This window comes from Notolepis coatsorum (genome assembly GCF_963971535.1).
Source record: "Notolepis coatsorum genome assembly, chromosome: 1".
Classification (NCBI taxonomy): Eukaryota; Metazoa; Chordata; class Actinopteri; order Aulopiformes; family Paralepididae; genus Notolepis; species Notolepis coatsorum.
Window position 1 is genome coordinate 101,184,520 of NC_140165.1, and position 144,179 is coordinate 101,328,698.

Here is a 144,179-nt window from a genome sequence, read left to right on the forward strand (position 1 = left end):
CTTGACTTTGTCTATTTTACTGCTATCTATTTTATGCTTTATGTCTGCACTTTATGCATTGCTCTTGATCTGCCAATGTTGTGCTCATTTTATGCCTGTCTTTTTGTACTGATGTGAAGCACTTAAGGTGCTATACAAACACAGTGTATTATTATTATAAATTATTATAGTTTGCTTCATTAACACTTTGATCGCCATGGGTTAAATTCATAATTTACCATCCCTCGCCAGCTCTATTTGTCTATGGAGAAGTTCCCCTTCTTTGCAGGGCTATAACTTTTTAAATTCTATTGCTACATTGCCATTATTATGGCCCATTCAATGTCCTATATGTATTGTTCAGGGTGTAGCAACGTTAAACTTTTTCATTCACATATTCATACTAAAATATGGTCTAAAGTATAAGTATGTTTTTATCGTTTTTATCGTAGCTCCAAATGCATTATATTGATGATGAAATACAGTTTGGTAGCGATCGGTGTGAGATGAAAAATTTCAACTGGACGTACTTCTAGAATGATCTACGTATGTTCGAGCCCAGCGATCCACATTGCTTTCAGTTTAGCTGGTCGTCCGTACTAATACACATTGGCCGTATTAGGTGGTGGGAAACTGATGGGTGGGGATCGGGCGTTGTGGACAGCGACTACTACAGGTCGGTTGGTGCGCCTGTGCAGTAGAATCAGGAAGTGTCGGGGGCAGCGTGAGCCTCCCACGCGTTACTCCTCGCCACTGAGAGATCGAGCTGCGCAGGTGAAAAGATGCGACTGCTGTTACCTCAAGTACCGGAGGGGACTTGTGCTATGTATGACTTAGTCCACATTGCAGCCGGCTTGTGGGAGGCAAGAAACAGCGTTCGTGACAGGGGAGGGTTGAATTGGATGATACGAAATTGGGATGGGAGAAAATATAGAAAATGGGAGAAAAAGTGGATAAAAAAAAAAGTGTTCTCTAGTGCCTTTTGTCCGCTTTAAAGTGGAGATGAAGCAGTGAACAATGTGATCCTAGTTTGTTTGTTGTGTACCTTGTGTAAGACAGGGTTCTATAATCAAATGAAATCTATCTTATTTGTCTGAAAAATCAAATATAATATCCCTGTTTTCAACATGGGCGCCGCCATTTTGTTGCTGACGTCATGGGGCTTGTTTGGTGTATTACTGCTAGTTAGCTGCCTATAGTGAATGGGTCAGTCAGTAAATAAAATGTTTCCTACAAAACAACGGGACCGCGGTGGTTCTGTTTGTATTGCTCCTGGCTGTTCAAACTAATTTTACCATGTGAGAGAGAGGAAAGTTGGTTAATTTCCACAAACTACCAGTGAAAAAAACAGTGTTGTTGGCATGTTGGCTCAGGCTGGCTGCACTCAGGCGGCGTGATCAGCCTGTTGGACAGGGAATGAAGATCCCCAGAGAACACTACATTGCCTCGGATTATGTTGTTGGGGGTGGAAGGTTTGTCCAGAAGACCACTAATCAGCTGAAGCCTGATGCGGTTCCCTCGGTCTTCGACAGACAGACCGGCGTTAGCTCTCGGGAGCGATGGCTAGCTAGTAGCACCAGCCGGGGACCGGCGTTAGCTCTCGGGAGCGATGGCTAGCTAGTAGCACCAGCCGGGGACCGGCGTTAGCTCTCGGGAGCGATGGCTAGCTAGTAGCACCAGCCGGGGACCGGCGTTAGCTCTCGGGAGCGATGGCTAGCTAGTAGCACCAGCCGGGGACCGGCGTTAGCTCTCGGGAGCGATGGCTAGCTAGTAGCACCAGCCGGGGACCGGCGTTAGCAACCGGGAGCGTCGCGGAGCATTCAGCCTGCTGGCTACCTAGATCCACTTCAACCAGCGTCGCGGAGCATTCAGCCTGCTGGCTACCTAGATCCACTTCAACCAGCCGAGCGTCGGGAGCTCCAGCAGCTTGTCGATGTGCTAATAGCCTGGAGCCAGCTACCGTTAGCTTGCCGAGGCTCCAGCACACCGACAAGCTGTGTAGCCAGCTACCGTTAGCTTGCCGAGGCTATTAGCACACCGACAAGCTGTGTAGCCAGCAGGCTGAATGCTCCGCGACGCTGGTTGAAGTGGATCTAGGTAGCCAGCAGGCTGAATGCTCCGCGACGCTCCCGGTTGCTAACGCCGGTCCCCGGCTGGTGCTACTAGCTAGCCATCGCTCCCGAGAGCTAACGCCGGTCCCCGGCTGGTGCTAACTAGCTAGCCATCGCTCCCGAGAGCTAACGCCGGTCTGTCTGTCGAAGACCGAGGGAACCGCATCAGGCTTCAGCTGATTAGTGGTCTTCTGGACAAACCTTCCACCCCCAACAACATAATCCGAGGCAATGAAGTGTTCTCTGGGGATCTTCATTCCCTGTCCAACAGGCTGATCACGCCGCCTGAGTGCAGCCAGCCTGAGCCAACATGCCAACAACACTGTTTTTTTCACTGGTAGTTTGTGGAAATTAACCAACTTTCCTCTCTCTCACATGGTAAAATTAGTTTGAACAGCCAGGAGCAATACAAACAGAACCACCGCGGTCCCGTTGTTTTGTAGGCAACATTTTATTTACTGACTGACCCATTCACTATAGGCAGCTAACCAGCAGTGTATACACCAAACAAGCCCCATGACGTCAGCAACAAAATGGCCGCGCCCATAATGATAAATGCTTCAAAAATGCACATAACAAATAGTTTTTTCTTAGAAACTGCTTATTTTTATAACGTGATTTTTTCTGTGGCTTATCTAAATACTAATGTGATGCTATGAATATGTATTTATCGCACTGCTTCATCTCCACTTTAAGGTGGTGGTATAAGTTAAAGGTTGTGGTGTCGAAGTAAAAAAAATCCGTTCCCGCTAACGCGGGCACCTATCTGGGCTAAGCCCCGGATCTCCTACAATCCTAAATCCGCCCCTGGACAGGAGCCTATCTCCTGTTTCCGTAGCGTGAGGCAGCTTGATGTACAAGTACACCCCTTGGACATGACGCTAGTATATCGCACGGACTTCCCCCCAAACCAACCCTTGATGTTGAGTGTCAAGCAGGGAGGCTATGGGTACCATTTTTAAATAGTCTTTGGTATGACTCGGCCGGGGCTTGAACTCCCAGCCTTGCAAACTCAGGGCGGACACTCTACCCACGAGGCCACTGAGCCGGTCTAAAATAAAACAGGAAAGACATTTATTTTGTAAATTTGTGGCATTCACTTATTATCTTGAGACGTTTTTGTTTTTACGGAAACCTTAAAACGAAACAAAAACGAAACAGATCAAAATAGTTTTAGTCTGGACAAGGCCTTAGTTTGTTGGATGTGTTACTGAGAACAGTTGGATGTGTTAGTTGAGAGACAGTTGCACTTCCGAGCTGCTTCCACACGGAGGCAACTTCTCTTTTTTCTTTTTGGGAACTACTTTTTCAGCGTTTCAAGTTTCAAGTTTCTTTAATAGTTGTCATACAGAAGTACAGAATACTTTTATACAAAATGCTTCTTACTGTTACGCTCCAGAGACTGTGCAAGACAAGATAAGTATGAAATAAAATAACATAGTAAAATTAGAAGTAAAAAAAAATGAGGTCACAGTGTTCAGTTTAGACATGTACAATGTTCGATGCAGAAGACGTAACTGATGGTTTTGTCAATAAATCTTCAATTAATGTGTGTTTATTGTATAGCAATAAGGTTGGATGACATCGGCCATTGTATAAAAGCATTAGATCACACGACAGAGTGGGTTATAGAAATTAGATCACGCCTATGGGGGTCTTACGACCCTCGGATGCGCCTCGGGCCTAACAACCACCCATAGGCGTGATCTAATTTCTATAACCCACTCTGTCTCGTGATCTAATGCTTAAATATGCGACACTCCCAGACATTCCCCAATGAAGATGAGGAACAACTCACTAAAAACCTAGCAATAGGGGGAAAAACCTCAGATGGGCTGTTGAAAGGGGATCCCCCAACTTGGATGTCGGTGATAATATAGTGTTGCTATGGATGATAGTCTTACCCTGGTATCCAGGAGGGTGCCAGCTGTGTCAGTCTAGCCATGGTGCTGCTCTTTCCACAGCCCGGCGGTCCCAGCAGGAGGACGGGCCGGGTCGACGCCCCCTCTACTGCCCTCCTCACATCAGCGAGGAAGGACTGCCTTAGGACACATCCCTTCACCCTGGAGAGGGACCCGGTTGGGAAGTGAGGGATTACACGTAACGGGACTACAATAATATGACTAAAATAATCTGTCAATTTAATCTTTTTACAGGTACTTGTAGCGAAAAACAACAATAGCAAAAAAACGTAATCATATTTTTGAAAGAAAGGTAACGACTTCTTGGATTACTATGCAACGTTTCCGAAAGGTAAAAGGCATATTCTGTAAGAAATCGTTGAAATTGCAGTCAAATTTAATTGGTAATAATTGTCTGATTAGCTTCATATTCTATTGATTTTCATAATCAGATAATGTTACAGAGATAGTGTAATTCAATGAATTACATTACTGTTTCTGATTAAGCCTACAATCTTTAGCGGGTAATCAGAAATGGAATGCATTTTAAAAGTAACATGACTCACAACCCTGAGAAGGGCAGATATCTTGGTAGAACTTTGTATTACAGTACATTACACAAAATACAAGATAATTACAGTGTAAGAATATGGAAGTAATTTAATTACTTGCTAATTACAAGTAATTATTTGTAATTATAATTACAAGTAATTATTTGTAATTATAATGAACCTAACTAACCCTAACTAACCTTACTGTCATGCACTTAATAAACGAACCTACACTGTAGCACTCAACACTTTGATGAACATTCTTACTCAGCTGAGTTGTGCCCTTCCTGATGACTTGTCGTACAGAACTTGTAAGTCGCTTTGGATAAAAGTGACAGCTAAATGACTAAATGTAAATGTAAATGTAAATTACAAGTAATTATTTGTAATTATAATTAGGTAGGTTTTCTTGGGTAGGTTTATCTGAAAAAGCAATCACCCATAATTACAAATAATTACTTGTAATAACCAAATCTAACCAATCTCTGGTTGTAACACAGTAATTACCCTGTAATTTGTGCACCATAATATTAAGTGCTATCGATATATCATTGGAAGAGATGAGGAATGCAGGCTGTTTACATTGCTGATTGCTTCTCTCATACGATTCTTGTATAATATCTCCCAAATTGTAATGGCAGTCTACTCACAGAGCCATCCCATGGTTAACATGGCGCTGGATATCCTCCTGTATTCTGACTCTGAAGGCTTTTCTCCTCTGGACATCAAAGGGAGTCTTGGCCTTGCTCACCTCCATCACTCTGTAATAAGGGAAGTGCTTAGGAGGAACACAGCAACATTATGGAGAGGGACCCTGTCGGCCCCCCGTCCCCTTCAGATGGGTGTCCCCCAGGGCTTGGTCCTTAGACCCCTCCTCTTCTCCCTAGTCTACACCAAATCTCTGGGTAACGTTATCACGTCTCGTGCCTTCTCGTTTCATTGCTATGCCGATGATACTCGACTTTTCCTCTCCTTTCCTCCCTCAGATATCCATGTCTCTGAGTGGATCTCCGCCTGGATGACGACCAACCACCTCAAACTGAACCTAAGCAAAACAGAATTGCTTCACCTGCTGGCCAAATCCTCCCCACTGACCGACCTTTCCATCACAGTGGAGAATGTAGCCATGGCCTCTTCCCCGACCGCCAAGAACCTTGGTGTAGTCCTTGACGATCGGCTGAACTTCTCCACTCACATTGCCGCAACAACCAGAACCTGCAGATTCCTCCTGAGCAACGTCAGAAGGATCCGCCCCTTCCTGACAAAAGAAGCCACCCAACTCCTTTTCCAATCAACAGTCATCTTTCACCTCGACTACTGCAATGCACTGCTTGCTGGTCTACCGACCACCGTCACCAAGCCACTTCAACTCATTCAGAACGCAGCTGCCCGCCTGATCTCCAACCTACCAAAGTTAGCCCATGTTACCCCACTTCTTAGGGACCTGCACTCATAGGCGGTGGGTTAGATGAGGATTTGGGTAGGCAATATCGCGTGGAACGCGCAAATTCGTTCCTTTTTTGTCAATACACACACCCACTAGGCTATGCGAGGCGAGCCCCACTCATTTAATATATAGTGCAAATTAAGTGTTCAAATGAAGGCATCCTGTGAGGTTTTGTCCGCTGCTCACCTACTCTTTCCTTCCTTTTAGCCTACTGTTTAGGAATTCCCTTCTCACTCACTCTCACTAGCCCCCACCCTCTCGTTCTTTACTCTCGTTTTCTCTCAGTGGCCACACCTGTACTACCTGTCATTATGTGTTTGATTGGTCTGGTGCCGAACTCACACTTTTAGTTCGATTATCAATTACCTCTCGCACCTGTGGTGCATTCTAATTAGTTCCCCTGTGGGCTTTAAATACCTGGCTCTTCCACTCTGTTCCTCGTGGGGTCGTGTTGTAACATGCCGTAACTTTCGGTATCATATTCTCTATCATCAAGACTCCTTCGGGAGGTCCTCTGTTCTGTCTATGCTGTTTTTATCTCCGGCGTAAAGATGTGCTCCAGCCTTCGCCTCCTGTCGCCGTTGCCTGAGGGAGAGACTGGACTGCGCTCCCTAGACTTCCACGGGAGGCATCCCAGTGATCCACTTCAGACCTCCGCGCAGCAGTCGTCCTGACGCACATCCAGACCTCCGCGCTGCAGACGCCCAGACACCATCCAGACCTCCGAGCTTGGCACGCTCCTCCGTACCAGCGCGCACTCCCAGCAGACGCGCATCATCCAGACCTCCGAGCTTGGCACGCTCCTCCGTACCAGCGCGCACTCCCAGCAGTCGCGCATCATCCAGACCTCCGAGCTTGGCACGCTCCTCCGTACCAGCGCGCACTCCCAGCAGACGCGCATCATCCAGACCTCCGAGCTTGGCACGCTCCTCCGTACCAGCGCGCACTCCCAGCAGACGCGCATCATCCAGACCTCCGAGCTTGGCACGCTCCTCCACGCAGACGCACTCCAGATGCGTCTCTCTGTACCGGCGCGCACTCCAAGCAGTGGCGCACCACTCTGACCTCCGCTCGGACAGCCGGCTCCCCGGTGGCGACGCTCTCGCCCCGCTGCTGTTCCAGCGCTCTTTGCGCACAAACGTCTGGGTGAGTTTTTACTGACTGTCTTGATCAAATTCCGTTTTCGTGTGTTTCTATAACACTGAAGATTACCACCTTTTTAATCAGACAGTCACTCACCCAGCGTGTGCCTTTGTTTGTTTTCACTGGGATAATATTTTTGGACTTTACATCTCCCACTGTGTGTTTGTTTCACACCGAAGATATTATTCACATTGGATTGTTTTTTGGACTTCACTCTCACTGTGTATTTACACGAAGATATTTTTCACTTGGGATTGTGTTTTGGAACATTTGCTCACTGTGTGTTTACTCTTTTCCAGTATGCAGCTCCTGCCCTCGTCCTGTTCCAAGGCCTTACCCTGTTTGTCCCCAGCCCGCCTCCGCGGGCCTCTGTCCCTTCTCCCCTTTCTAGTCCTCCCTGTCCAGTTCCCCCTAGTTCCTCCCTGTTCCAGACTTCCCTTGCCTTCCCCTTAGCCAGCTCGCCTCTTAAAGGCACTGTACCTTTCCCTTCTTGTTATTCCAGTATTTTGTGTTTCTCCCTTAAAGGGACAGTGCCGTTTTTTCCTTCTGTTTCAATAAATGCCCGTTTCTTGGCTTACCCTCATACCTGTCTTGTGTTGTGCGATTGGGGTCGGTTACAAACCATAACAGTACGACCCCACCAAATCGACGACCCCAGCCAGCACAGACGGTGTATGTTGAGTTTGCCTTTTTTTTTTCTTGTTCCCTCTAGCTCCCCTCTAGCTTCCCTGCTAGCCCTGTTAGCTCCCCTGTTAGCTTGTTAGTCTTTCCGGTTAGCTCCCCTGTTAGCTTGTTAGTCTCCCCGGTTAGCTCCCCTGTTAGCCTGTTGACTCCCCTGTTTGCTTCCCTGTTAGCCCTGTTTGGCTCCCCTGCAGCTTGTTAGGCCTCTACTACCAGCATGGCCCCTGTCTGCTAGCTTTGCCCCGGCTGCTAGCACAGCCTCTATTGTTAATGCAGCCCTTGCTGCTGGCATAGGCCCTGTAGCTAGCCATGCCCTGGCAGCTAACCCAGTCCCTCAGCAGAGCCCCAGTCTGCTAGCTTAGCCCCGGCTGCTAGCACAGCCTCTATGATAATGCAGCCCTTGCTGCTGGCATAGGCCCTGTAGCTAGCCATGCCCTGGCAGCTAATCCAGTCCCTCTGCATGGCCCTGGTCTGCTTGCTTGGCCCCGGCTGTTAGCACAGCCTCTATGTTAATGCAGCCTTTGCAGCTAGCATAGGCCCTGTAGCTAGCCGGGCCCAGGCAGCTAACCCGGTCCCTCTGCATGGCCTCCACTTTTTGTGTAGTTTTCTCCCACTGCTAGGACTGCCCTTTCAGCTAGCAAGGTCAGTTTTTCTCACACTGCTAGGACTGCCTTTTCAGCTAGCAAGGTCAGTTTATCCCACTGCTAGGACTGCCCTTTCAGCTAGCAAGGTCAGTTTATCTCCCACTGCTAGGACTGCCTTTTCAGCTAGCAAGGTCAGTTTATCCCACTGCTAGGACTGCCCTTTCAGCTAGCAAGGTCAGTTTATCTCACACTGCTAGGACTGCCCTTCAGCTAGCAAGGTCAGTTTTCTCTCACTGCTAGGACTGCCCCTTCAGCTAGCATGGTCAGTTTGCTCCCACTGCTGGGACTGCCCTTCAGCTAGCAAGGTCAGTTTATCCCACTGCTAGGACTGCCTTTTCAGCTAGCAAGGTTAGTTTATCCCACTGCTAGGACTGCCCTTTCAGCTAGCAAGGTCAGTTTATCTCCCACTGCTAGGACTGCCCTTTCAGCTAGCAAGGTCAGTTTATCTCACACTGCTAGGACTGCCGCTTCAGCTAGCAAGGTCAGTTTTCTCCCACTGCTAGGACTGCCCCTTCAGCTAGCATGGTCAGTTTGCTCCCACTGCTAGGACTGCCCCTTCAGCTAGCAGGGTCAGTTTTCTCTCACTGCTGGGTCTGCCCCTTCCAGCTAGCTTGTTCTCTCATGCTGGTCCAGCCCTGTCTGCCAGCCTGGCTCCGGCAGCTAGCGCAGCCTCTATGTTGATGTAGCAGTACAGCTAGCATAGGCCCTGTAGCTATCAGTGCCTGGCAGCTAACCTTCCCTCTGCTAGCCCTTTTCCGGGTGCTCCTCTTGTTACCCCTCAGCTACCATGGTTACCCCTCAGCTCCCTAGTTTACCCCCCGGCTACCCTGCCCCAGTTGCTTGCCCCACTTTTGTTGTGGCTTCCCCTGCTGGCCTGGCCAGTACCTTTTGTTTTTTGCCTTGTTTTGTCCCCTGCCACTCTGTCTGTATTTTTTTGGGTCGCCGGGTGGCTCCCGTTGAGGGGGGGGTACTGTGAGGTTTTGTCCGCTGCTCACCTACTCTTTCCTTCCTTTTAGCCTACTGTTTAGGAATTCCCTTCTCACTCACTCTCACTAGCCCCCACCCTCTCGTTCTTTACTCTCGTTTTCTCTCAGTGGCCACACCTGTACTACCTGTCATTATGTGTTTGATTGGTCTGGTGCCGAACTCACACTTTTAGTTCGATTATCAATTACCTCTCGCACCTGTGGTGCATTCTAATTAGTTCCCCTGTGGGCTTTAAATACCTGGCTCTTCCACTCTGTTCCTCGTGGGGTCGTGTTGTAACATGCCGTAACTTTCGGTATCATATTCTCTATCATCAAGACTCCTTCGGGAGGTCCTCTGTTCTGTCTATGCTGTTTTTATCTCCGGCGTAAAGATGTGCTCCAGCCTTCGCCTCCTGTCGCCGTTGCCTGAGGGAGAGACTGGACTGCGCTCCCTAGACTTCCACGGGAGGCATCCCACTGATCCACTTCAGACCTCCGCGCAGCAGTCGTCCTGACGCACATCCAGACCTCCGCGCTGCAGACGCCCAGACACCATCCAGACCTCCGAGCTTGGCACGCTCCTCCGTACCAGTGCGCACTCCCAGCAGACGCGCATCATCCAGACCTCCGAGCTTGGCACGCTCCTCCGTACCAGCGCGCACTCCCAGCAGACGCGCATCATCCAGACCTCCGAGCTTGGCACGCTCCTCCGTACCAGCGCGCACTCCCAGCAGACGCGCATCATCCAGACCTCCGAGCTTGGCACGCTCCTCCGTACCAGCGCGCACTCCCAGCAGACGCGCATCATCCAGACCTCCGAGCTTGGCACGCTCCTCCACGCAGACGCACTCCAGATGCGTCTCTCTGTACCGGCGCGCACTCCAAGCAGTGGCGCACCACTCTGACCTCCGCTCGGACAGCCGGCTCCCCGGTGGCGACGCTCTCGCCCCGCTGCTGTTCCAGCGCTCTTTGCGCACAAACGTCTGGGTGAGTTTTTACTGACTGTCTTGATCAAATTCCGTTTTTGTGTGTTTCTATAACACTGAAGATTACCACCTTTTTAATCAGACAGTCACTCACCCAGCGTGTGCCTTTGTTTGTTTTCACTGGGATAATATTTTTGGACTTTACATCTCCCACTGTGTGTTTGTTTCACACCGAAGATATTATTCACATTGGATTGTTTTTTGGACTTCACTCTCACTGTGTATTTACACGAAGATATTTTTCACTTGGGATTGTGTTTTGGAACATTTGCTCACTGTGTGTTTACTCTTTTCCAGTATGCAGCTCCTGCCCTCGTCCTGTTCCAAGGCCTTACCCTGTTTGTCCCCAGCCCGCCTCCGCGGGCCTCTGTCCCTTCTCCCCTTTCTAGTCCTCCCTGTCCAGTTCCCCCTAGTTCCTCCCTGTTCCTGACTTCCCTTGCCTTCCCCTTAGCCAGCTCGCCTCTTAAAGGCACTGTACCTTTCCCTTCTTGTTATTCCAGTATTTTGTGTTTCTCCCTTAAAGGGACAGTGCCGTTTTTTCCTTCTGTTTCAATAAATGCCAGTTTCTTGGCTTACCCTCATACCTGTCTTGTGTTGTGCGATTGGGGTCGGTTACAAACCATAACACATCCAATAATAGATTAACCATTGTCTTACCATAATGCAGCAAAATGCGACATTTCGTCTTGGCATCAATGATCTTTTCTGCTTTAACTTTGTCTGTGAGATCACTTTCAATGTGAAGCAGACTCTCCTGACGCATTGTTGTTCTTAGCCAGTTTTGGATGTGATGTGCCTCATTGCTGAGAAAGACCGTTCACAACTTGAATCATGGATAATTTGGATCTCATCATGCTTTGAAAACAATGTACATACAGTAGCTCTAAAAAGTTTCCACGATTTGATGAACTCTGACTCTCATCATGTCCTCTTAGATTTAGAGCAATCCCTGTATCGCACGATAAAGCAACATACAGCCTCTGGTGATCCGTAGTTATGTCCAGGGGCAGCCCGGTGCAGCTTCTAAATTACTTTGTTTATATGCCTTGGAAAAATACCGTATATCCATTTTGCTTTTTGAAATTTGACTCAAAATAGCACGCTGGTGTTCGCTACAAAGCGATCGGCGGGCGGAGATTCGGAACGCAGATGTTTACTTTACTGCGGGATCAGGATGATCATATGAATGATGTGATTGGCTACATTATTTAACCTGAGCCTACGTGTGATTGGTTACTGCCTGTACCTGGAATGTTAAACGCTACCACCTAGCCGACTGACACCTTCGTCGTTGACACCTTGGCCAGCGGGCTGCAGCACAAGACACACACAATAGCCAGCAGCCTGCGCACATATATTATATGCATTATACTGGCTTCCCATCGCCGCACAAATCCACTTCAAGGTCCTCGACCTGGCATATCACGCATCGAAGCGAACGGCTCCCACCTACCTCTGGTCAATGGTCTCTAACTACACACCCTCAAGATCCCTACACTCTGCATTGTCTGGCCGCCTCAGACCCACTCCAATCCGAGCCGCCTATTATCGGTCCTTGCTCCATAATGGTGGAACGAACTTCCCACCACAGTTAGGACAGCCGAAACCCGAGCAATCTTTTGCCGTCGACTAAAGACACACTTCTTCAATCAATATCTGAAATTTTAAAAAGAATTAAACTAACCTTCTTACTGTCCTCTACTATCATGCACTCTTCCTAATATACTAACATGTCTCTACTACTATGCAGTCAACACTGCAGCACTCACTGCAGCATTCAACACTTTGATGAACATTGTTACTCAGCTGATAGAGTTGTACCCTTCCTGCTGACTTATCCTACAGAACTTGTAAGTCACTTTGGATAAAAGCGTCAGCTAAATGACAAAATGTAAATGTAATGTAAAATGTTATGGGAAATGCACTTACCGTGTTCTCCAGAGTCAGACCACTAGCCTAGCTTAAAACTTTGGGAGAGGTGATTTTGACCAACAACTAGGCTAGCTGGTCCGTATCTGCTTCCATTCATTTGAGCTAAGCTAGGCTAGCTTGCAGCTGTCTATCTTCTTGTCTGACTCTAGAGAAGATGGTAAGCACATTTCCCATAATGTTGGCGTGTTCCTTTAACTGTATTAAATCCATATCTCACTTTGGTTTCAGGACATAAAATATATCAGCTTGGGATTTCACTTCCAGCTGTCAACGTTGATAATGGACCTCTCAAACCCTGCCCTCTTGTCTTGATCCTCCAATCACAACTGTTGCTAGTTTGTCCGAGGGAAGCAACAGTTGGAGGATCAAGAAAAGTGGGCAGGGTTTGTGAACAGTCTCTGAAACAGTTTGGAGGGCAAAAATAGAGGTCATAGAGGTCCAGAGGACCCTAAATTATTTAACAGATGAACACATGAATTTAGATACATTTTTACATATGGATGCAGGTGGATTTCCAAACATTCATATCAATGATAAGTCTATTTCTATTTCTCACGTCTCACGTGTTTAAGGAGTTGATGACGGTCCGTTGGAAGTGTGCGCAGATGCACTCCGTGTAGAACTGGTGGGAGCGGATGTGTTTGGGGTTCAGGCCCCTCCTACTCCAGCCAACGTTGCGCTCGTAGATGTTGGTGTGACGCAGCTTGATGATGTAAGCGACAAGGGACAGTGATGAGTGGGAGTGGTAGGACTATGCCTTGGATATATGCACTTTATACAACAGGTAGGTCCAATCACGCATTGTGATTGGTTGAGAGCGTTCTAAACCGTGAGTATATTCATGATACACTCACGGTTAAATCACCATGAATATACCACTGCGCTGGCTTTAAAATGTTGTAGAAAGTTTCAACTGCTATTCATCAAACGGAAACTGTCAACATGACCTACTCCGCGGACAATGTTACGTTGGATTTCACATAACTGTTAACCCTAAACGAGTGGATATATAAAGAGGACGGGCCTACATCTACCGGTATTCAGAAAAACAGCATTATTAGACATGCCAATTGCCAATCCAACAAAAGACTTTCCGACTTTCAATGTCGGAAAAAGGCCTGTGATGCCTCGAGCTTCGCTCTCGTGGCTGCGGGCGCATCACAGCCGTGGCAATATTCATGATATTCCACTGGTTCTCGTGTATTATTGCTTAAGTATGCTTTCTCTCTCTCTTATAAACATGTGCATGCACGCACATGCACACACACACACACACACACACACACACACACGGACATACACAGGGACAGACATGCAGACATACAAACACATACAATACACACACACAAACACATACAGTATACACAAACACATACAGTACACACACACACACACACACACACACACACACCTCCCCATCCCCATGCGACCATACCTTCTTATGCACGCGGTCCACCAGGCCCTGGTGAGCGGCGCTGAGCAGAGGGTTGACCCGAGGTTGTCCCTTCAGCAGGTCCACATAGTGAGCCGCGTGGTCGTCCTTCAGGTGGCAGAACAGGTCTGGGATCAGCCTCTTGTAGCAGTGGCTGTGCTCCTCTGGGGGGGCCTGTTCAGGTCCCAGAGGCCTCAGGCCCTGCTCCGCCTCCCAGTCCAGGACTAGTGATGAAGAGACACTGACATGTATCTAAAAGCTTTCCAATATCATACTGGATAACCAGTGGTGGAAGAAGTACACAGCTCCTTTACTTAATTAAAAGTAGAAATACCCAGATAAATGAGTACTCTGGTAAAAGTAAAAGTCCTCCATTCAAATTCTGTAAAAGTAGAGAAGTATTTGCAATTGAATGTACTTAAGTATCTAAAGTAAAAGTATGCATTCTACATGACGTTTGTGTATTCCAGTGCTTGGGAGCGTTCAACCTCCATCCACTGACGTCTAAGTGAATGTTTTTATTTTTTTTTGTATCTACTTTTTCTCCCAATTTTTCTATTTTTCTCCCGTCCCCAATTTCGCATTGTCCAATTCTACCCTCCCCTGTCCCCTCCGGTACACGAGGAGGCAGCCGTCGCATCTTTTCACCTGCACAGCGCGATCTCTCAGCGTCAGGGGTCTGCGTGGGAGGGACACACCGCCCTCGTCGCTTCCTGATTCTACTGCGCAGGCGCACCAACCGACCTGTAGGAGTCGCTGTCCACAACGTCCGATCCCCACCCACCAGCTTCCCACCCCCTAATACTGCCAATTGTATTAGTATGAACGACCAGCCAAGCTGGTTGCAACGCCGAGAGCTGGGCTCGAACCCAGCATCGCCTGCGTTGGTGGCGAGCGCCTTGCCCACTGCGCCACCTAGCCGCCCTCACGTCTAAGTGAATATTAAAGTGGTACATGGTCCAGTTATGCTGTCCTGATTAAAGGTTATGTTAAAGTGGTACATGGTCCAGTTATGCTGCCCTGATTACATCATCTTGAAGTTGACAGGCTTCAGATTTGAAAGTACATAATCTTCATATATTCTTTACATGTTTTCTATGCAAAATCTTTATTTTTTTTAAAGTAACTAGTAACTGATGGGTTCAGATAAATGTAGTGGAGTAAAAAGTACAATATTTCCCTTTGAATGTAGTGGAGTAAAAGTATAAAGGTCCCTAAAATTTAAATACTCACGTAAAGTACAAGTAGCTCAAACTTTAGTACAGTACTTGAGTAAAAATATTTTCCACCACTGTGTATATACAAAAACATATACATATATAATATAAAAATAAAATATTGAGTTTAGGACTGTCTGTGCAAAATACTTGGGAGAACAGCATTTTAATATTGTCCGTACTCCCTCCCTCTCACCTTCCCTCCCTCCCTCTCACCTAAACTCCCTCCCTCCCTCCCCTGTCTGTAAGCTACCCTCTTCAGCGTCCTGCAAAAGACTTGCATGAATACAGACAGAGCCAGCAGTGCAATGAGGATTCTACCATTATCTTCTGCCTCCGAACCCACCTGTCCTGAGAAGCAGTGGCTCTGCCCCGCTCCTCTGCAGCACCCCCCACAGGCGCTGGCAGGTATCGCTCCAGTCCCGCCTGGCTAGCTGCCTCCGCTGGCCATCTCTGCTCAGGAAGTCTGGGAGGTGGGTACTGTAAAGGTGATGGGTGGACAACGCTGCCTTCAGGAGAGGTGCGACTTGTTGAATGGGACATTGTGGATTTAAGTGGGGTTTAAGGGACAACTGTTTGTCCGAGGGAAGCAACAGTTGTGATCGGAGGATTAATGAAAGAAGGCGGGGCTTGAGATAGGTCAATTATGAGCATGAAGATAGAAATCAGAGAGAGAGAGAAGGGGGATAACATGCAACAAAGGTCTCAGAACATTGAGGTGACATGTTTTTAACCAAGGACATTGAAATTACATGTTTTTAACCAAGGTCTTTGAGATGAAATGTTTTTAAAGACATTGAGATTACATGTTTTTAACAAAGGTCTTTGAGATTACATGTTTTTAACCAAGGTCTTTGAGATGAAATGTTTTTAAAGACATTGAGATTACATGTTTTTAACAAAGGTATTTGAGATTACATGTTTTTAACCAAGGTATTTGAGATTACATGTTTTTAACCAAGGACATTGAGTTACATGTTTTTAACCAAGGTCTTTGGGATTACATGTTTTTAACCAAGGTCTTTGAGATTACATGGACACATGTAATGATATTTATGGGCAATTTGGCGAGTTCAGACCTCAACCAAACAAGCATGTTGAGCCTCACGGCTCAGTGGATGATGAAAACTTCGAGATGAAGCCGCGTTACAAGCACAAGACTTCCCTGGCTCGCATTAGGCCTGGCAATTTTTTTGCCATTGCTATGTCTATACATTGGTTTCTTGTTCGAATGCTTTTATTTCTATAGACTGATTCTGCCACGAAAAATGGAGCCTCTAATAATTGCCCAAAACGTAAGCAAAAGAAATAAGCTAAAACGTGTACAAAGCCACTTATTCTGAGATGATAATTCATGTATCTGGATAACCAATGCACGGATTTTGTCGAGGCAGGTAGCGTTATTTCGGGAAAATTGATATCTATAGTCTGGTGTAGTTTTCATCCACGAAAAATGGAGGCTGTAATAATTATTATCGCTCGAGAGTCTCTATGAATAATAATAATTAGAGCCTCCATTTTTCGTGGATGAAAACTACACCAGACTATAGATATCAATTTCCCCGAAATAACGTTACCTGCCTCGACAAAATCCGTTCATTGGTTAACCAGATACAGATGAATTAGCATCTTAGAATAACAAATAACACACACAACATCCAATTAGGTTTTTCTCCAGCACGACCAGCACGTCTTTCGTTGGATTGGCATGTCTAATAATGCTGTTATTAGAAAATTTTCGTGCACACCCTTAGGGCTTGAGTCCATAGCGGACGTTTTATGAGTTGTCAGCTCCTTTCTGTCATTCATTTCTATGCTGGACAGGCGCGCTCCTTTTCCCAGCCCCGCGCCTCGCGTTTATGAGCTCTCGGCGGCAGCGTTTTTGGGCGGAGCGCTCTCAGCCCATAAAGTTGAAACTAGTTCAACTTTTGGAAAGGAGCGCGCTCATCAAGGTAACTCATCGAGGAAGGGGCGGAGCCACGGCAGTCACGAGCCTCAGGAAAACGCTCAGAGATTTTTTTTTTCTTTTTTCAAAGTGGTCCGCCTTGAAAAAAACGTCTGCTATGGACACAAGCCCTTAGGGTGCTTTCTCACTCACCATACGGGTCCGTTCAGGTCCGTTCCGTCCTCGTTCCGTCCTTGGGTGCGAACTTCCCCCCTCTAGTTTGCGTACACACTCAGTCTTGGTGCGCTCTGGGTTTTGTTTACGGTTTGCGTTTTGAGCGTGTAAGCTTGCCGTAGGCAATGATGTCACGCTCGAACTTCAACAGGAAGAGTTTTAACACGGCGGTGGAGACTGGATGCTTATAAAGAAACAAATAACCAATAAATATGAAGTTATATTTGAACCTCTGTTGTCAAGCCTCGTCAATATAACCCACCCCCCTTTTCTCACAAATGGAACTGGTGTCGTGGGGCGTTAGCTTAGCCTGTTATTACTAGTTAGCAGCTAACATTAGCCCATCGCTCGCGGCAATTATATTGCATGTCATTGATCTAGCGGTCGATCACGGCCGACTGGTTGGGCACCACTGGTCTAATAGAAATAAATGCATTCGAACAAGAAACCAATGTATAGACATAATTGCCAGGCCTAATGCGAGCCAGGGAAGTCTTGTGCTTGTAACGTGGCTTCATGTTTTCATCCACTGAGCCATGAGGCTCCACATGCTTGTTTGGTTGAGGTCTGAACTCGCAAATTGCCCATAAATATAATTTTTGTGGGTATTGTCCAGTTGTTGCTGTATGTTTTTATCTGCCCAAAATTCAAGCAAGCATGAAAGCATTACAGTAACGACGTTGTGTGTGTCAGCAAGTTGATACAGAAGCGGAGAAGCCTCTCCCGTGTTTTGGTACAAGCTCGCACACCACGCCCCCCGCTCCCACTGTCGCGCACCCGAGACCACCTATTCCAGCCGGCCAGGTGTGGAGCGAATCAGCGTCCCGGGGAAGCGTTCTCACTAGGGCGGACACACCCTTTTCTGGTGCGATCCGGCTCTGATTCGACCCCGAATGGTGAGTGAGAAAGCACCCTTAGTCTCTACAGTCTTGTAATAAAACTGAAATGCTGAGAGTGATTTAAGACCCCAGTCACTGGAGGCGTCTCTACAATTCGTAGCCGCATTTCTGCAGACCCCTCTCTGATTGGTTGAGCTCCATTTCTGCAGACCCCTCTCTGATTGGTTGAGCGAAGCCCCTCTCTGATTGGAAATTTACTACCAGATTTGCTTATAACGTTATTTCGCGTGACTTCGCGGTTTATTCATAACGTTATGCACATTTCACAACACAGCCAGCTGTCCAGTGGCGGCTCGCCACTGGTGGCGCTAGGGCGCCGACCCACCTGTTAAATGAGAGAAGAAGAAAAAAAAATTTGTTTTTTGTTTTATAGCCCTATAAATAATATAAACATGTTTAAAATGAATAATATTTACTCATTTTAAGTATGTTTGTATTTCCAATGCACAATATAACGTTATTATCTAAATTAAAAAAACACCGTTTTCATGGGCAGGAAGTGACGTTTTTTTTTATTTTTTCGTATTTCTCGCCCGGGCAAGAAGCGATAACGCTCTGACTGCGCGTCACAGTTTGATCGCTGTCTCCGTCACAGCCAATCAGTGCATACGGCGTTGTGCGTTGAAATATGACTATTATGTTGGAATCCGAGCGCGATTTGAAGCGGTCTAGGCAGCAAGCGTGAACTTCCGTGAAGAATTTTCCATAGCCGCATTTCGCGGAGACGCTCTCTGATTGGCCGACGCGATGCCAGTTTTTTTCCATTGCCGCATTTCTCGGGTTGGTTAGAGAGAATGCAACTCAGTACTCGACTCGTCAACAACAACAGCAACTGTTACTACACTGAGCTTAGGCACTCTTTCAAAGTTGGTTAAGGTTAGAGTTTGTCTTAGAGCATGGCGATAGAACGCCAGGTAGTTTGCAGGCTGTTCGAGACGAAAATGGACAAAGACACAGCTCTTGGCTAACTAACAACAAGCTATATTATGGAGGCAGTGTGGATGGACAATGGATGGACATCAACACAGGCTGGATGGACAATGCCATGGAGTGGATATACTTTATCAACAAGCCAACAACAAGGTAGATTAGCGATCTTAACTCTAGTTTAATACATGATACGTTGTCTACTGATGCCGCATAACGTTACAGCTACTGCTAGCTGTTAGCTCCGTTAGCTTAGCTGGCCACTTCAGTGCATGGAACGGAGTAACGTTAACGTTTAAACGTTATGTCGAGGTCATACAATACTACAGTCGACATAAGGTTAACGTTACCCCGTTTCCATGAAGTGTTTAAATAGCAGCAATCTTGTTGAAAATGTAACTACTAAAATGCTCTCTGATGCTGCTGATGCATAATGAATGAATGGTGAGTTGTTTAAAATGACAACATACATGTGTTAATTATTTGATTTGATTGATCCGAGAGACAGAGAGATCGTCTATGTTTGAATGAATGAATGAGAACTTTATTAACAGATTGCAGAATGGGTACAATACAGTACGGCTCAATACACACAATTGTTAAGGGGATGCAGACCAGAGAAAGACGTTTGTCTTGTTTACATCAGGGTCCCAGATTTTCGATTCATATCGATAGTTTAATAGCTAGCCTTGGCTCGTTTAACAATATGCAAAATATGTGTACAGCCCTGTACTCATACTGGTACATAATTCTTGGTATATAATAGGTCTGATTGTGTAACGAATCGATTCCACGTCGCGCTGTGTGTGAGAGAGAGAAGGAGAGAGGGAGAGATCTGCCTGTGTTTGTAGACGGGCGAGTTTTGTTTCTAACTTTTCTATTTATATATTGTGTTTCAAGTTGTGAATTAGAGTCTAGACTATACTTTATTTGACTGGTTGTGTGTTGTTGTAGTAACAGCTGAGCGACTCGTTCATAAGAGCCGATTCATTGCCGTGAGCGTGAGTCGAATCACGAGTGTTGCGTGGTACTGTACTGTACTGTACAAAATATTTGGTATAGCGCCCCTAGTGGCGAAAACCCACCGGCCGCCACTGCAGCTGTCAGAAACGTTACATTGTAATGTTGTTATTTCGCGGCCTGCCCATTTGATGTTCCCAAATCATATTCAGAAAGTATCACAGAGACTTCTATTGACCAAGGAATTAGTTATTATTAGTAAGACACATTTCGTAGCAATTGACCACCAGACTCTTTCTCTTAATTAATATAAATGTTATATTGTAACTGTCTAGTTACACATTGGCTGCAGGCTGCAATTAAAACTTTGAATCTGAGAGAGCTCTGGTCAGCGAAGCCGCAAGCGATTATTATTGGTTTTTAATGACAAACCAATTACATAATCCTATCCAACATATGTGTAAAGGCACACACAACATATTCCAGTTAACGGTATATTTTTTTAATGATTCGTTATGGCGTAATCAATACTTCCATGCGTATAAATTGCGTTCGCGACCTCCATGTTTTGGGGCTATTCATCAGAAAACTCGGATCCGGGATTCGGCTCCCATCCGTCGGGCAACAACTGTGGGTTTTCAGCCTCTCTCTCTGGAGCTTAACGGAGTTTTGACTCCTGGCTAGAGGAGCTTGTCGCGGCTCATGCGCATGCGCGCGCTCGGCCAATCAGAGAGGGGTCTGCAGAAATGGCCTCAACCAATCAGAGAGGGGTCTGCAGAAATGCGGCTACGAATTGTAGAGACGCTCACTGGAGTGACAGAGTAAAGAAAGAGTCTTTGTGCTCTGTGAGAGTATTTATTCCCTGCTGTTTGTCAACTCTCACAACTCTCTCTCTCTCTCTCTCTCTCTCTCTCTCTCTCTCTCTCTCTCTCTCTCTCTCACACTCACACACACTCACAGGATTATACGACTTATTTTACAACTCTTTACCACCATTTTCATAACAATACATGGCCTGGGACACAGACCATGGAAACCAAACAGAGCATCCCATAATATGTTGACAACGATGAGGCCAACTGCGTTATAGCAGGTACAATATGCTGGAGGCAGCAGGTTTCTACTAGAAAACAATCCTTAGACAAAATGCTTAACGACCCTTAGCCTCAGTGGATCAGAGGGGAACTGGCTTGGTTAAGGTGTGTTTACTCTTTTTAGCCTTGCTTTTACCTATAGGAACGATATTACTGGTGCTTAAAGGAACACATCAACATGATGGGAAATGCGCTTACCATTATCTATCTTCTCTGACTCTGGAGAAGCAAGGCCAGATTAAGAATTCAGAGGCCTCTGGGCCAGACTCTTGTGGAGGCCCCCACACACACATACACGTGCACGCACAGTGGCGTTTTTATATGTAAAACATTGGTGGGGCAGCCACTAACCAAGGCTACATACCAGGCAAACTACAGTAATCAAAATGACAGTAATCGTTGTTCGCAAATTTCGCACCACATATCAGGCATAGGCTACAGGTAAGCCTGCATTGTTAGTCGTGAAAGCAAATTAATCTGTCCACGCTGAATTAAACCCTCTATTTTCCTCAGACTTTCCTTTTTTTGGATTTATCCATGGTTAGCTTACTGGGGGGTCGGAAACTCAAGATTAGCCACTTGCAGACGACAGGAAGAGGCACGGGGTGTGACGTACTGTATATTTTAGCTGATGAAATATTTTTGTTGACTAAATATTTTTGTTGATGAAATATTTTTTCATTTCAGTGTCACAGAATGACATCGATCTCCAAAATAAAAATTAAAAACTATTTAGGAGGCCCCTCGTCACTAGAGGCCCATGGGCCGCGGCCCAAACGGCCCGGTCGTTAATCCGGCCCTGTGGAGAATATAATAATGTTGCAGTGTTCCTGACATTTTTCTGTTTCTTTTTTATGTAACCGGACTTTTGCCTTCTTTTTACCTTAAATACTATGTATTTATATATATATGTGCTTCATTACATGTATATATACATTCATTCCAATTATTCGCATGTTCTATTCTCCATCCATCTATCATCCATTGCAACACTATATTATCACCGACATCCTGTTGGGGGATCCCCTTTGAACAGCCCATCTGATGTTTCTCTCCTCCACCCCGCCTGTGGTGCTTTTTGTTCCTATTGCTAGGTTTTTTGTGAGTTTTTCCTTATCTTCATTGGGGAGAGTCGCATATTTGGATTGTATGGTGTTTTTCTGTTTTTGATTTATTGTGGCTGCTGTGGCTAATGGGGATCCAAATAAACTTAAACTTAAACTTGTACAGCCCATGGGGGCTATTCCATGTGATCTCGGGCTATACAAATACATTTGATTTGATTTGTTTTTTTTATAAAAAAAATTTTACTTTGGAGGTTTAGAATCCCAGGGGAAAACAGACTAGGAGACAGCCGCAGCACAGAGTGTAGTTTGTCTTTCTACCTGATGGGCAGTAAGCTGTAGACGGCAGGCAACCAGTTCTCGTCCAGCCTGTACCACATCTGGAGCAGACTCAGGTCTTTGTCGAAGTTTCCCCAGCTCCTCTTCCCCGCGGGGCTCTCCCTGGCTCGCTCCGTGTCCGAGAGGGAATCCTGGGAGCCCTCGCTCATCAGTCCAGAGTTTGTCACCGCCTCTCCGAAATGAAGGTAATACCTGGATTCGTGGATGAAGCTAATCGTGGCGCTGCTCGTGGCGCTGCTCGTGGCGCTGCTCGTGGCGCTGGCCGTGGCGATGCTGGACTGGGAGTGCGTGGCGGCGGTGGTCGCCGCCTCCTCCTCCGACGGTTTCCTCTTGGACATCCTCTGTCTGTCTCTCTCGACCAGCCTCACGATGGCCTGGAAGGCGTCTCTGGAGATGGTGGCAGGAAGACTCTGGACCTCCAGCTTCTGCCCCATAAACAACTGAACACAACGTTTCGATGCCTCGAATGAAAAGGTTTTCAATCGTGTGGAATGAGGACTGTGTGGACTCACTCCACCAAATGCAATTACGTGGAATAAGCGCATCCTCTCTAATGGTTGAGTCTACACAGTCCTCGATGTCGGTTGGGTTGGCAATGAAGACCATGTAGACTCAACTCAACCATTAAATTATGTGCTTATAAATTCCACATAATTGTACCGTATGTGTTTGCATGTGTGTACACAATGTCCTCATTCCAAATTATAACAAAAGAACTTGTAGAATACACCTTTAATATCGGGTCACCTTACAGAAAAGGTTGGGAGCCCCCGACTTCAATTGTGAATGAATAGGTTTGACTTTGTACTGAAAAAGCTTTGAATTTACCATATTCACACAGTGGCCATTTTGCTCTTATGTCATGCTCAGGTTGGGTTCCTTTCCACCCTGTTCCCACCCAAGGTGGACATGACATAAGATCAAAATGGCCGCCGTGGGAGTATGGTCAATACGGTAGGATATCTCACTATAAAGCTCGGTCCCTGGGTCTCCTGGCATTGCCTGAGGGTCTCCATGTGTAGCTCTGCTGTGTCATGGCGGTCCGCTACAGGGTTTCCCACCCCCCAGCGCAGGTCCACCATCTTGAAGTCGTAGCCCCTCTGCTTACAGTAGAGATACAGTCTAGGGTACACATTCTCCATCAACGCATTCCTCTCTGCTGCCGTGTCTGGAACGAACGAACAAACGAATGAACAAACGAACGAACGAACGAACGAACGAACGAACGAACGAACGAACGAACGAACGAACGAACGAACGAACGAACGAACACACACACACACACACACACACACACACAATATTGTGTATTGTACAGCATGTGAGGTCCTACCATGTGTGTCAGTGATACTGTGGAACTTTGTAAGATGTTGTTCTTTATTTGCATTATTGCAAATTGTCAACAATCTGAGTGTAGGTGGGCACAGAGAAAATCAGGTGGGTCAAGCCCGTCCACATTGGATCTCATTCCCGAAAATTTTTCAAAGATATATTCTGGAAGACTTATCTTGGAACCACTGAGACATAATCAATGACAAGTTCACTCTGAGTCCTGAACGTGCTGGTAATATGTCTTAAGTGGCTGAAAAGGTCGCACAAATTATATGATCTGATATCTGCTTGGAGAATGGCATTCTGTCTCAAACTCGAAAGCGCATTCCCGTTCAGGTCATTTGCATACAAAACAACGCCTTCAGAGATCCTTATAAGGCAACTAGTGACGCAGCTGTGTGCAAATGGAATGGCGGAGTCTTGCGAGCCGCGTGATTACAAAACCTAGCGTCAGTCAGTGCCAATCAGAGAGCGTCTCCGAGAAATGCGGCTAGGTTTCGTAATCACGCTTGCGCGCCATCAAAACTAGATTAGATTAAAGTATTGGCATCATATACAGCTCGCGGTACACCTGCCGCAGCGCGCGCGCGCACACACACACCAGCGTTTCCGTTAGCCGGTAATTACCGGTATTTGACCGGCAAAATATGTTGAAGTCCGAATATTTAAATCTCTCCGGTCTTAATGTCCGGTGAAAATAATTCCTCTAAGCACAATTTTATTATTTGAATTGTATTAAAATCGGCTAAAATTAAATAGCCTATGCGATGAACAAAACAATAATTCCATTTTCAGTTTCATTGTTGCTTCACTCTGATAGGATGGCGCCGCTCAGATGTGAAACTTAATTTTTTTTTTTTTTGAGCCTGCACGCTCTGGCCACCATAACGACAAACAGGTATACGAGGAAGAGAGAGAGATGGCGAAACAAGCTAAACTTAGTAAATATTTCACGAAACCAAGCACAAGCAGGTCTAATAATGACAACGAAGATGAATCTTCTGAACTTGAAGTCACAGAGACCGCTGACGCTGATGCCGTGGTGGCTCCTCCCGCGGAAAAGAAACAAAAATGTCGAGCGTTCAGGCCCGAGTGGAAAGTTTAATTCTCGTGGCTGAGGTGCGACATTATAAATGCAGAAGAAAATTTTTTTTGCGAAAAATGCGAGAAATCGGGGAGGAAGAATGGATTCACAAGAGGAGCAACGAATATGAGAATCTCGGCTCTCACTGAGCACAGTCAGTGTAGTGACCACATATCAGCCGTCTACCTAACGCAACAGCAAAACGCAATGCAAGGCCACTGTGATAAAGCGAATGAAACATCCAACAAGAAGCTGTGCTCTCAGCTACAAGTTGTATTTCACATGGCCAAAAATGACATCGCATGTCATCAGTATGTAGGGTTGACTGACCTACTGAGAGAACTTAAGGCTCCAGATTTTGTCACGTGTGCCGGCATTTACCGGCACAGCGACTCCGTTGATGACATGGAAAGGGCGCTGGAAGACGTTGTGATGAAACAGCTGGATGAAAAGCTAAAGGGGAGTGACTTCATTGGCATTATAATTGATGAGACTGTAAATATCACGGTGAACAAGAAGCTGATTGTATACGTCAAGTTAGAAAAAAAAGGAAGAGTTGAGACGTGTTTTCTGGGCAATTATGATGTGCAGTCCGGGACCGCACAGTGTATTTTTGACAAAGTGGCCGAGGTGTTCCGCGAGAGGGATGTGGCTCTGTCCCGCATCACTGGCCTGGGCTCGGATGGGGCCAGTGTAATGATGGGGAAGCGTGGTGGAGTTGGTGCTCTTCTGAAGAGAGAGAGTGCGTTTTCCATTCAGGTGCACTGTGGTGCCCACCGAGCTGCGCTGGCCGCGCTAGATGCTGCTAAAGCTGTGGACCAGGTAGGAGCCTACAAGCGCACAATTGCCTCTGTGTACTCCTATTACAAGCACTCAGCCAGCAGGACCAATCGCCTCCGTCAAATGGCAGCAGCGCTCAGCGATGAAGACATGACGAGCCTAAAGCAGCCGTGCGCTGTCCGCTGGCTATCCTTGCACAGGGCAGTGGAGGGTATCAAAAGTAACTGGCCTGCTCTGGTGATGGAGCTAAATGAAGAGGCTGTGGGAGGAAATGCCCAAGCCCAAGGCATCCTGGGTCAAATCCAGTCGTACTCCTTCATCGCCTTGACTCACGCACTGGCTGAAGTGCTACCGGTGATGACCAAACTGAATTTGGTTTTCCAGAAAGAGGACGTCAATCTGGCCGCAATCCGACCAATGGTTCACGCATCAGTCGCGGCACTCACACAGTTACTACATGCCCCAGGTCCAGAAGAAGAGAGGTTCCAGACAGATTCCATGGGAGGCATGTACAAGGATGTGAAATTGAAAGCCCGTTCAGGCTTTCAAAAGTGCCCGAGCACGCTACATTCAACATCTAATAGATGCTTTACACGACCGATTCCCTGAAGATTCCCTGGATCTGCTTAACTGCTTCGACGTCCTTCTGAAACCCCCGCGATACCCACAGGATGGTAAGTAGAAGTCAATTTGATTTAGTTTGTTGCAAAAGTCGTAGCATCATTCTTTAAATAGGTATATCATTTTTGAATAACCTAAAATGCTCGCCTATATCGCGAAAATGTATGGCTATTCTTATTAATAATAATCATAAAATAATCATAATAACAATAATAATGAAATTAACAGGATAACATTTAAACCTTCCTACTTTTCAGTTAATCAGGCTGTCGATGCCATGTAATAAGTTGTTTAAAGTTGTTTATTGGCTTTTCATAAAAATTAATCAATGATTATTTTTCACGCCGTCCCCTCAGGGCTTCGGGAATATGCTGAACCAGCCATCCGAACCATTATTGGTCATTTTGGCCAAGAAATGATCAGCGAGGATGAGTCAGCACCAGCCACAGCCCCTCATTGATGCCACAAGCGCGCAACGAGATGCCATTGCTATGATGACAGCGCTCCGCGGTTATGGAGGCTTGACTTTTTCAACGGCATGCGAAATCCTCATCAGGGATTTTAGGGAAATCTATCCAGAGTGGGCCAAACTGGCCAAGGTAGCCTGCCTGATCCCCGTCTCCAGTGTGCCAGCAGAGAGAGGGTTCTCTCTGCAGAACAGGATCAAAACAGCGCAGCGAAGTCGCCTCAGGGAGGACAAGGTCACAAGACTTATGCGCCTTGCAAGTTGTCGAGAGACACTTGGCACATTCGATTTTAATTCGGCAGCTGCATGCTTCACTGCTGCGAAAACGCGTAGGAAGTAAAACGTTATGAGCCAGCAATAGGTTCTGGTTATTTTATTTGTTTTTTTTTATTCTATTTTATTTGATCTGAGAAAAGGCTTATAGCTAAAGGGAATTCGCCTATTTGATTTTAAGTCAGCAGCAGCACGCCATAATTAAAATGTTATAAGCCAGATAGGCCTAGTGTGGCCTACATGTAATTTTGTTAGTTTCTGAGAAAAGGCCCTAAGAGAAAGCCCTTTTTGTCGTAACTCGTAAATCCTTGGAGAATGAGACCCAATGTTCTGGGAAGGGAATTCGCCTGTAAGCCAGATAGGCCTAAATTTTTTGTTAGTTTGCAAATCGTTTTTATTCTATTTTAGAATACAATTGTTGTGTTAGTGTTTGTGTTGCCCCAATCAACGTTTTTGTCTGCGTTTGCCTTTACGCAAAAGCGTAGTTTTCAATTTCAAAACTGCAACTGTAATGTCTAATACATTTTTCCTGCAATACAGAAAGTTATAAAAAAATATATATTATAAATCTACATGCCTTGATGATGTCATTCTTTAATTGTATATAGCCTATAGCATATCAATTGTTTTTAAGCTCAATAAACTCTGACCCGGGCGTCTTTGTATAGCCATGGGGAAATGTATTCTTCTGCGCGCACACGGTTCCCGGGTCAACGTGCGGTGCATCCATTTCAAATAGCGCTCTAGTAGATAGCCTCTATGATGTACGAGTCAACGAGAGATAACATTGATTGAACTGACACAAAGTACACTTTATTGATTGAACCACAAAGAGCATCCCCAGTCTGCTGCTACCGTTTCGAGCCTCGCCTGTTCCAATGGGGATCTATTAAAGTCGAACCAACCAGACGACCCCGCTGTTCTCGCATGCAGGTACAAAACGGATAGGCACAACGAGAGACGGGGTGAGTGAGTGTTGACATTTTTTAATCATATGCAACTGTTGGTTGACTGCCGTGTCACATAGTAATGCATATTATTGATTATAACTAAATGTAATGTTGTGGAAAGGTTGTTTAACACAGCAGGAGACGATATTTCCAATTGTAACAAATAGGTAATTTATTTAAGAAAAGAAGTTCTTTAACAGCAAGAGCTATGGGTCAAAGAGGATCGCCACAGCTTGAACAAAAACACTCTGTCCTGGATCCCTTTGCCTGTCCCTAAATCCCCTCTCAGTCCTGCCCCCCCATGACAGATATCATGACGTATCACATCATGTCAGATCTGACATGACGTACATTAAGATGATACGTAGATTTAACATCGGAGAGAGAGAGAACATGAAGAGAGATAAGCAAGATATGATATCCACACACGATATGATGTAAAACATTAAGAACATCGAAGAGAGAGTGAGATGTGTGTGTGTGTGTGTGTGTTTGTGTGTGTGTGTGTGTATGTGTGTGTGTGTCTGTGTGTGTGTGCGTCTGTGTACAGACGTGTGTGTATTGTATGTGTGTATTGTGACACAGGGAATGTGTGTGTGTGTCGGTGTGTATGTCTGTGCGACTGTGTGTGTCTGTGTGTGTGTGTGTGTGTGTCTGTGTGACTGTGTGTGTCTGTGTGTGTGTGCTGTGTCTGTGTGTGTGCTGTGTATGTGTGTAAGAGAGAAAAGACACAAGATTAGAGCACACGATATGATGTACTGAAATGTCCATCTGCTATCTTGAGGCTGTTTTAAGAACATCAGCCAGACTGTCGCCCTAGTGTCTTTGAGCCCTGCTAGTTGACCTATATTAAACTAGTCAAGACTAACCCCTTTCCTACCTCCACCCTCGTATACACATTTTCCACAACATTCCCCCATTTGGGGCTATCCCTAGTCCCACCCAAATCATATAACCAAGAAAATGTGAACGTCTAACTAAACGAGAAACCACAATTATATAATAAAAGTTTAAATGCCTAATCTAAACCAGAAACCTTACTTCATTCACTGGACCCCTAACGGACCAACAAAGGCTGACTACCGTTCTTACCAAAACACAAAACCGTTCCAAACAAGAGTAATAATAAAACATCAACAAAATACCCCAATTTATAATCCTAACCTGACAGACAAATCCCCCCAACCTCCACCGCTTACCAAATGAGCCACAGTTCCGGCCGGAAACCGCGACTCTCATCAGGGAAAGGAGAAGTTGACCGTCAGAACTAAACATAGAACATCCCTCCCAAAAAAATGACATTGTCTCTTCCATAACATTGAGTCCCAGTGTCCATCGCTCAGCCCCCCTTCCATGCCCACGCCATAGTCTCCTCACCGTATTGCCAAAAGTCACATTTTGCCAATACAGCAACCACCACGCCACACCTCCAGTCCTCGTAGAAGCATGTCCCCATGCCTGGACGGGAGGCGCTGGTACCGACCTCACCACGTGTCCCCCCATCTTCGACGGGAGGTGCCCATCTTGCCCACTGCGTTAGCCCCCCCCTTTGTCCCTCCAGTCCCCAGAACCGATCCCCCGACCACTTCTTCTCAATGCTTCCTCAGGCTCAGAACCGACACTCTGCCGATGCCCCTTCCCATTCCGGTTTGACCAGGACCACAAGTAAAATAAACAAAAAATAATAAAAAAATAAAAAACAATGCAATGATTTTCAATGGTTGCAATCTCTATGCCGAAGGATCATTAGAAAATCAGACTAAAATTCCTAGTTAAAGGAATAAACCAACAAAACTGCACTCAGACCATCCCCCGTCACTCTTAAAGGAAAGAACCAACAAAAAGAAAATGTCCCTACCTCACCATACCCCTAATCCTCTATCCCCTCGTCTCCCTCTAAGGCAGCATAAAGCTGAGGATATGGCCCGATTTGTGGCTCAATCTCTTTCTGTCCCACCATCAGCATTTGGCTCGTTACGTGTGAAGTTACCAGCCTACCCAAGAGAGGCATACCACAACAGAAAAGGAGAACCAATATCAACCCTGCCACCCCGATGGATATCCCCGTCTGCATCACTATGCTTCCCCACTGTCCCAATCTTTCCAACACCCCACTCCCCCACCATTCTTCATTCCGGCCAGAATTCCCCCTCAACTCCTCCCTCAAATCCTTCAGCTTAGCCATGGCCTCGGAGAACTTTCCCCCTGGCCCCACATTCGTCGGAATGAATGTGCAGCAGTACTGTCCAAACATGGAACAGACTCCACCCTTCTCCGCCATTAACCAGTTCAGAGCCTGTCTATTCTGCCACGCCACCGTACTGGTCGCGTGCATCTGGTCCCCCATTGCATCCAACGCCTCCTCGGTGTAATTGAGATACCGCTGCTGATTGTAAAACAAATAGTTGATCCACCCGGTGTTCTTATTGACCGATATCCATGGCAGAATAGACTCAAACCCTGCCGCAATCTCATTCTTAGCCATGAACTCGGCTGGAATGCCCCTTGGCTGTCCTATGCTGTCCAGATACACCCTTGGGTCTGCCTTGTAGCTACGCTTCGTTCGAGAGATAGGAGACTCAGAAGGTCCTTCCGTCACTGATAATGGTAGGACCACCATTGGCATGATCGCCTGAACCCGGGCACATCTACCTGACCAATCTAAAGGAAGTGTATTCCTCAACCTCCTACCGCCGCAGAGCCAGTATTGGTCCGCCAGTGCCATATCCTGGACATGAAAAGGGCAAGCTACAGGCCGTGGGTTGGTATCCACTCCCTTTAACACGACCCCGTGTCCACACTTTCCTTCTTTCGTACAGTTAGTCGTGATGCTCCAAATAGTAGTGCACCGCCCCTCTGCCACCTCCCCTACATCCCGGGTCCCCTCCTTTTGCAAGCACTCGAAATCCTTGGTCAGCCATAGTTTGACACCTCTGGGTATTGGCAACCCCGTCGCTACCCCCTGCACACGTACATCCAATTTCCTACACCGTTCCCGCATAGTGACATCCTTGAAATCCGTGACGTTTCCTGCCGCCTTAAAACGACTAGAGCCGAGAAACCCCAAACACTCTGCCTCGCACCAAGGGCGACTATTATGGGGCCCCTCCCATGCCTCTGCGTCCCTGTCACACTGAGCCCAACTGAACTTCGTGCCCTTCACCAGCAGCCTATCCGGACGTGCCTTGGAGCAGACATAACAATCCTCTATCTGATTCTGCGCGCTCGTGTACTGGACCCACTTAAACCACTCATTCCCTAAAGCCGCCCTATACATCGGGTCAGCCTCCGGGTCTTCCTCGTCATAGTCATAGTCGCCCCCATCTTGTTCCCCGGAAGGAAGCAAACCCCTCAACCTGGCCCAGAGTGAGCCCACTGAGTCCCTCAACGTTCCGGCTGTCCTCTGGAACATATCCTGTCCCCCCACCTCTTCCGACTCAGTGTCCTTGACCTCCCTTTTTCCCCTCACCCCTGTCCCCTGTGATTGGTTCGGGACAGGCTCAACTCTCCTATCTACCCCCACAACCCGATGCTCGTTAGTATAATGGTAAGTATCCCCGCCTGTAACGGGGGAATGGTCAAAATCAAAAACATGCCCTTGCGGTCCTACGGGAAACACCCCGTTTGGTTGTAGTCTTATCTTCTCCCCCCCTTCCTCGATGGAGGGAAAAGGGGGTGCCTGATTCTGAGCCTGGTCATGAAAGTCTGCTGGTACTTGAGCCTGAGCGGGACCCCGTGGGACTCCTACCCACTCAAACCCGTCATCCTCAAGGACGGGTCGACCGTGACGGTTCTTAATGACGTCGTTGTGCCCGGCCGACCGTCCGCACACTGCTGCCAACATCTGCGGGAGCATCAGCAGGCACTGCACCTTCCAGTTGCCGTCTCGGACCCTCCATGTCGGGTTCTGCATAACTGCGATCGATTGTATCCCCCAAGAGATCGCCGCTGGCCTTTATGCAGTGATTGAAGTGGAACCAGGTCGCTGATCCCTTGACTTGGACTGCCGTTCCAGTCGATCGGATCACCTCGTACGGGCCCTCTCTCCGGGGTGATGACCACTTTCTCTTGTGGACCTTTACGAAGACCAAGTCCCCAGAGATCAGTCTCGGTTTGGTGGCTTCCTTCTCCGCCTCCTTTTCCCCCTTTCTCTCCTTTCTCTGCTCCTGTCGAAACACAGCTTCATGTATTTTAGTCACTTGCTGAAGATATTTTTCCAGATCTTGCTCAAAAATATCTAATGCCGGGCCCCTAGCCAGGTGTCTAAATGGCGGTGCTGGCATGCTGCGGCCTGTAAGCATTTCATGCGGTGTTAGCTGTGTTTGGCGGTTTACGCTGCTTCTAATAGCCATCAGAGCAAGTGGCAAAGCATCAATCTAGTTAAGCTTAGTTTGCATACAGATTTTCAACAGTTTGTTTTTAATGACCAGATTGGCCCTTTCCACCTTCCCCTGCGACCCGGGACTATAGACACAGGAAAGGCGCTGTCTTATACCTAATTTCTGCATCAGCCCTTTAACCACCTTGTCGATGAACTCGCGGCCATTATCGCTTTGTAATATCGTGGGAATTCCAAATCTCGGAATGACCTCGCGACACAGGAACTTGATCACTGTGTCCGCGTTCTTGTGTTTAGATAGAATGGCCTCAATCCAGCGACTAAAGCAGTCCTCTACTACCAGGAGGTATCGTTTGCCCTGCACTGGCGTTATCATGTCTGTATAGTCCATAATCAGATGTCTGAATGGTCCCTCAGGGAGGGGTGTGTAAGCCGCCACTGTCGGTACTCCTTTGCGCACATTGCCCTGTAAGCATGTTAAACACCTGGCTAGTGTAACGTCAATTTGTGCCTGAAGCTTTGGGGACCAAAATCCCATTTTCGTGATTCGTTTCAGGGTCTCTGCTCTTCCACAGTGATCAACACCATGAGCCTCAGGTATCACTAAGGACAGAAGATCGATGGAGGCGACTATCAAACCGTTATGACTCCTCCACAGACCATCTGCCCCCCTTACAGCCCCCCTCTCCGTCCACGACTGTTTCTCGGCCTGCGTGGCTGAGTCCTGAAGATCACTCAAATTATCCTCAGTTACCTCAGTCGTCAGTTCGGCCGCAAACATCAGAACAGCCGTGGACGGCACCGCAGCCGCCGCCTTCGCGGCCTCGTCCGCCGCGTTGTTTCCCGTCGTCACAAAGGACAGGTCTTTTCTGTGTGCCTGGCACTTTACGATAGCAATGCTTTTGGGCAACTTTACAGCCTGAATAAGCGCCACAACCTGCTTGTGGTGAAGGATCGGTGAGCCGTCCGATTTCTTAAAGCCTCTTGCCTTCCAAATGGCCGCGAATAGGTGGCATACGCCATGCGCATACGCAGAGTCTGTAAAGATGTTAACCGTGCGATCTTTAGCTATTATGCATGCTTCTGTTAGTGCTATTAGTTCTGCAAGCTGGGCCGAACATGGTTGCATGCATTGTCCGGCCTTTCTTGTTAGTGTTTCTCCGTTAGGTTTGCACTGTACGACGGCGTATCCTGACCTTAAATTTTCCCCCTCCCGATAGCAGGACCCATCCACAAAAAGTGAGAGTTCTGCTATCGCGAGCGGGTCGACTCCCAAATCAGGACGGAGTTTCACGAAAGCCTGTACCTCCACCTCACACTCATGCGGTTGACCCTCGCTCGGGAGTGGTACCAGATCCGCCGGGTTACTGCCGTGGCATGTTTTTATCGTAACGTCCGAGTACTGCAGGAGCCTCATGTAAGCCTGTTGCCGTTGGCTGGTCAGAACAAATTTGCCTCTTTCAATCAAGTTTGCCAATTTGTGATGTGTCCAAATGCAAATGTCATATCCCATTGTCACGGCCGTTGCCTTCTCATACATCAAATGTGCTGCGGCCAGGGCCTGATAACAAGGTGGCAGACCCTGCTCTACCGGCGAAAGAGCTCTAGAGTAATATGCTATCGGTTGTTTTTTCCCGAGAATCCGACCGTCCGAACATACTGTCCAGACTGGGGTAAGTGAGTGGCGTATTTTTGCTCTGTTAATTTGCCCTCCACTAGGACCTGCAGAATAGGTTCTTGCTCAGCTCCCTTGGAAACCACAATCATTTGATTTCCCCCCGTCGCATTATCTGGGCACCCCTAGTGATTACCCCCCTGGTTTCGGGGCCCTCCTGTCTCCCCCTGGTCGTGGGGCCCTTGTGACTCCCCCTGGCGCACGGGTCTTCCATACTCCGAGCCGGGACGGTATGGTTGCCTACATCTCATTTCCCTGTGTCCCTGCATGCCGCAGTTCCAACAGTGGAAACGGGGAAACTGTTGTTCGTTTCCCCGGTCCCTGTGTAAACCGTGGGCCTGATTGCCCATTCCCTGCCTGCCGCCTGGACGCCTGGTTCTGTGAACTATAGCCATAACTTCTCACTACCTGAGGTGCAGGCGGGGGTCCCTGGTCCTGCATGGGTGGAGAGGTAGCAGATGACACCATTACTGCCTGCAACCTCCTTTGGGGCTGCAGTTGTTGCTGAGTTAACTTCCTTGAGTCATTTCTATCCTGATCCCTGACTTTCTGCTCCTGAGCCCTTTGCTTCTCCACACTATGTGTTACATGTGCACAGAACAAAGGATAAGTCATGTCCATTAACCCCACCACGTCTTCCAGTCTATTCTTAACCACCTCTGGAAGCCCTCTCATCACACTTTCTCTAAACATCGCTCTCTGCAACGGGTCAATTTCTGGGTTGTGTCCTAGCTCACCTCTCCACTCCTTCAGTATTTTGTTCACATAGCACATGTTCACCGGCAATTGCGTGACATAAGGTGGGGATGTTGGTTTCCCTATATCCGTCTCTCTCTGATTTAGCGCTAAAGCTTCCTGCCTGTATGCTCTCCCCTTCTGGGCGTAGAGCTTCATTACCCCCAACTCTTCTGTCCTCTTTTTCAACCTCTTTTTGCTGCTGTCGCCTGGCTTGTGGTTACGAATCATTACATTCATCTCTTCGCATATGTCGAGATCAAAAGTACCTCCGGAAGGCCATTTTGTGTCCCCGGCCTTTGTACGCCTCTGCCAACGGACACCAACCTTGAGAATTAGGTTCTTTATCAACGGGTTGGTGTCCAACAGTATGTCCTCTGCTGTATGCATCGTTGTTTAGTGTGTATATGTGTTTATTGTGTTGTGTGTGTGTGTGTGTGGTTGTACTTCAGCTACTACTACTCTACAACTACCACTCCTCTACAACTACCCCTCCAGGAACAACAGTTAACCTAGATCTACTCTCTACAACTACCACTCCAGGAACAACAGTTAACCTAGATCTCCTACTCTACAACTACCACTCCAGGAACAACAGTTAACCTAGATCTACTCTCTACAACTACCACTCCAGGAACAACAGTTAACCTAGATCTCCTACTCTACAACTACCACTCCAGGAACAACAGTTAACCTAGATCTCTACTACAACGCTACTACAACTCGGTGTGTGTGTATGTGTGTGACTGTGTGTGTGTGTGTCGGTGTGTGTGTGTGTTTGTGTGTGTGTGTGTGTGTGTGTGTGTGTGTGTATTGTATGTGTGTGTGTCTGTGTGTGTGTCGGTGTGTGTGTGTGTTTGTGTGTGTGTGTGTGTGTGTGTGTGTGTGTGTGTGTGTGTGTGTGTGTATTGTATGTGTGATTGTGTGTGTGTGTCTGTGTGTGTGCGTCTGTGTACAGACGTGTGTGTATTGTATGTGTGTATTGTGACACAGGGAATGTGTGTGTGTGTCGGTGTGTATGTCTGTGCGACTGTGTGTGTCTGTGTGTGTGTGTGTGTGTGTCTGTGTGACTGTGTGTGTCTGTGTGTGTGTGCTGTGTATGTGTGTAAGAGAGAAAAGACACAAGATTAGAGCACACGATATGATGTACTGAAATGTCCATCTGCTATCTTGAGGCTGTTTTAAGAACATCAGCCAGACTGTCGCCCTAGTGTCTTTGAGCCCTGCTAGTTGACCTATATTAAACTAGTCAAGACTAACCCCTTTCCTACCTCCACCCTCGTATACACATTTTCCACAACAGTAGGCTATAACCTATAATGAAATTAACAAATGCGTTACGCGCACGTGGCTCGTCCTCTCTGCATGTGGCGACGAGCTAGCAAACGAGGCAATGTGATGATCAACTACAGTTTGCTGTGTGTGAAGTTGAACATTATGATATGTGTGACGTGTCTGATACAACGAGGTGAAGCGATGTCGACTCGAGATTCATTTGGGGGTGCGTGCGACAGCTGCTGCAGCGCAAGCCTGCGGGGCGGGAGCTTGATGCTGGTAGCGTATCGCACTAACTTGAGAGGCGAGAGATAGTAATTTGATTCTGCAAATCAATTTCTCATTCTTCGCTTGATGTAATTAATACACATGTCCAATTATAACGGAATTCGTTAGCTCATAAAAATGTGATTATAATAGACTGCTGTTTAAAACTCTGACCGGAATTTCTTGAATATATCCGGTGATAGAAATATTGCAGGACACCCAGACCGGCACGAATATGTTCTAACGGAAACGCTGACACACGCGCGCAGTACTGTATATGAATGAATGAATGAAATATAATATATATAGCCTACGGCGGGCGTAATGAATGAACGCAGTATGGCTTATTATTCCATAATTAAGCCTATAGGCTACTGTTCATTCGTAGGCGCACACAAGACTTGTTATGGAATATTAATGCAGTCTATTTCCACCGATTAGCTTTAGTTCTTATTTATTTATCCACTGTCATTTCAGTGTTGGTGTATACTAGGCTATATAGTGTATTTCAATATAAGTTTAATTGATTAATGATATATTCGAAGGAATGCAGGTTTATAGCTATATCAACCCCCTCCAATGTACAGTAAATGACCAAGTATGGTTTTGTCAATAATCTAATGTACAGTTTTGCTTGTACAGTGTAAGTCTATCCTCCACCCACCCCTCCTACCCAACCTCCTCCAACAGTTTCTACGTCAAATGTACTCTCTTTTCTGGACTCTTTTTGTATCACAAACAGTACTGTATTTGCAAATCTGGTATGTCATAAATGTATAGATGTAGCAGTACTGTCTATCTGTGTTGTGTGTGTCATATATGTTATGATGAATTGAAAATGGGGGACCCTGATGTAAACAAGACGAAATTCTTTCTCTGGTCTGCATCCCCTTATGTAATTGAGCTGTACTGTACTGTACCCATTCTGCAATCTGTTAATAAAGTTTTCAATCAATCAATCAATCAATCAATCAATCAAACAAAGGTCTGTCCCATTGTATACAAATCAATGGGATACATTGCATGTTGACCTGCATTCTTTCAAATGTATATAAGTAATCATTAAAAGAGATGTGTAACAAATAAGAAACACTAATTCCACAGAAGGCATTAAATAATAATTATTTTCAATCATTTCACAATCATTTCATAATTGTGTTTGAATATCTGAGTAATTAAAGTAATTATACATTTGTCCAAAATAGCTGGTTCAGATATGGTTAAGCAGCTGCCCTGTGATCAGATGAATCCATATTATTTATTTTTCCGACATCAAATGCGTAATTTCTTATCGTACAAATATTGTCATATTTATTTGACAATTATGATTAAGTAATTAATTCCAAGGAGGCCTGTAGCGTTGACGTGAAGGAATCACTATGAGAACACAGTCTGTCAAGTTATAATGAAATTTTAAATTAGTCAATCAATCATGAGATTTGATCGTGGCTGAGAGCCAATTTAAGGTCGCTTTCACACAGGGGCTGTTTGGTCCGGATTATCGGACCAGAATTCGATAGTCCGGTTTTTCGGGTTTGTGTGAATGCGCGTCGAACTCGGTTCGCGGACCAAACACACAAACTCTGGTCCGCCTGAAAACGTAGGTCTCGGTTCGGCTTCATCGAACCAAACGCGAACCAAATATAGGAAGTGCTTATTATTACCTTACCACTGCTCGCAGCATTCATTCACTGCAAAACAAGCACACTGCATCTATCTCTCTATCTATCTATATATCTATATATCTGTGCATCTTGGGAAGAAGGAAGAAAAAACGCGGCTTATTATATTATTAATAAAACAGCTACTTGTGGGCACTCATAAAAACAACGTGGTGTACACGTTGTTTAGCGAGAGGATGGTGGTAATGTGCTTCAATAGAACAATGGATCAATGCCATGTCAAAACTCGCCTCCGCTGATCTGGAGGGCTCGCCTCGCAGTCCACACACAGACACACACACGCGCGCGCGCACACACGGGCTCGCAGCCACACACACATTTCCACTGTCCAATAGACAAGCGCCCTTTTCGACCGCGTGACATTGTTCAGAAGGTTCGGTGCGCCTCACAGATTTCTATGTGAACGCAGGCGAACCAAATGAAGAATGCAACAATGTTGCAACTTCACCACCAGAACCGCACCGAGTCCACCAAAACTATATGTGAAAGCGACCTAAGAGTGCTCCTCAGCACTCTTAAATCTGCTCTCAGCCACAATCAAATCTGATCTCAGGAAAATTTGGGGACTCCCACTCCCAGCCCTAATATGTCTTAAATGGGCCGAAATCTGGCTAAGACGAACTCTGTCGTAACTTCATTCGGGAATGAGACCCAATCACACTTAATAGACTCTGAGATGCGTAGAGGCAGGCTACTGGCATTTACTTATCAAGTGAAAAAACACCTATGACATTTCTCCCTTCAATCAGTGAATTCAATTAGTTTTATTGAATGAATTCGTTTTTTATAGAATTAATTCGTTTTTTTAATGAATGGTTCGTTTTTATTGATTTTTTTTTTTTTTAAACTTTATTTTTTAGCGTTTATCGCTTTTCTGGTCAAGCATGACCGGCAGATACAGGGTGAAACGGGATATAGAGCAGGGGAAGACATTCTGGCAAATGACGGCGGGTCCGGGAATCGAACTCGGAGTCCACCAGATCCGTGACGCAGCACGGTTGTCCCCGACGCAGAAATAGCGCCGAGATATGCGGTGAGCTACTGGAGCCCCCCTTTTATTGAATTCTTATTGAATCAGTTTGCATGTTTATCATGAGGATCAGTATTTATTTAGTATGTATTTAGTTATTTTAGTATTTAATGGCTATAACCGAGACCTGAGTACTGTATTTCGTGCTTCCATATCCCATGGAAGAATTACAATAAACATGACTTTGACTTTGAAACCTAATATCTATGTTTTATTTGTTATTTATTGGTAACCTCTGATTAGGAGGCCTTAGTTCCCAGGGCCACCGGGGCGGTACCCCCCCCCCCCCCCCTGCGTTGTTGCCACATTCTGAAAGATTATTCTCAGGACTGGAACCTGCTTTTTTAACATTTTTCTCAAGTTTTTAACAGTATTCGTTTTTCAACAAAATTTTTTAAACTCAAATAAAGATGGGATTCCGAAGCGAGATTCAACCAACAGGTGTATGGTTTTATATAATATCTTGCCAAAAGGACTACAGTTGTGAATTAGCCAGCTGGCTAAAACTGGCACATTTACAGTAATGTTGATTAATGTGTACTGTCCTTTTTAAATAAACTGAAACTGAAACTGAAACAGAGAAGAATTTTCAGATTCCTGTACATTTGTTGTATTTGGCACATAAGACGTTTGTGATGTGAGATTCTGCTTCTGATCTAAAGACTTGACTCTTACCTTTGTATCCCCCACTGATGTAAACCATGAACCTGCGTCGGCAGAGGCAGGATGGAGAGGGTTCCCCCTCGTGAAGCACAGCGGTCAACGCATCGCTCAGCGGGTCGTGACTACTTCCTGTAGTCCTCAGGAGTTCCTTCTTCGCCCTCCTTTTGAACACAGGATCATTATTGGACCCAGCGGATAGACACGTCCCACTCTCTGTGGAGGAGGTGCCATTCTTCTTATCCTCCCTCTCCTCCTCCTCCTCCTCCTCCTCCTCCTCCTCGTTGTCCCCCAGTGCCACCAGGCTTCTCAGTAACGTTGGGGAGTCTTCCTTTAGCTTCTCCAATTCACTGGAGCCCAGTAAGGCCTTGACAGACTTGCCCTGCGAGAGACAGACATTGGGTTGCTTTAAGGATCACGGTATTTGGAAGGACTTATTTGATGGTGATATACATTTACATTTTACATTTAGTCATTTAGCTTAATGCTTTTATCCAAAGCGACTTACTGTACAAGTTCTGAACAACAGGTCAGCAGGAAGGGTATAGAACTCTGGCAGCTAAGTAACAATCTTTGTCAAACAGTGTTGAACTTGGGTGCTACAGTCTTTAGTGAATAGTAGTAAAGACATATTAGCATAGTAGGTAGTAATATAGGCAAGGAAGAATATTTAGTGGCAAAGTGCATGATAGTAAAAGATAGTATTGATTGAAGAAGTGTGTTTTTAGTCGACGGTGGAAAATTGCTCCCTCCCTCCAGTGTGAAAAGGGCGCTCTGGTGACAAGTTCTGCACAAATAACAATGGGTCTCATTCCCGAACGGATTTACGACAAAAGATTTCCTCCTAGGCAGATTTCTGCCCATTTAAGACATATTAGGGCTGGTAGCGCGATTCCCCAAATGTTCCTGAGATCAGATTTGAGCGTGGCTGAGAGCAGATTTAAGAGTGCTGAGGAGCACACTTATGATTGATTGACTAATTGAAAATGTTATTAACTTGACAGACTGTGTTCTCATAGTGATTCCTTCATGTTCTGTATCGTATTAGCTCTCGCTCGGCGTCACTCTCTGCACTGTCCTCGCACACGTGCACACGCACTGAATAAAGACCACAATGTACCTTTAATCCCAATATTTGTCTGACCACACCCCTATCAGCTTACCCATATAAGCAGGGGTGGGGCCACCCACTCGCCTCCTTCTCGCTTTCACCACAAGGAAGTGCCTCGGTAGATCCCCACACTTGAAGTGATGTGATGGTAGGAGAAGAGTTGGAAAGCAAGGATACGTTGACATCATATCTTTATTTTCTCTCTCACTATTTTCGAGAAAATACGGCGATATTGTCTTCGTACTGGAGTGTCTGGAAGATGATGATCATTCTAAAAATCCTCCACCGGTTTTCGTATTGGGAGTTCGCGCCGCTACATGCTTTTCCAACTGCAGTCCTTGCTGTGTGCTGGTTGCGGTAAAGGCACAGCTGGGCTGTAGGACGCGCCGCTGTTGTGAGAAGCGGTGGGTTCCAGGTTTGGTGAGTTATGTTTTGCTGGCAGGCTCCACTTGTCTGTTAGTGCTATGGGGGCTAATTGACAATGTTTATGAAAACCGGCCCCAGGCTAGGGTCCTTTGTTCAGCCTCTTAGGCGACAGAAGACCTTGGTCTGAAGCCCATTATAGTTTTAACTAGTGGGCCACGACCATTAACACTGGTGATCCCTGTGTTTTCTGGACGAGTGGATATCTCTCTGTCACCGTGTTAAGGCCCCATCTTTCATATCCAAATGAGAGTATTCCCTCACGAGGAGATATGGGCATAGATGTTAAATGGAGATATGGGCATAGATGCTAAATTATAATTATAGATGTTCGATAGCGGAAGATCTGTGTTCAAGTCAGCTACACAGGCCGTTTGGGTATTGTGCTGGCTCCGTCGGGTGTTGGTAAAATCACCGTTGTAAAACTGTGTTGACATCTTGTTTCTCTTTTCTCTTAAAAGTGAGGAGGGTTTCAGAACGGCGGCCTGTCTGGGTGAGTGTTATATCATTGTGTACAAGTTCAGGTGATAGCTGCTTAGCTTACGGTTAGCCAGTCAGCTGTTAGCTGCGGCGTTAGCCTGCTGTGATCTCTGCGTGGCCTACATAGGTTGGGCCTACTGTTAGCCAGTCAGCTGTTAGCTGCGGCGCTAGCCTGCTGTGATCACTAGGAAACGTTAGCTTGCTGCTATCGGCCAAGGCCCAGCGCGGGGTAGCTGCGGCTCCTCGCGCGCCGCCGCGAGCTCCCCTCTGGTCGCGTGCGCCGTTCGCTCGGCGTCTCGCGGGCAGGGGCAGTAGCGACCGACGGTTGGAGCGGCCGTTAGCTTAATGCTACTCTGTTGAACGTGCTTTGATTATAACATGTTTTAAACACTCTTGACTACGACGTCATCTTTGACAGAGGATGTTCGTCGAACCTGCCCTGGGCCAGGACGGCAAAGCCTGCGTCAACAAAGGGGACCGTAGCGACGGGTTGGAGCGGCGACGCTGCCCAGATCGAACAACACAGGACGGCTGTGTTTTCTACGGTGTCTTGAGACTGCACTTCGTTGATCTACGCTCCGGGTAGGCCTGGTCTGACCAGACCTTGTACACTTCTTCTGGCTTTCCCTTCTAAATGTTTTGTAAATAACGATGTTTTCCAAAACGAGTGTTACTGCACTACATTTAGGATACGACGCGAGTTGTGTGTGAATTGTCTTGTCACTGGGTATTTAGCTTCTCCGTGCAAATCGGGTTGTTGTTTCAGATGTGAAAATGATCTGGTTTGTTGTGTTGAGAAACATCATGTGTGTTTATATGTACCGTGTACTCACAACTAAGGGGGTTAACTAACCTATAAAGCTATGCTTAGTGACAAATGAGTAAAGAATATTCTTTTCTCAGCCTGTAATGACAATGAACAGTGTGTTCACATATTAACAGGTTTTCCTGTTTTAACTGGCCGTATTAAGGGTAAAGTAGGAGGATTGTGTTTCCCCCCGGTTCCCTGGGGACTTCTTCATCCTTCTATCAGACATGTTGTTGCACTACATTGTGTCTTTGTATGGTAGGGATGCGATGTAACCCTTAGCTTGATTGCTGAGGTTGTGCTAAGACTGCTGGAGAAACTTTATTTTCCTAAAAGAAAAGATTGTTTGGTCGCTTTCGTGTGTGCTTAGCAAGGCCTGTGGCCGATACTAATCGAGAATTATGTATTCTCTCATTATGAAAAACGGCGTTCCTCTGTAGAGTGTTTTTGCCATTTTTTATAGGTGATGATGGGTTGTGTGTGTCATGTGACCTACAACTGGGTTGGACTGGCCACAGAAGCACATGTGTAAGTTTGGACCGGGGCTCTTAGAGAGCCCTCTCTATTCTGTGTTTTTTCCTTAGTAAAAATCAGATAGCAGGTTAGCTCATGCGCTGTGTGAAGCTGTCAAACGCTTCATAGAGCTGACTATGACTGTGTCATACTCTCTGTAACTGAGGGGTACAATTCCCTGACTGTATTGATAAGTATGGTATTATTAAACCACTACCGCTTGTACTTTAACTTCTGGCCATCCAGTACATGATATAGATATGATGAACACTTTCCCACCTGATGAAACGAAGTCCACACAAATGTATAAATCGAATATTTTATATAGCAAAGGTGTAACTGAGGGGTACAATTCCCTGACTGTATTACTAGATATGATACTTACTACCACTACCTTTGTACTTAATATTCGGCCACCCAGTACACGGCATAAATATATTATCATGAACACTCTCACGTAGATGAAACGGATCCAACACAAATGTACGAATTAGAAATAGGTCTTTATTTTCCTACACAGCGATGGTGTGTAGAATAAACACTTAATCACTTAATTACATTTATGAATTGAAATAGTATGCACTTTTATGGCAAGGAGTATTCGTCGGTATATCAATAGATAATGTCCAATCTCTGAAGGCGCAGGTGGTAAATATACGACCTGGAATAGTTAAGGAATAACAGCAATGATACTTTAATGATTATAGGCTGGATACACTAGAGGGGGTTAATCCGGTCGCTTGTAAGCCGACAGGAGTAGGAGGGGGGGGGGGTAGAATCCAGCTGCCTCGTCCGGCCAAGGGTATCCCAGGAGAACACACTGTAGTGCCGTTCAATGCGCCGGCGATCCTTGGACCACAGATGAAAGCAGGTGGACTCTTTGTGGGCCGGCTCTCTCCGGTCCACGGGGGAGAGATGTGGAGAGACCTCGTCTTGCAGAGCGTCTCCTCACCTTGCGACCTCTCCAGGGGGGGGGGTTCCAACACACGGTAGTGTCGGGGGTCTTTATCCATAGAATAATCAAAGTATCCAAAGCATAATCCGTGCCTGGGAAGGCGGGCTGTCGTCGGTAGAATAATCCGGTATACAGGTCCACTCGCTCGTCGGCTCTGGGGCTCCTCGGGTGCAGCTTCACATAGGGTCAACCACCCTGGGTAAGCAGCCAGTTCTCTGCCCGAAACGATGGGGTACTGACTACGGTAGTATTCTCACCGCACGAAGCACTATATATTAACAGACTATTATTAGCTTAATAGACTACGTCCAACTCGACGATATAGTGCCAAATATGACTATTCAAATATTAATATACACGATGTCTCAATACCGATGGTAGGCGAACTTGGCCTTACTCCCACACGTGGCATCGCGGGGAGGCTTTACGTCTGTGACTCTATTGGAGGGTAAGAAACTGGACTGAAAAGAAAGTCCTACTTTAGTAGCGCAGTATATATACGCACTATGAACAAATAGTCCCATTAGTGGTGCGGTAGCCAAATTCCTACGCGGAACTAGGACTTGTTCGTACATGTCGAGCGGTACGTTTGAACTGGGTCTGAGGGGTATGGCAGCCTGGCACCAAGGTCTCGACCAATAGTAGAATGGAGACTATTATGGGATGTTCAGTAGGCTAGAATGGATATTCAATGCATATTGTACAAGGAATATACAAGGGATATCAGGGAATATTAGAGAATATACAAATACAATTAAATATATATATATAAATAAATATATATATTCGGTTTAATCTGGCCCTTCACAACAGCCACCCCCTGAATAGGTCCCGGACCTAATCAGTTAAACGGAGACAGATTAATCGCGTTGTCTATTTACACATAAGGGTTTGCTGTAGGGGTCAGTCAACTTCACAAAGTCATAGGGTTGTCGGGTCATGGTCATCATCGATTGTGTCTGGGAGTCGAGGCAGTTCTATGAGCCTTGCCACGGGACGGGTGTAAGTGCGACCCTGGACGAGCACTTCAGCTGCTCGGACCTTGCCGTCGGCACCGGTGATCACTTTGCTTACGCGGCCGGCCGGCCACATAGCTCTGGGCAGTGATTGATCAATAATCATGACGACTGTTCCTTCTGTCAAATTGTCTCTCTCCTTTACCCACTTCTGGCGGGTCTGTAGAGACGGTAGGTAGTGCAGTAGGAAACTGTTCCAAAACTTGTCGGCTAATACTTGGCTGTACCTCCACATTCGTCGGCCGTTCGCTTCTTCAGGCCGGTACATTGTCTGGGGTAATGTGGGATCTAGCCGCCCCATCAGGAGTGTGTTGGGGGCTCTGCGTAGGCGACCACCCACTCTGATGAGGGTATGAACGTCGCTCTCGGGGGCCAGATGAATTAATCTGCTGTCGGATGGGACGGGCTTTCCTCCCTGTAGACAGGCCAATTCATCGGGGAACGAGTCTCTCTGGGCTCGCTGCAGTAGAAGCAATTCTGCTTCCTCGTAGTTAGCTGCTGACATATCAGCGGGGGACTTGCACTCCGGGTGGTACCGCAGGAATGTTCTTTGTTGTGCACTCTCTATGGACGTGCAATCGTTTATGTTAGGGTCGGTGGAGGCTACGGTGCTCAATCCACAGAACACAGACTTCTTAATTTCCACCTCCTCTGGACTGGCTTCCCTCGGGATAGGCATGGGCCACTGTCCTTCCGGGAGTCTTAGGAATGCGGGGCCGTCACTGTAGACATTGCGACGGGTGAGGTCATCCAGGGGGATCCCCCGGGTGATGACGTCAGCTGGGTTCTGTTTTGTATCAACGTAGCGCCACTCTGTTTCTCCGGTTAACTCTTCGGTTAAGTCTTGAATCTCGGTGACTCTGACTCCCACGAAGACTTTGTACTTGCATGAGTCCGATTTGATCCAGGCGAGTACCGTCGTGGAATCTGACCACAGGATTGTTCTAGACACCGGTATGGTGAGCTCACGTTGGATGAGCGTGGCTAGGTGCGCTCCGGCTAGGGCTGCGCAGAGCTCTAGACGTGGGATAGATTGTTGCTTGCGTGGGGCTACTCTCGAGCGGGCGAGGACAAATGCTGTGTAGATCTCTCCCCCTTGGTCTTGGGCCCGCAAGTAGGCTACTGATCCGTATGCGACCTCTGAGGCGTCACTGAAGACGTGCAAGTCCATTTTACATGTCTCTGGCCTCACCGTGGGTGGGAAGTAGCTTCGGCGCATATTAACGCCTGGGAGTGAGTGGAGCTCCATCTCCCACTCTCTCCAGGTGGATGCAAGGTGTGCGGGAATGGGGCCGTCCCAGCCCTGGTCCCTGTCCCACAACGCTCGCACAATCATCCCTGCCCTGGTGGTGCACGGCAGAATACATCCCAGCGGGTCATACCGTCGGGCGAGTGTTGTGTACACACTCCGTCTGGTGGTCGGCGCCGCCGCCGGCCTTCCCTGCTCCGTAGTCAGGGGCTTGTGTCTGTAGTGAAGCGAATCTGTTTTGAATCGCCACACCAATCCCAGGGTCATCTCCTGGGCTTCTCCCGGGATTGTAGCCATCCAGGTCTCGCTGCTGGCTGCCTTGTCCTCGGAGGAGAGGCTGCGCAGTACTTGCGGATCGCTGCTGGCCCACTGCCTGAGATCAAAGCCGCCTTTGATCAATGAGGCGCGGAGTTTAATCAGGAGAGCCTCGGCTTCTTCCTGGGTTGAAAGGCTTTGTAGACAGTTGTCTACGTAGAAGCTGTTCTTTACGCTGTGTCGGACCTCTTCGTCCGCTGCTGGGTCCTCTGCTACATGTTTCTGTAGTGCAAATGTCGCACAGCAGGGGCTGCACTTCGTTCCGAAGGGGAGGACTTCCCATTGGTAGATGGCTGGGTGCTCATCTCCTGGCTTCTCTCTCCATAGGAACCGTAACAGGGGCTTGTCCGCCTCTACTAATCTCACCTGCAGGAACATTCCTTTAATGTCCCCGCTGATGGCCACCTTTTCCTGGCGGAAGCGGAGTAGAACGCCGAGTAGGGAGGGGCCGAGTGTGGGACCGGGCAGTAACTCTTTATTCAGATTTTGGGATCCGATCTGGTAGCTGCAGTTAAATACTATGCGGTCTTTACCGTTGTGATGGACCTTGTGGTGGGGCACGTACCACGATTCAGTGGTCTGGTCAGCCTCTTTAATGTCCATCTTTGTGACGTGTCCCGCTGTGATGAGCTTCTCAATCTCAGCGCGGTATACACTCTCTTGGGCGGGGTTCTTGGCTAAGCGCCGCTCCGTGTTCAGCAGGTACCGTTCTGTGGCGTCTGTCTTGGCGTGGAAAGTAGGCATTCCTTCTCGCCGCAGGAGTGGCGTGGCGTATCTCAACACGCCGTTGACCGGGACTCTCTTGGTCCCTGTCTCGAGGAGGTGAATGGCGTAAATGTCATCTTTAGAGCGAATGTCTTTCTTTCCGTTCTTAAAGGGCATTTGTTCCAAGGTCCATAGCCGCTCTACGTGTTGCAGGAGTGCGGTTTCTCCCTCTGTGACTCGGGAGTGGAGACATCTAGTGGCTGTACTTCGGTTGAGAGATTTGGCGAGCGGGCCTTGGAGAGTCCATCCCAAACGGGTCTCGACTGCTGCAGGACAGCCTCGGGGTCCGGTATGAACCCGGTCTATCGGGACAATGAGGTCTGCATGGTCGGAGCCTATCAACAGGGTCGGCATAGCATTGTCTATGAGCGGGATCGGTAACTTGCGCAGATGTGCATATTTCTCCATCAGCTTGGCGACGGGGTATGTGTACCGCGACAGTCCTATTTCTTGGCTGGTGAAAGCGTCTGCAATCTGGTACCGTCGCTCAGGCTGGCCGCTTGCTGCGATAGAGAATGAGACATTCTCGCCCTTTATCGTCTTCAAATCTCGTCTTATTGTCCGAATTGTCATTTGGGTTTCGCTTCCCCGCAGCCCTAGCTGGGCCGCAGCGGAGGCGAGCAGCAGGGTCTTCTCTGACCCGTCATCGAGGACGGCGTAAGTGTCCAGGACTTTATTCTGGTAGCTTAGTGTCACACGCACTACTTTTAGGAGTACTCGGGCTCCACTGCTGCTGGCGGGATCGATGTACATGACGCTCGCTTTGCGGCTGGATGGTGCGGGTGAAGGGCGCCGTCTGTTACTGTCGTGAAGTATGTCCAGATGGGCTCCATCGCACTTGGTGCACCTTTTCTTTAAGCGGCATTCGGCTGCCATGTGTGAGCTTGCACAGCGAAAACAGCGCTTGTTGGACTTTATCCATTGACCTGCTTCCTCCGCGTTCAGCTTGGGGAAGGAGTCACATTGCGCTAGCCAGTGTTCTTTCTCACAGTAGGGGCACACTATCTTCCACTTCTCCGTTCTGGAGGGGGTACTGTGGCTCCTGCTGCTCGGTACTGACTCCGATTGGTGCATCACAGTCACCGATCTTCTTCCATCATTTAGTCGTCTGGTTCCTTCTCTGGAGCCAGGGGTGCTCCGTCCGAATGTATCTAGCCGTAGGCTGCTGACTTCTCTCGCCAGGAAGTCTGCTAGATCGAGGAGGTTCGGTTCGGGGCCATTCGGGTCTCTGTGGTCCCTCTGCCGCCTAAAGCGCTCCTGACGAGCGGGCGGCAGCTTCTCCAGGATCCTTTCCACATTTGAGTTGGCGTAAAGTTCATACTTCCCCTTCTCTCTTTGCGCTCCCAACATCCCTACCAGGGACTGCACCCTGATGGACAGGTCGTCCAGTGCTCGATTGTCTATTGCTGGGGGTAAGCGGTCGATGTGTCGGATCTCCTGGATCACGTAATCCCATATGCGCCCATACCTCTGGTCCAATGCTACCAGCGCTGCTGTGTATGGGGTGGTGGAAGTCGCGTAGGCGAGCGCTATATTATGTGCGCGGGGCACCTTTAAGTGCTGCAGTAGGATGGCGTATTTGTGGCGTTCATCCAATACATCCACCAACATGGTCTCCAGACACATGCGGAGTTCTGTATACTGGGCCCGGTTCTCTTGGGTGAAGTCGGGTACCATAGGCGTGCCAATGTATGACGCTGACTGTGGATACATCGGCGAGCGTTGGGGGAGAGGCCTCCTAGGCGAGTCTCCTCCCGCTCCTTGGTATGGGCTGGTACCGGCAGTGTACCATGGCCCGCTTGTCCAGGTGCTGTTCCTCGGTGCGGGTCGTGCGTCGTGCTCACCCGTGTATAGAGTCGGGGGTCTGTAGCGCAGCTCCGCGGGAGTATAGCCTGGGCTGTACCGGACCTCCTGGTCCGGTAGAGTACTGTGCTGTCTTCGGGCGCGGTTCTCCTCCTCTTCCTCTTCGTCTTCAGTTAGGTCATCCAGTGCTTGTAGTCTCTGGTTTAGCCTCTTCACAGGATATGCTGCTCCTTCCCGGTTGCTAGGTCTCGCTTGGACCGGTGGGGGGAGGTGGTCTGTGGGGGGTATAGACCTCGTCTGTTGGTCAAGTTCAGGGTTGTTTACTCGGCTAGGGGATGCCGCCCTGGAGGTGTGTCTAGACGAGTTCCTGGAGCCTCTGGCGGAGGGAGAGGGTGTTGTCTGTCTGATCAGCTGTTCTATTAGTTGCGCTTGCTGTCTGTCGCGCTCTGCGTCCCGTAGAGCACCAGCAGCTGCTCGCTGGCTGTCTGCTCGGTCTCGGGCCACATTCTCTTCCATCTGAATGCGTCTTATTTCCAGGCGTATGTGCTCTTCTTCGCTCCGTTGCTGTAGCTGCAATCGATCGCGTTCACCCTGGAGTCTATCGCGTTCAGTAGAGGCTTTCAGGCTGATGAGGAAGGCCTGCTGTAGGGTCCTCTCTGCCTCGCTGGGAGAAGGCGGTTGTATAGGGGAGCCTTCCCTCGGGGTACTCCTTGCGGAGCCTTGGAGCTCTATCTCCACGGTGCTCTCCCCGTCTTCTTCCATGCCGAGTTCTCTCTCGGTAGCGTTGTATTCCTCCCGGGACTCATCGGGGACTACTTCTTCAGTACTGGCGGGGTGTGAAGTCATGTCTGGTTCCCACTGGTCCCCACCGTGAACTTGGTCAGTTACATTAGAGCCCGTAGGGGCCTCTATGGTCGGGGTAGTCTGGGCGTTGGGGTTAGACATACTTTTACTTTCTAGTTTTACCGCGTTTACTGTTAGTAGAAGACTAGGTTGTTGACTGACAGCGTAAGCCTCTAAGTACTGAGGGAGCCGTCGTTCGCGCTGCGGGCGTTGGTTAGGAGGATCGTTTCGTGGAGTGTTCATCATAGGCCATTTCAATATTAATAACACTATATTAATATTACACCAATTACCCTCCGGCTCGAAGGACCAATTCTAACTGAGGGGTACAATTCCCTGACTGTATTACTAGATATGATACTTACTACCACTACCTTTGTACTTAATATTCGGCCACCCAGTACACGGCATAAATATATTATCATGAACACTCTCACGTAGATGAAACGGATCCAACACAAATGTACGAATTAGAAATAGGTCTTTATTTTCCTACACAGCGATGGTGTGTAGAATAAACACTTAATCACTTAATTACATTTATGAATTGAAATAGTATGCACTTTTATGGCAAGGAGTATTCGTCGGTATATCAATAGATAATGTCCAATCTCTGAAGGCGCAGGTGGTAAATATACGACCTGGAATAGTTAAGGAATAACAGCAATGATACTTTAATGATTATAGGCTGGATACACTAGAGGGGGTTAATCCGGTCGCTTGTAAGCCGACAGGAGTAGGAGGGGGGGGGGGGTAGAATCCAGCTGCCTCGTCCGGCCAAGGGTATCCCAGGAGAACACACTGTAGTGCCGTTCAATGCGCCGGCGATCCTTGGACCACAGATGAAAGCAGGTGGACTCTTTGTGGGCCGGCTCTCTCCGGTCCACGGGGGAGAGATGTGGAGAGACCTCGTCTTGCAGAGCGTCTCCTCACCTTGCGACCTCTCCAGGGGGGGGGGTTCCAACACACGGTAGTGTCGGGGGTCTTTATCCATAGAATAATCAAAGTATCCAAAGCATAATCCGTGCCTGGGAAGGCGGGCTGTCGTCGGTAGAATAATCCGGTATACAGGTCCACTCGCTCGTCGGCTCTGGGGCTCCTCGGGTGCAGCTTCACATAGGGTCAACCACCCTGGGTAAGCAGCCAGTTCTCTGCCCGAAACGATGGGGTACTGACTACGGTAGTATTCTCACCGCACGAAGCACTATATATTAACAGACTATTATTAGCTTAATAGACTACGTCCAACTCGACGATATAGTGCCAAATATGACTATTCAAATATTAATATACACGATGTCTCAATACCGATGGTAGGCGAACTTGGCCTTACTCCCACACGTGGCATCGCGGGGAGGCTTTACGTCTGTGACTCTATTGGAGGGTAAGAAACTGGACTGAAAAGAAAGTCCTACTTTAGTAGCGCAGTATATATACGCACTATGAACAAATAGTCCCATTAGTGGTGCGGTAGCCAAATTCCTACGCGGAACTAGGACTTGTTCGTACATGTCGAGCGGTACGTTTGAACTGGGTCTGAGGGGTATGGCAGCCTGGCACCAAGGTCTCGACCAATAGTAGAATGGAGACTATTATGGGATGTTCAGTAGGCTAGAATGGATATTCAATGCATATTGTACAAGGAATATACAAGGGATATCAGGGAATATTAGAGAATATACAAATACAATTAAATATATATATATAAATAAATATATATATTCGGTTTAATCTGGCCCTTCACAACAAAAGGGTATATACAACGTTCACTTAATGACATTTATGATTTGAAATGCACTTGTAAGGCAAATGAGTATTCGTAGGTAAATCAACATTGAATGTCCAATCTCTGGTTACGCAGGGAGCAAGTATACAACCTGGTTCTTTAGGGAACTATAGCGATGGTACTTAAATGATTATAGCTGGATACACTAAAGGGGGGGGGGGTCCCGCTGGTTGTAAGACAGTAGGGGGGGGTTAGGAGAGCCGCTGGCGGTATCCCATCTGGCCGACGATTTCTTGGGAGAATTCAGAGTGCTGAACACGGTGCCCACAGAACCTCGGTCCGCAGATGAATACAGCTGGGCCCTCTGGTGGACGGTAGCTGCCGGTCCACAACGAAGAGACGTGAGGCGACCTCACTCGGGGTAGAGCGCCGTCTCACCTGGACTCCTCTCGGGGGGGTAGTTCCAACACTCAGCAGTGTTGGCTGTTATCCATGGCATAATCAAAGCACCCAAAGCACGTAGATAATCCAAGCCGTGGAAGGCTCGCCGTCGTCCGGGTAAAGTAATCCAATGTACAGGTCCACTCGTCCTGGCCCGGAGCTCCTCGGATGCAAGCACCACACGTGGTCTGCCCAGCCTGGTTAAGACTCCAGATAACGTCAGGAACGATGGGGGTACTGCTCACTTTATAACTCTAACCGAACGATGCACCATACATAATAGACTATTATTAACTTAATAGAAATACGTCCCACTCGACGGTATAGTGCCAAACTATGACAATTCAACTATTAATCCACACGATGTCTCAATGCCTATTCTGAGGCCAAGTAGGCCTTACTGCATTACACGTGCGTCGTGGGTGAGGCTTCGCGTCTGTTACTAGGTTGGAGGGTAAAGGACTAATGGACTAAAAGAAAGTTCTACTTTACTTGCGCCATATATATATGCGCTGTGAACAAATAGTACCATTCGTATTTCGCCAGACGTATTCCTACGCGGAACCGGGCTTGTAACGACATGTTCGTCGGCACGATTGAACTTGAACCAAGGGGCTTGGCTGCTGGCGCCAGGTTCTCGTCCAATGGTAGAATGAAACTATTATGGGCTGTTAGTAGACTAAAGGGATATTCAGTGTATATTGTACAAGGAATATACAGGGGATATCAAACGATATACAAATACTATTAAATATATATCCATAAATAAATATATATATTCGGTTTAATCTGATCCTTCACAACAGCCGCCCCCTAATTAGTCCCACCTAATTAGCTAAGCAGAGACAGATTAACCGCACTGTCTACCACTCAAGGTCCGCTGTAAGGGTCAGTCAACTCACAAAGTCATGGGGTCATGGTCGTCATCGATAGTGTCTGGGAGTCTGGGCAGTTCTATTAGCCTCGCCACGGGTTGTGTGTAAGTTCGCCCTTGGACGAGCACTTCAGCTGCTCGGACCTTGCCATCGGCACCGGTGATCACTTTGCTTACGCGGCCAGCCGGCCACATAGCTCTGGGTAGTGACTGGTCGATAATCATGACGACTGTTCCTTCTGTCAAATTGTCTCTCTCTTTTACCCACTTCTGGCGGGTCTGTAGAGACGGTAGGTAGTGGAGTAGGAAGCTGTTCCAAAACTTGTCAGCTAGTACTTGACTGTACCTCCACATTCTTCGGCCGTTCGCTTCTTCAGGCCTGTACATTGTCTGGGGTAGCGCGGGGTCTAGCCGCACCATCAAGAGTGTGTTGGGGGTGACTGGGTCGACATCTGCTACATCACTGGAGACGTAGCCGAGGGGCTTGGAGTTCAATACTCCCTCGATCTCCGTGAGGACTGTCATTAGGACTTCCTCCGCCACAGTCTGGGCCCCAAGCACGGCGTACAGGGCTGTCTTTATTGAACGTACTTCTCGTTCCCAGGTTCCACCGAAGTGGGGTGCGTTCGGGGGATTAAACTGGAAGTCAATCTGGGATGGAGCGAGGTGGGTCTTAAGTTCTGGGCCCATAGCTTGGAAGCTCTCTCTCAGCTCTCTTTCTCCGCCTTTGAAGTTTGTCCCGTGATCAGACAACAATGTAGACGGTTTTCCTTTCCGTGATGTGAATCTTCGGAAGGCCATAAGGAATGAGTCTGTGCTCATGGTTGAAAGGAGTTCGATATGTATCGCTCTGGTGGTCATGCATTTGAATACAATACCCCACCGCTTCTCGGTTCCTCTTCCTTTCTTTATATACAACGGGCCAAAACAGTCCATGCCTGTGGAGTGGAATGGCTTGTCGCCGAGTCGGAGGCGACAGGGAGGTAGGTCAGCCATCCGGGGTATGCTGGGCTGCGCGCGCCACTTTCGGCAGTCTAGACAGGTTCGCTGGAAGCGTCGCACCGCTTCTCTTCCTTGAAGTATCCAATAGCGACGTCTGATCTCCGCGAAGACTCTCTCTGCTCCTGCGTGGTGTACATCCTCGTCGTATTTCTTTATGATCAGCTCTGTGACCTTGTGTCGGCTGTTCAAGACTATCGGGTACTTAACGTCATCCGGTAGATCGGGGGCTCTCCGCAGACGACCACCCACTCTGATGAGATTATGGGCGTCGCTCTCGGGTGCCAGGTGGAGCAGTCTGCTGTCTGATGGGACGGGCTTTCCTCCCTGTAGACAGTCTAGCTCATCGGGGAACGAGTCTCTCTGGGCTCGTTGTAGTAGAAGAAGCTCTGCTTCTTCGTAGTCAGCTGCTGAAATGTCAGTGGTGGACTGAATCTCTGGGTGGCGCCACAGGAATGTCTTTAGCTGCGCACTCTGTAGGGTAATGCAGTCATCTATGTTGGGGTCTGTGGAGGCGACTGTGCTCAGTCCACAGAACATAGGTTTCTCAGCCTCCTCTTTACTTGCTTCCCGTGGGGTGGGCGTAGGCCACTCTTCTTCCGGGAGCTTGAGGAATTCTGGTCCGTCACTGTAGATGTTGCGACGGGTGGTCATCCAGGGACATTCCCCGGGTGATGACGTCAGCTGGGTTGTGTTTGGTGTCCACATACCGCCAGCTCGCTGCTTCTGTTAACTCTTGAATCTCGGTGACTCTGACTCCCACGAAGACCTTGTATCTGCATGAATCAGACTTGATCCATGTGAGTACTGTCGTGGAATCTGACCACAAGATTGTTCTGTGCACCGGAATGGTGAATTCACGTTGGATTAACGTGGCTAGATGCGCTCCTGCTAGGGCTGCGCAGAGCTCTAGACGCGGGATAGATTGTTGCTTTCGTGGGGCTATTCTTGAGCGAGCCAGGATGAAAGCAGTGTGTATCTCTCCTCCCTCCTCTTGGGCACGCAAGTAGGCCACCGATCCATAGGCTACTTCGGAGGCGTCACTGAAGACGTGTAGATCCATCTTGCATGTCTCTGGCCTCACTGTGGGTGGGAAGTAGCTGCGGCGTATATTGACGCCTGGGAGTGAGCGGAGTTCCGTCTCCCACTCTCTCCATGTGGAGGCAAGGTGTGCGGGTATTGGGTCGTCCCAGCCCTGGTCCTTGTCCCATAGTGCTCGTACAATCATCTTTGCCCTGGTGGTGTAAGGTAGAATACATCCCAACGGGTCATATTGTCTGGCGAGTGTTCTGTACACACTCCGTCTGGTGGTCGGTATCGCCGTCGACCTTCCCTGCTCTGTGGTCAGGGGTTTGTGTCTATAGTGGAGCGAGTCTGTTTTGAAGCGCCAGACTAGTCCTAGTGTCATTTCTTGGGCTTCTCCTGGGATGGTCGCCATCCAGGTCTCGCTGCTGGCAGCCTTGTCCGCGGGGGAGAGGCTGCGCAATACGTGCGGGTCACTGCTGGCCCACTGCCTGAGATCAAAGCCGCCTTTGATCAGGGAGGCGCGTAGCTTGATTAGGAGAGCCTCGGCTTCTTCTTGAGTCGAAACGCTTTGTAAACAGTTGTCCACGTAGAAACTGTTCTTCACACTGTGTCGGACCTCTTCATCTGCTGCTGGGTCCTCTGCGACGTGTTTCTGTAGTGCAAATGTAGCACAGCACGGGCTGCATGTGGTTCCGAAGGGGAGGACTTCCCACTGGTAGATGGCTGGGTTCTCATCTCCGATCCTCTCTCTCCATAGGAACCGCAGCAGGGGCTTGTCCTCCTCCACTAGTCTCACCTGCAGGAACATCCCTTTGATATCCCCGCTGATAGCCACCTTGTCCTGGCGGAAGCGTAGTAGCACGCCTAGTAGAGAGGGGCCGAGTGTGGGGCCGGGCAAGAGCTCTTTATTCAGATTTTGGGATCCGATCTGGTAGCTGCAGTTAAACACAATGCGATCCTTGCCGTTGTGGTGGACCTTGTGGTGCGGCACGTACCATGATTCGGTCGTCTGATCGGCCTCTTTAATGTCAATCTTTGTCACGTGTCCCGCTGTGATTAGCTTCTCAATCTCAGCGCGGTACACACTCTCTTGAGCGGGGTCTTTGGCTAGGCGCCGCTCTGTGTTCAATAGATACCGCTCCGTGGCGTCTTTCTTTGCGTGAAAGGTGGGCATTCCCTCTCGCCTCAGGAGTGGAGTTGCGTATCTCATCACTCCGCCGACTGTGACTCTCTTTGTCCCTTGCTCGAGTAGGTTGATGGCGTAAATGTCTTCTTTAGAACGAATGTCTTTCTTTTCGTTCTTAAGGGGCATTGTCTCTAGTGTCCATAGCCTCTCGACATGCTGCAGGAGAGTGGTGTCTTCTTCTGTCGTTCTGGAGTGGAGGCAGCTAGTGGCTGCTGTTCGGTTGAGAGATTTAGCGAGGGGGCCTTGTAGTGTCCACCCTAGGCGGGTCTCGACTGCTGCAGGACAGCCTCGGGGTCCTGTATGGACCCGGTCAATCGGGACGATGAGGTCTGCATGGTCGGAGCCTATCAGCAGGGTCGGGGTGGCGCCGTCTATGAGCGGGATAGGTAGTTGACGCAGGTGCACATATTTATCCATCAGCTTGGCGATGGGGTAGGTGTACTGCGATAGTCCTATTTCTTGGCTGGTGAAAGCATTTGTAATCCTATACCGTCGCTCTGGCTGCCCGCTTGCTGCGATAGTGAAGGAGACATTCTCGCCCTTTATCGTCTTTAAATCTCTTCTTATTGTCCGAATCGTCATTTGGTTCTCGCTCCCCCGCAGTCCCAGCTGGGCCGCAGCGGACGCGAGCAGAAGGGTCTTCTCTGACCCGTCATCAAGGACGGCGTAAGTGTCCATGACTTTATCTTGGTAGCTCAATGTCACACGGACTACCTTTAAGAGCACTTGGGCGCCGCTGCTGCTGGCGGGGTCAATGTACATGACACTTGCCTTGGTGCCGCTCGATGGTGCAGGTGCAGGCCTTCTTCTGTTACTGTCGTGTAGTACATCTAGATGGGCTCCGTCACACCGACTGCACCTTTTCTTTAGGCGGCATTCGGCTGCCATGTGACTGCGCGCACATCGGTAACAGCGCCTGTTGGACTTTATCCATTGACTCACTTCTTCTGCATTCATCTTTGTGAACAGGTCACATTGTGACAGCCAGTGTTCCTTCTCACAGTAGGGGCACACCATCTTCCACTTCTCTTTTCTCGAGGGGGTACTGTGGCTCTTACTGCTCGGTACTGACTGATTGGTGCATGACAGTCACCGATCTTCTTCCATCGTTTATTCTCCTGGGTCCCTCTCTGGAGCTTGGCGTGCTCCACACGAACGTATCCAGTCGTAAGCTGCTGACTTCTCTCGCCAGGAAGTCGGCTAGATCGAGGAGGGATGGTTCGGGACCGTTAGGATCACGGTGGTCTCTCTGCCGCCTAAAACGCTCTTGTCTTGCGGGTGGCAGCTTCTCTAAAATCCTCTCGACGTTAGAGTTGGCGTATAGCTCGTGCATACCCTTTTCTCGTTGCGCTCCCAGCATCCCTACCAGGGACTGCACTTTTATCGACAGGTCGTCTAATGAGCGATTGTCTGTTGCTGGGGGTAGGCGATCAATATGCCTTATCTCTTGGATTACGTAATCCCATATATGTCCATATCTCTGGTCCAGCGCTGCTAGAGCCGCGGTGTATGGGGTCGTAGAGGTGGCATAGGCTAGCGCTATATTGTGCGCTCGCGGTACTTTCAGGTGCTTCAGTAATATTGCATACTTGTGGCGTTCATCAACGACGTCCACCATCATTGTCTCTAAGCACATCCGGAGCTCCGTGTACTGTGCTCGATTCTCATAGGTGAAGTCTGGAAACGTCGGCGTGGCAATGTATGACGCCGTGGATGGCTGATACATCGGCGAGCGTTGGGGGAGAGACCTCCTAGGCGAGTCTCCTCTTGCGCCTCTCTGTGGGCTGGTACCGGCAGGGTACCATGGCCCGCTGGTCCAGGTGCTATTCCTCGGGGCTGGTCGTGCGTCATGCTCACCCGTGAATAGAGTCGGGGGTCTGTAGCGCAGCGCCGCGGGGGTATAGCCTGGGCTGTACTGGACCTCCTGGTCCGGTGGAGTACTGTGCTGTCGTCGGGCTTGGTTCTCCTCCTCTCCCTCTTCTTCTTCTATCAGGTCCTCTAGATCCTGTAGTCGTTTATTTAGCTTCTCCGCAGTGTATGCCGCTCCTTCCTTGTAGCTGGGTCTCGCTTGGACCGGTCTGGGAAGGGGGTCTGCGGGGGGTATAGGCTTGGTCTGTTGGTCAAGTTCAGGGTCGCTTGCTCGGTTAGGAGACGCTGCCCTTGACTGTTGTCTCGACGAGTTCCTTGAACCCCTGGCGGAGGGAGAGGGTGTTGCCTTGAGGATCAGCTGCTCCATTAGTTGCGCTTGTAACTTGTCGCGCTCGGCTTCGCGCTTGGTGAGATCTGCTTCTCTTTGGGCACCGGCAGCGGCGCGCTGGGCGTCGGCCCGGTCTCTTGCCATATTCTATTCCGTCTGAAGGCGTCTCATCTCCAGGCGTATGCGCTCTTCTTCGCTCCGTTGCTGCGCTTGGAGTTGTTCGCGCTCGATAAGCATCTGTGCTTGGAGTCGATCGCGTTCACCCTGAAGTCGATCGCGTTCAGTAGCGGCTGTCAGGCTGACGAGGAACGCCTGTGATAGCATCCTCTCCGCTTCGCTGGGGGAAGACGGTTGTAGAGGTGAGCCGCTCCTGGGTGAGCCGCTCCTGGCTGTACTCGTTGGGGAGTCCTGGCGCTCTATTTCCTCGGCGCTCTCCTCCTCTTCTTCCGTGCAGAGTTCTCTCTCTGTAGGGTTGTCTTCCTCCCGGGGCTGGTCGGGGACTACTTCTTCGGTATTGGCGGGGGGTAAAGGCATGTCAGCTCCCTCCTGGTCCCCACCGTGAGCTTGGTCAGTTACATTAGAACCCACTAGGGCCTCTGTGGTCGGGGAAACCTGGTCGTTAAGGTCAGACATAATTTTACTTTCTACTTTTACCGCGTTTACCGTTTGTCGAAGGCTAGGTAGTTGACTGACAGCGTAATCCTCTAAGTACTGAGGTGGCTGTCGTCTGCGCTGCGGGCGTTCTACGTTAGGAGGACCGTTTCGTGGAGTGTTCATCATAGGCCATTTCAATATTAATAACACTATATTAATATTACACTAGTTACCATCCGGCTCGAAGGACCAATTGTAACTGAGGGGTACAATTCCCTGACTGTATTGATAAGTATGGTATTATTAAACCACTACCGCTTGTACTTTAACTTCTGGCCATCCAGTACATGATATAGATATGATGAACACTTTCCCACCTGATGAAACGAAGTCCACACAAATGTATAAATCGAATATTTTATATAGCAAAGGGTATATACCATGTTCACTTAATGACATTTATGATTTGAAATGCACTTGTAAGGCAAATGAGTATTCGTAGGTAAATCAACATTGAATGTCCAATCTCTGGTTACGCAGGGAGCAAGTATACAACCTGGTTCTTTAGGGAACTATAGCGATGGTACTTAAATGATTATAGCTGGATACACTAAAGGGGGGGGGTCCCGCTGGTTGTAAGACAGTAGGGGGGGGTTAGGAGAGCCGCTGGCGGTATCCCATCTGGCCGACGATTTCTTGGGAGAATTCAGAGTGCTGAACACGGTGCCCACAGAACCTCGGTCCGCAGATGAATACAGCTGGGCCCTCTGGTGGACGGTAGCTGCCGGTCCACAACGAAGAGACGTGAGGCGACCTCACTCGGGGTAGAGCGCCGTCTCACCTGGACTCCTCTCGGGGGGGTAGTTCCAACACTCAGCAGTGTTGGCTGTTATCCATGGCATAATCAAAGCACCCAAAGCACGTAGATAATCCAAGCCGTGGAAGGCTCGCCGTCGTCCGGGTAAAGTAATCCAATGTACAGGTCCACTCGTCCTGGCCCGGAGCTCCTCGGATGCAAGCACCACACGTGGTCTGCCCAGCCTGGTTAAGACTCCAGATAACGTCAGGAACGATGGGGGTACTGCTCACTTTATAACTCTAACCGAACGATGCACCATACATAATAGACTATTATTAACTTAATAGAAATACGTCCCACTCGACGGTATAGTGCCAAACTATGACAATTCAACTATTAATCCACACAATGTCTCAATGCCTATTCTGAGGCCAAGTAGGCCTTACTGCACCACACGTGCGGCGTGGGTGAGGCTTCGCGTCTGTTACTAGGTTGGAGGGTAAAGGACTAATGGACTAAAAGAAAGTTCTACTTTACTTGCGCCATATATATATGCGCTGTGAACAAATAGTACCATTCGTATTTCGCCAGACGTATTCCTACGCGGAACCGGGCTTGTAACGACATGTTCGTCGGCACGATTGAACTTGAACCAAGGGGCTTGGCTGCTGGCGCCAGGTTCTCGTCCAATGGTAGAATGAAACTATTATGGGCTGTTAGTAGACTAAAGGGATATTCAGTGTATATTGTACAAGGAATATACAGGGGATATCAAACGATATACAAATACTATTAAATATATATCCATAAATAAATATATATATTCGGTTTAATCTGATCCTTCACAACACTCTCTTTTTGTCATTACATCGTATCATGGGTGTGGGGTCGTAAAGGGGTGAACTGGTAACCTTTCCTCTCCCCCTTTTTTCTGTTGGTCAGGGGTACACCCCCTGTCCTTCAAGGTTCCTGTCACGTTGCGGTTCGGCACGTTACGGGGTGAGGGGGGGGGGGGGGGGGAGTTTCCTGGTCCCACGGCCTGGAATATTGGGCGTGTGCACCGCAGAAATTCCCCCGCCATAGAGTACGTCACGTGCGCGTCTCTGTTGGTAGGACTTCCGTGTGCTGTTCAGGTCCATGTGATGGATCTGTTTTCGGGGGGTGGTCAGGGCTCCTCCTCACCAAGCGCCTATTCGGGCCTTCTGTGAGTTCGGACTCCTCCTTCCATGTGAGGGAGCCTCCTTCAGAGTACAGAGCCTCCTCCTCAGATTGTCAAGGTGAGTGGACCCTCTAGAACAGGGGTCAGCAACCTTTTTGACATGGAGTGCCTGTTTGAAATATAGTTGTAACTAGTGTGCCTCAACAATATTCCATGCATCGTAATTTTTTTTTCTCATAATCAGGTCTTTTTAATGAAAATGTTTACATTATTACATCATTATTGTTATTGTTATTATTAACAATTATTATGATGGTTGTATCAACCCTAAATCTGAGTTGGGGGGGGGAGCAATGCAATGCAGACAAACAGCTGCATACAGTGCGACCATTTCACTCACATTTGCCCATTCAGTTTTGGACACATCACACACCATCGGTGTGTGTACTGTACGTGTGCTGTCATAGCTCCACCTACAGGCCTAATGGAGAACACCAGGAGAACACCAGGATGTGAATGGAGGGTGAATGTGAGGTATATCGTGTAAATACGTTTTGATTGATCGCAAGACTACACTGTAATTTTTTTTATAATAATAAGTTACCAGAACTTTAAAATATTGAGTTCAGTTAGTTTTCAGTTTTCAATCCATAATAAGTTAACAGAAAAATAAGTACACAACCACATTATTTCAACCTAATAAAACTGTTTATTGTCATTGTTTTAAGAACACAAGTTGACTTGGTAATACTCACATTTTGAGTAAAAAAAATGGCTTTTAACATGTGCAATGTTCAATGAAATAGAAAAATAAATAATACAATTTGTTGATTAATCCCACTGGTCACAATGGTGACCGTAATAATGTTTTTGTTATAAGGCTCTGCAAATGTTACTGAATGATGTAGCAATGTATTTCCAGCTAAATTGAAATAATAAACGAATAAAGGGTCTCAATTAAATTTGTGGTAGTAAAAATAACCTGTTGGAGAATTTCAACAAGATAAATGCGACAACAGTGCAAAATATTTCACTATATTTTAAAGCAAAAAAAAATTAAAATAAAAAAATATATAATATTTTTTTTTATTTTATTTTCTTTTTTTAATGCTGCCCCCTGTGCCTATGAAAATGCCCCCGCGTGCCTATGCAGGCACACGTGCCTAGGGTTGCCTACCCCTGCTCTAGAAGGTGTCCTATTCTATTGTGTATGTATTCGATTCAATTCGATTATTGAGTGTGTATGGGTTCAGTGCCTCTTCCCCGGAGAGCCCTAAAACCAATTTTTTACATGGCTCAAGGTGCAATATATTCTTTTCAATCTGTACAGCTCGCGTGGGAAGTCTCTCTGGGGATTCCCGTCTCCTTCCTATGGGAGGGTGGTGGGATGTAAAAATGTGAATTTTTTTTACCCCCGGCTGTGTAGACTGGGATACATACTGTTGGTGCTTCCTTCTTTTCTATTAAAAAATAGTTAGAGTTAGGAAGTGTCACACCCCTCTTGTCGTTCCCCTGGGCGCCTTGGGGATTCAATGACAGGTCTAAATAGCCTGTTCATTGATGTGGGTGTGTCCCGACGCACGTATAGTGCTAGCTCGCTGTAAACAGGCGACTGACTGGCACGCCTTGGTTGCTTGAGGTTAAAACGGCGTTTTTATAAAGCAACTGGGATGGAGGTTTTTCCTCTTCCGACGACCACATCCCACGACCTGGGTTGGTTTTCGACGGATTCTCGTTCATGTCTGGGGGATGATGACGGAATGGATCTGAACATATGTAGAGGGGTCTCACGCTCTGGGGGTGGGCCACCGGGCGCGGTTCGCCCGAACGTCTGGGTGGCACCTTCTTTTCATGTTAAGATCAACACGCATATCTGCCCTTTCTCCTGGAGTAGGCATGTCGGCGTGGTTAGGGCACGGGACTGGTTCTGGTCACGCTGGTCCGGATCAGTTGAACCCGTTGTCCGCCGGGGATGCAGATCTGCTGTTCTGGTACCCTGAGGGACTTGGGCTTTATTCAGGGGGAAAAATGCCAGGTCGGTCCGGGTGTTGATTGATTGATTGATTGAAAACTTTATTAACAGATTGCAGAATGGGTACAGTACAGTACAGTACAGCTCAATACATACAATTGTTAAGGGGATGCAGACCAGAGAAAGACTTTCGTCTTGTTTACATCAGGGTCCCCCATTTTCAATTCATCGTAACATATGTGACATACATGACATACCGATAGACAGTACTGCTACATCTATACATTTATGACATACCAGATTTGCAATTACAGTACTGTTTGTGATACAAAAAGAGTCCAGAAAGAAAAGAGTATATACATTAGACGTAGAAACTGTACATTGGATTGGGTAGGTGGGGGTGGGGGGGGACTGTACATTGGAGGTGGATGGGTGGGTGGGGGGGGGGGGGGGGGTTGGGTAGGAGTGGGGGGGGGGGGGGGGTTGGGTAGGAGGGGTGGGTGGGGGACACTGTACACCTGTACAAACAAACACTGTACATTGGATTATTGACAAGACCATACTTGGTAATTTACTGTACATTGGAGGGGGTTGTGTTCGGACATTTACAGGGGCCAGTTTCGAGTTGCAGTCTCCCTTAGGTGTTTTTTTAGAGTGTTTTTGAAAGTGGGTAGTGATTCACATTCCTTTACAGCTTTGGGTAGGGCGTTCCACATTGATGTGGCATAATTGCGAAACGTGTTTAGTCCCTTGTTTGAGCCGAATCTGGGTTTAACGTGATTTGTGGAGCGCCCTCTGGTGTTGTGATCGTGGTATTCACTGACCTTTGGGAAGTATTTTGTCATGTACATGGGTACCTTGGTCGTGTAGTGTATCTTGTAGACCAGGCCCATTGCAAGTTGCTGTACTCTGTCGTCTACTCTAAGCCATCCTAGGTTGTCAAAGTGGGCAGGGGTGAGGTGGGTTCTAGGAGTAAGGTCAAGCAGTAGTCTGACCAGTTTGTTTTGAGATGTTTGTAATTTTGTTTTTAGCGCCTTTGAGGTGCTTTGGTACCATGAGGTGCAAGCATAGTCGTAGTACCCTTGAATGAGTGCTCCTGCTAGAGTCTTCAGGGTATTCTTGTTTACCAGTGAGGAGATCCGGTACAAGAATCGAGTTCGTTGGTTGACTTTTCTTTATTACATTGGATGCCATTTTGTCACAGGAAAGATTTGCCTCTAGGATGGAACCCAGGTAGGTAATATCTTCTTTCCTTGTGACAATATTGTCACCCACTGTAACTGAGAAGCCGTCGGTCTTGCTGAGTTTGTTATTTGAACCGAAGAGAATGGACTCTGTTTTGCCCATGTGTAATGATAGTTTGTTATCAGCGAGCCATATGCAGATTTTGCCTAGTTCTGAGCTGAGGGTTTTTTCAACCTGTAACTTGTTCTTGTCAGAGACCAGCAGGGCTGAGTCGTCCGCAAACAGGAACAAGTTGCAGTCACAAGCTGACGACATGTCATTTGCATAAATTAGGAACAGTAGCGGACCTAGTATGCTTCCTTGTGGAACACCACAGCTTACTGTGAGGGGGGGGGATAGGGTACCGTTTACCTCCACCATCTGCTCTCTCCCCTCCAGGTGTCACAGGGTTAAGCGCTATGGAGACCCTGGTTGGGTACATTTTTTACTCAGCACTGTCGTAATGGCTTACGGCCATGCCAACCTGTACACGCTCGATCTCATCGGATATCGGCCGCTACACAGGTTGGTCCTGGTTAGTACTTGGTTGGGAGATCGCCTGGGAATACCTAGTACGGTGTGCTTGGGGCTGGTTCTCCATTCTTTTTCGCTCTTCTCTCACGCATGGCGAAGAGGGGCCTGTTGGGGTGGTCTTTGACCTCCTCTGGTGACCCTGTGCTTCCCGTATCGCCAGGCCCGGTCCGAAGTAATGTTTCGTCGACCCGTAGGCCTGGGTTAACCCTTTTTGAAAACTGAAACACTTGTACTGCGGTATAGCCGGTGTATACTCGCAGGTGTGTTTTGGAGTTTTTTCTTGAGGGGTTATAGGAACAACCGCCGCATTGGGTAACACCAAGGTGGTTGATTCCCTGGTGTGTTGGAGCAATGTCAACTCCCGGGTTCACCGGTTGAGGGTGCCCCTGCACGTTCATGACGTCTGCCAATCGTGTCAGCCTTCTCTGCCTCAACCCCTCTGGGTGGGTTTTTTTTAAATGGAGGCTTGGTCATTCAACAACGCCAGCATACGCCCCTTCCGCCGGGGCGGCTGTGTTCAGCTGTCCCCTCTGGCGCCTGTCTCGTCCGCAGTCTCCAGGCTAGGGTTAACAGCCTGTTGCCTGGTTTTTCCCCGGTGCGCTGCCTGCTTCCGTTGGTTAACCTTTTTTGTGTGCTTACGGCCATGCTGACTGCCTGTTCTGCAGGGTCAGTGTACCAGGCGGTGTACTATTGGGGGGACAGGGCCCGCTCGGCTGAGGGGCCTTTGTCCGAATACGCTGGCGATGTGGGGGGCGGGGTCACTAAGTGCCCACCTGGTGGGGTCTTGATGCTGGCATCATGGACTTCTCCGGGCCCCCGTTCCAGGGGGTCCAGTCCCATTGGTGGGTCTGGGTCTTCCTTCGCGCTCCGCTGCTACGGCCTTGCCACGGGGTTGGGTTTGCCCTTGGGCCTTGACCCCGTGATTCTGGGGGCAGTAACGAGGTTGTTTCCTCCGTTCGTTCCCGGGTGGCATGCGGGTTGTGCGTGTGTGTAGTTGTGGGTTTGACATTGTGAAATTAACTATTATAACAATATTCCCATTTTTCCTTGGCCCCAGACCCCATTTTGAGAACCAGTGACCTATAGAACCGATTGAATATAGTCTATAAATGGTAAATGGTAAAATAGTATATTATGTCGGAATAAGCAGGTTCACCTGACACAGTGACGTAGGGCCGTTGTGAATGGCTGGAAATGTTACAACCTCTTTGATGCCCTGTAAAGACATAACAGAACATTCAGTGGTGGGTGAATGAATGAATGAATGAATGAATGAAAACTTTATTTAACAGATTGCAGAATGCGTACAATACAGTACGGCTCAAATGCTCAATACATAAGGGGGATGCAGACCAGAGAAAGACGTTTGTCTTGTTTACATCATTTTCAATTCATATTGACATGTATGACATACACAACATACGTGACATTTATGGCATAGGCTATGAGCTATGACACAGCCCTCGTCTATTTATGGCATAGGGACATTTAGTACTGATACATTTGTGACATATACGGTATTCAAATAGTACTGTTACCCATAGACCCTGACAGAGTAATCAAATCATACATCGTGTGATTCATGACGACTAGACAAAAAACGTCATGTCTCGCTGACTCTTGCTTTAGAATTGAAAGTCTACTCGCAAAAAGGATGTCAACTAATAACATAAGTAAACAAAGATTGATTGATTGAAAAGTTTATTAACAGATTGCAGAATGGGTACAGTATACAGTACAGCTCAATACATACAATTGTTAAGAGGATGCAGACCTGAGAAAGACTTTCGTCTTGTTTCCATCAGGGTCCCCCATTTTCAATTCATCATATGACACACACGACATACAGATAGACAGTACTGCTACATCTATACATTTATGACATACCAGATTTTCAAATACAGACATGCGTTATGTTGCTTTTAACGCTACACTTACGCATCATATGCAGCAGCATTTAGCGTCCCGTGTCACTTTAACACGCCTTTTTAAAGTTTAGTTTAATTTGAGATATGACTACTCACTATTTCAAATATATTATATATTCAAAGCCGTCCAGTGTATTAGAAGAAGCAAAGTGAAAACTGAAAGTGACTACTAATCGCATCAGTAATTTAGTCACTGGCGGATACTAGTAGCCTACAGGGAATATAATTGAGAACCACGGGGAAATTAGTTTTAAAATAAATATATATATGACAAGTGTAGACCACTTAGCGTACCTTCTTCTTCTTCTTTTTGGGAACAAGTCCGTTTTTGTAGTAGGTCCACATTGTGCCTCACCCACGAGGGTTCTAGCTGGCGAAACGAAGATCCTACCAGGTCCAACCGTTGGCGCAAAGTACTCGTGAAGGCGGAGTTATGGTCGCCAATAGACAGCTCTCTGGCGATGGCCAATTCCCAAAGTAGCAAGACTGACGTGAGTCACGTGACAAAAGGGTATAATCATAGTCATTAAAAAAAAACATGAAGTGGAAGTATGTTTTGAATAATTTTCAAAGGTATATGGCACTAAACTTCGGCATTGCAACAGTTGGAACTCCTATTCATGAGAATTGTTTAGCTCCTCCAACCCAAATTTAAAGTCAACATCGCTATGTAAACTAAATATCAATACACAAAGACGGTATAATAATAACTTGGTTTTATATAGCGCCTTTCATAAAACCCAAGGTCGCTTTACATAGGGCGAAAAACAACAATAACAAACATGGTAGACGTAGACACCAACGAACTCGATTCTTGTACCGGATCTCCTCTCTGGTAAACAAGAACACCCTGAAGACTCTGGCAGGAGCACTCATTCGGGGGTACTACGACTATGCTTGCACCTCATGGTACCAAAGCACCTCAAAGGCGCTAAAAACAAAATTACAAACATCTCAAAACAAACTGGTCAGACTACTGCTTGACCTTACTCCTAGAACCCACCTCACCCCTGCCCACTTTGACAACCTAGGATGGCTTAGAGTAGACGACAGAGTACAACAACTTGCAATGGGCCTGGTCTACAAGATACACTACACGACCAAGGTAGCCATGTACATGTCAAAATACTTCCCAAAGGTCAGTGAATACCACGATCACAACACCAGAGGGAGCTCCACAAATCATGTTAAACCCAGATTCGGCTCAAATAAGGGACTAAACACGTTTCGCAATTATGCCACATCAATGTGTAACGCCCTACCCAAAGCTGTAAAGGAATGTGGATCACTACCCACTTTCAAAACCTCTCTCAAGGGACACCTACGGGAGACTGCAATTCAACACTGGCCCCTGTAAATATCCTAACCCAACCCCCTCCAATGTACAGTCATTTACCTAGTATGGTTTTGTCAATAGTTCAATGTACAATTGTGTTTGTTTGTACAGTGTCTCCTCCCCCCCCCCCCTCAATGTACAGTGTTACTTGTTTATACAGTGTGCCCCCCGGCCCCCCCCCCCCCCCAACCACCGCCAATGTAAATTACCCAGTATGGTTGTCAATATCCCAATGTACCCAACCTCCTCCAATGTACAGTTTCTACGTCAAATGTATATACTCCCTTTTCTTGACTCCTTCTGTATCACAAACAGTACTGTATTTGCAAATCTGGTATGTCATAAATGTATAGATGTAGCAGTACTGACTATCTGTATGTCATGTATGTCATATATGTCTATATGAATTGAAAATGGGGGACCCTGATGGAAACAAGACAAACGTCTTTCTCAGGTCTGCATCCCCTTAACAATTGTATGTATTGAGCCGTACTGTATTGTACCCATTCTGCAATCTGTTAAATAAAGTTTTCATTCATTCACACACACAACATTCAATGTAGGAAGTTATTTGGTATTCACCTCAGAAAAGAGTCTTTCACATAAAACACTCATCCGGACAAGATCCATTAAATAAGTAAATAAAGTGCAGACATGTTAAAAGCAGTAGACCATTTTTTTATTTATATAAAAAACTTTCTAATAGGGAGGAGCACACTTTTTCCTTTTATAAATAAGAAGAAAAAAAAGTCACAAGAATAAGCTATCCAGTTGGGGCGTCTTCATAAAATGTTTTCACAAAGTACAACCTTACCGCAGGGTACTTGAAGGCTATTGTAAAGCTATATTTACCCACACCGCCCGCCCAAATTTAGCACACAAACCTACATTATGGCTCTGATGCTTGGCAACTGGGTCCAACCTCATGAGAGCTTTCCCACAACAATGGCAGTGATAGTATGTCTACATGTACATCTTCAGCACAATGGAGAGGGATCCATCTACATTCCGCTGCAATGATCCAGTAGATGGTGATTGGTGACACACGGCGATGAGATGATCCCGCGCCTCACTGTGACCCGACTCGAGAGCTAACCACGTGCATTACACACCATTCAGTGGACTCTGTTGTCGATGCATTGTAAAATAAAAAATTAAATAGAACAATACATTTCCAGGGCTTTAGTCAAGTGTTGGGCACGATTTCTTACACTTTTTGAGTCAGTGACCCAACTATGATTTATTTCCCTCTCGTCACGGGACCACAGGCTCATTGAAACGTATAAACAAACATACTACAGCTACTGTTGTCATGCGGGGGACCCACCAGAAGATGGCTGGCGACCCATAGTTTAAGAAACCAGGGTGTAGGGGACTGACGGGTCAAAAGCAGTCCACATATAGCCTCTCTGATGTCAAATTAAACTAGCTGTAACATAAGGTATGTGACCTGAAGCCCTCAAACACAGTGGCACGTCGTCCACAGCAGTGAGATTGTGTTCAGCTCATAGGGAACCCAGTCTTCCTTTCAGGTGGGAGGGGGGGCGGGGGGAAGAGAAGCCATTTTGAGTGTGGACTCTCGTGGGGTTGGACACGGGGGCGTCGCCTGCACAGCGTCAGCGGGTGGTTTTCCCGGTGAGTTCCGGAACGTTCCGTCACTTCGTTGGGGGAAAAGCAGCGCCAGACTCCCTGCCCTCTTCCCATCTCCTCGGCCCTCTGGTCTAGTCCTCCTCTCTACCTCCCGTCCTGCTCAGCTACGACAGCGGGAGAGAGGGGGGTTACAACATCTGCCGTGGTTCGTCTTTGGGGAAAACATTTTCAGTACGTCTTAAAAAGGAACACGCCAACTTTTGGGGGAAATTAGCTTACCGTCTTCTCCAGAGAGAGACAAGAAGATAGATACCAGTTTCCTCTGTGCGTTCAGTAGAAAGCTATCTGGCTGACATGTTAGCCTAGCTTAGCACAATGAATGGAAGCGGACATGACCGGTTAGCCTTCGGGAGAGGTGTTAGTTGGACAATGCCTAGGCTAACCGGTCATGTCCGCTTCCATTCATCTACCTTCTTGTTAGGCTTGGGCGGTATGACGGTATACCGGGGTATTTCGAAATACCGACGGTATTGAAAATCAATACAGTCTAAACAGAGTTTTGTTGTAGTGCACACACACGCGCCAGCAGAGGGCGAGACTAGTCCTCACTAGTGGGGCGAGCCATGCAGAGCTGGTTGTCTTCTACACACAGGAGGAGGAGGAGGGGAACCCCGCTTCAGTGAGTGAAATTAAATGAGACACGCTTACCGTTGCTGGTGCTGCGGGCTAACTGGCTATTCTGAGAGCTAACTGTAGTGTTGTGTATGATCACAACGGTGTTCACGCTTTACGGTAATGTTGCGACAGTGCTGTGAAAATACCGTAAAGCGTTGTGGTAACGAGAGTGTGTGTTGTTGTGTGTAGGATGCTGCGGGCGAACTGCTACCATTCTGAGAGCTTAACGTTAGCACTAGATGCTGCGGGCGAACTGGCCATCTCCGTGATTTGTTTACTTGGTAACACGGGTAAGACTGTTTGTTCCTATAGCTATGCCTTTAGACAATGATTTAATAACAGATTGTATTTGTAAATAAGATAAAAATTCTGTGTCTTTCAGCCCAAACTGTGTTTTAAGTTCATTAAAAGGTATCATATTTCCCCTTTCGATCACTTGCCCCACCTGTGTTATATTATGTTGTTGCCATACATTTTTTCGATCTTAATATTCTATACACTCTCAAGGACCTCTGTGTTATCATTGGAACTCATTCCGAGACCCCGAGAGTGCAATGTCGGCCGAATCCTGCTAGGTGGCAGTATCGCCTACCCTTTGAAACCTTATTTCACACTGTGCGTTACATTTTATATGGTCCGGGCGGAGAATTTGGACCCAGGCAGGCAAGTGAAGCGCTTCATCTGAGCACCTTGGAACGTGTCCAGCACACTTGATGCATATTTTGTGCCATTTCATGTCAGGGACCCGATGGACATCAATACTGGAAATCCCGATCAGACAATTGGAATATTCTTTTTGCAATACCTCCTATCAAAGGTAAGGACTATATCACGGGATAACACTCGAACGTATACATGAAAGAATTAACTAATTTTTACATATTGGACTACAAATAGTGTCTGTCAAATGAGCCGGACAATTTTCTCCATAGCTATAATATAGAATATAGATATAGCTCTGCAAACATCGTGACACATCGTGAAAATAGGAAAAGGAAAGCAGGCGCTAGAGAGCAGAGATGGGGCGTGGCTATGGCGTTGAATGAGTTAAGGAACACGGCAACATCGTGGGAAACGTGCTTACAGTCTTCTCCAGAGTCAGACAAGAAGATGGATACCTATTTCCTCTCTGCATGTTCTGTAGAAAGCTATCTGGCTGCAAGTTAGCCTAGCTTAGCATAAATTAATGGCAGCGGATACAGACCAGCTAGCCCAGCTGTTGGCAAAAAAAAACACTTCTCCCAGAGTTTTAAGCTAGGCTAGTGATCCGTATCCGCTTTCATTCATTTGTGCTAAGCTAGGCTAGCTTGCAGCCAGATTGTGTTCAGTTGAACACAAGAGAGGAAACTGATATCCATCTTCTTGTCCGACTCTAGAGAATACGGTACGTGCGTTTCCTATAATGTTGCAGTGTTCCTTTAATATGAAGCAACTGTACATTCGGATAGAAAAACATACTAGTTTAGAGCTTTCTTGCCCCCCATCCATCACAACTCAAAACACAAGTCCATTGCCCTCCAATATTTAAAGAATGAAGGAGAAGAATATCCGCACAGGATTACGGTTACAAACACTTTAGTGACTATAAAGCACCGTTTTCTTCGTCAGGCAAAGCTGACCCTGTTGAAACCTACAGTATTGGAAGCTGTGTGCGGATAATCGCTGCACCTGGCCTAACAAGACAGGCTGGATGTGCAGCTACTCTACTGTGCTTTTGTCACTCCAAATATTACCTATATAATATATATATTATAAACCTTCAAGTTCAACAGCCTAAAGAGACATGTAGTCTTTATTACCACCTTTAGAATCATCACTGATCTGGTTACTGCTTTCACTTCTATGTTTTGATCTATAGAGTGCATTGCAACTCTGTATGAAAACAAAGTGCTACACAAGTAAAGCCTGATTGATATTAAACCCACATTGTAACAACAACAACTTAATTCTAATAAATCCCTAATGTAAACAAAGCAAGTTATGGGCCATACAGAGATCACGGACAGGGGATTTAAACAGGTTTTCACTTACGTGCTGTGGCATCACGAGGTAGGATTGATGAGCGAGCAGAGAGAGAAACAAAACAAGACAAAGAAGACATATTACTAACACAGGTAGATCATGAACGCCATCGCAAAGAGTGATTAACCCTTTGAGGTGTAAAGCGGCCACACCGGACTGATTACAATTTTGAGAATTTAACACTCTAAATGATGATGTCATTGAGAGCTGTGGAATTCTAGAACATCAGGAAGGAAATGTTTGACAAGACTCACACCTCAAAGGGTGATTAAGTGTGCCACCTTGTGGTGAAACATGGAAGTTACAGTAGCTACCAACCTTGATAACATCAATCCAGTCCCAACCTCTCGGCAGTTCCCCTTTGTTATCTGAAATTGTGAAATAACCATGAGATTAATGTCCGTTCACTACAACGGACTAAACGCTAAACTGGATGACAAACTCACTTTTGTCATTTATAAATATTAGTTATACTAGACTTCACTCAGGTGTATTATTGATACTATGTTTGTTTCTGAGTAAATCTTTAGAAATAAAAATAAATTGAATTTAATGCAAATTAAAAAAAATGCATGAGGGTCATCCTTTTGTGTTAAATGGCTGCATAAAGCAAGCATATGTTGATAAGAGTATTAAAACTTGAAAAAGATCCGTTTAAGGTAGATTTAGAACAGATAAAAAATATGTGATTCATTTGCGATTAATCACGAGTTAACTATGGACAATCATGCGATTAATCAGATTAAATATTTTAATCGATTGACAGCCTTAATATATATATATATATATATCTTTTTTTACTTTTACAAAACTAACAGTGACAGGGGAAGGAGGGGGGGGTCAACGAGGTATGTTTTTATTGTGCAGCTTAAGCTCCCCGGAAGGCGGCCGGCCCGGACTCTGTCTCCCCCTCTGCCCTGAAGCACTGCGCTGACCAGCTCGCCCCGGTGTTTATCACCATTTTTAATGCTTCGCTGGACCTGTGTCACGTCCCAGCATGCTTCAAGGCCTCAACCATCATCCCCAAGAAGGCCAAGGTCACGGGCCTTAATGACTACAGACCTGTCGCCCTGACCTAATCACTGATCCTGTGCTCGACCCGCTGCAGTTTGCGTACAGAGCCAATAGATCCACAGAGGATTCTGTGAACATGGCTCTGCACTATACGCTGGAACATCTGGACTGTGCGGGCAACTATGTCAGGATATTGTATGTGGACTTCAGCTCGGCCTTTAACACTATCCTTCAACCCATCCTGGAGCACCAGCTATCCCTGCTGCAGGTGCCAGCCTCCACTCGCAGGTGGATTACAGACTTCCTGTCCAACAGGTCTCAGCGGGTGAAGCTGGGGAAGAGCATTTACAGCTCTAGGTCCACCAGCACCGGTTCCCCGCAGGGCTGCGTCCTGTCCCCACTACTGTTCTCCCTGTACACCAACAGCTGTGTCTCTCTCCACCCCTCGGTCAAACTCCTGAAATTCGCTGACGACACCACCCTGGTGGGTCTCATCTCCAGGGGGGACGAGTCGGCCTACAGGAGGGAGATCGAGAGTCTGCAGAGCTGGTGCAGCTGCAACAACCTTGAGCTCAATACTCTAACTAAAGACAGTGGAGATGGTAGTGGACTTCCGGAGGAAAGCAGCCCTGCCCCCTCCCATCATACTGGGAGGCACCCAGGTGGCCTCCGTGGAGTCATGCCGATTCCTAGGCATGACAATCTCCCGGGATTTAAAGTGGGAGCTTAACATCACAGCCCAGGGGAGGATGTTCTTCCTCCGGCAGTTGAAAAAATTCAAACTGCAGAGGACCATGATGGCCCAATTTTACACGGCCATCATTGAGTCCATCCTCACCCACTCCATCATCTCCTGGTTCCCCGCTGCAGCGGCAAAAGATCTCGCCAAGCTGCAGTGGGTGATTCGCTCCGCGGAGAGGGTGATCGGCTGTCCCGTCCTCCCTCAGGTCCCTGCACGACTCCAGGGCACTGAAGAGGGCAAGAAAGATCATGGCCGACCCCTCCCACCCCGGACACAGCCTCTTCACCCTGCTCCCCTCTGGGAGAAGGCTGCGGATCCCAAAGGCTGTGAAAGCTCGTCATAGACTATGTTTCTTCCCCTCAGCCGCCAGGCTGATCAATGCCTCAAGACCCCCCCCACCCCTCCGCCCCCAAGTGACACTGGCACAATAATATCATTGACACTGGCAAGAATTCTGCACTGGGGCCGACCTGGAACTCTGCACTGCACACGTTATACACTTTATATATATTTACTAGTGCTGTCAGGCGATTAAAAAACGTTATCTAATTAATTACAGGATTTGTATAACCATATAATGCATAACCATTTTAGGCCTGATATTCTATAATCATATTTCAAATTGCATGTGTCCGGATGGCAGAATTCAGTATCTACAAAACCTTCTGTTTAATCATCTTCCCTATATTCATTTGCTTAGATTTTTCAGGTCTGGTAAATTTTAGCATGGTGTTATTCACAGTCAAAGATAAAAAAATGTAAAAAGATTTTTATTGATATTCTCATTTGGTTCATTACAATTTACTCAAGCCTAGTAACAGACACAGTATTTCTGACACTGGGATTACATTCCCTGAGATCCATAGATGTCCCTAGAATCAGATACCAAGAACATGCAAATGGACCATTAAAAAAAAAGTCTGTAAATGTTTATTCTACGTTCTTATGGAATGAATGAGATTAAATGTTTTTTTGTAATAAAATAAAATTTATAAAAAGTTTAAATTTTTTTTAATTACTTTTGCGTTAATTTTCATAACGCGATCATTTGCAGTGTAATTAATTAATCTAATTAAAGCGATAAAACTGACAGCCCTAATATTTACTTATTCAAATAATAAATCCTGCACTGCACTGTCTTTTGTCCTGTATCTTGTTGTTATGTGAAAAGAAATTGTATGGAAAAATGCACACTGTATCGCTGTGACAATTACCAATGTGGTTACACATATGGTTTAATAAAGGAATCTGAATCTGAACTCAATGGCCGCCAACAACGATTATATACGTGTTTGGTCGACAACCATTGAACGGCAACCACATATATATACGTTATTTGATCATTATTTCTTTTATTCGATATTTCTATTCATTACAGGCACAGACTCTGGGTTAACATGGGGAATCATCCTGAGAATGCCAAAGTGCAATACCGGCCGCATCCCGCTAGACGGCGGTATCGAGCACCCTTTGTAACCTTGCATCTTGGCCTGTGGAATGGCCAAATGTCTCGGGTTTAATTTTTCCTTGTCGGGCGAAGCGAACGATTCTCCTGGTTCCATTGAAACGCGTCAAATATCCCTGATCCATATGTTGTGGTGGATTATGCCATGGACCAAATTGACATTGGATTATTTTTGGAATACTCCCGATCACAGGTAAGGACGATTTGACGTCAATTTTAGCTTGATCCTGCAATGCTTTTATACCGATCGGGCTGATAAGTGTTTTTAGTGTTCAATACGAATGCCATTACTAAAATCAAATAATCAGAAACGACCCCCCCCCCCCCCTTTCATGCATTCATGATGGAACATAATACCTATGATATAGATTTGATCTCAGAATAATAGCGTGTACAGGCAAGAAATGGCAATGTCTATAGTGGAATTGACGTATACGGCTATAACTCAGCATTTCGGGAATTACCCTAGACCGCTCTAAAACCATACTTATATTCACCAAGGTATAACACGGGAACGTATGGATGGAAAATGTTATTCTTTTTCACATATTGAACGATAGATAGGTGATAGTATTGTATCCATAGCTATAATATAGAATATAGTTATAGCTCTACAAACAAGGTGATCCACTCCTATCTTTTAAAGTGTGGCAGTGCTAGCGCGGGCCCCGTCTAATTCCTGGCAGTCAACGAGTTAAAGGTTTCTCTGGCTTCCGACAAAGTTCTCCAAACTTGTAGACAGCCGCTTTAATGCTGTACCTGTTCTGCAGGTGATCCGTCTCTTCTGAGATTTGGTCAGCTGTTCCTTCTTCTCCTTTTTCTTGTTGGCCGTAGGGGCGGCCCCCCTGGTGGATTCCAGCGTCTGTTCGAAAATAAATAAATAAGAGATAAATCTGGTGTGCCGACATAGAATCTGAAAAGATCATAACTATAAGCCAGAATGGTGAAATGTACAGAAAGTAGCAGAGTAGGGAATTAGCAGGAGAGTACTTACTGTATATGATTTATATTTATATTCTTGGTGCGTTGCTGAATCTGTCTTTTTATGAATCAATCAACTACAATTGTCATACATACCCAAAGAGGACCACAAAGTCTTGGGACTCGTTTGTGTTTTACCCTTGATGGTGGTCAGGTACGGCTACTGCCATTAGCATATATTTAAGGCTTATTTAATTGTTTGACTTTTAAATAATATATTTTTCTGACCAAAACCAAGCTGTGTACTGTATATATATATATATACTGTATATACTTATTAATATATAATATATATACATACAGACACACACACACACACACTGTATATACCATAGATAAAAATAGCAATACAAGCTACTGACCACGGCAGTGACCACGAGCTGGTTGTTCATCATCAGGCTCTGCTGGTTCTCCTTGGCCCATTCGAACAGGGTGTACATCATGGCAGTGCCCAGGTTAGCCTCCACCTGCTCCCCCAGTTTGGAGAGGATCAACTGCTTGGTCTCTGCAGAGCTGGGGTCATACAGACAGACAAGACCACCATGGAACACCAGCCAGGCTCAGTGGTGTGTTTTTTCCCCAGACTAATCTTGGTCACGAGACCCGTCCAAAGTAGGGATGCCCCCTATGAGACGCCCTATATTCACACCATCTCGACACCGCTGTGGCATGATTTCGCAGGACATACTGGTAACAATCTTTTTAGGTGTGATGTCTCAAGTTAGGTTTAAGGTTACGTTAAAGGAATTATGGGAAATGCGCTTACCGTCTTCTCTAAATTAGACAAGAGGATGGATACCAGTTTCCCCATCTGTGCATTCAATAGAAAGCTATCCGGCTGCAAGCTAGCCTAGCACAAATTAATAGAAGAGGCATTTCTTCTTTCAATGCGCTTTCAAACAAAGACCGGTTAAATGATACGTCCTCTCAAGTTTGGTTGTACAGAAGTATCACCCCAAAGTATCACTTAAAAAAGGTAAACACCTCCCTGTCGCTCCACTCACCACTTCAATCACAGTTCTCTTCCATGTTTATATTCACCGAGTGACTCGCGCCAGCACAGAATTGTGATGAATGGCAATCTAGAGTGGCGTAAAAGTAATATGAATTCTGATATGACTGTTCAGACTGAGGTCGCATTGCAAAAAAATCTGACTTGTATCTGATTTAGGAACCACATAATGAAAGTGACTCAAATCTTAATTGAAAAGATCAGATTCAGTGTCATTCGATTCACACGGTCATGAAAAAAACATAACTGATTCTGGCCACTTTTGCCTGCAGTCTCAACGTAGCCATAGTGAACAGGTTTAAATCTGTTGTTTTCGTTTTGTTTAGTTATACTGTGGTACAATATTCCACACAGTCAAGAGATGCACCTGCGACTCACATTTTCTTGTTGAAATAGCCACGTAGAGACATTTCTGGGGACGTTTCAGGATAGGCCTCTGGCCACAAGAAATCTAGGATGAAGGATTTGGAGTCTTCGAGCTCTCCTACCTGAAATGCAAACATTGAAATGGCGTTCGAGAAGCAAAAATGTCCACATAACAACCAATATCTTAATCTGTGTCATTCAACTGTGGACTGTTTATTTAATTTTTTTTTAAAGAAGGGGGGGGGAAAGCATTCAACAGGTGTCATACTCACTCTAAACTGGAAAGAAACAGGGCTGATTTCCTTAAAACACTCGTCCCCTTCATAGATAGAGCGCAGAGCCTCCAACTCCATCTGTAAACAGCAATGAGACGACTGGTGAACAAACAGACACCGGTATGGACAGCTAACGTTAACTGGAGCCGAAATCCTAGTCTGTGCTGGACAACAAAATCAGGGAGATCTAGCACAAAAAAATAAAGGTGCGAATCTTCTTTAATGGATAAATAAGACACCTTTTCTCTGACAAGCGAGTAGAAAACTATAACGTTACAGTGAACACCCATGGTGTCAAACTGAGTTATCCAACTCTAACGCTAGCTTGTGAGCAAATGCTCTCAGCTCCAACTGTTAGCTAGCTCGCCAGTACATCATCATTCGTTCATCATACCTCTTGATCCTCGTTGGCTGTCATGGTTTATTTTTCTGCCCGGACGAGAAACAAGCTATTCTATCTGTCTGTCTGCTGTCAAATGTGTACTAGGTGCAGAGTTAACGCCCCATGTCTCTGATTAAAACTGTAGTTGGCAAATCATTTCACCACTTCTCCAGCTGATTCACTGACTCCGAGTTCGACCATGATGTCGTACGCGTGCGCACTGCACTTCTTCTTCTTCTTCTTTTGTTCCAGTTTCCGGCAGACTGGAAGCATCTGTGGCTTATTGCTGCCATCCGCAGGTTAACAATGAACACTACTCAGTAGAGATTGGAGATTTGAGTAAATGTATTGTCATTGCACAAGTACAAGTAGAGAGTACAGTGAAATTAAGTTTGCATCTAACCAGAGTGCAATTGAGCAGTATGGTACATTGCAGCGTAAAGTATAACATGTGTGTATATGGAGTATACGTATATGAAAAAGTAAATAAGCTAAACTAATGTATGAACAGTATTATATCTATATACACAGTGGTACGGGTATGAATATACTATGATAACAAACCAATCTAGCCAGTGGTGTATATAGATATATAGATATATAGATAAGGGTGTATATAGATATATAGATATATAGATAATAGATATATAGATATATTAGATACGATTTGACTGATTGATTGAAAAGTTTATTAACAGATTGCAGAATGGGTACAGTACAGTACAGCTCAATACATACAATTTTTAAGAGGATGCAGACCTGAGAAAGACTTTCGTCTTGTTTCCATCAGGGTCCCCCATTTTCAATTCATCATATGACACACACGACATACAGATAGACAGTACTGCTACATCTATACATTTATGACATACCAGATTTGCAAATACAGTACTGTGATACTAAAAAAAATCCAGAAAAAGAGTGTATATACATTTGACATAGAAACTGTGCATTGGAGGAGGTTGGGTAGGTGGGGTGGGGCTGTACATTGGAGGTGTGGGGGGGGGGGGGGGGGGGTTGGGTAGGGGGGGGGGACACTGTACATTGGAATACTGACATACATTTGACATAGAAACTGTACATTGGAGGAGGTTGGGTAGGTGGGGTGGGGTTGGGTGGGGCTGTACATTGGAGGTGGGGGGGGGGGGGGGGTTGGGTAGGGGGGGGGGGGGGGGGCAATTGTCATTTCACACACTGAAATGAAGTTGCCATCTAACCATAGTGCAAAGCCATAGTAAAGTGCATAGCAATATACAGTGTAACATGTGAATATATGGAGTATAGTGTTGTATGGATAGGCTATAGATTGAGGTAGGTAGTTATGAGTACAGTGTAAGACAGTTGTTGGCAGTGTAGGGAGTAGACAAGTATGGATTGAGCAGTGGTGTAAAGAAACAAACAAAAAGTATTTTTACTTAAGTACAATTTTGAGCTACTTGTACTTTATGTGAGTATTTTCATTTTAGGGAACTTTATACGTTTACTCCACTACATTTCAAAGTAAATACTGTATGTTTTACTCCACTATATGTATCTGAACCCATCAGTTACTAGTTATTTTGAAGAAAAAATGAATTCAAAGATTTATGAAGATTATATACTTTCACATTTGAAACCTGTCAACTTCAAGAGGACGTAATCAGAGCAGCATAACTGGACCACATACCACTTTAACATAACTTTTAGAGGTCAATGGATAGAGGATAGAATGTTCCCAAGCACTGGAATACACAGCAATCATGTATAATGCATACTTTTACTTTAGATACTTATGTACATTCAAGAGCAAATACGTCTCTACTTTTACTTAAGTAGAATTTGAATGGAGGACTTTTACTTTTACCAGAGTACTAATTTATCTGGGTATTTCTACTTTTACTTAAGTAAAGAAAGTACTTCTTCCACTGGGATTGAGTAAGGCATCAGAGTCAATATAGTATAGGTTGCGTTTAGGCAACAGAGCCTTGAATAATAGGCATCAGAGTTCAGAGTTTAAACAGTATGTGTCCAAGCCTCCAGACTTCCCGGCCCCTGTATCCCTTTGATTTCTCTCTCTCTCTCTCTCTCTCTCTCTTGATTGATTGATTGATTGATTGAAAACTTTATTAACAGATTGCAGAATGGGCACAGTACAGTACAGCTCAATACATACAATTGTTAAGGGGATGCAGACCAGAGAAAGACTTTCGTCTTGTTTACACCAGGGTCCCCCATTTTCAATTCAGCATAACATATATGACATACATGACATACAGATAGACAGTACTGCTACATCTATACATTTATGACATACCAGATTTGCAAATACAGTACTGTTTGTGATACGAAAAGAGTCCAGAAAAAAAAAGTATATACATTTGATGTAGAAACTGTACATTGGAGGAGGTTGGGTAGGTGGGGGGGGGGACTGTACATTGGAGGTGGTTGGGTGGGGGGGGGTATCGCGCGAAGCGCAGTCACGATGGACTTCAGATGTTGTGAAGTGACTGGTGAGTAGCAGTACTATGGGTTAAACTCACTCTCACCCTTAACTCATTGGACGCCACCGCTTAAGTGCGCGAGAGGGCGCTAGAGCGCCACCGCTTTAATCAATGGGAGGACTGGGAGATTTGCGAGTGTTTAAAAATATATCTTAAAGGGGACATGCATTGCTAGTCAAGATGAGAAGCTCGTTCAGCCACAGACTCATTCCCCCACGACACTCAACTAACCGCCTCGGACAGTCCTTCATACCAGCGGCCATCAGGCTCCACAACAGTGGGCAGCGACTAGCAGCCTCCAGGCTCCACAACAGGGGGCAGCGACAGCGACTGCTACCAGACATTGACCTGGGACTTATAGGAACCCAAGGAGGACAACCTACACTACCATAGGCTTACTGCACCTTATGTGGACACTGTGATACTGTGATACTGTGAATAATGTATATTTCAGTGGATACCGTGATACTGTGAATAATGTATACTCAGTAGATAGTAAATTATAACACTACCTCACGCATACTGCACCTTATGTGACACTGTGAATAATGTGAATATTCTTCAGCTAGTCAGATAGTAAATTATATTGACCATATTGACCAAATTGTTTACACTGCCTGTGTTGTTTTTACTACCTGTACACTGTGTTGTTTACTACCTGTACCCCCCCCCCCCACTCCCCCCCCCCCCATGCTGCTATGATGCCTGAATTTCCCCAAGGGGATCAATAAAGGAATATCTTATCTTATTCCTAGCACTATTTGGGCAACTTTACACAATTCCTGTGAGTCTATGGAAGACATCTGTAAGGTTTATTTAAAAAAAAAAAAATCATTGTTTTATATTTCTAATGGAGTACTCAAAAGCATAATTTTCCAGTCTCAAGATTTCAGCCTGTTATTGGCTGGGCTCCGCCCATAAGCACTTTCAATGACAGTCATCCACACAGTGTGCGAGTGGCAGAGAGAGAGAGAGAGAGAGAGAGAGAGAGAGAGAGAGAGAGAGAGAGAGAGAGAGAGAGAGAGAGCACTGTGTAAACACAGCTGCGTGCGAGATACGCAGGTCCCCTTCTCTTTCTCTCTCCCTCTCCCGTTTGAGGAAGTCTTCCACTGTGCCGCGCGCAACAGCTATAGACGGGGCGTTAGTTATGGTCCCGAATCGAGAGAGAGAGAGAGATAGAGAGGGGGAGAGAGAGACAGACAGAGAGACGACAGTGCGACGCACGTGTGTGTATGTGTGCTCTGTCGCGAGGGTCTATCTGATTCTCCCTCTCTCTCTCGCTCGCTCTCTGTCAAACCCCGTTTGGTGCGCTACAACCACAGAGCCAATCGGATCACTATCCGCTCCATCCTCGCCACGTGACGTCACCATGCGAGTCAAATCAGAACAACCTGATTAAATGGAGCAGGAAATGAATGACCAGGGCCCTATTCCCCGTACCTGGTTCAACTAAGTCGATCAAGAGTCCCATTATCCAGATTCAATTAACCCGATGTTTGAATCCGGGATTTTCCTGTTCCTCGAAGGTGGATTCAGTCTCGTTCATTTGAACCAGACTTGAGACTCCGGATAATTGTGCGCGCCCGCCTCAGCTGAAAAGACAGCAAGTGTCGATAGCAGAAATCCTGATCTTCTAACGGCATTGATTGATTGATTGATTTAAAACTTTATTAACAGATTGCAGAATGGGCGTGCCTGCTGGCAGTATAGGCTTATGGAATGAATAATCAAATGAGATCTTGCTAGCGAAAATAATTAGTTCAGCTCTTTCAGAATAACGATAAAAACAAGCCCAAATAGTATATCTAATTTATACGAATTATATCATGAGGATATCTGTATGTGCTTAGGTATTAATATTATGTACTATATAAATACATGGTTTCCAAAGAGAGGCTTGGAGGGAGGCTTGCAGTTACACTATTAATCAGGTTTTAATCTGTTTCGGACCTAATCCATACATGCATTGAATTGATTACCATTTGGTTTATACCAGTGACACCTCATGTTCATCATCAGATAACAGTGCTTGAAAAGATAAATGCATTTTCTCGAATTCATTCATCAAAAACGTCAAAGGCTCATTCAATTTATCAAGTCACGTCACGTCATCAAATCCATCAAACAGCGCATCTCCTCATATATTTTAATCCCAGTTACAATATCACAATAATGTGTGACACTATCACAGTGATACAATTAAATATTCCACAGATTCAGATTCCTCATAATTCATATCCACAATCCGCGCATAGACGCTTCAGCTTGAATGAAACGCATCCGGGTGCTCCGTTAAGCAAATACACAGCGAAGAATATTAAACTAATCAGAGCCAAACACCCGATAGGTTTCATTCATTAAAAATATCCCAGCGGGATTCACATTTGCAATGATCCGTTTAGTCCGTTATTAAAATAACTGTGTGTGTCGCGACTCGCGAGCGCCGTATCCGTATAAATATGACGTGCATTATATAGGACAAAGTAAATTCAAAGGCTGAATATGATTTATTATCAGCGTTACTGCAGACATATAATTTTACATTTCAAACGAAGCACAAGAACATAATTCAGAATGGTATAATGCAGATCTAGACTGTGAGAATCATTTCAGGAAGCGAGCTGGCATTTCTTTGCGGGGGCGTGGCCATGGTTCATCCAGCTAACTGAACTTAACCCTGCTCTCGACCAGGCTCAAACTTTTTGATCTGTTGTCATAGTGATTTAGACAATCGAGCGTCGGGGAATGGAAAGGTCTGGCTTAAGTCAGGCTATGCTGGATATTATCCGGCTAACTCAGTTAGCCAGGTACGGGGAACGGGGCCCTGAATGACGGCAATCCGCCAATATGGTATTTAGAGACACAGACACATTGATACTAACTCCTATTACTATAATACAATGCTAGACACTGAAAAAAGACATTTATTATGGCTATGGGTCTAATACACTCGTCGATTATCATTGAGTTGCTTGCAGTCAACATGTACAAAACGGATTGTTTTTTCATCTGTACATTTCCGTTTTATACCGTTTTTAATACGAGTATAGTTTTGGTAATTTCTAGTAATTCCAGAGAAAGACGCGATAATAGCCCTTTAGTGGAATACACAAAACACAATGTCATTTTTCGGCTGATTATTGAATCTTCCTGAAATCAACACTAGATCATAATTTTTTTTTATCCACTTTTTCTCCCATTTTCTATATTTTTCTCCTATCCCAATTTCGTATCATCCAATTCAACCCTCCCCTGTCACGAACGCTGTTTCTTGCCTCCCACAAGCCGGCTGCAATGTGGACTAAGTCATACATAGCACAAGTCCCCTCCGGTACTTGAGGTAACAGCAGTCGCATCTTTTCACCTGCGCAGCTCGATCTCTCAGTGGCGAGGAGTAACGCGTGGGAGGCTCACGCTGGCCCCGACACTTCCTGATTCTACTGCGCAGGCGCACCAACCGACCTGTAGGAGTCGCTGTCCACAACGCCCGATCCCCACCCATCAGTTTCCCACCCCCTAATACGGCCAATGTGTATTAGTACGGACGACCAGCTAAACTGAAAGCAAATGTGGAGCGCTGGGCTCGAACTGACGAGCCCAGCGTCTCCAGCATTTCGTGGCGAGCGCCTTGCCCACTATGCCACGTAGCCGCCAACACTAGATCATCATTATTGTCCTTCCTCGTGCATACGTACATGAAATGGCCCTCGTAGCGCGGCGCCCCCCCCCAACGATCAAATTTATATATAATGTTCTTACCTTGGATGTAATGCAAAAGAAATAATCCAATTATCTGATCGCCATTTGAAGTACTGGGCGCGGAGGTCCGTGCCACGTTCAACAGCATTGCATATGAGGGGGGAGGGCATGCGATCTATCGTTGAAATCATGTTACCTCGCCTGATTATTTAAACCACGCCCGCACGGCTTGGATCGTCCCAGAAAAAAAAACTATACCATTCCCAGTGGAGTGCAATACCAGCCGGAAGGCGTAGGGGGCGGTATTTGCCCTTTTGCGAGCTCAGACCCATTCCCAACGATAACATCAGGCTGGATGGATGAAAATGAATGGATATCGCTAATAAAAGAAATAACGATTAAAACCCGACTATACTCGTGATTGGTGCTCAAGCGATGGCAAGTTAACCAGACTATCATCGTGACTGGCGTCCAATGAGTTAACGTTACAAAGAAGTGAGTTCACTTCTTGGTATAGCGGTCTGTGCTGTCGACCCATGGTGCGGCAGACCACGGGTTCGAAACTCCCTCGGGGCATCGACGTTTAAGGTGACGATGTCACTACCGTTACACAACTACTCCCATGTTTGTGTCCCTTGTCATTCTCATTGGTTATTGTGGCATTTGCCGCCATCTTTGTTTTCATTTAAGCCATGAATAAAACACATAAAACATGAAAACTACAGCATTTAAAAACAAATAAGTCATATAACCACAAGTATATAATTCCAATGTCTCCATTTCAATCTGTTGTTTTGACTCTTTTGCTTTTGAACCATCGTCCTCTCAGCTCCGTAGCGTTCTGCCGGGTTTTGTCAACAAAGAAAATAAACGATTGTTTGAGTAGGACACCATGAGTCAGTGAGACCTTATGATAGCAGGGTTGATTGAGTAGGACACCATGAGTCAGTGAGACATTCTGATAGCAGGTGGTCATAAAAGGTTTTGAAAATGTGAAAAATACCATCAGAAAATAGTTGTCTTTACTGTTGATTCAGAGATAACTGTGAAACATAGGCCTACTATAAGATTTTTTTTTTTTTTAAACTTAAATTCTACTATAAGATTCTTATATTATTCTCTAAATGTTTTAACTTAATCAAATGAATCACCCCATTGGGAACCAACCACTGTATTAGCGTGTCCCAGACAATCAGAACACATAACTTTTAACCTGAGTAGTCTGAACGCATTTAACCGCATCAGTGTCGACATAATAGTGACAATTTGATTGACTGAGTTTCCAACAGCTTCAAACAGGCTGCGCTATTACATTTCCTTCTGTCGTAGCAAGCGAGATGGACCAAATTATTTATCAACCAATCTTCTAAAAATAGGGATTCGTTTCGGTGAAGAGCATACATCTGTTATTCCAGAGAGGAGTGCAATGAGAAGTACTGTGAGAGACATGAGTGTGAGGATTGGTTCTTTCCCCGCCACAGGCTTCTTAAGGTACTGTGATGATTGGTCCGTTCCCCGCCACACGCTCCGTTCCTTTAAGGTACTGTGAGGATTCTGTGATGATTGGTCCGTTGCCGAACGCACACTTCTAAGTCAAGTATCAATTACCATCACGCACCTGATGTGTGTTCTAATCAGCGCCCCAGAGGCTTCATATACTCTGACCTTCTGTCATTCGATGCCGGGTCGTTTTGAGTACTACTGTTCTGGAATACAACTGCTTTGCCTGCTTTTTTCCCGTTGCTGTTTCCTGGGCCCTGTTCCTCGTACCTGGTTCAACTAAGTCGATCAAGAGTCCCATTATCCAGCTTCAGTTAACCCGATGTTTGAAGCCGGGATTTTCATGTTCCTCGAAGGTGGATTCAGTCTCGTTAACTAGAACCAGACTTGAGACCCAGGATAAGTGCGCGCGGCCGCTTCAGTTGAAAAGCCATCACGTATCGATAGCAGAGATCCTGATTTTTTACCGGCATTGATTGATTAATTGATTTAAAACTTTATTAACAGATTGCATTACGGCTCAATCGCCTCGCCGACAAGTTAAATGCGTTATCTATAGGCTAATTTTAAGTCCCTCATTACCCCAATCAATCAGATTATATTTCTTTAAACTTGCCTGCTGGCAGTAGGTTTATGGAATGGATAATCAAATGAGATCTTGCTAGCGAAAATAATTAGTTAAACTGTTATACGGAATAAGGACACGGCTCTCTTACCCATTGATTGATGTATGGTGGATCTTTTACTTATCTACACTGTGGTGTAACGGTGTCTGCTTTTGACTTTCACACAGGCGGCCCGGGTTCGAATCCCACTTCTCCTAGTCTTTTCCTTCTTTTTGCAATGTAGGAATAATTCAATTTGGTGCACGTTGAGAGCTATATAAAGAATGACATCCTCAATGCATGTAGATTTATAATATTTTAACTTAAAACTAGGCTACTTCTGCGTATAATCATTAATATTATATTCCAAAAAATTATATTGGAAACACAGGGTTTCGAACACCGGTCGCCCGGTTGCCAGGATTGTGCACTACCGCTGCGCCACTGTGCCAGATGGGATAAATTCATTGTTTATACATTAATGAACGAGAGACCCGTGTTTAGAATATTCTTTATTTTGAATGAAGTTTTATCTCTTTATTCTCATTCATTAATGTGACGTCAACGGCTCATTCAATTTCTCAAATCCGTCAAACAGCGCATCTCATCAGACATTTTAATCCCAGTTACAATATCACACAAAATCCACAATCCACGCATAGACACTTCAATTTTATGCTTGAATGAAACAAAATCCAGGCGCTCCTCTCCTTCCTCGCTCCTCATCCACAGCGGAGAATATGAAAGGAATCAGAGCCAAACGAGCGATAGGTTTCAATCATTAAGGATATCCCCGCGGGATTCACATTTGCAATGCTGCCCGTTGTTAAAATAACCACATAATGTGTACATCGCACCGAGCGAGCGCCACGGTATAATATAACGTGCATTATTTAGGACAAAGTGAATTTAGTATCAGCATTTTGGGTCTATTTTACATTTCAAAAGCCCCCTCTGGAAGAATGGAGCACAAAAACGTAATTCAGAATGGTATAATGCAGATCGTAGACTGTGGGAATAATTTCAGGAAACGGGCTGTCACTTCTTTGCGGGGGCGTGGCTATGGTTCATCCGGCTAACTTGAACTTAAACCCTGCTCTCGACCAGGCTCAAACTTTTTGATCTGTTGTCATGGTGATTTAGACAATCCAGCTTCGGGGAATGGGAAAGTCCGGCTTAAGTCAGACTTGACCGAAAGTTATCCGGCTAACTCAGTTATCCAGGTACGGGGAACGGGGCCCTGGTCTATATTCTCTCCAGGACCTTTCTGTGGACAACTGTTTGGAGCTGCGCCTTGTTACCCGTTACGCGTTGCACTTGGGTGAGTGGAACCAAACCCCTCTGGATAATTTGGATTGTGTGTTATTGAAGAAACACAGAAGATATCATTTTGTTTGCTCTGGATAGTTCTGATTGTGTGTTATTGAAGAAACACTGAAGAGATCATTTTGTTTGCTCTGGATAATTCTGATTGTGTGTTATTGAAGAAGCACTGAAGATATAATTTTGTTTGCACTGGACTCAGCCGGATTGTGTGTTATTGACAGTGATGCCACAGATTACTTGTAAAAGTAATCTGATTACTGATTACTCCTTTAAAAAGTAATCTAAGTTACTTTACTGATTACTTGATTATCAGAGTAACTTAGTTACTTTGAAAGTAACTAGGTTACGAAGTCGTCGTCGTTCCCCCAACAGTTTTTTTTTAAACGCTTTATTGAAAGTGCATAAATTGTTTTTAACTTGTTTCTCTGCACATAACGTAAATTGTTAAACTAGTGCTTCAGCTTCTGTACCATCAAGTATGGTAAAGCAACAGTCTATGATGCTCACAGCATTAGAGCAGCCAGCCAGTGGTTTTACAAAACCAGTGTATCACATCTAACAAATGCAGGCTGAACTATTCAATTATATCAACTGTAACTATTAAATAGTTTTTATAAATGTCTCTCTATAAACATACAATCAGTCTCTTAACATGTAAATTAACTGTAAATCTGGCAAATAAGAGCTTTTGCTCTGCCACCATCAACCCTCCTGTACCTAGTTGAAGCGTCGGCTAGTGTTGTGATTCCAGATGCTTTTGTTTTGTGGTGGAATTCTCAGACGACGGAGCCCTGCTGTCACACGATTGGCGCATATGTCACATGACGTGCTGTGAAGACCCGCCCTACTCTGCCTCTGATTCGCAGACTGTGGATGGGGAATGTGATTGGACCAAAGCAGAGTCACTCACAGACAGAGAGTCCAGTCACGCCGCGGGACACATTCTTGTATTTAACCCTTTCACTGCCACACCACGTCACTCCCAAATAAGAAAAACAGCTCAAAATGTATTTTTGACTGTCGAAAACGAAATAAAATACTGCATTCCGCCTGCATTATGAATTTATGATGAGATAGTAACGAAATAGTAACGCACAGCCACTTGGACAAGTAACTGCAATCAGATTACTGGCTTTTAAAGATTAACGCGTTAGATTACTATTTTCAGGGAAAAGTAATCAGATTACAATAACGCGTTACTTAGTAACGCGTTACTGGCATCACTGGTTATTGAAGAAGCACTGAAGACATCTTTTGTTTGCACTGACTCTGCTAATTGTGTGTTGGGGAAAACACTGATACCTCTCTCTTTCTCCGTTTCCCACCTCGAGGAAGAGCTGGGAGTATCTGCAGAGCCGCTACAACATCATATGCCAAATTCCCACCACTGTCGCCAGGAGGATTCTGCAGAGCGGCTGATGACTCTGCCGGAGGCAGTCTCCCCGTTTGTTTGATTACTGTGCCTTATCCATCTTTTGACTCTGTAAATAAATACGCCCTAGCATTTGGCTAACTCTGAACTTCCTGTCTGTGCCGTTGCGTTTGAGGTCGGTTACAAACCATAACAATGAGATCAGAAAGAAGGACCTCTACTTTGGCTGTTGGGACATTTCGCTGTTGTTTTCCAAGCTCCAACCGGTGTAACATGTGTGTCCTGTGTGTCCGTCTATGCTACGGTTCTCTCTGGGAGTAACAAGGTTGGACAAAATCAAAAATCAGAGGAACGGCCCATGTTGAGCAGTTCGGACAGAAAGTGAGAGAGGCAAGAATGAGATGGTTTGGACATGTGCGGAGGAGGTAGGTGGGGTACATCGGGAGGAGGATGCTGGAGATGGAGCTGCCAGAAAAGAGGAGGAGGGGAAGGCCCAAGAGGAGGTTTATGGACACAGTGAAGGAGGACATGTGGGCAGCGGGCGTGACGAAGGACGATGCAGAGGACAGGAACAGATGATCCGCTGTGGCGACCCCTGACGGGAAATGCAGAAAGAAAAATAATAAGAAGAGGAGTCCTGTGTGTGTGTCCGTCCGTGTGTTACAGAAGTAGTGGACCAGATAACCAGAAGTAGAGATGGACACAGAGACTCCCTGGGCAATCTGCGCATGCAGAGTTTGGGGAGTAGGTGCGGAAAAGTGACTATAACTCGGCAGCGAAAGTGCTGATCGACTTGGCTAGCTCTCATCAACATGCATTAATTTTCTCCCCCTGCGCTCGAGAGAGAGAGAGAGAGAGAGAGAGACATAGGGACCATTTGCAAACCAAGATTTTCACAAAATGGGACAAACACCAAATTGAGACTCTGCATGCAGAATTTGCAAATCCATTCTCCGCACCCGATGGAAAACACCAAATAATGCATGCAGAGCAGAATTAGGAAGATACCCACTAATCATCAAAATCCAAAAGAGAGCATTTAAATGTTATAATCACCTAAAAGAAAGTGACCCAGACACACTCCATAACAAAGCCCTCACCTACAGAGAGACAGAGATGCCCGCTCAGCCAGTTGGTTCTGGGACCCTGCTCACAAACACAATCAGAGCCACCAGCAGGGGCAGTTCTAGCATCAGACATTTAGGGGGGCTCAGCCCCTAGAGCAGTAGCATAATTTCACAAAATGCCATGGTCAGGCAAGGGAGGGTGCGGGGGGTTGGTGGATTCTTTTTGTCAAATCAGTTGTGCAATAGTCAATTTTGGTGAGTTGTTTCTATACAATTCACTTATGACATTTAGGTAACATTAATGAACAACTACAGTATTAAGGAGACAACTACAGTATGTAAGTAGTAAACTTATTATTATTTTTTTATTCCAGTCGATCATAATGATCATGCACTGAAAAAACGGGAAAGAGCAGGTCTCAATACAGTTGCATGCAACAAATTCATTTATAATCCTTTTGTGATCATGTTTTAATCAAGTAAACTTCCGTTGTTCATGGAGAATGTTGAATTTACTGGTTTCTCTCATGTTGATTGAAAACTGAGATCAGTTGAATTGAGTTGGGTCACCAACCGGAAATAGTATTCGACCGCCAGAAAGTGTGACGGACTCTGACTTTTTTAAATTTAAATTAAAATATTTATTAATAGTTTGAAACACAAAACAGCTCAACATAAATACAGTACAATACAGACAAAACTAAACCCACAAACAGTACAATACAAATAAAACTAAACTCACAAACAATAAACAATACAATACAGTACAATACAGACAAAACAAAACTCACAAACAGTACAATACAGACAAAACACACTAACAAAATGGGGGGGGGGGGGTGCAGATCAAACACTTCTGCTTTCAGTCATAACTATTCTCCAAATATGTCCTTATATAGATCCAGGGACCGTCCTCTCCATGGTCATGTTCAGCGAGCTGTTGAAGCTGGACTTGGACTCGGACTTGAGAGAAGAAATGACTTGTTTTAGCATTTTCTTAAAAAAGAAAAGAAAAAAATATTTTGTTTGTGAACAAGTCAATTTATTTTGTATTTGCCTTTTTAAATTTACAGTGAGCATATGCACTTTATAGAGAACCACTGCTGTTGATGCAGGGTTTACTGTTTACTTGTTCAATAAAATGTTTGTAACATTCTTGGTACAGAACTCTGACTATTTGCCTTTTTTGTCAATGCAAAAACATGTAAGATTTTGTGCACACTTACACAATATATTTGAATAGAGTTAACTTGAACAAATCAAGTTAGATTTACATTAAGAAATCAAGTTGGCGGTCAGGCTACTTCGGCAGGTGGTCAAAATAAAAAAACTCATTACAGGCCCGAGCGTCAATAGTTAAGATGAATGTTTTACACAGAATTAACTTCTTCAGCTCGATGTTGCCGTTACCCCCTCCTGTTGGTTACTGGCAAAAATTACACTCCGCTGCATATACATTTATTTGGAACAACAAACGTCCACGAATAAAAAAATCCACTGCACAGAGAAATAAAGCCGACGGGGGTTTAGCCTTTCCAGACTTCAACTATTATTTTAAAGCGTTCTCTTTAAGACCACTGATCACCTGGTTTGATTCTCGGTATCCTGGAGATCATTAGAGGAGAACATAGTGGCACCACATAGACTGCAGGATATAGTGTACACCAACTTATCAATTAAGCAATGCAACTTGAGATTTGGCCCTCTTATTACACATGTGATCCGGATATGGCGTGACACACAGAAAACGTGTACTAACCACCATAAATGGCACAGTCATTCTCCCCTATTTAATAACAATTTACTCCTTATTGCACAACAACCTATCAGATTTCCTAGATGGGAAAAGAAAGACATACACACATTGGGGGATATCTTCGATGACCATGGTTTCTGCAGTTATCAAGATATATTTAACAAATTTAACCTCACCAGTTCCACAATTTTTTTCTATCTACAATTAAGAGCAGCTTTGAAGGCCCAAGGAGTCCCATTAAATATTCCACTTGAGCACCACAGATTTCACAAATTCTTTTATGAAAAGGAGACATCGAGAGGCTTCGTCTCTGACTTTTATCGTCACTTACTTACGTCCTCATATGAGGTCCTTCCCCTAGACTCGGTTTGGAGGAAGGATATCCCAAACTTGGAAGTAGATTTTGATTGGGATGCAGTCTGGGCAAACGTTCGGCTATCATCACGCAACCCGGATCACCAACAGATTAATCTTAATTTTGTTCATAGGACTTACCTGACTCCTAGACGTTTGCACCTAATGTATCACAAACAGTACTGTATTTGCAAATCTGGTATGTCATAAATGTATAGATGTAGCAGTACTGACTATCTGTATGTCATGTATGTCATATATGTCCTGATGAATTGAAAATGGGGGACCCTGGTGGAAACAAGACGAAAGTCTTTCTCTGGTCTGCATCCCCTTAACAATTGTGTGTATTGAGCTGTACTGTATTGTACCCATTCTGCAATCTGTTAATAAAGTTTTCAATCAATCAATCAATCAATGGGTCTCAGACAAAACCCTCGATGCTCCTTGTGTTTAAACGGTGCTCTTGGTACATTTATGCATATGTATTGGGAATGCCCTCCTGTTAAGATTTTCTGGGAAAAGGTAACCACTCAATTATCAGACCACCAGACTCTGACCATACCTACACTGCCTTCTGTATTGTTGTTGAATGATGTTTCTCAGTTATCAACCTCTGTACATGTAAAGAGACTAATTTTGTCCGGTCTTACGGCTGCCAAAAAGTTGATAGCGTCACGCTGGATTCAACCGGATAAAATGTGCCGGAAGGTATGGGTTCTTACCTATCTCGATGTGATTTATCTAGAGATATCTACTGCACGAATTTTAGGTGTTAATGAAGCCAGCATAGCAGTCTGGGTAGCTGTGGTGGAGAAGATAAAGGGTAGCATATAAACTTGTAATTTTCTGATGTTAAATGAAATAGTGGATGTATAGTCCAAGTGGGGGTCCTGAGGGGGGGGGGGTGGAGGGGGGGGGGGTGGAGGGGGGGAGGGGAAGGAAAGAGCGAGGAAGAGCAAGCAAGAGCACATGTATTGTATTTATTATTTTTATGTCTTTTAATCTACATTTGTTTTGATTTAATTACTGGACTGTCATTATTGTTATTATTATTTCTGTCATTGTCCTGTGATTTATCATTGATTATTACTGTTACTGTATTGTTTGTCTAGTTTCATGTTAAAAAAGGGAAAATAAAAAAGATCATTTGTTTAAAAAAGAAAGTTGGCGGTCAGGTGGCGTAGCGGAGATTGCGCTCGTCACCAATGCAAGAGGCTGCGGTCTCGACTCCCGGAGTCAGCATTGCCTTGGCTTGGGCTGATCGTCATACTAACTCGTTTGGCTGAGTTAGGGGGAGGGAAGTCATGGGTGGGAATCTGGCGTTGTGGACAGCGACGCCTACAGGTCAGGTCTGGGCGCTTGCTCAGCGGAGGCAGGATTTGATGAAGGCAGCGTGACCTCCCACGCATTACGCTTCACCAATGAGAGTCCTCGCTGCCAGGTGAAAAAAGAGTCACTGGCTGTCGCCGCACGTGTCGGAGGAAGCGTGCGGATGACTTCAGGGTTCCCTTGTACCGACCAGTAGGAGAACATGCGCACAACAACCAGGCAGGGGAGGGGGGGGGGATTGGCACAACGACTAAATTGGGACGGGGAGAAAAACAGAGAAAAATCGGAGAAAGAGAGGATAAAAAAATTAAATTAAATCAAGTTGGAGTGTTGAAAATCAAGTACCCTGAACATCATTAAAGTACTTTAACATTACACAATTAAGGGGCACCCAAGTGGTGACCCATGTAACACGCTGCGTCGCGAAGCGGCCGACCCGGGTTCGATTCCCAGACCCGCCGACCTTTGCAGTGTCTTCCCCCTGCTCTGTCTCCCGTTCTTCCTCTCTCTCTCTCTCTCTCTCTCTCTCTACCGGACTGCCCGGTAGAACAAACAAATAAAAATCTACCAAAAACATAATAAAAAATATTAAAAAAAAACATTACACAATTAAATTGTGTTTACTGTATTGATTGATTGATTGAAAACTTTATTAACAGATTGCAGAATGGGTACAGTACAGCTCAATACATACAATTGTTAAGGGCATGCAGACCAGAGAAAGACTTTCGTCTTGTTTACATCAGGGTCCCCCATTTTCAATTCATCATAACATATATGACACACACGACATACAGATAGACAGTACTGCTACATCTATACATTTATGACATACCAGATTTGCAAATACAGTACTGTTTGTGATACAAAAAGTGTCCAGAAAAGAGTGTATATACATTTGACGTAGAAACTGTACATTGGAGGAGGTTGGGTAGGTGGGGTGGGGTTGGGTGGGGAGGGGGGGTGGGGGGGGGGGGGGGGGGGGGAGACTGTACATTGGAGGTGGGGGGGAGGGGGTTGGGTAGGGGGTGGGTGGGGGACACTGTACACTGTACATTTGAATACTGACAAAGCCATACTTGGTCATTTACTGTACAACTGGGTTAGGACATTTGTAGGGGCCAGTTTAGAATTGCAGTCTCCCGTAGGTGTTCTTTGAGAGTGTTTTTGAAAGTGGGTAGTGATTCACATTCCTTTACAGCTTTGGGTAGGGCGTTCCACATTGATGTGGCATAATTGCGAAACGTATTTAGTCCCTTGTTTGAGCCGAATCTGGGTTTAACATGATTTGTGGAGCTCCCTCTGGTGTTGTGATCGTAACTGTAACTGTAACTGACAAATATGTTGAATCAACATGTTTATTTTAAGCAATCTTAATGTGAATGAAATATGTTGGGTTCACAAGCAATAAGTAAGTGAGGAGAACGAGGAAAAGTATGTCAGTTGGACATATTCTGATCATGTGGAACCAATGTACACATTAAAATCAAGTAAATCCAACGAACTTTTTTCCCCCAGTGCGATCATATAAGTGCTCACTGCGTTCGAGAGAGAGAGAGAGAGAGAGAGATAGAGAGAGAGAGAGAGAGAGAGGGAGAGAAAGAGAGGGAGAGAGAGAGATAGAGTAGATACCGTATCCATCTATGGGAGAGAAAAAAACATTTCCAGTGAGTGAAGGTTTGTTCAAATCATGAGGGAACAAAATACTATTTTGAGGCCACAAAATATTATTTTGAGGCCTCAAATTGATTAATTTGAGGGAACAAAATACTTGAGGTAACTATTTTGAGGCCACAAAATATTTTTCTATTTTGAAGCCACAAAATATTATAGATTATAGTAGATTCGCTTTTTTTTCCGCTGGGTACTTTTTGACCTGTTCGTAGCCGATTTTTTCCATGACTTTCAAGATGGAGGTAAGAATAGAAACAGGGCGGTAGTTGCCTGGGTCTAATTTGCTGCCTTTTTTGTGCAGGGGGGGTCACTCTCGCAATTTTGAAGTCTCAGGGGGATGTATCCCTGTTTTATGGAGAGGTTTATTATGTGGGTGATGACTGGGGTGATGGCGGCTGCTGAGTCTCTGAGGAATTTGGAGGGGATGTTGTCATGGCCAGTGGCCTTGTTCGGTTGGAGGGCGCTCAGTTTTTTGAGTACCTCATCTGTAGTTACCATTTCCAGCTTGAAGTCGTCTTTGTGGACGCCTAGGTTCTTGTAGTATGCTACTATGTGTTCTACCCCATAAGAGTGGGAGGGTAGTTTGTTTACCAGTGTTGTGGCTATGTTTGAGAAGAAAGTGTTTAAGTAATTGGCTACATCCAGCTTGTCTGTGATGAGCGTGTTGTCCGTCTTTATGTTTATGTTTGAGAACCTGGTTTTAAGTTTTTTTCTGGGAGGGGTTTTCCACAGAGAGAGAGGGGCTGGGGTAGCAGTGCAAAAAAAATGGGATGCGTAGTGGCTAATTTTTTTATATATTTTTTGCCCTCTAAATATAGGAAACACTGAGTGCCATACACACATACGCACGCACGCCCACACACACACACACACAGACGCACACAGACGCACGCACACACACACACACACACACACACACACACACACACACACACACACACACACACACACACACACACACACACACACACACACACACACACACACACACACACACACACACACACTAAAGTCACTACATTGCTCATCTATCCTCTGCATTGAGGTGGAAAAGTCCTTCCGTTTGCCACAAGAGGGCGTCTGGACCCCAATTTTCAGAACGGCCACTTCCTTCAGTGACAGTCGATCTCCCCAGTTCTCTGGTTCAATAGCTTTTAACTGCCTGAGTAGAGTGGGTTAAAGTGAGGGTCAAGTTGAACATTAGTCCTCGCAGCAACATTCAGCGTCAGATGGGTTATTGACTTAGTCCTCTGTAGTTTAACTCCGTGGGTCAAGAGGTCACATTGTCTTGTTCACTCACACTAAGCACCATATTGGAATCCAGTGAAGTGTGGTCAGTGTTTCTTGTTCTTTAGAAAAGGTCCTTATTGTCTTCCTGCCTTTGGCTCTGTGGCCTCGTTCACAGCAGCAGGTAATAACTGGTGATTCTATGTGGCTCTGTATATATTATTTTAACGGGTTATGAATGATTCTTTCGGACTTTTCCCACGCAGTTTCATTTGCCGTGGATCTTAGGCAGGGCCCGGGGCCTGCACAGACAATTTGGGTATACATTTCCGTCTTCATATTTGGAGGGGCACTTGGGGTGAGGTTTTACTTTGGTAAATTTACATTTATGAATGTAAAATACGAGATTGATTAGGAAATATACTTTTTCATATATTGTGTTGATCATATATGAATTTCTATTTCTAAGTTGATAAGGTCTATTTTGTGTACTGAACTTAGGCTACATTCACACTGTAGGCAAGTGGCCCAAATTAATTTAGCTCATACTTTCTTTTCTTCCGCGACAGTTAGAAAAGCACAAATCATATGGAACCTGATCTTTTAAAATTCTTATTTTGGCCACTTTCATATGTGGTCCTAAATCAGATACAGGTCTGATTTTTTTTTTAGCAATGTGACCTCATTCTGAAGTCATGCGACTTTCTAGCTTTCCATCTTCTTTATTGTTCATCTGTGCATGTGTAACGGGGAAGCCCGTGAGTATATCCACAGTCACAGAAACAGGGGTGTTGACAAGTGACTGTGGCATTACGGGCTGGTAAGTTAAACTCACTTCCTCATAACAGGGTTAACAGACGCATAGGTACGGTACATAGCAGTGGATTCACTTCTTAGTGCAGTGGTCTATGTCGTCGCCCGCGGAGCGGGAGCTCCCCTGTTCGACCCCCCCTCGGGACATCAGCATTTAACATCAATGCAGAGTAGGCCAATATGATCCGTCACAGTGGTGCCCAGTGACCCAGATGTCCTGAGGGGCGTGAGTTTAGGGAGGTGAGTATAACGGGGAAGCCCGTGAGTATATCCACAGTCACAGAAACAGGGGTGTTGACAAGTGACTGTGGCATTATGGGCTGGTAAGTTAAACTCACTTCCTCATAACAGGGTTAACAGGCGCATAGGTACGGTACATAGCAGTGGATTCACTTCTTAGGGTGTGTTCACATCTGAAAGTCCGGATTTTCCGTGGATAGTCCGGACTTTCTGGTGGACCAAATGTGAAAATGATACATTGTTTAATTTTGGTCTGCGTTCACACTACCCTGTTTGGTGCGGATCTAATTTGTAAACAAAGGACATGCTGTCGCATCTATTGGACACAAACGTAATCAGTTGCCGGCAGCGTAATGAGAGAGATACTATTATGAGCACGACGAGAGAGAGAGAGAGAGAGAGAGAGAGAGAGAGAGAGAGAGAGAGAGAGAGAGAGAGAGAGAGAGAGAGAGAGAGAGAGAGAGATTTCCTTCCTGCGTAAGCTGTCAACTACTAGCTGCATAGAAGCAGCTCGAGATGCGTTGTTGTTACAGAGCTGCTCCACGCTGCTATTATGAAATTACCCAAAAAGTATGTACGCTTTTTTTTTCTTTATCTGAATGTCCGCGAATGTCCTCCTCACGCAGGAGAAAGTTGGGGGGTCCGCGCGCGGCGCGAGTCTAGAGTAGAGAGAGAGAGAGAGAGAGGAAGAGAGAGACTGCGTCTAGAGAGGAGAGAGAGAGGGAGGAAGAGAGAGACTGTCCGCGTGCGGCGCCAGTCTAGAGAGACTCAGGAGTAGGCTACTTTGCTTCCTGGATTAGGTACTATAGTTCGATTGAAACGAACCGAGTCCCAACTTTTCAAGAGGACCATGGTTCGGTTGTTTGGTCCTCATTATAGTTCGGTTTGCGTTCATACCTGTACAAACCAAACGGACTATCGATCTAAAGGGACCATGGTCCACTTAAAGGGACCATGGTCCACTTAAAGTGGACCAAACAGAGTAGGTGTGAACGCGCCCTTAGTGCAGCGGCCTATGTCGTCGCCCGCGGCGCGGGAGCTCCCCTGTTCGACCCCCCCTCGGGACATAAGCATTTAACAACAACACAACGCAGACCAATACGATCCGTCACACATGCGGGACAGTTCAGGTCTTCAGGAGCAGTTGACACTGGAATCTGATATTGGCCCACATTTAAAAAATAATGTGAACAGCCAAACAAAATAAATCTGATCTCTAAATCAATCAAAATTTAGCACTAAGGCTTGCAGTGTGAACGTAACCTATGTGACTCTGTATATTATTTTAATGGGTTATGAATGATCCTTCCTGACTTTTCCCACTGCATTCTCATGTGCCATGGATCTTATTGGACAGGACAGAATTACCCCCATAGAGATCGATTCGATTAGTCAGACGGATCCAAGCATGTCAGAGTCGACGCCGCTGACCACAGTGCTTTGCTTTAATACTCAATATTAACATTTACACGGGTGGAGATCTGCGCTGCTGTCTTTTGTCAATTCCAGTCAGATTGGATTCACTGGGACAGGTGGGTTACTTTTTATCCCCACGCCGCAGACACTTGAGGTGGAACAGGCTCCGTCCGCCATTCCCTCCATACCATACTAATAGAATACGCTGTACGCGACTCGAGCCTTTACAACCATGTTGATTCCCATTATAAACATTCCCCCCGTACAGGGGCGGACCTAGCCCATTTGGCGCCCTAGGCGAGATTCACCACTGCCCCCCCCCCCCCCCCCCCCCCCCCAAAAATGTTTTTTTTTTTTTTTTTGTAATTATTTTTTTTTGCTTTTTTCTTCATAGTTCTCTAACGTTAGTCTTTCTTTCCTCAATGTTCAATTCTATAAATACTTGACCGATACCCATCAATGCACAGCGCTCTAGCATGTTCTGACTGTGAACACCTAAAGCTGAGGCTCAGACCGACCGACCGTTTTAGATTTTTGGCTCATTTTCCCTTATGTTAGAATTGTAAAAATGTAAAAATAATGGTTGCAGATATAGAGGTGGGCGCCAAAACTGCACAGATTTTTTTTTTTTTTTTTTTTGGGCGCCCCCTCTGGGTGGCGCTCTAGGCGACCGCCTATATCGCCTGTAGGAAGGTCCGCCCCTGCCCCCGTAGCCAGGTCATGTTCAAGCTGTACACCAGACACACACAGCCCGTGTGTGTACACGCACACACACACACACACACACACACACACAGTGAATGAATGAAAACATTATTTAACAGATTGCAGAATGGGTACGGCTCAATACACACAATCGTTAAGGGGATGCAGACCAGAGAAAGGCGTTTGTCTTGTTTACATCAGGGTCCCCCATTTTCAATTGACACGCACACACGTATATGCGCGTGCACACAGGCTGTCGGGTACCGCATTTTTCGTATGCTATTTTGTGCTATTTCTATTCGTATCTGTTTTTTTTCTTCTTTTTTCTAGTTGTCTTATTGTATTGATGTCGCTGGCGCTGCTGCAAGGTCGAGGAGCAAAGACTTTCACTCCTGTACTCGCTGTACAGTATATAATAGAGGATGTGCCAAATAAGACCAAATCTCATTCTCAACATCCAATTTCAAATAAAATCTAATTTATTTGTAAGGCCCGACAACACACGTTAATGTCCCCATGGGCCGTACACTTCTTCTTTAAACAAGTCAAGAAGAAACATCACAATAAGTCAAGAACAAAACAAGAACACCATAAGGTCCAACATTTTTTAAATAAATGCAAAATAAATAAATGCAACACTCCCAGACATACCCCACGCGAATGTAAGGAAAAATTCACTAAAACCTAGCAATAGGAGGGGGTTAGAGAGTTCCCATGGTTGTAGTGGGCGGTGATGGAGCAATAAATACATGTAGTGAGCATATATGCATACATGGTGACAGTAGAATCATACTGTAGTATACAAGAAAATTGTGAAGACAGAGACAGAGGTTAAATGGTTCTCCTATGTCTGCAGAAAAGCAGACAAGGGAGCAAATAGACATCCTGACTAAACTAGACAGATTAATCTAAAGGTCAGTCCCCGACCAGGTGAGATCAGGGTAGGTTGAAGGAGAGAGAGAAAAGATGGGTCTTAAGCAGGGATTTAAAAGCTTCGACAGAGCAGGCGCCCCTGATGACGGCAGGTAATTTGTTCCACAGGTAGGGAGCGCGGTAGACAAAGGCTCTGTGGCCGGCGGATTTCTTTTTAACCCTAGGAATTGATAGAAGCCCCGCATTTTGGGCACGAGCGGGCGAGTATCGAGAGATGAGATCGGATAGATAGAGTGGTGCGAGCCCATTTAAAATGTTGTAGGTGAGGAGTAGCACTTTAATGTCAGATCGGGCTTGAATAGGAAGCCAGTGTAGGGCGGACAAAACTGGTGTGATGTGATCAAATTTTCTAGTTTTAGTTAGTATCCGTGCAGCCGCATTTTGCACGATTTGAAGATTTTTGATGCTTGAATTAGGTAGGCCTGAAAAAAGTGCATTACAGTAGTCTAGACGTGATGAGACAAAAGCATGAATTAGGGTTTCAGCATCAGCCAGAGTTAAAATGGGGCGAATTTTTGCGATATTACGAAGATGGAAGAAGCCAATTTTGGTAAATATATTTATATGTGCATTAAATTACAACGGACTGTCAATGCCCCCCCAGCCCCCCTCATTTTAACAGCCCCGCCTACCTGACCCGGTTATAGATAATCTACAGTGAGGATACCCCCCCTACCCACCCCCCCCCCACCTCCTCCGATGTACAGTTTCTTCCCCCTCAAATGTATATACTCTCTTTTTATACTCTGGTATGTCATAAATGTCTAAATGTAACAGTACTGTCTACCTGTATGTCATATATGTTATGATGAATTGAAAATGGGGGACCCTGATGTAAACAAGACGAAAGTCTTTCTCTGGTCTGCATCCCCTTAACAATTGTATTTATTGTCGTGGAATATATTCATTGTAAACAGCTTGACTGGTTCAATCTGACCAGCTATGTAATGTGCTCAGATACTAGCAGACACTACTGTCCCTTTAATGTGGGGAGAGAATGACTTTTGACCTAATCTTTTCCTCTCCTATAGCGAGGATTGTTTAGCATTCCATATAACAAACAATACCGGCTGGTTCTCCTTTGGGCAGACTTTGTTTACCTGTCTGGGTGTCTAGTGGACGTCATTTCAATTGTGTATTTAATATACGTGTGACTAGAGCTCTTGGTCATTTTATGGCCAGATGCTACTGTGTGAACATGTTGTCTCTGACTGTAAACTGAACTTTCATTGTGGCCACGGTGAAATAAACCTTTCTATTGTTTTTAATTTTTTAAGATAATTTTTTTGGCGTTTTATCGCTTTATTGCTACTGGGCAGTCCAGGGAGTCGAACCCGGGTCGGCCGTGTCGCGGCTGAGCGCGCTATGTGGTTCGCCACTGGGGCGCCCCAAACCTTTCTATTATTAATAATGACTCCGAATGATTAATGTAAATGGCTCATCGTTTTGTCCTTTAATATTTCCCATTACAGTATTGAGCTGTACTGTATTGTATACCCATTCTGCAATCTGTTAATACAATTTTCAATCAATCAATCAATCAATCAATCAATCAGGACACGACACCCACACACTACAAAGAGGAACGACAGTTTCCAGGGATGTGTCAGCAGCCCGCGTGGCCTCCTGTACAGTATGATGTGCATCATGTGCCTTATCTCTTTAGCGCGCGGCCCGGCTCTGACGCACAAAGACCCCTGCCACAAATACAGAGTGTGAATCGCAATTACAGTGGCGCCGAGCGGAATACAAGGCTCTTATACCAGGCTAGCACTGTGCTTAATTAACATATCCTCCCCGCGAATTATTTCCTGGCCTACGGGGCAACGTGTTAAATTGGCTGAGGGAGCCATACCTACTCCAGAGAGATGTGTGATAATCCAAATAAACATCTTTCTCATCAGATCTCACTCTTCCTTCACCGGGGAGAGACGCCTCTCTTGCAGGAAACAAACAAGGGACTAAACACGTTTCGCAATTATGCCACATCAATGTGGAACGCCCTACCTAAAGCTGTAAAGGAATGTGAATCACTACCCACTTTCAAAAACACTCTCAAAAAACACCTAACGTGAGACTGCAATTCGAAACTGGCCCCTACAAATGTCCTAACCTAGTTGCACAGTAAATGACCAAGTAAGGCTTTGTCAGTATTCCAATGTACAGTGTAAAATGTGTGTGTGTCCCCTACCCAACCCCCCCCCCCCCCCCCCACCTCCAATGTACAGCCCTCACCCAACCCACCCAACCCCACCCCACCCACCCAACCTCCTCCAATGTACAGTTTCTACGCCAAATGTATATACACTCTTTTTCTGGACACTTTTGTATCACAAACAGTACTGTATTTGCAAATCTGATATGTCATAAATGTATAGATGTAGCAGTACTGTCTATCTGTATGTCATGTATGTCATATATGTTATGATGAATTGAAAATGGGGGACCCTGATGTAAACAAGACGAAAGTCTTTCTCTGGTCTGCATCCCCTTAACAATTGTATGTATTGAGCTGTACTGTACTGTACCCATTCTGCAATCTGTTAATAAACTTTTCAATCAATAAATCAATCAATCAATCAAAGACTCGAGGATCAAGTGGAAACGCCTTGTGTGAGCGTGCGCGTGCGTGCGTGTGTGAGTGAGTGTGTGGTGGAAGAGGTGTGGTGTGTACTCTTTAAAGGTCTTGTGGCGCGGGGACGGGAGGCCGGCCCTGATTGATAAAAAAAAGTCCCGTGTTGTCAGAACCGTGTCAGACTCCCCAGACAGATCTGTTATTAGCATTAGCGCGAGAGCGGAAGGGAATGTTTGACGTGACTTTTTCACAGACAGGATGTCGCGCGCACATTCAATTCCCCTCCGCGAGTAACAAAGCGCGGCACACAGCGCCGCGAGACCGCCTGCCATATGAATAAGTAATCTGGTGACGTGAAGCCATTCTCTTCCTTATGTTATTATGCCTACATAATAGAGCTGTGTTACTGTTGTGTTACTGGTGTAGAACTGGCAACGCCAAGACCCTGGCCACGTGACGTAACTGATTTATTGTTAAATCGATTTTTTTTCAGCCAATATCCCATAACCCCGTTATTATGACATGTTCTCCCTGCTGGCAACATCAGCCGAGAAGCAGTTTGGTCTATAGAATCCTGTCCAGAAGTGTTACTGTATATTCTTCTATATCTGTATATTGTAGTGCCCGGAGGAAAGAGGAATAAACGGAGGTAACGTAATGCTTGTTTAATGTACAAAGCCACGTCAGTAAACAAGAACACCAGCACATGAATCCCAGCACAGTAATGAATGAATAACAACCAGTGCAACCTAAATAGATGTCCCCTCTGGCCCCGGTGCCAGATCATTAGTTCCCTCCCACTACACAACATAGTCAGAAGATGAACACGAACCAATACTGTAGTCACTACACCATCCCCCATATCTACTCTTATTAGTTATACCACGGGCCAGCATGGCTTACTCCTATAGTGTATTTATACTTGTATCACTGTACATAATTAATACTGTACATACATCAGATTAGCATATTACCCAGTAGCTTCCCTATTTATATTCCATTTAATAATTTGTTACACTGTATATTTTGCACCTTTGCACTCTGGTTAGACTTCTTTTCGTTGTACTGTACTTGTGCCGTGCGATGAAAATACATTTGAATCTAATCGAATCTAAAAAAGTGTTGTCTTAAATCCTCGGTGGGTTGGGAAGAAGGTGCGGCCTGCCACGAGAAATCAGTACCCACCACAGCAAGTAACCCACAAGGTACCATGAGCAATCAGTACCCACCACAGCAAGTACCCACAAGGTACCACGAGCAATCAGTACCCACCACAGCAAGTACCCACAAGGTGCCACTAGCAATCAGTACCCACCACAGCAAGTACCCACAAGGTACCACGAGCAATCAGTACCCACCACAGCAAGTACCCACAAGGTACCACGAGCAATCAGTACCCACCACAGCAAGTACCCACAAGGTACCACGAGCAATCAGTACCCACCACAGCAAGTACCCACAAGGTACCACGAGCAATCAGTACCCACCACATCAAGTATACCCACAAGGTACCACGAGAAATCAGTACCCACCACAGCAAGTACCCACAAGGTACCACGAGGAATCAGTACCCACCACAGCAAGTACCCACAAGCTGGTACCACAAGGAATCAGTACCCACCACAGCAAGTACCCACAAGCTGGTACCACAAGGAATCAGTACCCACCACAGCAAGTACCCACAAGGTACCACGAGGAATCAGTACCCACCACAGCAAGTACCCACAAGCTGGTACCACGAGGAATCAGTACCCACCACAGCAAGTACCCACAAGCTGGTACCACGAGGAATCAGTACCCACACACAAGGTCGCTGACTGTGGATGAATGGGGTCCTTCTTTTGTCGATTTCCTAGTAAAAAAAATAACGCACAAACATCCAAGCTGTCGCTTATCTTGAATAAGACCAGACTGCTCAGAAGAGCATTTGTCCGTCTCGATAGACTTGCTTTGTTCCCTGCAGAGAGCTATACGGCCGGCTACATCCTCTCTCACAGCTACGCCTCTTATTGAAATGAGCAACATGCCATCCTTGTGCCTTTTCCAAGGCGGGCATTCTGCAACCTTTGTATAAAGATTATGCACATTCCTCTCGTGAGCAAATAAACAACCGGCCACCCCCGTGTTTTTTCTTCTTCCTGGGGGCTCTTTTGTTGTTGTGGTAGTCGTCGTCACTGTTGCTCCTTCTGGTTCCTTGTTGTTATCGTCAGCGTTGCATGTTTTTACACGAGCAGCTCCGGACTTCACTCTGCAATCCGTTCTCCAGCTTTAAAGTTCCAATCCAAGTGTAAGAAATATTTAAAAGATTTGGTATGTGGGACAATTCTGCTGAAACTTGGGCATAGACGCCTGTTTAATTATGTACAGAGCAGCTTCTCCTCACTGCCCCCCCCCCCCCCCCTTAGAAACGGATGTAATGTTGTTATGAGGAATAACTTAAGGAAGAAGAACATTTCCTATCAAGGATGCCCATAGGTGACGCAGGAGTGAGTGCATCCTAATGCTGTGATCAGATTGGACAGGGGCGTCATAGTGGTTAACACTGTCGCCTCACAGCTAGAAGGTTCCTGGCAAGATTCCCGCTTTGGGGACCAGGTTGCCGTGTTGCCAGGTACCCAGGTGGGGTATCTCCCGGGCCTTTCTGTGTGGAGTTTGCATGTTCTCCCCGTGGTCACAAGGGTTTCCCCTCCCAATAAGATAAACCCAGTGGGAAAACATGCAGAACAGATTGTTAACGCTATGCGTCCCTGACGAAGACGGACAGGAGCACTTGTATTGGTCCCTGGGCGCGGCCCACGCTGCAGCCCTTGTCTGCTCCCGGCTGCCCTTGGGGGGGAAGTACAACGGGATGGGAAAATGCAGAGTAACATTTCATCGGCGATCGGCGACAAGTGTGTGTGTTCCTGTGGGTCGCCCATCTCGCATGTGTGTGTGTTAATCTGCAATGACAATTTCTTGCGCTCAAATGTGAGGTGCGACGGTGTACATAGAGAATCGAAAGTGCACAGGGCGCAACGAGCGATACCAATTATTTTGACATTTAAATACCATGTTGTAGATAACCTTGCAAGTAAACTGCGACAGAAGGTTGGCTACAGAAACAAAACAGTTTTCCTATATGCTTAGCAGAAGGAGGGTCGTTGAAGCTACTTTTCTGTCTGTTTTGGATTATGGAGACGTAGTTTATAGACATGCTGCTGCTTCCACTCTCAAGCCCTGGCCTGGACTTTGTATATCATTCTGCCCTTAGATGTATCACTGGTGACAGGTATGGTTCCATCATTGTGTCCTGTATGATAAGGTTGGGGGGTCCTTTCTGGCAGAGAGACGTGACTTGCATTGGTATCTGTTTCTGTATGATCTTCCTACATCACTTCATTACTGGACTGGAACTCTGGACCTTGTCATACTCGCTCTGGTGATTGATTTATATGTTTAAGGTCCCCAGACTTTGGGCGGCTAGGTGGTGTAGTGGGCAAGGCGCTCACCACCAATGCAGGAGACGCTGGGTTCGAGCCCAGCTCTCCGCATTGCTATCAGCTTGGCTGGTCGTTCATACTAACACAATTGGCAGTGTTAGGGGTGGGAAAGCTGATGGGTGGGGATTGGACGTTGTGGACAGCGACTCCTACAGGTCGGTTGGTGCGCCTGCGCAGCAGAATCAGGAAGCGACGGGGGCGGCGTGTCCCTCCCACGCAGACCCCCGCCACTGAGAGATCGCGCTGTGCAGGTGAAAAGATGCGACGGCTGCTTCCTCGAGTACCGGAGGGGACACGTGATGCAAGGCTTCGTCCACATTGCAGCCGGCTTGTGGGAGGCATGGCCTAACAGCGTTCGAGACAGGGGAGGGTAGAATTGGTCGATACGAAATTGGGATGGGAGAAAAATAGAAAATGGGAGAAAAAAGTAGATTAAAAAAAAAAGGTCCCCAGAGTTTGAACTGAATTAGGAAAATCTGCTTTTAGCTTCTGTGCCCCTGACACATGGAATGTTTCGCAAAGCACCTTAAAACTCAATACTTTAATATCCATTGGTCAGTTTTAAAATCTACAGTATAATCGCCAACCATTTCACCTCAGTCTGTAATTGTTTTGATTGATTTGAATTGTTTAATTGATTGATTTGAATTGTTTAATTGATTGGCTGTTTTTTTTGTTGTTTTTGTATCGTTCCTCTCAACGTCATTGTAAATGAGAGCCTGCTCTCAATGATCTTTTGAGATAAAAAAGAAAAAGAAAAAGTGTCGCTTCAAAAACGTGAGGTGCACAAAACCATTAAGAACAATAGAAAAAAAAGGTGCAGGCTTATGTATGGACCCCACACCCATGCCTGTCTGTGTACAGAAGATTGGAACTTAATTGTTGTTCATGTTTAGTATTGGTATTTCAATCGGAAGACTTCAGGAAAGGGAAGGTTTACATGGAATCTGTCTGGTGTGGCTGCTCTGCCCGGAGGATCAACTTCTTTTTTAACTTGTACTTTTTCTCCCATCCCCCAATTTCGTTGTTATGTCAATTCCCTTCCTGCTCTATACTGTCGGTCTGTGGAGGGTATAGTCCACACGCATCCTCTGATAGAATAGAAATCCTTTATTTATCCTGAGGGTATTCAGCACTACCGATCGCTCACAGTAACACATTTAGGTAGTCAATAAGAATAAGAATATAATAATATAAAAAAAATAAGAATAAAGAATAAAATACGGTCCGGGATATACATTCTGGTATGTATACATTCTAAAATCTTAAATATAAACTATACAGCCAAAAATATACATAAATATACAGTAAAATGTACAGTACATGATACATGTGGAGTCGCCAGCCACTTGTGTTCACCTGACAGCTAGGAGTTTCACTGGAATGTAATACGCATGGAGGTTCACACTATTTGTTTATGGAACCTTATCTTCCAGGTGTTCTGGTGTGCAAGGAGCTGGTGGTAATTTTGGCAGTGTTGTAGTACTCGAGTCCAGGACTCGTGACTCGACTTGGACTTGAGCACTGATGACTCAGACTTGGACTTGGACTCGAGCATTGACTGCATTCGGACTCGGAAGGTGCAGACGAGGACTTGTTAATTGATAAATTTGTAATAGGCCCTAATCATTTGGCATAAGATATTTATTACTAGTGCATTTGTTTGGCTATTGTGTCACAAAGTAAATAAACTCCCTTTGAAATGGTGACTGCTGTGTCATTTATGTTTAATGTAGACCTTTTTATTTTATTTTATTTGTATGTCAGCTCTGACTGCCGGAGTGGACTCAACCTTGATGACTCGGACTAGGGTAATGGGGACTCGACTCGGGCTCTTCTTTGGTGACTCAGACTTGGACTCAGACTTGAACACTGGGGACTCGAGACTCGACTGCGTTCAGTAGAAAACTATCTAGCTGCATGTTAGCCTAGCTTAGCACAATGAATGGAAGCGGACATGGCCGGTTAGCGCATTGTCCAACTAACACCTCTCCCGAAGGCTAACCGGCCATGTCCGCTTCCATTCATTGTGCTAAGCTAGGCTAACGTGCAGCCAGATAGCTTTCTACTGAACGCACAGAGAGAAAACTGGTATCTATCTTCTTGTCTCTCTCTGGAGAAGACGGTAAGCTAATTTCCCAAAATGTTGCCGTGATCCTTTAAAGCCCCAATCCCCAGTGTGTGTATCAGTGTGTACTTTCTGTACAGATACTGTTCTATATACTGTCATGTTTATTTGTAATTGTTTTAATGTATGTAAAGCACTTTGAGCTGTATCCTGCATATGAACGGTACTATAGAAATAAAGATTATCATTTTGGGGGCGACAGTGGCTTGGTGGGTTGAGCAGTCGTCTGGCAATCCGGAGGTTCCCGGTTTGATTCCCGCTCCTCCCGGGCAGCATCTCGAAGTGTACCCCTAACTGTTCCCGGTGAGTAAGTTGGCACCTTGCATAGTTGCCTCTGCCATCTGTGTGTGAATGGGTAAAAATGTGAGAAACAAAATTGTAAAGCGCTTTGGATAAAAGCTGCTATATAAATGCACCATTTACCATTATAATTATAATTATTATTAATCTCAATCCACTGTGAATCAAAATATAGGTATTTTTACTCCAGTGTTTACACACATTAATAGTATAAACAAAGCCTTTACAGACACTGCTGCCCCAAATGTAATTAAAAACTATTGGCCTGTTGTCTAGTGTTAGTCCTATGAAAATCTCAGTCAGTAAACTAGAGAATGAAAACATGTCTCCTGTTCCTATTTCTTATTTTGGTGGTGGTGGGGCTGTGGATCACGGATTGTAGCTTTAAGGCGGGAAAGCAACAGGAGATAACAGGGATAATGAAAATGCAAACCACAACGATAACGCCCCTCAGGCAAATACAATAAATTGCGTGTCAGAGACATTCATTACAGTCTCGGGGCACACACTTCATCACCGTGCACCCTCCTGTAGATTACCACAGTCAAACGGAGATTAAGACGTAATCACGGCAGAGCGAGAGCGATATCTCTTTAACGTATCTCCGGTGTTCACCTACATTTATGACTTAGGGGTCAATCAATAAAAGTCACGATGTGGTAGGAGGGTAATTTAATGACAGCGTTGTGGGGTTGCGGTTGAGCGATAATGAATGTGAGTGCATTTGGAGTCAATAGCGGCTCTGAAAATGTGATCGCTCTATATTCTATTGTGCTCCTATTTAATTTAGTTGATATCCCATTTTATTTTTTTTTTTATTTTTTTTTAACAGTTTTTCTTTATTTTCCCTTTTCAACATGAAACAAGACAATACAATACAATAACAATACTAATAAACAAGACATCACAGGACAATAACAGTAATAATAATAATAATAATAATAATAATAATAATAATAATAATAATAACGACAATGACAAGACCATCAGTTAAATCAGAATAATGAAGAAAAAAAAAATAGTCATGTATAAATTAAATATATAAATTAATAAGAATATATATATATACATACATATACATACACACACACATATATATACATATATACATGCATATACCCACATGTATGTACCATAAGGCGAGATTACTTGAGCACCCGTCATCTCCAGTATCGACAACCAAGGTCCCTACCCCGTGACGTGAGGACCCCAAATCCGGCGCCCCAGCGAGCCAGAGCATCATGCCTCTTTAACACTCCGACTCACCAAGACCTCGAATCAGGGGCCCCCACCAGTCCGAGACCGCGTCTTGTTTGCTTTTCTCATATTTTTATATTCAGAGTTAATGATATTGTTTACACTGTTCATTTTTTCTCATACGTATTTTTAAATAAACAATAATAAATAATAACAACAATGACAACAACAACATCATTGTTATACAACAGACAGGCCTCTTACGCGTCTGTTGTACAACTTCTTCCACTAGGGAAACCCACCTCCAAAAAATACACAACCGGGGATAGACATCCCAAGACCCCCGGCCCCCACCCCTCCCCCAACCAAACAGCAAAACCACCAATCGACACGGCCAGCGACAGCATGCGGATATATTCACATACCGCCACTAGCCGTATCAATCCCATTTTATTTGATTCCACCTTTTTATTTTACAGTTGTACGGCCCTGGGCCTATTTACATTTTTTATTTCATAATTATATTCTATATCTATTGTGATTCTATCTTAATTTAGTTCATATGCCATTTAATTTTATTCCACCTTTTTATTTTATTATCTGTCCGTTATTGTCTGTCCGTTAATGTCGCACCGAAAACAACCAAAGCAAATTCCTTGTATGTGAAAATTACTTGGACAATAAAGACCTTTCTTATCCTGATCCTGATCCTGATCCTGATCCTGATCCTGATCCTGATCCTGATCCTGATCCTGATTCTGATTCTGATTCTGATCCTGATTCTGATTCTGATTCTGAAAAGGCAGGCGTCCGTTTTCCCGCAGTTTCCGCTCACGTCTCTGACTTGAATCGCGACGACGACTCAAGGCCAAAATCACCGCCTCCTGTGTTTCAACTCGTCTTTATTTTTATTTATTTTTTCCTTCTTTTTCCGTTTTTTTCTCCTCCCAATGTTAGTCATTATGCCAATTCCCAATCCCCTTCCTGGTCGTTGCGCACTCTACCCCCTACCGTCGGTCCGGGAGGGCGGAGACTATCACATGCTTCCTCCGACACTTGTGTACCCAGCCCACCACTTCTTTTCACCTGGCAGCGCGGACTCTCACTGGGAGAGTGTAGCGTGTGGAAGGTCACACTACCTCCCTCCAGATCTTTCCCTCGCTGTGCAGGCGCCCCGACCGAACTGTAGGAGTCGCTGTTTACAACGACCCGGACCCACCCACCGCCTTCCCTCCCGCTGACTCTGCCAATCGAGCCAGTATGACGGCCGGCCAAGCCGGAGGCAACGCTGACAGCCGGATTCGATAACAGTGTCTCTTGCGTTGGTGACAAGCGTTCAGTCCGCTGCGCCACCCAGCCACCATTCAACTCGTCTTTATTAATTATTTTATTTATCTCCTGATTTCCCAGCGTGTCGGTTGCTTCCCCGCGTGGGAGTTGCTTCCGTGGTGGTTGCTTCTGTGACGGTTGCTTCCACATGTGGCGGTTGCTTCCATGCCGGTTTCTTCCACACGTGGCGGTTGCTTCTGTGGCGGTTGCTTCAGTGGCGGTTGCTTCCGTGGCGGTTGCTTCCCCGCGTGTCGGTTGCTTCCCTGCTCGTCGGTTGCTTCCCCGTGCGGTGGTTGCTTCCGTGGCGGTTGTTTCCCCGCGTGGCGGTTGCTTGACCAAAGTGCCGGAGCAGCATGTTGCACCACTTGGAATGCGACGGCGGGTGGAATACTTTGTGAAGAGATAGGTCGCTGCTATAGGCGTGAGGCTGATGCGGGCCTTGAGGGCCAAGGATATCATATCCATTACATGTGTCTTCTCAGACAATACGTCCTTTTGTCTCCCTCAGATGTGAAGAGGCAGACGGGTCTGAGCCTTTGGCCTTTTCTGTGTAACAAGTGATGGTGCCACCAATATCCCCCAAGCAAGAACAACAAAACAGCAAACCCTCCGTGGAATGACTGGGGGGGAGCAAATGTCAAGGCGATCGGCATGTCTCTCCTCGCTCTGCCGTAAGCCTGGATAAAGAGTCACTGGAGTGGTCGTGTGGCAGTGGAGGCATTCTCCGGATGAGGTGAATTAAATCCTTCTTATCCCCCTCCAGCGAGAAGTCCAAATCCGAGCCATAATTCCAAAGTCAAAGAGCCTGAGTAGGACAATGGCATAGTGGTGCATTGGGGGGTGGAAGAGGGGAGGGGGTGGGGGTGAACAATGTTTTTGGCCACCTTCCTGGCCCACTAACATGCTCCGAGAGCGACAGACAGAGATATAATAGGGTTCAGCAGCTAGCTAGCATGTGATCTTAATACTCTGGGGGAATAGATCATTTTTTCGGAAGCAAATGGAGTAGTGGCTTTAATTTAGTCTGAGATAGATATGGTGGATAAAGACAATAAATTGATGTTCTGAAAGCTCCTCTCAATCCCATTCAATCATTCTCAGGTCTTTAGATTTTGCACAAGGCACAGAAACAGGAGGGATGCGGCAGAAAAAACACTTATCAAACTCATGAAAGACATGATCAAATGAAAGAAGATAAATGTCTAACTGCACATGTTGGTATTAAATACTGGTATAGTTCTGTAGCTCTTTCACTGAAGATAGTCTGACTCACGGGATGTTGGTATTCAATACAAGTATAGTTCTGTAGCTCTTTCTTTCACTGAAGATAGTCTGACTCACAGGATGTTGGTATTCAATACTGGTATTCTGTAGCTCTTTCACTGAAGATAGTCTGACTCACGGGATGTTGATATTCAATACTGGTATAGTTCTGTAGCTCTTTCTTTCACTGAAGATAGTCTGACTCACAGGATGTTGGTATTCAATACTGGTATAGTTCTACTATAGCTCTTTCACTGAAGATAGTCTGACTCATAGGATGTAGGTATTCAATACTGGTATAGTTCTGTAGCACTTTCACTGAAGATAGTCTGACTCACGGGATGTTGGTATTCAATACTGAAGATAGTCTTTCTCACAGGATGTTGGTATTCAATACGTATAGTTCTGTAGCTCTTTCACTGAAGATAGTCTGACTTACAGGATGTTGGTATTCAATACTGGTATAGTTCTGTAGCTCTTTCACTGAAGAGAGTCTGACTCACAGGATGTTGATATTCAATACTGGTATAGTTCTGTAGCTCTTTCTTTCACTGAAGATAGTCTGACTCACAGGATGTTGATATTCAATTAGGTATAGTTCTGTAGCTCTTTCTTTCACTGAAGATAGTCTGACTCACAGGATGTTGGTATTCAATACTGGTATAGTTCTGTAGCACTTTCACTGAAGATAGTCTGACTCACGGGATGTTGGTATTCAATACTGGTATAGTTCTGTAGCCCTTTCACTGAAGATAGTCTTTCTCACAGGATGTTGGTATTCAATACAAGTATAGTTCTGTAGCTCTTTCACTGAAGATAGTCTGACTCACAGGATGTTGATATTCAATACAAGTATAGTTCTGTAGCTCTTTCACTGAAGATAGTCTTACTCACAGGATGTTGGTATTCAATACTGGTATAGTTCTGTAGCTCTTTCACTGAAGATAGTCTGACTTACAGGATGTTGGTATTCAATACTGGTATAGTTCTGTAGCTCTTTCACTGAAGATAGTCTTACTCACAGGATGTTGGTATTCAATACTGGTATAGTTCTGTAGCTCTTTCACTGAAGATAGTCTGACTTACAGGATGTTGGTATTCAATACTGGTATAGTTCTGTAGCTCTTTCACTGAAGATAGTCTGACTTACAGGATGTTGGTAGTCAATATGTGGTATAGGCCTGTAGCTCTTTCTTTCACTAAAGATAGTCTGACTCACAGGATGTATAAGCCTCCCATTGGCCGGCTATTTCAGTTTGAACCCCCCTCCCCTCCCTTGTAAGAAAATCCATCATCATCAACAACAACAACAACCACAAGGTCTCAATTTTTTTTTTTATATCTGTCTTTTGACCATATTGTGGCGATTAGTATCTCAAATGCGTGAAAGTTGATTCAAAGATCCATAAACACTCTTCTCACACATCCTCAATGATTCTGAGCAAGTCTTCCAATGTCAGAATCTACACTTCTGCTTCGTGTTAAGTTGCAATGCAACGTTGGTTGACCTGGATTCCGATCAGCCCAATAAGACCTTTCTCAAACCCCGCCCTCTTTCCTCCACCCACCCAATCATAGCTGTTGCTTCTTCTCCACTCACCAGTGTTGTAGTCGAGTCACTAAATCTCGAGTCCGAGTCGAGTCTCGAGTCCCCAGTGTTCGAGTCCGAGTCCGAGTCACCAAAGAAGAGCCAGAGTCGAGTCCGAGTCTATTCCCCAGTACCCTAGGCCGAGTCCGAGTCCAAGTCCAAGTCATCAAGGTTGAGTCCACTCCACTCTGGCAGTCAAAGAGCTGACATACAAATAAAGAAAGGTCTTTAATGACACAGCGGTCACCATTTCAAAGTGAGTTTATTTACTTTGTGACACAATAGCCAAACAAATGCACACCATCAATATCTTATGCCAACCGATTAGTCGGCACCTTCCGAGTCCGAATGGCGTCAATGCTCGAGTCCAAGTCTGAGTCATCAGTGCTCCAAGTCCAAGTCGAGTCACGAGTCCTGGACTCGAGTACTACAACACTGACTCCTATACTTTTCCCACCTTGAGTATATTGAGTAGGATGATTCAAGAGAGGAATGACCTGATTTCAGCTCAGTATACTTGCCAATGGTTCTATCTAAATATGAGATTTCTGGGGGCAGGAAAATGGCAACTGGATTGGAAATGGTGCCTAATTCATAAATGGCACATTCCAATGCATTATTCATGTTCAATCTGATTTTAATACCAGATTTTATGCAAATATTACAGTTGGAGGAGGCGGTGGCTAAATATTTTACTGTCTTCCTATACCACACAAAATAGTGTAGGCTAAACCTTGCAGAATTATTTGGTTTTTGAATGGCTATAGAATATGAACTATTATGCATGTTTTTTTATATATTGGAACTCAACGCCAAGTAGGCCTAGTTAGCATGGTAGAATTAAGACATTACACCATTATCACTTGATAGAGATATGTTATATCAATGTTATTGTTGTGTGTGTGTGTGTGTGTGTGTGTGTGTGTTTATCACCCTGCAAATAACTTAATAATATTTAGATTGTTTGTGCTTGTGTGGTGGTTGTTTGTGTGTTATATTTGATTCCCTGTTTATGTAATAGAATTTGTGGAACCAAGTATTCAAAATGTGTGTGTGTGTGTGTGTGTGTGTGTGTGTGTGTGTGTGTGTGTGTATGTATGTATGTATGTATGTGTGTGTGTGTGTGTGTATGTATGGTATGTATGTGTGTGTGCGTGTGTGTGTGTGTGTGTGTAGGTGTGTGTGTGTGTGTGTGTGTGTAGGTGTGTGTGTGTGTGTGTCATGGGCGGCGGGTGTATAAGGCTGGGGCAGGCTGTGCCTTCCCAGACCAGTCGACACATTATTTTTTATTTATTTAAAAAAAAAAAAAAAAAAAAAAAAAATCCTTTATTTTTTTTCCCCTGTGTACCTGTGTGTGTGGGGGGGGGGCTGGGGTCCGTCAATGGATAGGTGTGGTGACACTTAACATTCCAGACGTCCTGAATACACTGTCTGAAGACTGCAGGCAGGAGCACTCATTCAAGGGTACTATGAATATGCTTGCACCTATACCAAAGCACCTCAAAGCCTTTGAGTCAAAGGCACACTAAGGAGAATAGGCTGGTTTTCAACACAGTTAAATTTTTCAGGAACACTGTCTTTTCATCTCAACCTGTTTTCTTATACAAACAAATTGTCAGATGCAGTCAGGTTCATTCTTATTTTACTAGGTCAGCCGATGATGGACAGATTATGTTACCACGTCCAAAATCAAATGCTTTAAAGAGGACTGTTGTTTATCGTGCCATCAATCATTGGAATAACTGCCCAATGAACAAAAGTAAATTGAATAGTAAAGTGTCTTTCAAATACCACCTGAGAATGCACTACTTAAATATGTGAGCAAAATATTCTGATTCTAATGATGTCTACAATGTTTTACTGTTTTTAGATTATCATTGTTAATTGTGATTGTCATATGTATCTCATGTTGTTATGTTTTGTGTTTTGTGTTGTCTTTCTGTGTGGACCCCAGGAAGACTATAGCTCTCTCTACACTTAACATTCCAGACGGCCCTGCAGGCACCCACCCCCACCCACCCCCACTTCAAAACATGGTTAAAAAATAACTTGTCAACAACATCCCTGCAGAACTCTAACACCATATGATTGCCTGTACCTAATATGTAGAATTATTGTTTGTTTGTACATTGTCTGTACATGATGTAAATATTTAGCATTTATATATAAATAATATATGATACTGCAGAATTAGGCAGCCTGTGTGTGTCTAAACTTGAACTTGAAACTTGAAACTCTGTGTGTGTGTGTGTGTGGGGGGGGGGGGTCGCCCCGACGGAGGTGTCAATGGGCAGTTGACATTCCAGACCGCATCCAGTCTGTACCAATCACAATCACATCGCACGCATCCGTTTGTATAAACATCTGAATTCGAATGCAGTCGCCAGTTGGTTCCAGGTCACAGCACACAGCACTTCAAGGGAAAGACACAACATTGTCTAAAGCCGCAAGTGTCGTGGAATCGATGATGAAAAGCTTCGAAAACATGAGGGACGACAGTCAAAAGTGGGATGACATCTGGAGCAAAATCCAAATATTCTGCCAGTCAATTGACGTTTGGATCGAGAGCGGGGATGAGAGACGACCACGCAAGCGCCCCGTCAGACAGCCAGCTGCTCTCGCAGACAGCGTCGTCACCAGCACTCTAGGCCAGAGAGAATACGAGGCAAGCACAGCAACAACCATGAAACAGAAATGGGCCAGTCGGCTGTTCTATCCTGTTTTGGACACACTTCTGGGCGAGTGTCGAGACAGATTTTCCCTGCAGGCACTGGCCATTGCTAAAAGTGTTGATGCTGTGTTCAAATGTGATTACGGGGGTGCAGAGAGCCTGATCAGCCAGTATGCAAAGGTCTCAACATCAACCCCCAACTCACACTGACTGAGATGAGAATGGTGTCAACACAAATCCCAAACGGATCCACTGAAAACATCAGAATGGAACTTGTGTCTGGACATTATCCAAATTATGAAAAGCTTTTCCGTTTGGCTCTGTCATTGCCCGTAGGCACAGCAACATGTGAACGATCTTTCTCAGCAATGCGACGCATCCGGAACTGGCTAAGAACCACCATGCGCCAGGAGAGAGTGTCAACTCTGAGTCTGCTTCACATTGAAAGTGATCTGACACGCACACTTGAAGTAGAAGAGATCATTGCTGCCTACGATGCCAAGACAAAACGTCGCATATTGCTGCATTAAGGTAAGACTGATTGATTGAAATCATATTGAATGCCTTAATTTGAACACATAATTTGCACTACAGTATATCTAACGAAAGGGGATAGGCTCGCTGTAGTCTAGTGTGTGTGTGTGTGTATAAATTCGGGACCATGGACAGTAATTAATTTGTGTCACCGCTCCCCCCCCCCCCCCCCCATTCTCGCCCCATTACAGCAACACAGACGAAAGACGAGAAGAGAGACATCAGACTGGCGAAGAGAACGCGCAGCCCGTTACTGATTTAATTTGCAAATAAAATGTGCAATATTGACTGCAACTGCAACTACTGATATTATTAGTATTTCATAATAACCTACATGTCTGGTCTTAAAGGAAGGAGGAAAGTAAAAGTCACTTTAAGCAAGGAACAGATGTGGTTCATCTTGGAACGTTTATTTAGATAAGTATAATGACGGAGTTAAAATTATATATTGTATAATAGTGTATATAGGAACCAGTGCCGTCTCAGGAATTTAGCATGTCTATTTTTATCATGCACATTATGTCTTCTTAATACCGTTTTTATTTTATTATTGTATTTTGCACAATCGATGACCACCCGCATTTCACATGACATTTCCCTGAATAAACCTCTTGATTCTCTAATAAATGTCCTTGAATTTGAAACAAATTTGTTGTGTTGTTATTATATATCCTTTCTAATACTATTGCAATTGTATAGTAGTTCATATTTCATGATCAGTGAACCGTTAATCATATTGGATGTCGCATTTATCTGCATTAAGGTAAGACAATGGTTAATATATTATTGGATGCCTTCATTTGAACACTTAATTTGCAATATATATAAATGAGTGGGGCTCGCTGTAGTATAGCCTAGTTACGTGTGTGTGTGTATATGAAATCAGAACCCCTGGACAGTTTGCGACCATATAAAAGGGGGCGTTCCTAAAAGGGGGCGTTCCTTTTGGAGCCTACCCTGCCCTAATGCGCACGCGCCGCCTATGGTGTGTGTGTGTGTGGGGGGGGGGGTCACAGAGCCGTTCCTGTGTAGTAGTAGGTTCATACAGTCAGCGCATGGTGAGGCTCGTGCTATTTAATCAGATCCATGTCTTGTTTTCGTGCGCGCCCAGTCTAGAGAGAGAGAGTCTCCGCGCGCAGAGCCAGCGAGAGACAGTTGGGGAGGAACCGTTGGAAGCGCGCGGCGAGGCAACGGGAGAAGAAACGGTTAGCGGCGGCACCGAGGGCTACAGGGATGTACAGTAAACACAGGCAGAAAAATGCCCAGATATCACCGGCACAATGTGGACGTTTGCTTATTCTGTTGTCTTTTCTACTACTGAGCGGCGTGCCGGACAGAGCGAGTGGAGACAGCCCAGAGCGAGGTAATAATAAAGAAGCGAGCCGCCGCGGACGCACGCCTCAGAAACTTCTCTTTTCTTCATCTACCAGTTGCGCGGAGCGGCGCGGCACCGGGGCGTTGTGTTGATTCAGATGTGTGTCTGCAGCTGGAAGCTTTATTATAGGCTACTACTACTACTACTACTACTACTACTACTACTACTACTGCTACTACTACGTGTGATCATTGTTATATCTGTTATGGTCGAGGAACGTTTTGTTGTAATTTGAGCAGTGAAACTTTCCTTGTGGAATGGCTTGGTTTTGTGATGTCCATAAAAGGTAGAAGAACGATGAGAGGAACATATTTGAGATCGAGTACAGCAGCAGGCTATAACCGGGCGGGTTTATTATTCACAACGATGCCAATATTATAGTGACAGACTGTAGCCTATGTATTCTGTGAATATATATCTTTTATTTAGGCTACTTTTAAACAATTGTCTATGCCAAGTAATTTATTTTTGACGATGCAGCCTAATAGTGGAATTTGGCTTTGCTGATGGAGAAAGCTGTAAGGCCTATCTAATGACTTGGCTTGGAAGTCTGCACTCTTTATCAGCAATAGCCTGAAATGAACTATGAAAGTCGTATTAAATGTGTTCAGCAGTGTCATATTCTCACAGCCAGTCAGACGTGGGGGTGGGTGTGTGTGTGAGCCCAGTGTGTGGACTATAGGGACTACAGGGACTACATCTAGTACATCGTGATGATGAGAGGCATGTGAAAACTGCCCCAGGACAATACTACAAGTCAAACAACAGCAGCCTGTATTCAATCATACAAAGATGGTTTCCGGCAGATGCATGCCGCTCGTGCAAATGGTTAGTTCATTCGTCAACATCCCATGCATAAATAACGTGCTCTGTGCGTAACCACATTAGTGTTTTGTTGAGTCATTTTGCAGTTCTGCTGACTAATGCCAGTGATACATGGGGCAACTTTTTCTGGCAACTTTTTCTGGCAACTCTGATGGGCAACAGTTGCCAAGGAGTTGATCGTGTTAAAAGCGAAGATCCACCCTAAAATGCAATTATTCTCCATACTGTACAGCTCAGTTGTGTCTCTCAAGTCTCTCCTTAAGCCAACAGAGTGACCAAGATTCTAGATGGTGTCACCAAGAGACAAGTCCTGAATGTGAATAGTGGAACAACAAGATCAGGGACAGTACCCATGGTGATTTAACTCCTAGGACAATATGACAGTACCCATGGTGATTTAACTCCTAGGACAATATGACAGTACCCATGGCGATTTAACTCCTAGGACGATATGACAGTACCCATGGTGATTTAACTCCTAGGACAATATGACAGTAACCATGGTGATTTAACTCCTAGGACAATATGACAGTACCCATGGTGATTTAACTCCTAGGACAATATGACAGTACCCATGGTGATTTAACTCCTACGACAATATGACAGTACCCATGGTGATTTAACTCCTAGGACAATATGACAGTACCCATGGTGATTTAACTCATAGGACACTGACAGTACCCATGGTGATTTAACTCCTAGGACAATATGACAGCATTATAGGACAATATGACAGTACCCATGGTGATTTAACTCATAGGACACTGACAGTACCCATGGTGATTTAACTCCTAGGACAATATGACAGCATTATAGGACAATATGACAGTACCCATGGTGATTTAACTCATAGGACGATATGACAGTACCCATGGTGATTTAACTCATAGGACGATATGACAGCACCCATGGTGATTTAACTCATATTATACAACGGCATGCAAATTTCTCGATTCTGATTGGCTGAAACAGTCATTTTACACGTCTTTATTGGCAACAATCCACGCTGCTGGCCCAGGACCCGCCCACAACCGACCCACATCACATCACTCCGCCGGATCACAAGAAGGTGGCCAATAATCTTTACAAATGGATATGTTGATGCGACTAAACGACTAAATATCAAGCGATTCTGTCACAGCGAATGTCTTAGTCGTTTAAACAATGTTGGATGATGTAATTGATGGGTCTTGAATCATTCTGTAACAAAAGAAAAATCGCGGATTGATTGATGGATTAATTTGCGATTTTTTTTTCAATTTCTTTTTCCTTTCGACTGTCAGCGCTCGCTCCAGTCTCCACCCACCGCCACACACCCCCCCCACACACATACACACACACACGCACACACACACACGCATGCACATGCACGCACACACACACACACTCTGCCTGCAACGCGGGGGATAGTCAGAGAGCTGGGTGCTGCGCTGTTCTAAGTGAGCATGGCCTATTGAGTTGATTGATTGATTGATTGCTAATTTTATTACTGTACGCTTGGTTTCCAACTGGTTAAGTTTAGGCCCTCTACAGTAGGTTTAAAAAAATAAATAAAAGAATAGGGCGAAGAAAACGTTTTTTTCCTATAGGGCAAAGAAGACTTTTTAATTTGTTTTACCTACTTTATATAGAAGCATCTAAGAATGAAGTTCTATGGAAAGTAGGTCTGCATTCCCTTAACAATTGTGTGTATTGAGCCGTACTGTATTGTACCCATTCTGCATCTGGTAATAAAATTTTCAATCAATCATTCCAATAATACACAGTTGGATGTGTTAGTTGGTTGGATGCACTTCAAGCTGCTTCCACATGAGGCAACTTCTCTCAATCATTCCAATAATACACAGTTGGATGTGTTAGTTTGGTTGGATGCACTTCAAGCTGCTTCCACATGGAGGCAACTTGTCTTTTTTGTAGTTGTGGGAACTACTTTTTCTGGCGGATGGTTTTTTCAATAAATCTTCGATTAATGTGTGTTTATTGTATAGAAATAAGGTTGGATGAATCTAGCAGTTGTATAAAAGCTTTACATCACTTGCAGTCGTGATTTGTGACCAATAAACCATGCCTAGGGGGGTCTAACAACCCTCGGCTGCGCCTCGGGCCTAACGACCACCCCTAGGCATGGTTTATTGGTCACAAACCACTCCTGCGCGTGATGTAATGCTTAAGGACGATATGACAGCACCCATGGTGATTTAACTCATAGGACACTATGACAGCACCCATGGTGATTTTACTGGGATTATGGGTACATTTCTGATTCAGAGCTGTAAGTCCTACATTTAAATTAAACACATTTGGATTTAATAGCTCAAGCAAACATTTTATGAGCCCACAAATTCAATTGTCAACGGACCAACTCCAAAAAGTGTCTCTTGATGACTCTGATGTCCTGCTTAGGGAGACAATTGTCTCTAGGTTTATAGATTGATTTAACTGTCCAAGATCATTGGAATAACACAATGAACATTATGTTTTTGGGTGGATTTCCCCTAACAATCACATAGGGAACATATTTTTGCTATGACTTAGGCCCTGTTTAGACGGAAACGCTAGCAGGTGAATCCGCAATTTTTTTCTTCTTCGGATGTGCCTTTTGTTTATACGGCAACAGCGTTTTTGCGGGGAGAATCCGCAAAAAAGTGAGACCACCTTCCTGGGTGGAATTCCTAGAAACGATAAACCTTTGCGCTATCATCTAAACTGTCAAACCGCATAAAACTATGACGAAAGGGTTGTCAAGGCTCTCGTCGCGTACTGCTTACATCACTGGCATACGCCAGTAGCCTAGAAGCGTAAACAAAGCATGTCTGATTCTATCCATGGCGATCACCTGAAGGCTACATTGGCAGTACTTTTAAATACACAAGAATCTGTCCCGCGGCTATCGCAACTATTAGTGACTGGAGCCACTGTCTGTGAGTGACTCTGCTTTGGTCCAATCACATTCCCCCACCCACAGTCTCCGAGTCAGAGGCAGAGTAGGGCGGGTCTTCACAGCATGTCTGGTTGTCTCAACCATAGATATCTATATAGAACACATATAGATATCTATGGTCTCAACCATATCTATATCTATGGTCTCAACGACCTGAGGCGATCTGATTGGCCACTGACGTTTCTGGTCATGTGACATCTGCGCCAATCGTGTGACAGCGGGGCTCCGTCGTCTCGAGTCTTTACAGCCTCGTCTGCACGCAGAATTCCATCCCAAAACACTAGTCTAAACGCAACATTTAAAGTGAGACCGCAAGACTACTTTTGCGGTTTCTGTTCAGACTCTCTCCGTCTAAACATGGCCTTATTCAGATTTTTTTACCCTGGCATACTTACATGCAATGTGTGGCCAACCTATGAAAAATCCTTCCTTTATTAGGGATTAAAGAGACATTTTGCAGATATTTAACCTGAATCCTATCATTCTGTGTTGAGGAGGACATGATAACAGGACATAAAACGTGTCTGGGTGACACCAGTTAACTAGAGGTCTGCTCTCTGGGTGACATCAGTTCAGTTCACTAGAGGTCTGCTAGAGCCATATGAAATCCGTTTTATTATTTTCCAAATTCCATTTTATTTTTTCCCAAATTCCATTTTTTCCGTTTTAATATTTCAGAATTCTGTATTTTGCCTTTTATGCTCATTTTACCATCAGAAATAGTGTCTAATAAGTGGGAATGAATAAATGTCCACAATTGAATAAGATATAACAGTCCATTTAATGTTTTTAAGTGCTTCAACTCAGAAATACAGTTACATTTTACACAATATTTTTCAATTAATATTGTGACAAAATAAAAATACATATTTCAAGTGTAAACAATAGATACAGCTAGCTACTACTGACATTATCACAATGACAATGTCAGTAACCTAGCTATATCTATTATATTGTGATGAAATATAGTAATGCATAATTTAGGCACCTTTAGTTTAGTTTATTTCGTTTATAAAGGACAGTGTATAATGGCAATCGTTTGCATTAAACAAATGGATGAGTGCACCAGATTTAGCAAGAAGCTATCATTTCCATCTATAGTCCTATGTACTGTAACGTTTCATAGCTATTTAAGTTTATTTAGATTATAAAGGGCAGTGTATAATGACAATAGTTTGCATTAAACAAATGGATGGGTGCACTAGATTTAGCAAGAAGCTATCATTTCCATCTATAGTCCTATGTAATGTAACGTTTCATAGCTATTTAAGTTTATTTAGATTATAAAGGGCAGTGTATAATGACAATCGTTTGCATTAAACAAATTGATGGGTGCACCAGATTTAGCTAGAACTTCTAGAAGCTATCATTTCCATAGATAGTCCTATAACGTTACATAGCTATTTAAGTGTATTTAGTTTATAAAGGGCAGTCGTTTGCATTAAACAAATGGATGGGTGCACTAGATTTAGCTAGAAGCTAAACGTCCTAACGTTATAGCTATTTAATCACAATAGTGTCGCAAGTGTTTTTGCGGGTCCAGTCCACGGAACGTTGACAGAATTAGCAAAACACCTTATCACCGGAGGCATAAAAGTCATTAGGATACTGTTCTGCTCTGAATTGAGGGCTTATTGTGGAATTGTTTAGCTTCTTGACCAGACGCTTGAGCACCGCGGCTGTGTTGTGTGTAACACGCTGTAGCGTCCCCGCCTCCCCGGTCGCGTGTGCACCAAACGTTCCACCCAAAAACGAAATTTCAGTCCAGATTAGGCCAAATTCTGCAATATTCCACGTTTTGCAGTTGATTCCATTTTTATTGGTTAATTCCGCGATTCCGTGAACGCGGATTTCATATGGCTCTAAGGTCTGCTCCTCTGGGTGACATCAGTTCTCTAGAGCAGGGGTTCCCAAACTTTTCAGGCCGCGACCCCCAAATAACGGTGTCAGAGAGCCGCGACCCCCACTATTATAGGAGGTAAAAAAAATTATAATTTTTAATTTAATTTTTTTTTTATAAATGGTAATGTATGGTTGAAACATGCAAACGTTCAAACGCACACACACTAATAAGCATTGGAGGCTTTTAACCAGGGCCGGACTGGGGAAATCATTCAGGCCAGGAAATATAGTGCAAAATATAGCCCCAGTCAGGCCACTTTTTAAGCAGGGGGTCTGGGGGTCCCCCACGCGTGAACACTTAAGGTAACTAACTTGCGTTCAGCGTTTCGTTCAGCGTTTCTCTGATTGGCCACGACGCCCACGTGACCGCACGCTAGCACGCCCCCGCGGCAGAGCGGCAGAGGCGCTCTCCTTCGTGAATACGCTCATTCAGAACGCTCTCCAGAAAAACACAAAGCCGTCATCTTTAATGTGTCACATAGGTCGCATAGGTAATATTAATAGGTTGCCGCGGCATTATGCATTCGTAATCCCCCCTATATAATAACCACGCAGGTTAATCAAGCAACGCTTGCACAATACCTAGCTTAATATTAAGTAGGCAATTGGCACAAGTGTAAATTATACATTCGTCACTCAGTTTTAACATCGACGGTTAGCTCAACTTGTTCGTCAGCTTGCTGTGGAGCCTATGGTCAGTTGGTGACAAGTTCGAATCACTTCAATTTTTATTTTATTTTATTTTTACGTTTAATTAATTTATCATCTCTCTATATAAACGTAACTAGCTATTCATATCAATCGAAATAATGTTCATCTCCGATATTTAAACATGGTCCCCAAAATGAATGGAAGCGAATGAGGAGCCTGACACCTGGGAGGAATGGGGGTGGCGTAGCGTTGGGGATGTTTAAAAAATATAATTTAATATATAATATAATATAATAATTTGTGCTTCACCTAAAAATTTGGTCAGCAGCCTCCACTGATGTACAGTGATTCAAACCCCCTCAATGTGCAGTTTCTGACAGCTGTGCTGTGTTGTCACACGAAATAACGTTGTAATGTAGTTAATCAATCAATCATGTAACCTACTGTACCTGTGCTTTTACTGTACCTCTGCTTTGGCCTACAGCAAAGCAGGTAATGTAGTTAATCAATCAATCAATCATGTAACCTACTGTACCTCTGCTTTGGCTGGCCTACAGCACAGCAGGTAATGTAGTTAATCAATCAATCATGTAACCTACTGTACCTCTGCGCTGGCTTGCACGTTCAGGGGAGGAAATTAGGCCACTTTACTCGCCAAATGCGAGTATTTTTTACGTTTGGCGAGTAATTCATGAAGAGCACTCGCCAGTCTGGCGAGTACTAGTAATTACAAAACAAAACAAAAAAATCATTCTGCAATCTGCTGATTCGCTCACTGGCACAAGCCGAACTCTGACTCCCCCCTTGATTCCTCCCATTTGCGCCTCATAATAATCCAACCATAACCAATGAACATCATCGTTGTACAGATGCGCTCTAAGCTCCTCCAATGAACACTAATTTTCTAGAAGATGCCGCCCATCTAGGGGAAGTGGACAGATCACTGCGCGCGGACCTACAGACTCCTGCCACCGGCTTGACAACGTAGACAAACTTAGACAAAAACACATCAGTGGATGAAAATAATTGCATGTAGAGTCGTCGCTTTCGGATATCAGTGCGGTCTGACATGGGGGCGAACAATGGACAAGTCAACCAGCATTAGCCGGCTAGCTACCTAGCATGTAACAAGCTACCATAACGCGCGTTCAACATAGTGGACTATACTGAGCGGCTTTGCTTAAATGCAGCCGAGTGACATTTTATTATTACCGGGTTTCCCCCCATATCACCACTCGCCCATATTCCCTTCACAACGGTGATGTTGTCATACTTGGCATTCAGAATACACCTGCTGAACCCCTAGCGTTGTCGATTCGGTTCCAAATGTATTGTCATCTTACAGCACAAGTACAGTACAACCAGAATACATTTGGCATCCAACCAGAGTGCAAATGTAACAAGTCAAGTTCAAGTTGTTTTATTTAGCTATTACATTACAGTGAAATGCTTGGTTCTTTCACTGCCCAACTCAGTCCAACCTAGACCAGCCCAACCCAGTCCAACCTAGTCCAGCCCAGCCCAGCATCTTTCACTGCCTAGTTCAGCCCAACCCAGTCCAGAATAGTTCCCTCTTTCATGTTAATATGTGATATCCTAATATTTTGAAGAGTAGAGACAGTGTGATTAATACATGTTGTATGCTAATATTGTGAAGAGTAGAGACTGTTATTAATGTTTTATGCTAATAAATATTTTAAAGAGTAGAGGCACGGTGTGATTTTTACTATGATTGAAAAATCAATTTAGACGAAGACATACAAAGAAGTAATTATCACAATTAGCGATTTTTTTTGGCTGGTAAAAAATCAGTTTGTCTGGTAAAAAAAAATCAGATACTCGCCAGTTGGCTGGTAAGCCAAAAAGTTAGTTTCCTCCCCTGTGCACGTTGTAATGTAGTTAATCAATCAAACATGTAACCTACTGTACCTGTGCTTTTACTGTACCTCTGCTTTGGCCTACAGCACAGCAGGTAATGTAGTTAATCAGTCAGCAGCCTCCACTGATGTACAGTGGTTCAAACCCCCTCAATGTGCAGTTTCTGACAGCTGTGCTGTGTTGTCACGCGAAATAACGTTATGAATAAAAACGCGGAATAACATTATATAACGTTGCGTTATATAACATTACAATGTACAGTTTCTGACAGCTGGGCTGTGTTGTCACGCGAAATAACGTTATGAGTGAATCTGGTAGTTGTTTTGATAAATATGTTGTGTATTCGCGCGATTCGAAACATTACATTTCCGCGAGCAGCAGCCTATTTCCGCGAGTGCCGCTCTGCCGCGCGCTGCAATGCGTAACACAGAGCGGCAGGCGTGGATAAGGGGGCGTGCTAGCGCGCGGTCACGTGGGCGTCGTGGCCAATCAGAGAAACGCTGAACGCAAGTTAGTTACCTTAAGTGTTCATGCGTCCCCCACCAGGACATTTTTTGTTACAAATACTTCATTTCCTGCATTCTGGTGCAGGAATTCTTTTATTTGTACCCTTTAAATGCCCGTGTTTGTGATGGCATCACAAATTATTGTTAAAAAACAGGCTAACATATGTATGATTAGCAACAACAGATTTTTATGGATTTTCAGTTTTTTTGTAATTGATAAAAAATACAATGTTATTCAACTTCAGCCCTGATCATAACACCACATATTCATTTTATAATTCTAACCCTTTAAATGCCAGTGTGTGTGATGGCATATATTTGCAATATATCAAATGCAAAGTAGATTTTTATGGGGGGGATTATTACAGGCTAGCATGTGTCAATGATTAGCATTTTTTTGTAAGGGTCCCGCCTCCACCAATCACATGCGGCTCCCTTGTGTGTGTGTGAGAGCAAGAGAGAGAGAGAGAGAGATAGTTCTCCAACTTGTGTGAGTTGCAGTGATCTCCTGGTTGTTCCCCACCTAGGTTATCTAACTATTGCGCTGGTGCAACTAGAAACACTGGCCTGGCCTGCTTCTAAGTTCAGTGGCCTGACTGCATACAAAAAAAAAAAAAAAATCCCCAAAGTCCCCGACTTTGGGAACCCCTGCTCTAGAGGTCTGCTCTCCTCTGGGTGACATCAGTTCACTAGAGGTCTGCTCTCCTCTGGGTGACATCAGTTCACTAGAGGTCTGCTCTCCTCTGGGTGACATCAGTTCACTAGAGGTCTGCTCTCCTCTGGGTGACACCAGTTAACTTCAGTAGAGGTCTGCCCTCCTCTGGGTGACACCAGTTAACTTCTCTAGAGGTCTGCTCTCCTCTGGGTGACATCAGTTCTAGAGTCTAGAGGTCTGCTCTCCTCTGGGTGACATCAGTTCTCTAGAGGTCTGCTCTCCTCTGGGTGACATCAGTTCTCTAGAGGTCTGCTCTCCTCTGGGTGACATCAGTTCACTAGAGGTCTGCTCTCCTCTGGGTGACATCAGTTCTCTAGAGGTCTGCTCTCCTCTGGGTGACGTCAGTTCTCTAGAGGTCTGCTCTCCTCTGGGTGACATCAGTTCACTAGACGTCAGCTCTCCTCTGGGTGACATCAGCTCACTAGAGGTCTGCTCTCCTCTGGGTGACATCATCCGGAGGAGTTTCTCGGGTTCTTCCAACAGAACCCCGGGGTGTAGGTTTGATTTGAGCTTTGGCAGGGACACTTAACAGAACCCCGGGGTGTAGGTTTGATTTGAGCTTTGGCAGGGACACTTAGGGACAAAGAATGGATTGCACGGAGCAAGTTGCACCCTTACTTACAATTCATTATGAATTGAAAATGGGGGACCCTGATGTAAACAAGACGAAAGTCTTTCTCTGGTCTGCATCCCCTTAACAATTGTGTGTATTGAGCCGTACTGTATTGTACCCATTCTGCAATCTGTTAATAAAATTTTCCTGCGCGGTGATTGATTGATTGAAAATGTTAACCTGTTAAGCCTTAATGTCCCCCTATAGGGGGACCCTGCTTTTCTTTATCATAAATAGATCAATAGAGACCGTATTAGATCCCCAATTATCATATTGGCTACAACCCTGTGCAAAGATTTTCGAGATCGCCAAATGATTGACGGAGCTAGAGCCCCGAGAGTCGGGGGTGGTAATGTGTACTTTTGCATACTTTGGGGCACGCCTCACATATCGGCATGTAACTCGAGAACCGCTGAACAGATTTTGTCACCTGAAAGGGAAATCGACAGGCAACAAATAGGGCTTTAATTCTATCTATATATTGTATTAAAAGAAATTCACACCCGAGCCACTAGAGGTCGGCAAAGAATCGTCCACATGTGGGCCCTTGGATGTTAAGAGGTTAATGTTTTTAAATATCTTTTTTTGTAGCCAAGAGTAAAGACCATAACCCTATCAAAAACAGTAGTCAAAGTGTATATTTTCATTTTTACCGATGTTTTATACGATTTATCGGAAATACGAATTTATTGGAAAATGTTAATTTCGTAAAACCGCAAGGAAATGACTAAATCCAGATTCAACCCTGCCATTGGAAAGAGGAGCATTTTCCCTATCCATATATGTATGATTTGACCATAATAAGGTCAAGGTCAAGTTCAAGGTCAAATATGAATTTATAATTAAAATCGATTATCATTAATTACTGTATCTACAAATCCTTCTGTTTAATCATCTTCCCTTTATTCATTTGCTTCGATTTTTTGTACACATGATCTCAATAAGGTGGTGAATGAGCTCAGTGAGCATTTTCTCGTACCCCGCAGATTTAACATGGTATTATTCACCATCAAAGATGCAAAAATAACTATTACAATTTACTCAGCCTAGTAACAGACATATTTCTGAATATTTTAGAATATTTCTGACACTGGAAATACATACCCCCAGGTCCCTAGATGTTCCTAGATACCAAGAACATGCAAATTGACCTTGCAGAAGTGGAGCAATCTTCCATTTACTTAGGCATGTACCTTTCAATCACCGCGCAGGAAAACTTTATTAACAGATTGCAGAATGGGTACAATACAGTACGGCTCAATACACACAATTGTTAAGGGGATGCACTAATTTGAGCGTGAGTAGATACAGTTTTTTGAGCTACAAAGAGCATCAGATGATCCTGATGACCGTTTCTTTAATTACCCTCCTGAACTGATGCTTGTGCACCTGATTAAATAGCCTACAGTACCCATAGTCTATGACCTTTCTATGTGGTCATGTAGCCAGATAGGATGTGAGATTTACAGCACATTTGGTCAGTCAAGAATAAAAACAGAATAGAATATAGAATATAAATCCATTATTTATCCAGAGGGAAATTCGGCACTACAGATCGCTCACAGTAGACATTTAGGTACTCTAAAGACTAAAGACTAAAATAAGAATAAGAATATAATAATGTATAAAAAAAAATAATAAAAATAAGAATAAAGAATACATTTAAGAAGACCGTGATGTTGTGAATTATAAAACTAAAATTACAGTTTTCACTCTGCAATCATTCTGTTTGGGACAGTTTGTGTTTCCGTGGCTTTGGCAGGACATGTCCCTAGCGTCCCTATATAAGACTACACCTATGAATAGAACAATAGGAAAAATCGACGAAATGGCCCTTTAAAACTGTCCACCGTCATCATCACTGGGATGTATTAAATGATATCACCCTCATGCTAATTCAGATTAATTAAATGCACAGATGTTGGAACAGATGTTTCCTCTGCAGCGTGATCAGGCTGCAGCCTGCGGTCACAAGTAACCTTCCAGGAAATTAAGATTGAACTACTATCTCGCGTCTGACCTTTCACCTCTGCCTTAGGACAATCGGGGGAGACGGGAGAGTAGGCAATTTGACGACAGTTAGGCAGTTCGACGGATAACATAAAAGAACGCCATTGAATGTTTTATGCTTTATGTTTTGTTCATAATAAATTAACTATTATCAATCAATTGTTAATTGTTAACTTATTATCAATAAGTAATGAATCACAAATGTAAATCTCAAATCCATCATCATATGGTTAAAGTCTCGTCCAAATTTATAGGGCTAAGGCTAACTTGCTAATCTTGCTTTATCAAAATATATATATACGTTACGTATACGCGTATATACACGCATGTGTGAACAAACACACACAGGGAAAATATGGTTGGGCAAAATCACAGAGATGATATCCTACTTTGCTAGACTTCGCTGAAAGGAACGGCTTCCTTGCTGGGGCAGATAAGGCAAAGGGAGCTAGTAGCCTTATGCCCCGTTCTGCTTATCTTGAAGGGAAAAGGGACATGTCTGGGGAGCAGGATACAGAGGAGCAGGCAGAACCAGACAGAACCAGCAGTAACTTGTACTTCACACACAGAACCAGCAGTAACTTGTACTTCACACACAGAACCAGCTGTAACTTGTACTTCACACACAGAACCAGCAGTAACTTGTACTTCACACACAGAACCAGCTGTAACTTGTACTTCACACACAGAACCAGCAGTAACTTGTACTTCACACACAGAACCAGCAGAAACTTGTACTTCACACACAGAACCAGCAGTAACTTGTACTTCACACACAGAACCAGCAGTAACTTGTACTTCACACACAGAACCAGCAGTAACTTGTACTTCACACACAGAACCAGCAGTAACTTGTACTTCACATACAGAACCAGCAGTAACTTGTACTTCACACACAGAACCAGCAGTAACTTGTACTTCACACACAGAACCAGCAGAAACTTGTACTTCACACACAGAACCAGCAGAACCAGCAGTAACTTGTACTTCACACACAGAACCAGCAGAACCAGCAGAAACTTGTACTTCACACACAGAACCAGCAGAACCAGCAGAAACTTGTACTTCACACACAGAACCAGCAGAACCAGCAGTAACTTGTACTTCACACACAGAACCAGCAGAACCAGCAGTAACTTGTACTTCACACACAGAACCAGCAGAACCAGCAGTAACTTGTACTTCACACACAGAACCAGCAGTAACTTGTACTTCACACACAGAACCAGCAGAAACGTGTACTTCACACACAGAACCAGCAGAACCAGCAGTAACTTGTACTTCACACACAGAACCAGCAGTAACTTGGATTTAGCCATGGGAAAATGCAGTTAGGGGTTAAGTGTCTTGCTCAAGGACACTTCGACACGCTGCCCGGGAGGAGTGGGGAACAAACCGGGAACCTCCGGATTACCAGGCGGCTGCTCTGCGTCTATGCTTTTACCAAACGGTTCGTGTTTCCGCGTTCCCGTTTTGCGCTCTGATTGGCCACGCACGTTTCTGGTCATGTGACATGTGCGCCCAATCGCATGACGAGCAGTGTCTTAGCCCATTTCCACGTCGAACAGCCTGCAAACGACCTAACGCCTAGTTTATCACTGGTTAAGCTTAGGCGCCTCTTTTGCAGTTGGTTAACACTTTGATCGCCATGGTTAAATTCATAATTTACCATCCCTAGCCAGCTCTATTTGTCTATGGAGAAGTTCCCCTTCTTTGCAGGGCTATAACTTTTTAAATTCTATTGCTAAATTGACATTATTATGGCCCATTCAATGTCCTATATCCATTGTTCAGGGTGTAGCAACGTTATACTTTTTCATTCACATATTCATACTAAAATATGGTCTAAAGTATAAGTATGTTTTTATCGTTTTCTGCAGCTTTCTCCAGAACTTGATTTATAGCCCCAAATGCATTATATTGATGATCAAATAGTTTGGTAGCGATCGGTGCCAGATAAAAAATTTCAACTGGAGGTATCATCTGATGTTGACCGCATGGGCGGGGGGTCGTTTATAATTCCGTGGGCAACGTTATATCATTCACCTAGTGTGGGTCATATGATCATCAGAGCAGTTTATATGGAACACGTTAGAAAATAACGCTGGATCTTACCGTATCTTCCTCGCGCCGTTGGACGATCAGCTTGGAGTAGACAGTTTTCGATTATGGGATGTTGATCTAGATGAACCATTTCCAGGTTGTATAATACTATATACGTCCAAATAACGTTGTTTATTGAGTTAGGGCGAGCGATTGATTATCCAGTGTGTCGAGATGGAGTCCGGCTAACGATCGCGAGTGCCCGGACGAAATATGGATGAGCACTTCCTGTTTGGCGCGTCACTTCCTGTTGGCCGATCTACCGATCGGCCACCAGATGGCGCTCTTGAACCGTTAGAGAGTTGAGTGGAGATCAGCAGTATATCTCAGGTCCCCGGAGGAGAAATATGATTTCGATCACAGATTTTTGAAATATTGATATCAAAGACGTGTTACGGCGTCTTCGGCAGAATGAGCATGGCGGGCAATGACGAGTTACGGTGTTTCCGGCGATTAAAGTGTTAAGGTTAGAGTTTGGAATCAGGGCTGGCGTTCTATCGCCATGCTCTAAGACAAACTCTAACCTTAACCAACTTCGAAAGAGCGCCTAAGCTTAACCGTCCAAAGAACTTGCCGTCACACGATTGGGCGCACATGTCACATGACCAGAAACGGACCAGAAACGTCAGTGGCCAATCAGATTAGCCCAAACGCACGAACCGTTTGGTAAAAGCAATGAGGCGGCTGCTCTACCTCCCGAGCCCCTGTGAATTTGGTTATTCTCTCTCTCTCTCTCTCACTCAGGTAAAATCACAAAGTGCTGCAGTCGCATTCTGTCATGATGGCAACCCCGCCAGCTAAGAAAGTTAAAGCAAAAGAAATTCGGGCATTCCAGCCCTCGTGGACAGACTACTACGGGTTTGTGTGTCAGAAGGACCGTGCTGTGTGTACTTATGTTGAAGGCTTGCCAAACAAAGAGACAATCAAATCAAGGATAAAAGATATCCCCATGTCAGCTCGAAGTGTCGAGCGACGCATCAACGAAATGTCCGAAAATATCAGAGAACAGCAAACAGCTGGATTAAAAGATGCTCCGGTGTGCAGCTTAAAGGGACCAAGTAAGCAAAACAGTGCCAGGGATCTCAGGTAGGCTGCGGCAGCTGTTTATTTTCCTACACATGGCGTGTTAACTTGAACAACTTGAACGTCTTTCTCTCTCTCCCTCTCTCTCTCTCTCTCTCTCTCTCTCTCTCTCTCTCTCTCTCTCTCTCTCTCTCTCTCTCTCTCTCGCTCTCTCTCTCTCTTTCTCTCTCTCTCTCTCTCTCTCTCTCTCTCTCTCTCTCTCTCTCTCTCTCTCTCTCTCTCTCTCTCTCTCTCTCTCTCTCTCTCTCTCTCTCTCTCTCTCTCTCTCTCTCTCTCTCTCTCTCTCTCTCCTGTGTGTGTGACTCCTTTAGAGAAAGCTGAATGACTTCTCCATCTCTTACGTCAACTTGCCTAGAGCCTCTTTCCACAGCTTGCCATTGGTCAAGCGTAAAACCTGACCAATCACATTCACTGTTTCGCCCGAGATGTTCATCGGTAGGTGGTGCTATATCAGACAACAATTAAGGTTAAAATGATGACGACTTCTGGCTTTGCCCAAATCTTAAGTTTGAGAGTAATTGAGTTAAAGATTTGGAACGTGTGATTTCATTATGATATCCAAAGCGCTTTACATTTCATTTTAAGGGTTGTTTTAAATTATAATTCCTTCTTCTCCAAGTATCAGTGCTTACTAGGAGGAACAGCAAACACTGGTAGTGGAGCTTCATGGCGAGGGCTGGTAACCTACACTACTGTATAATATTTGCATAAAAACATGCATCTAATGAGCTGAAAACATCAGCATGCAGTACAGTTCTGTCTACATTAGCTGTGTATTTTGTATACTAATGTATACTCGTCAGGGGAGGAAACTAACTTTTTGGCTTACCAGCCAACTGGCGAGTATCTGATTTTTTTTACCAGCCAAACAGATTTTTTACCAGACAAAAAAAATCGCTAATTGTGATAATTACTTCTTTGTATGTCAAGCCGCGTCAATGTTGTGTATGCATCTGGGTAGGCACACTGTGCCTTTAAGACAGCACGGTGGTCTTACGACAGTGCTGTGAAGTACCGTCAAGTGTTGTGGTAACGTCAGTTGGGTTGGTGTGCTGTTGTGCACAGTGCACTGGTTGAGTTAGCCCCTTTCGTGACTGCGATGTGCAAGCCAGGGGCTTTTAAGCATGAAATAAAATGTCTAACCTTACGTCGTAGTCCGGTGCTTTTTTGGAAACATTATAGTCATAACAGATACACCTAGCTGGCTGCTTTGAGCACACGGGGCTAACGTTAGCTAGCAAGCAGCTATAGCTAAAACGCTAACTAGAAGCTAACCACTGTATACAGTTCCAGTAGACTAACATTACACCTCTGTGATTTAAATGTGTCCTTAGTAACTTATACTCGAGGGTTGTACTAGGGTTGGATGCAGTTCCCCGTTGGTCAGTCTGTCTGTTTTCCATCTTCTGCTGTGTTTAACGTTATCTGTTTGCGAGTGCTCCTGATGGCTAGCCTAGTACCGCGGGACTTTTATTATTATATGTCCGCGGGTTGGCCAGTACTGCGCAAACGTTTATTAAACATTATATGTCCGCGTGTGGTCTTGTGCAGTGCTCTCGTGGCACTGTCAACTAAAGCGAACACTCAGAAGACGCGCACCGTTTGCCAGTGCAGTGATTGCAGAATGTTTTATTTTTTTGTATACTCGCCAGCAGGGGAGGAAACTAACTTTTTGGTTACCAGCCAACTGGCGGGTATCTGATTTTTTTTACCAGCCAAACGTAAAAAATACTAGCATTTGGCCAGTAAAGTGGCCTAATTTCCTCCCCTGATACTCGTGTATTTTGGTCACACATGTGACTCCGAGACCGAATGCTCCTTTTTGATTTATTAATTTATGGTTGTGTGTGCGTGTTGTTATTTTACTGCAGTGAGCCATGTTTATAAAATATTTCCATATTTTCAGCTCTAATTATGACATCACACGGAAACAAGAAGGCGCGCCGCTAGCTAGCAAGTTGACAATCTAGCATGTAGCTTGAGGTACCCCGTTGGTTTGAACATGGAACGCTAACAAAGTTAATAATATGCCGTTTGACCGCAGCCACATCTGCAATGCAAATACCTTACCATCCTTTATAACGGCCCTCAAAACCCACCTTTTCACTCTTGCTTTTGACCTCGTTTTCGTCAGCGAGAGACGAAAACCAGAAGCTCTCTTTTTGCTCGGTTTCAAATAACACCACAACCTCTGCTATCCTCCGCCGTGCGTTTTCCACCTGCGGCCCATTAACCAAGCTCCAAGCTCTGCCTTCTGAGCATCTGCCAGCTCTCCGGGCCTAGAGGAATCTGTAATGGGATCATATGAGAGCCCTTGAAAGCGAGTGGGCTGTTATTTTCGCGGGGGAAGAGCGGACGGGCCCCGGTGCCGTGTTGCGCGCCGCACACACCGTCGCGTCTCGACCTCTGACGCACGCGACCACCATTAGCGATGCGCTCGCCCAACACCATTGAGCTCGACCCCTTCACAGCTCGTCATTCTCCCGACTACGAACACACCCCCGGTTGGTTTGAACGAGAGGTTGCGCCCTTGAAGACTTCTATGGGTTCTAGGCGGCTGTTATTTGTGACGCCCACAAAGTGGTCCTGGTTGGTTCTGCTGTGTGGGCTCCTCTTAGAGTCATTATTCATTTTGCCGGCGTTATGTTTATCAGGTAGGTACTCTGTGTAGGTGGAGGTGGTTCAGAAGAGCGCTCTATTTCTGACAGCTTCGTATTATGATCGGCTATCCGCTATCATTCCCCCACACCAGGGTGTGTTGTGTTATTCAATCCCGTCATGTGTTCTAGGCTTGCCACAGTAGTGGGTGATACCGGTGTTACTTGGTGTTCAGGCATCCACCGAGTACATTACTTGTTGTCAACCACCCCCACTGGTGTATGGTTTCTTTTTCTTTTCTTTTAAATAAATTTTTTGAAATAAACCATTTAGTTAATTTTCGCATTTCAGTGCCCACGTTCATCAAATAAAAATAAAAAAATAAAATTATTTTGTAAAATTTGCTAATCGTGTTATCAATACGTAGTCAGACAACGTTGTAAACTGAACGTGTCTGTGCGGACAGCAGATCTATTTTATAGGTTGCAGTACTACAGAGTAGCTTAAGTTTCACTTTCATTTGGAGTAGATTTAACTTCGCATGAAGGAGAGAAAGGAGGCTCTAGAGCAGTGGTTCTCAAACTACGGGTCGCAACCCAAAGTGGGGTCACGGGTAGGTGACAGCGCATTGGAGAAAAAAAATTATATTTTGGCTAAATATGCCTCGTTTTATAAATGTGTATTGATAACATAGTGCTGTAATAAACATTTCTAATAAATGCATGATTAATAGGGGTGGGAATCACCAGAGGCCTCACGATACGATACTATCACGATACTTGAGTCACGATACGATAGTAACGATACTAAATATATTGCGATGTGCTGAGTATTGCGATATTAATATTGCGATATATTGCGATTTATTACCTTTTTTCAACTGCAAAGTAAAACTTTGTCAACATGTTTTATCTAATAAAATAAAGTTCAGTCTGTTCATCATTTTTATTGCAGAACATGGTATTTTTTCAAGCAGACAGATGTAAACACTGTAATCTGTGTTGCATGTACCTGACAAACTGAACTGTTTGTATTACAGTCATATTCCAACTTAACTGAATGCACACGTGCGCGTGTGTGTGGACTACTGTACTATTACAGGTATTGAAATGAACAATGCAACTTCCTTATTAAAAAGAAAAAAAATATATTGATACTTGGGATACAGTATCGCCACGCAAAGTATCGCGATACTACTACAAATCGATATTTTCCCCCACCCCTAATGATTAAATTCAACAACGTGTGCTTTTATTTTGATATTCCTTAATTCCACGTTGAAATTACGTGATACATTAAGTGTGGGGTCCCCAAAAGAATCCTAAATAAAATGGAGTCGTGGTATAAAAAAGTTTGAGAACGCCTGCTCTAGAGACACAACAGGTTATTTCAGATTAAACCAGCAGCAGCTCGACTGGAGAAGAGCTGAGGACCAGTCCAGACCAGCAACAGTATGTTTGCGCGATGCGCTAAATAAGGCTGCAGCTACATTGATCCGTCATTGATCCTTCAATGAAGGGATAGAAAATTGACAGAAGGTAATACTGTCCATTGGTTTATTTTTTAATTAGAACTGAACGTCACCTGTGTCTGTCCAACAAATGGATACTAGTCATTGAAAATGTATTAAAAACAGACTTGGACAGTGGATCAATGTAGCTGATAATGTTAAAGATCAAAGTAAGCGCTCTACAGATTAACACAGGTAATACCGGTGTTGTTTATTAGTCATGGGAAATTTCACATCACTGCGGCAACCCTAGTGTGTTCTCATCCTAAACTAGATGGAGATCATTGGCCATATTCACATGACGACCATTTCGCTCTTGTGTCATGCCCGGGTTGGGTTCCTTTCCACCCTGTCACGGTCAATTGCTGTCCGTTTAGTTTTTTAAACGACGATCAAACGTGTTTGCAGAAATGACAGGGTTGCTGATGTGTATCCTCACAGTAATCGGAGACGTGGACAGCGCTGTATAGAATAGAATAGAAATCCTATATTTATCCCGAGGGAAATCCGGCACTACAGATCGCTCACAGTAAACAATAAACATTTAGGTAGTCAATAAGACTAAAATAAGAATAAGAATATAATAATATAAAAAAAAAAAATTGAATAACGAATAAAATACCGTCCGGGATATACATTCTGGTATGTATAAACATTCTAAAATCTTAAATATAAAATTACATAAATATACAGTACAGTAATAAGTGTAAAAATTGTAAAGTGTAAACAAAGTGTCCAGGAAGATTATGCCAGAGTTTGTACTGTCACTCTGTGCTCAGTGATGCGCTATAGCAGGGATCGGCAATAGGCGGCCCGCGGGCCGAAATTGGCCCGCCAGCAATAATTTCTGGCCCGTCAGTTTATTTTGAGAATATGATATTTATTTTATTTTAATCTTTTTTTTTATTATTATTATATTTATATTATATTATATTAATATTATATATATATATATATATATATATATATTCTTTTTATTATATGCATACTTTATGTTTTATCCATGTTGAGAGTGAATAACAGGTGAGTGCAATGTACTGTGCTATAGGCTTGCTCAAAGTGAGGTGGACAGCGCTGGTGCTGAAATGGGAAACACGCAAGTCCATGAAATAAAAACACCAGTTCAGTAAATCATTCAAGCTTTATCTTTACTCGAGTCATGACAGTAATGCAATAAAAAACAATGGAAAAACAATGCAATTAACTTTAAAGAAAAAGAGTGCTTGAAGAAGCTCCTGAAATGACGGCGCGCTATAGGTATTTGAATTAAATGAAAAATACAATTTGGCATTAAACAGTAATGCAATTAAACATCTTTAGGTAGCTTCTTGCAAAGAGGAAATACCAAATCAGGCGCCAGAAGAGGAAACTACGACTTCCAAGACACAAACAAAACGAGGAGTCATATTTAAAATACGGGTTTATCGCAAAACGTGTCTCTTGCGTGTTCACATGGCAACACGAGGCTGATTGATTGATTGATTGATTGAAAACTTTATTAACCGATTGCAGAATGGGTTCAATGAAGCAAGCAACTGTGTTCAAGTTGGGTGGACATGGGTGGGCATTCAACGCGAGTGGACATTTGACATATTTCAAACATTAGCATGGATTGAGGAGGAAGCAGAAACAATAATAAGCCCAGGTCTGCCTGCATTATGGTGAGTTGTACATTCGATGTATAATACACCCGCTGTGGTGCTTCAAATCAAATGCACCCTACTGATCTGTTGATGTGTTATAATAATAATAATAATAATAATAATAATAATAATAATAATAATAATAATAATAATAATAATAATAATACATTCGATGTATAATACACCCGCCGTCGGTGCTTCAAATCAAATGCACCCTTACTGATCTGTTCATGTGTTATACTAATAATAATACATTCGATTTATAATGCAAGCACCTGCATTAAAATCAAATGACTGATCTGTTCATGTGTTATGCACTGCGTGAGAGGCACTTTATAATAGAAAAAAGACAGTGCAAACATGTATATGTCGTTTATTTTGACAGAGTTAAACATTTTTCATTATCATTGGCCCGCCACACAATGGCTTGGGGAAAATTTGGCCCGTGGGCAAACCTAATTGCCGACCCCTGCGCTATAGAGTCTGATGGCTGTCGGAATGAAGGACCTCTTCCTGTGCTGGTCAGTGTTGCATCTTGGGAGTCTTAGTCTAACACTCACTGAACGTGCTCCTTCTGTCAGCCAAGTCTGTGTGTAGTGGATGGGAGGGGTTGTCCATGATGGCGTGGAGCTTAGCATTGGCTCCTCCTCTCCGCCACCACCGCTAGAGAGTCCAGCTCCACCAGTATCCTCCAGTTCCAAAACGTTTGCTCTTGTCGGAACTTTTTGTCCGCCAAAATCTGAATCCGGTGGAGACGGACGCTGCAATAGCAATGGTTAAAAAACGGATGTAGACAGTAGGGGTGAGCAATCGATTTTCAATTTCAATTAAATGATTTTGGCTTCCTACGATCATGAAAACAAGATAATCGAGATAAAACTATTTCTGTGGCTCTCATTTTGTCTTGTGTTGTAAATGCAGCACACCCTTCCGTCACAGCGGTGCACTCCACCCCTCCTCCCCCAAAGCCCAAACTAGTGTTGTTTTCAGCATCGCGTTGAGAGGGAGGAGGGGTGGAGGGAGCCACGACGAGTCCAGTTATTTTGAAACGCATTTGGTAACTCGTAGAAGGTCGAGAAGAAAGGTAAAACATTGTCGTTATGTCACGTTTAATCACGTTTGACAATCGTCATTTCAATATAAATTGAAATCGTGATTATGATTTTTGCCATAATCTTAGTAGATGGACAGACACGAAGGATCGTGCCCTTGAGATGAACTGAGAGCGCTGCTATGACAGCACGCTTTTAGTTCTGTCCCCCTTTTAGTTTAGTGTGCCTCCCCTCCCCCCACCGACTGCCACGTTTGGAATAAAGCCACACGCTGTAATAGTCTCTCGACCATCTATCCCAGCTCTTCATTACAGCACCATTTCCCCATTGCCCTGTAGTGTTGAACCTTTTCATTATTCACACAGACACACACAGTTACACACATACACACACGTGTGCACGCGTATATGTCACGCCAAGAAAGCTAATTGAATAAAAAAAGATAGGAAAAGAAGGTAGGGAGGGGTGAAGGAGCGGGAGAGAGCAAGATTGGGATGAGTGTAGGAATCCTTGGACAGGGAGAGAGAGAATGAAAGAGTGAGGAGACAAGAGGAGAGAAGAGGGAGATGGGGGATTCTAGAAGAGAGAGAGCGGGATAAGTCATCAAAGAAAAGAGGATAAGGGATTTTTGGAGAGGAGAAAAAGAGGGTTAAAGAGAGAGATAAGAGACGGAGAGTGGAGGAGGATGAGAGATTGAGAGAGAGAAATGGGAATAGGTCAAAGAAGGTGGGGGTTCGTAGGGAGAGAGGGTTTTGGCAGTGGAAGGGAGAGAGAGAGAATATGAATAAGTCATCAAAGAGGGTCAGGGATTCTTGGAGAAAGAGGGAAAGGGGGTTTAGTTGTGGGAGAGAGAGATAAGTAGTGAAAGTGAGAGGGAGGGAGGAGGTGCAGAGGAGATGTCCAGGAGGGAGTGAAGAGAGAAATGGAGTGAGGAGAGAAAGGGACTGAGGAGAGAATGGAGGGATGAGAGAAATGGAGGTAGGGAGTGAGGAGAGAATGGAGGTAGGGAGTGAGGGGAGAGAGGGAGGGAGGAGAGAAATGGACTGAGGAGAGAGAGGGAGTGAGGAGAGAATGGAGGTAGGGAGTTTGATTGATTGATTGAAAACTTTATTAACAGATTGCAGAATGGGTACAGTACAGTACAGCTCAATACATACAATTGTTAAGGGGATGCAGACCAGAGAAAGACTTTCATCTTGTTTACATCAGGGTCCCCCATTTTCAATTCATCGTAACATACATGACATACAGATAGACAGTACTGCTACATCTATACATTTATGACATACCAGATTTGCAATTACAGTACTGTTTGTGATACAAAAAGAGTCCAGAAAGAAAAAGTATATACATTTGACGTAGAAACTGTACATTGGATTGGGTAGGTGGGGGTGGGGGGGGACTGTACATTGGAGGTGGTTGGGTGGGTGGGTGGGTGGGTGGGGGGGGGGTTTGGTAGGAGTGGGGGGGGGGGGGGGGGGGTTGGGTAGGAGGGGTGGGTGGGGGACACTGTACAACTGTACAAACAAAACTGTACATTGGATTATTGACAAGACCATACTTTGTAATTTACTGTACATTGGAGGGGGTTGTGTTCGGACATTTACAGGGGCCAGTTTCGAGTTGCAGTCTCCCTTAGGTGTTTTTTGAGAGTGTTTTTGAAAGTGGGTAGTGATTCACATTCCTTTACAGCTTTGGGTAGGGCGTTCCACATTGATGTGGCATAATTGCGAAACGTGTTTAGTCCCTTGTTTGAGCCGAATCTGGGTTTAACATGATTTGTGGAGCTCCCTCTGGTGTTGTGATCGTGGTATTCACTGACCTTTGGGAAGTATTTTGACATGTACATGGGTACCTTGGTCGTGTAGTGTATCTTGTAGACCAGGCCCATTGCAAGTTGCTGTACTCTGTCGTCTACTCTAAGCCATCCTAGGTTGTCAAAGTGGGCAGGGGTGAGGTGGGTTCTAGGAGTAAGGTCAAGCAGTAGTCTGACCAGTTTGTTTTGAGATGTTTGTAATTTTGTTTTTAGCGCCTTCGAGGTGCTTTGGTACCATGAGGTGCAAGCATAGTCGTAGTACCCTTGAATGAGTGCTCCTGCTAGAGTCTTCAGGGTATTCTTGTTTACCAGTGAGGAGATCCGGTACAAGAATCGAGTTCGTTGGTTGACTTTTTTTATTACATTGGATGCCATTTTGTCACAGGAAAGATTTGCCTCTAGGCTGACCTTCGAAGCTTTTTTTGGCAATCGAAGCTTCGGGGCCGAGCTTCGATTTTAATTCGAAGCTTCGAAAAAAAATAATTTTTTTTTTTTTTTTTTTTTTTTTAATTTTAATTTTTTTTTATCTTATGTTGTGGGACTTGTACAGCACTTTCGTAAACGTTGTTGTTTTTAAATGTGCTCTATAAATAAAGTGGGTTGGATTAATGAATTAAGTAGCCCCTTTCGTGACTGACGCATCCAACAAGGTTTCACTCGGCTGTGTGATTTAATTCAAGGTGGATCGCTGTTGTCGTTTGAACAACTTCAGATTTCATGGGAACTACCAATCCCCCAAATCAAGAATGTTTAAGATGAATGAAGTAAGATTTTGATTATTTGAAATATGGCCTGTGTAGACTAAACTATGCACAGAATTATGTCAGTCTACAAGGTCCGGATTCTACATGGTCCGGCAATGTAGACCTTGTAGACTCCACTACAGACCAATTATCAGTGAATGTTCATGCATTTTTAAGAAGGGCAACTTCCACAAAAAAACAAAGAACTCACCAAAACATCTCAGTAGCACCTTATCTAAATGTTATATTTCATATATGGAGATTCATATTTATTTATGTATTGCATGCATTT

General features: G+C 45.1%; 2 protein-coding genes across 2 annotated transcripts in view; one reads left to right on the forward strand and one right to left on the reverse strand.

Annotated features, from left to right (window-relative positions):
• Positions 1–26,874: 26,874 nt before the first annotated feature.
• rwdd (RWD domain containing 4) lies at positions 26,875–78,549 on the reverse strand (the record flags this gene model as incomplete). The annotated part of the gene is made up of 8 exons (XM_084334522.1): positions 78,376–78,549; positions 77,979–78,059; positions 77,719–77,828; positions 76,691–76,841; positions 76,107–76,209; positions 72,445–72,494; positions 39,579–39,945; positions 26,875–26,897 (listed from the first exon to the last, which is right to left on the reverse strand). The coding sequence occupies exons 1-8, from the start codon at positions 78,397–78,399 to the stop codon at positions 26,875–26,877; spliced, it is 909 nt and encodes a 302-aa protein (XP_084190648.1). The 5' UTR covers positions 78,400–78,549.
• A 40,509-nt stretch (positions 78,550–119,058) lies between these two features.
• LOC311244932 (disintegrin and metalloproteinase domain-containing protein 33-like) overlaps positions 119,059–144,179 on the forward strand; it is a gene marked incomplete at its 3' end in the record, with an annotated part of 311,892 nt that continues 286,771 nt past the window's right edge. Inside the window, exon 1 of the mRNA XM_084334639.1 lies at positions 119,059–119,286. Within this exon, the coding sequence (XP_084190765.1) occupies positions 119,157–119,286 (130 nt within the window). The 5' untranslated portion in view covers positions 119,059–119,156. The remainder of the gene's footprint in view (positions 119,287–144,179) is intronic.